This window comes from Peromyscus californicus, unplaced genomic scaffold (genome assembly GCF_007827085.1).
Source record: "Peromyscus californicus insignis strain IS unplaced genomic scaffold, ASM782708v3 Scaffold_18__1_contigs__length_77618521, whole genome shotgun sequence".
Classification (NCBI taxonomy): domain Eukaryota; kingdom Metazoa; phylum Chordata; class Mammalia; order Rodentia; family Cricetidae; genus Peromyscus; species Peromyscus californicus.
The window spans coordinates 54,222,920-54,367,098 of record NW_026294480.1 but is presented as its reverse complement, the minus strand read 5'-3'; the positions used below and the strand labels follow the sequence as shown (position 1 = coordinate 54,367,098).

The following is a 144,179-nucleotide window of genomic DNA, read 5'->3' as shown; positions in this document are numbered from 1 at the left end:
GATTAATATATATTTTAACTTTTGTTATGATATTAATGGTCATATAGAGTACTAACTAATTCTAGAAAAAAGGCTTCATCTAGCTGCCTGTACATATTTTTGTGTTTGAGTCTCTATCAGTTTTCTGCAGGGAATTGTAACTACACCTAACAGTGAATTTGAAGTCTCCAGAAACATGATGGGGCCCCACAACAATGATTCCACAAGGACAATAATAATACCACTAGGCTGACAACTATCACCCAAAGATCAGCTTTGGACGAAAAACTGCTCAGAACAATTACAAGATGCTAGCTGAGGTGATCCAGCCTCACAGACTACTCGAACAAGTACTTGAGATAAGCCCTGCACTTTCGCATTATGCAGAGATTGGACAACAAATGATACAGCTACCTCTCCCAGGACTTAACAATTAATTTAAAAATTTTCTTTTCTGGATCCCCTAAAGATGCCTTCAGACCCAGACAGCAGGAAGTAATTTTAAGAACACACCCACATTCCCAAGAGGTGGGGTGGGTGGTTTTTGGTCTTTCTATGGGTTTTGGATAATTGTCATTGTTTAGGATGGTTGGTTAAAAATTGTTATTGTTAATTGTTATTGTTAATGGTCATGAAAAAGGCTAAACAAAGCAGATTAAAGGTTCTTGTTTGAAAAAAGAACAAAAAGAGAAAGAAAAAGGAGAATATAGATAAGAGGTAGATTATTGAATCTACTCTGAAAAGAAAAAAGGGAGGATATATATATATATATATATATATATATATATATATATATATATGATACAGATAAAAAGACATGTTATCGAATCTACTTTTAGAAGGCAACTACTAGTTTTAAATATTTTACATTGGATTGGATTTTTGTATATTGCATACAAATTATGTATATTAATACCAATTTGAGATTGATTTTGTTAGAATATATTGTACATATCTTTCTAATCTTGTTCAAGATATTGTACCTGTACAGTTAATTTAACAATGTAATGCAATTTGCTAATCCTTGAAAGTTATTATTACCAACTATTAGGATATAAAGAAATGAAAGTTAGTAGTTAGTCATTACAATCGAACTTGTAGTCATATTAGGTATGTTTTCAAGGTCAAGCAGAGATATATTTTAGATAGACAGGTTACCTTCAAACCTTTCAGAGATCTACAGAATAATGTATCTCAGATGTTTTAATAACAATAGATTTTCTTTTTTTTTTTTTTTTATGACTATGAGACTTGTCTGCTCCTGGCAGCACCAATCTACTTCAGAGAAGATGGGCATTGAGGAATCTCCATATGGAGGTTACTTTTATTGTGGCAAAAGTTAGCCTCACATCGACTACTGACAGTATGCTGTCCAAATGGACAAGAAGGACACAAAAGAAAGGACTGCTGATCCTTGCCAAGACAAGGTAGGAAGGCTCTTTAGAAAATCCTGCTTCACAAATGAGTCTGTCAGATATGCTAGGCCAGTAGGCTGAAGTTGATGCCCCAACGTTGCAGAGAAACCTCGGGTGACTGTCCAGGCAACTGGCTGTTTCTGTCATTTCTCACACTTTTTGGAAGTCACTTGTTTGCACTTTCTGTTTTACTAGGTAATATTATTTCCTTCTTTGGTCTCTGAGGGAGTTGAAGATTATATAGTTATAGTTACAGTTTTCCTCATTAACAATTTCAGAAAAGAAACTCACTAAGAGGTGTAAAGTGTATAAAAGTTTGAAAGACATAAAAGATAGTTTTCTGTTGGTAATACAAGTTAGGATAGAAAGTGAGTTAGGTACATTTTAAACTTACCAAAATAGGACAGATAATGTAATATTTTCTCTGAGTTTGTCAAATGGAAATGGACTAGACATTGTTGATGTATTTATTGCTTGGATATATTGTATATAGTTATTATACTTATTGTATATAGTTTTTCTTATATTAGTTATAATTTTTTTTATTTTTTATTAGACAAAAAAAGGGGAAATGTGGTGATATTTTATCTGTGTCCCCCAATAAAGTTTATCTGAGGATCAGAGGAAAAACCTGCCGCTATATTAAACATAGAAGTCAGGTAATGGTGGCACACGCCTTTAATCCTTTCACTTGGGAGGCAGGAGGCAGGGATCTGTCTGGATCTCTGTGAGTTCAGGGCCACACTGGAAACAGAGCCAGGTGTGGTGGCACATGCCTTGAATTCCAACACTAGTTAACCATAAAGATCTGGAGGTCTGTACAGACAGACAGGAAGTGACAGAGCTGGGCAGAAAGAAGAAGTGATGTAGCTGGGTGGAGAGAGGAAGTGAAATGCAGAACAGAAAGGCATATAGGTGTGGGTATGCAGGAAGTAGGACTCTTTGGCTGAGGATCTCCAAGTGGTAAGAACATGGCTGGCTTCTTTCTGCTTTTCTGATCCCTCAGCTTTTCACCCCAATATCTGGCTCTGGGTTTTTTATTAATAAGACCACTTAGCACTTTGTCTTACACACAACCCTCATCAAAGGCATGCTCTTGTCTTTGTTACTGTTCTATTGCTATGAAGAGATATTATGACTGAGGCAACTCTTATAGAAGAGAGCATTTATTGGGGTCTTGCTTACAGTTTCAGAGGGTTAGTTCATGATCATCATGGCAAGAAGCAGTTAGGCATGGTGCTGGAGCAGTAGCTGAGGGCTTTACATCCTGATCTGAAGGCTGCAGACAGAGAGAGACTGGACCTAGTGTAGGGTTTTGAAATCTCAAAGCCCAACCCCAGTGACATGTCTCCTCCAACAAGGCCACACTTCCTCCAATAAGACCATTATCGCCTATGGTTAATTTTGTCTCCGAGGTTTGGAGGTCCTTCCTAAACAGTTCACTAACTGCCAACTGGAGACCAAACATTCATACATATGAACCCATGGTGACCATTCTCATTAAACCACCACAACCCCCAATGACAAAAACCTATCACCAGGCTCCACCTCTTAAAAGTCCTACGGCTTCCCAGGAGGCCCACAGGTGGGGTGAGGGACCAAACCTCTGCACATAAACTGCTGAGATCATTCAAAATCCAAACGATAGCAAAAGGCAAGGCAGGCCATGACTGGAGAATACGTGGAGACAGGGAGAGGCTGTGAGCCTTTGGCCTCACACACCTGTCTCCTGGTGAACTCCAGGGTGGGGAACAAATGCAGCGTTGGTGCCCCGCTGGGGAGACTGTGCCTCCTTCTCACATCTTGGGCACCTAGCATTTCACAGGTCCTCGGAAAGCGGTGCTTAGATGAGCACACAATGGATAAGGAGTGTAGACCTGGAACACACTTGAGATTTAGCTGCTGTTGCTCAATAGTAAAAAACCTTTTTAGGATCTCTAGAAGCCAATCGAAAAGCCTGACATTTATTTGTTTTCAATCTGAAGCAAGTCAGGGGCCAGCAAAGCTATCAAAACTCAAAGGCAACAAGGCTATTTCTACAGAAAGCACCTTGGTAACCATAAGCTGTGATGTAAGTATTATCAGCTCCCACACTCTTGCATTTGGACTTCGTGGACTCAGCACCCCATTAGGGAACCTACCTCATTGTTATATAGCTTTCGAGTTAGGTGCCTCTTTTCCACAATTACAGGCACAATTGGCCTTGCTGTGCATTGGTTTCCAGAGCCTAGGAAGCCTTGCTTTAGCATGATTTCTTGGCATTGGTTGGATGACTGGGGCTTTTTCCTCTACCCTGCTTTCTTTACCTTGAAAATGTGTATGATGATGCTGGGAAGCAGTATGCTAAGAGCTTGACTCTCATTCCTGGTTGCTTTGGGTCAAATTCTGGCTCTATTGTTTATATGCTCAACTTAGGATGGAGTCCTAAGATCTTGGTGCCTCACTCTTCTATGTGGATGATAACAGAATTTAATTTGTGGGGCTGTGGGCAAGCATTTTTTAAGCAATATATAGGTATTAGTTACTTTATCTGTTCGTAGTGGTAGAGGCATTATAGGAGATAACACAAAACACTTAGGTAGAGGGTATTGCCTGAAATAGTTAAAATAAAAGTTTAAAAAACCATGGCAATATTAATGGATTTTGTTAACAATTTGTTCATACTACTTATTCTCTGGACTAAACATACATTCTCCATTGCCACATTGCCATATTGCCAAGCTTTCACACCTGTCTGTCTGTCTATCCATCCATCCATCTATCATCATCATCTATCAATCATTTATCTATCTATCTATCTATCTATCTATCTATCTATCTATCTATCTATCTATCTATCTATCTATATCTGTCTGTCTGTCTGTCTGTCTGTCTATCCATCCATCCATCCACCTACCTACCTACCAGGTCTTGTAATATATATTATATTGGTTAATTGTCATGTGTTAATTCAGTCACTGAGAAGCTGGCTCTAGAAGTGGAGTTTCCCTGCCCCCACCCCCATTTCAGACCCAAGTGTGTTTGTCTCGAAGTGTCCTCCAAGGCTAGAGGACTGGGCATGGGGTGGCCCCCATAACTCTGTGATAGTGGGGCAAAAGGACCCAAGAGTAAAAACATTGTGTCCTTGAGAACCGCTAGACGGTAAACTATTTCCAACAGATGTTACTATTGTTTATCCACGATCTAAAAGTGTCTACAGTGGAAAAGCAAAGCCAGGATTCAGACAAGGGAAGCTCATCCATGAACTGAATTCCAACTCACTGTCCAAACTTCCCCACTAAGCTTCTGGGAGATAATTGTGAGCCCCCTGGTTTGTTGACATCATTTCTATCTGCTGTTACTTGATCTTTGACCTGAAAATCTCACGCAGGAATGAGGGGAGTGTTGCTGTGCCCAGGACTCTCTCTATTGGGACCTCTAGCTTACTGCTTCATTGGGACTTCCTCAGTTGGTTTTTATGGATATTCTGAGCACCCAACTTGATATTTTCCTATCATCCATCCGTCTGTCTGTCTATCGATGTACCTATGTATGTATGTATGTATCTACTATCCATCTCTGTTTCTCTCTATATATCTATCTATCATCTACAATCTATCTTTCTCTTGCTATTTTTTTTGTTTTGGCTTGTTATACACTTAATAAACTCACTCATTCAAACCTGAATGAATGCCTATCATAGGTCATGTCGTTCTCTGAACCACACAGAACAGCCCTGTACGGATGCAATGGGGCTGGCACTTCTATCATCTGTACCTTGACTGTGTGATATAAATCACCTTGGTCCTTTTAACCTTTTGCAAACATCAGTCGTCATAGGCAAATTCAAATCACATTTAAATATTTGCCAAACTGCTGGAAACTAAGACTCTACAGTTTCTGTGTCTGAGAAACCCAATGGTACAATTTCAAAGCATGTTAACAGAACCTCTGTCAGGAAGCAACAGCTTACAGGCAAGAGCAAATTAGACTGTGGCTGAGTAGTGAGATTGTCAGAGAGGGAAGTTGGGATAAAAAAGAAAAATTGAATCCGGAGGAGAAAGCCCACAACGCTGGCTGTGTGTCATGAGGCAGATCTAAGTCAGCACAGTCCAAATTCTGCAAGTGCCACAGCCACCTTTCTCCACCTCTGCAGAGTCCGGATTAGTGGCCTCCACCTGCCCTTTGATCTCTTGGAGACCTTGGACCTTTAGTCTCAAGCTCTTGCCTCCCTGAGCCCTTAGGGTGTCACTTTGGCCCCACCCCCACTGCTTGTCAGTTCTGTCACCAGCCTGCCTGAAATCATCACATCTGTCTCTACTCACTACCCCATCCTGTTACCCGTGGTCCCACTGATGTACACATCTTCCTCTACCATCCAGGTCCTCACAAGCTTCTGTCCCTTCTTTGGGGTGAGCCCACACATTTCTAACTTGTCGCTAGGTATTTTCATACAGATTTTTTTTTTACTGGCCCCCAAACTCAAAATGTTCAATACAGAATTCTGTTTTTCCTACCTCTTCATCAGGCTGTGGTTTCCATTTTTGTTAAAGACACAACTGTCTGAACCCCAAACCCGGAAGTAACTTCACGGTCACTTCCTCCCTACCTCAGCGTGACCACACTGTTATCTCTCTTGCGTTTTTTGGGCTGTTCAGAATCCCCTATCAAGGTTGTTATTCAGACATTTCCCCACCTGGATCTTCCAAAAACAAACAAAGAACCTTCCTGTCGCACTCTCTCTTCATCCCTTTCCCCTCTCACCTCATTGTGTACTCTACCATCAATCTTTTTCTGCAGTAGCAGGTGGCTTCACCTTCTCTGACATTGCATTGAAAGCTCTTCATCAACCCAGTCTTCCTCGCTGCTCCATCTATCATTAATACCCACGGCTTAATACTTCACCTGTTGAAATCAGCCAGTGAAAATCCCTCTTTGAAGCTGGAAGGGAAATGTGTGTGTGTGTGTGTATGTGTGTGTGGGGGGTACTCCAGGAGTGGAGGGAAGGTGAGTATGGTCAAATTACATTGTATAACTATATTAATAACATAGTTAATAACATAATAATATAACAATTATTAGAGAATAAATAAAATATTATACTTAATAAAAACAGAAAATATAGGAGCAAAAGTATTCATAAGAGCTGCATGTAAACACTTCTAAAGTATATTTTTGTCAAGTTGCATTAAAGAACTAGCATTTTTAATCACTTTTAGTCATCACTTTCAATTAAAAAATAATTTTTTGAATATCTACGATGCTGAAGACTGTGCTAGGTCTTGTGGAGAGCATAAAAGAAGTTTTGTGTTTGACCTTTTCCTTCTAAGGACTTTCTAAGCTGGTATATGGAAAGAATTATTGCATAATTAAAGGCCTAATTGTGTGGTATGGACTATAAAAGCAATATGAAGTCTATTTCCAGGTTGTTGTTTTTTTAAGGCTCATAAAAGTCTACAGATAGGTACACACTCATACATTATGCATGTGTAAGTCCCTGATACAAAGTTTACAATACGAATTTGCCCTGGTAACAGTTACTAACATTATGAAGGGAGAAAGAGGTCACCTATCAGACAACACATCTTCATCAGTTTGTTTCACAAAACTACTTATTTCATCACATATTCATCCCATTCTCTCCTCTGTCAGAAGGAAAACTATTTTCTGTAATTGAAACAAAAAAATGGGCCATTGCTCACACCCTACAGAGGGCTATAAATCAGGGAGAGTCAATGTCGGGCCCAATAGACAAAGCCAGGGCGAAAAGACTCTTCTAAAAAGACTCCAGAACTCTTCTAAATCAATGCATTTCTCAGCTTCTAGCTAAAGAGCTGTATCTACCTCACTGTAGCTAACCTAGGAAGCAGAGGGGACCCCTGCAGGTGGTACAGGCCCAGCTCTTGCTCCATGAAGTGCGTGCAGGCTGGCTCATGGGGAGGCTTTCCACGTGTCACCGTTGCCAGGTAGCACTCCACAGGGAGGTCACAGATGCTCCTATTTCTCCCCCACAGAGCAGGTGGGCATGGCTGGCACTTGACTGGAGTGCAGAGCTCTGCAGACTCTGCAAACACCTCTCAGGTGAGGTTGTGATGGGATCCAGTTCTCATCCTCCAGCTTGCGTGGACCCGAAACAAAACCCTAGTGAGTTTAATTCATGCTGGAGGGCTCCCTGGAATCACTGGCTTTAGACTAGACACCACAGGGCTGGAGTTCCTGTCCTGGCTCTGCATCTAACTGACTGGGTGTGCCTGATAAGCCTTGTGTGGTGGTTTGAATAGGAATGGCCCCCATAGGCTCATAACTTGGTCATTAGGGAGTGGTACTACTTAACATGGATTGGGATGTGTGGCCTTGCTGGAGTAGGTGTGGCCTTGTTGGAGGAAGTGTGTCACTGGGGGTGGGTGTTGAGGTTTCAGAAGCTCAAGCCAGGCCCAGAGTTTCTCTCCCTCTTCCTGCTGCCTCCCAAGCTGGATGTAGAACCCTCCACTACCTCTCTAGCATCATGTCTGCCTGCACAATGCCTTTGCTTCCTGCCACGGCCATAGTAAACCAAACCTTGAACTGTAAGCCAGCCCCAATTAAATGTTTTCTTTGATAAGAGTTGCTGTGGTCTATTGCTCTTCAGAGCAATAAAACAGTGTTTAAGACACTGTTTTCAGGGGTCCCAAGCTCCTCATTCCCCATGAAATCTTGCTGTTAAGAAACACACTCTAGGGGGCTGGAGAGATGGCTCAGTGGTTAAGGGCACTGGCTGCTCTTCCACAGGTCCTGAGTTCAATTCCCAGCAACCACATGGTGGCTGGAAACCATCTGTAATGAGATCTGGTGCCCTCTTCTGGCATGCATGGATACATGCAGACAGAACACTGTATACATAATAAATAAGTCTAAAAAAAAATACATACCCCATTAACACACTTTCTCTGGCAACTTGAATTCAATACCCAGGTCTTGCCCGAAGGTGGAAGGAGAGGACCAGCTCCACAAGGCTGTGTTCCGACCTTCATACGATACTGTGCCACACACACACAGGAATAATAAATCATTTAAAAAAAAAAAGAAAAGAAACACACTCTAGGGACGGGAGAGATGGTGAGGTGGCTGGGAACACCTGCTGCTTTTGCAGAGAGAACTTGGGTTTTATTCCCGGCACCTACATCTACAACCGTCCGCAGCTCCACGTGTGACCTTCTCTTCTGTTCTCCTCAGGTACTGCATGTACATGGTGCACACACATACACACAGGCAAAACATACATACACATAAAAACAAATTTGAAAGTTAAAAAAAAATAAATACACTGGACATTTAGGGTTGGTGAGATGGTTCAGTGTGTAAAGGTATTTGCAGCTATGCCTGATAAACTGAGTTCCAGCCCTGAGCCCCACATGATGGAAACAGAGAACCAACTCTTGTAAGTTTTCTCCGACCTCCACAGAAGTGTCTGACCCTACCCACACACTCACACACTTATACATACACACACACTCACATACACCCATCCACACTCACATGTATACACACGTTCATATACACCCAGACTCACACATGCTCACACACATACACACTCTCACACACACATATTCACATATGCTTACATACACACAGTTGCACACACATACACACATGCCAAATAAAAATTAAAAATAAACACCATGTTTTTAAGAGTGCATTCTCTGTGGTAACATTTTAGAAAATGTGGACCCTGGTAATGCATAGGGAACCTGAGACTCCCAGCACGGATCTTTAAAGTAGCCTGGCCATTTATAATCGCCTGGGGACATACCTTCTGTGCCCTATTCATGATCATGCTGAATAGAGCCGCATGCTCACTTATTCCACTAGGACCCACTGTACGAACATAATGCCTTGAAGGGTTGGAAGGCTTTCCGACACACCATTTCAGATGTCCACAAGCTCTTCCAAACGGGTAGAGCAAGCATGACCTTGTTCTTACTTCGGGGATGAGGGCGGAGCCCCTGAATCCAGGCATCTCTTGTCTCCATGACTCTGTCCAGCTGCCATGCTTCTCCCATTTCTCCTCTGGGCCCAGTGCCAGCCTTCTGGAGTCTCTGCACCATTCAGACTAGAGCCTATGAGCGCAGCTTGGTGTCCTTCCTCTCACCCCGGGAGATAGCTTTTCTTTACTGTTCTTTTTCAGCCTTCACTTTCATAATTCTTTCTCTACCCGGGAGAAACAGAAGACCCCAACCTTTCCTAGGCAGATGCTGGCTGCTCTTAGAGTTTGAGTCTGAGGTCGCCCACAATTCATGTTCTCAATAGTGTTTTCCAGCTTGTGGTACTATTTGAAAGTCAACAGGCCTGTAGGGTGTGGGGCCTGGATGCTGGCAGTGGGTCACTAAGGATGGGCCTTTAAAGGTTATTCCTGCCCCTGACCCTGGTTCCAGCCTGTGCCTTCTGTCTTCTTTCTGTACCATATAAGTAGCAAAGACAGAGCCACTCCCCACCCCAGGCTTACCCTGAAACCACAGACCAAGAGGTCTCTGAAGCCATGAGACAAATAAACCTTTTCCCTTTAAGCTGCTTCTGTCAAGGATTTCATCACAGGAAGGAGAAGAGTGATTAATGCAACCGACCAACTGATCTGTTCTATTCTGCCTAGTCCCATCCTCCACCCCATGGTTGACATCATTTATTCATTTGACAAACGTTCCCTGGCCTCCTTTTTGGAGGGGCACTTTTTAGATACTGAGAAATGCGAGTAGACGGCAAATGCATATGTAGTTATAACAGATGGGGATGGATATTTGCATTTGAAGTATTTTTCATCTCTAATTGGTGAATGTAAAGAGATAGCTCCCAAAGCACACTATTGCCAACTTCATTTTTTTCCACCGAATGGTGTATGTTCTTTACTCATTATTTATAAGATGATAGGGCTCCCCCACCCATGGCTGCTGGGCTAATGGGAAATTTCCAGTAAAACCCAGCAACGTGAATGGTGTGCATCTGCTCTGTGAAGCATAAGTTCGAGCCTTCTTAATTCATTAGTCAGTAACCTATTGATTCTGAGAGCTACTGACTCTGTGCTTTGTCATCATTTTCATAAAGCGTTCCTCAGGGTAGCTCTATGTAAAATATTGCGCTTATTAAGAGTTTTTGGACCTCTGATTAACGTTTGCAGCAAAAGCTATGTTAAGTAAATTAGTCACTAAATAAATCTAAAGTGATTGTGGGGAGTCATCAGCTAAATGAGGACGCTGACGGCTCACATAACAAGATGCAGAGCAATAGTAATTAAGAAAAATAATCACCTTTGCTGCCGAGGGCTCAGGTTTGGCCCCAAGTGAAGTAAGTCCCCAGATGTCTGTCTTCTGAAATGCAAATTTGACTGTTTTGTTCTTCTGTGAAGGGGTGGGGTGCTTTAGACCCCAACTCCACACAGTCTAGTCAAGTCATGTGTGAAGAGAAATCTTGTTTGAGGGAGAACACCACTGTCTTCCTTACTGTTCTATTGCTGTGAAGAGACACCATGACCAAGACAGTTTATTAAAAAAGAAACCATTTAATTGGGGGCTTGCTTACAGTTTCAGAGGGTGATCCATGGTTGTCATGGCGGGGAGCATGGTAGCAGGCAGGCGTGGCTGGCGCTGGAGCAGTAGCTGAGAGCTCATATCTCATCGGCAAGTTGGAGGCAGAGGGGGTCTGGGTCTAGGGGTGGGCTTTTGAAACCTCAAAATCCACCCCCAGTGCCACACCTGCCCCAACAAGGCCACACTGCTGTGGATATCACTTGATATAAATAAAGCACTGATTGGCCAGTGACCAGGCAGGAAGTATAGGCGGGACAAGGAGAGAGGAGAATTGAGGAAGGAGGAAGGAAAGAGAGACCAGCTGGAGCCACCGCCAAGACAAGGAAGATGTAAAGTACCGGTAAGCCACAAGCCACGTGGCAAAGTAAAGATTAATAGAAATGGGCTGAATATAAGAGTGAGAGCTAGACAATGATAGGCCTGAGCTAATGGCCAAGCAGTTTAAATAATGTAAGAGTCTGTGTGTTTGTTTTATAAATGGGCTCCGAGACTGGCAGGACTTGGTGGTGGGAGCTGGAGAAAAATTCTCCAGCTACACCACACCTCCTAATCCTTCTCAAAACAGTTCCACCAACTAGGGACCAAGCGTTCGATATATGAACCTACTGAGGCCGTTCTTAAACCACCAGAGCCAGTTACACGGGACCTCTTGCGGCTGTAGGTGCAGATTAGGCAGGCGGTGACCACCCCAGCGATTCACATGTCTTCAGATGTCTTTAGAGGCAGGAAGTCGTGATGGGACCAGTTCTGGCCAATGAGGGAGAGCTGTTGGGGAGAGCTCTCACGCGCACATCCACCTCTGCTCTCTCCCCCATCTTCTCTCTTCTTGCTTTGACCATGAGCAAGACACCCTTGTGGGCACATGGTAGCCATGCTTGAAGGCTGGTGGCACAGGAAGGCGGGCAGGCCTGGTTCCACCTCCTGCTGCCCTGACACCCGAGAGAAGAAGCCCTGTCTTTGGAAAGCATTTTCAGCGGTGTCTGTAGCTTGCACTCAAATACGGTCCTAACTTCAGGGCTTTTCAGCCCAGAGGGGAGTTCCTGAGTCAGGCTGTTGAGTTTAGTAGGAAAATCATGCTCTTGTATCTTTGTGGGGGCCAATTTTCATTCACAACTTCTACACATAGGCTTCTCTGGAGAAGCCTAGGGCAGGGCGTGTGAATGCAGTCTGAGGTTAAGCACAGGTCTCATTGGCTGCCTAGTCCATCAATCAGACAGTTTTCTTCATTGTGGACGGCTTTCTGCTATCCCACTGGACTATCTGATAAACAGGATGTGTTTGTCTTGCTGGCTCCAAAGAACACATGCAAAGGATGTGTTCAAAACAAGATGGCCTTCGCCAGCCACAGCGCTTGCCCTTACACTGCCGTCTTACAATTTTGGAAAGTGAAGCTGTGCCAACACAGATCAGGCCAGGCCTGAAAGAGCGGGAAGGTGGGAGGACGTGAGTGAGTGATGTCTTACCTCTCACAGGATCCATCTCCTGGATTACACTACACTTGTCCCCATGGCCGCTCCATGAACATTTGGTATGCATGTCCACACTGGTCAACAGTGTGGTGAATCCCAACAGCCCAGCTTGCCTTCTCCTTATACGACACATCCATGAAGAGGGAATATGGTTACCTTAAGAGTCAAGGGCCTAGGAGCATATACTTGAAGGGGCTTCAGGGGTTTTAATTATTGAGCACATTGAGGACTTGGTTCCTTTGTGAGATATTATTTCTTTACTTCATTAGCAAATATTTATTGAGCACTGTATTAGTTATTTACTATCAGATTAAAAGATAGACCCCAAACTTCATGGATTAAAATAAACATCTATTGTCTCACGTGACATGAGGGTCAGGAATTATAAGGACTTCTACTGAAATTCAGCTGGAGTCAGTACATCAATGGGGTGGGTAAAGGTGCTTGCCACCAAGCTGGACAGCCTGAGTTTGATCCTCGGAGTCTGCACAGTGGGAGGGGAGAACCTATTCCCATAGGCCGTCCTCTCCTTCCCACGTGTCAGGCAGATGAGCAAGTTCACTACTCTGTTTTCTTTCTACTTTGCAGAACTTGCTGCCGCTTCCTGGGAAGGATTCATGCTCCCTGAGTTTTCAATCATTTCTCTTAAACTCTTGCCTGCTGCCCCTTAAAGGCTGCCAGCCTTCTCCCGTTGGACCTTCAGGACTCTCAGGTTTGTCTGACAGTTTTCTTCTAATACTTCTGTCCATTTCCCAGTTCCAAAGCCATCCATAGGATTTTGTTAGGGCAGCACTACTACACTCTAGTTACCAAAATCTGTATTGGTGACCCACTGCTATACGATAAAGTACTAAAAACAATATTTGAAGACAAGAAGCTGATATTGCATGCATTTCTGTGGGTTAAGAATTTGAGAAGCTGGGGGCTGGAGAGATGGCTCAGAGGTTAAGAGCACTGGCTGCTCTTCCAGAGGTCCTGAGTTCAATTCCCAGCAACCACATGGTAGCTCACAACCACCTGTAATGAGATCTGGTGCCCTCTTCTGGCCTGCAGTCATACATGCTGTATACATAATAAATAAATAAATAAAAAGAATTTGAGAAGCTGGAGGCTTCTTACTCATGCTCTTTTACTGCAGTCAAGATGTCAACTAAGGTGGCAGTCATCAGAAGGTTTGGACAGGATGGAGGACCCAGGGCCAAGATGGTTCCCTTGGGTATTTCCAGGAAGCTTGTGTTATAGGGCTGTCCTTCAAGTCAGCTTCCTCTAGAGGGATCCAAGAGATAGCAAGACCAAATTGTAATGTCTTTTGTAACCTAGCCTCAAAAGTCACAGCAATCATTTTCTTAATGTCCTACCAGTTGTGTAGGCCAGCCCTATTCAGTATGGGAAGGGTAACACGGGGTGGGGTGGGGTATGACCACTAGGTGGTGAGTCATGGGGCCATCTCAGAGGCTGACTACCACAGAAGTTTACGAGAGCCCTTGGGCACAACTGGGAACAGAAGCCGAGCTTGCTACCCTAAAGGATAACATTTCACAGCCCTCCTCTCCTTCCTCCAATTCTTACAACCTTTCCACCTCCTCTTCCACGGCGTTCCCCAAGCCTGGGAGGGGCAGGGGTAGGGTTGGTAATGATGTCCCATTTAGGGCTGGGCACTCGGTCTTTTTCTCACCATATTGACCAGTCACACCTCTCTGCACTGGTTGCCACCACTGCAAGAGGAAGCCCCTCTGACCCCTGGGTGGGGTGGGGGTGTGGGTCATATTTTGATTATTCGAATTTTCTATAAATGTGATATCAGGAGACCATTGGAATAAAATAGAACCACAGATTAAAGACATGGGGAATATAGCTCACCAAGCAAACCTCAAATAAAACAAAAGGCAGAGAGGGTTTAACTTGAGGAACTGGCTAAAAGAAAAGTTAGGTGTTTTTTTTTTGTTGTTTTTTTTTTTTTGTTTGTTTGTTTGTTTTTTTTAGGCAAGAGAGCCTGGGAAGAGGAGAAGAGAAACCAGAACTGGAGGAGAACATTGGTGGCTGATGGAGGAGTGTCTCAAAGACCTTGGAAAGAAAGGAGTGGTCTGCCTTTGGAAAGAGACCTGAGATGGATAGGTAAAGAAACATCGTTAAGTCACGTTGAATGACCTTGCTCTTTCTTTTTATTGAACTCCCAGGGGAGATCATTTTATGGACGGGAGTCTGAGAAGTGGACAAGAGCTAGAGGATGAGGGAATGGGAAAGGGCTTTTGGCAGGACTCTGGCAGGGAGTGACCCAAATAACTCTCTGGATGTTAAGAGCTAGCTGAGTTAGATCGTCTGGGTGTGTAGGAGAGTCAGCGTGCCTGGGGACACGATGTCCTTTGGCATTGCTCAGCAGGCTGGGAGCAGGACAGGAAATGGATGGAATGTAACAGCTGCGGACACAAATGTCTGGAGCTGGAGATCTCCGGAGACTCCTTCCATCTGATTTCCATTCTGACTGAATGTCCCAGTTATAGGGTACCATTTTTTTCCTTTGAAGATCATTATGAACCTTGGGCCAAGAAGAAATGGCATAATTTGTCACTGAAATGTGCCGTGTGTAATGGAGAAAATATGCAAAGGGTTTAAATCTTTAACGGTTTCTAACACAAAGCTGGGAAGATAGTCAGTCCAGTGCTTGCCTGGCAAGCTCAAGGACTTGGATGCAACCCTCAGAACTCACATAAAAAAGCTAGGTGCTGTTGCTAATCTCCGATCCAGGTGCCCACTCCTCCCATTCCAGACCCTGCCCCTCAGGAACCCCCCCAGGGTTGGTTCCTCCCCCAGAGATGCTCAAGACCACGCCTACAGGGTATTTAAGACACGGTTCTGTTATTTCTCTACTGTTCTCTTCTCCTGAGAACCACCTGGGTGTGCTTTGCTCATTAAACCTGGACTTTCAATTCAGCCTGATCTGATTTATTGCACCGACAGAGAAACCCAATATCGGGGTACAGAAAAACCTTTCAGTTGCAAGTATTTGTAATCCCAACATTGGGGAGGCAGAGACAGGGGCATACCTGGGGCTTGCTGACCAGCCACCCTACCCTACTCCATGAGCTCCAGGGCAGGGAGAGACTGTCTCAAAAAGCTAAGGGGTGAAGGCTTCAGAGGTAGGTTTATGGTTAAGAGGACCAGGTTCAGTTCCCAGCACCCACATGGTGGCTCACACCCATTGGTAACTCCGGTTCCAAGGGATCTGGTGCTGTTTTTTGACCTCTGTGGGCACCAAACACACGTGGTACACAAATATACTCGTATTCACAAAATAAACACGCTGAATAAAAAAACCAAACTGTAAAGATATTAAAAAAAAAAAAGCGGACAACACCTGAGGAACGACACCTGAGGTTGGCTCCTGCACACACTGCAACCACGTGACCATGGTCCCCCACACGCTCACATACACACAGGTACAAAATAAGCCCTAAGATGAGAGCTTTAAAATTTACTGACTAGCATGGCTTCAGGTCATAGTGTGTGTAGATGATGTCAATGCCCACTTTATGCTCCAACCCATGTAATGAAACACTAATTCTTATGTTCTTCTGAAGGCGGGTCTTATCACAAACTGCTCAATGCCAACAGTGCTCCATGACAAACATTCTCAAGAAGATGAACTAGTCTGGGCCTTAAAAGACCCAGGCTCCAGTCCAGCTTTGTCACAGTCTGTGTGTCCCTTGGCAAGTCCTCATTCCCTGGCCTATAGCTTGTTTGTAAAATAGGAAACTAGATCGAATCCCTCCCGGACGTTATTACGAGGTCCTGCGGTTTCTGTTTCCAGCCCTCTGTTCACAAAGATTTTCCTCTGTGAGTGCCATGCAAGCTGGACACTAGGGGTCACGTTCAGATAACCACTCACAAGCACATCTGCCTGATAAACATACCTGTTTCCTCAAGAGAAGGCCCTCAGCAGCTGGGAGATGAGTGACCTGCTTTCTCATCTGAAGATCTCTGAATGAGCTCTCTGCAATTTCCGTTTTTGGCTCACTGAGGATGGGGACAGGGCAGGAAGCCAGGTTTCTCGGACTCTCAGCTTTTCCTTTGGGTTAATGCTATTTTCTTCCTTTCACACATGACTGTGGGAGACCAGCCCCCACAATTATTTACCCCAGGGACTCTTGAGGAATGAAGGATAAGGGATTTAGATAGAAATATAGAAGAGAGAGACAAACACAGGATAACCTCGGGAGGGCCTGGGTCATAAACCCACCGGCCCCTTCTGTCTCCTCTAAGGGCTTTTAAAGGAATGCCAAGGGGTGGAGCAAAAGACCTCCCTGCAGCATAGCCAAGTGCAGACCCTTCCAAACACCTGGTGACCATGCACGTGGTCAATCCTTCCCCTTATGCAGCCCTGCTATGTAAAGCAAGCTCAGATCTCACTAGGAAACCTCTGTGGACCCCCAACACACGACCCCACCCCCACCCCCAATTAGTCCTTCAATTGTGAGGCAAATTATTCATCTCAATGATTCCTGGTTTTTCTCTATCTGTACTTCTTTGCTAGGTGGGCTGGTCCCAAATCAGACCACTCCCAAAAACAACAAACGAAGCCAACAGAACTGCCCCTGTGGACACTGGCTTCTCATCGACCGGTCAGCGTTACTTTTGCAGTGGAGTGCTTCTGAGAGAGGTGCGGTTCTGATTTCTTGGTAACCTTGTTTTACCATGCTCCAGTCTGAGCACTCCCCTTCCTGGTCTAAGCCCCCATTTGTCCTCTCTCAATTGTCTGTCTTGGGGAAGATAGAAAATTAAAATGATTTACCATTGTAGGGGAAGGATAATTCAATAAGCCATTTCCACATTTAACGGTAATATTTGAAAGCATCTGCATGGCTCTACAGTTTTCAAAGTGTTTTTATATCTATCATTTCCATTCATCATCACTGTGTGTTCCTTCTCCACCCTTCCCCCATGTCTCCTTTGAAATAAAGGCTAAGGGGACACAGAAGGGACAGAGGAGAAGGCAGCCATCCTTGGAAGAGGGCGAAGCTCATGTTGATGATCTGGGTTAGTCTTGGCTGTGTCTCTCAGCAGCTAGATATCGGCAAGTCACACCCCTGAATGTGGATGTCCTCCCTTAAAAAGCTGGCTCTGAATGCACATTGGGTTAGTGGGAAGATGGTCATTTCTCACATTCCTGTGACCAGTTTGCCACAGTTATTATCTGTGTTTTTGTCCAGTTCATTTCCCTAGACCCCAGTCCTGATACTGTTAACCTGGAGGCTCCATGGTTCAATCCTTTCTGTGGGCAGACCCACACCCAGCCAGTTCCCTTCTGGGTTTTTAGATGGAATGGATAGCTTGGCAGAAGAATCACATGCGTGCCTTCCGTGAGCCTGAAGAGATGCCCTTGGAGAAAGGAGTTCAGCGAGGAAGGGGCTGATCACTGCCCAGGAAACTTCCAGTAAATAGAAGAACAGCTGCAGCTGGAGGCCACTGGGCTGGGACAAAGTCTGAGGGACAGAGAAGGAAAAAGTAGTCAGAAGAAAGATCGAACAGTGTGAAGAGCAGACGTTGTTTACCCAAAGAGCCAGGGGGACAGGGGGAGATGAGACTGGAGTGAGGCCTTAAAATAAATACAACTGAGTCTAAATATAAAAGGAGACAATCCCGATACCTGGAAGCCATGAGCATTATGGAAGTTGCCAATAGTCGAGTGTGGCCAGTTGCTCCATGGGAAGGAAAGCTGTCAGGACAGCCTATTTGGGACTCAGGGATTAGGCAAAACCAAACATTGAAAACATTCACAGCCCACTGAGCCTATCCATGCCATCAGGAATCCACAGTTTGTTGTTCTGATGGCTCTTTAGACCTTTCTAGCCACTGCTTTCCTTATTGTAGGGTTCTCTTTCCATAAAACAACAACAAAACTCTCTTCAGATCGGCTGCTCTTTTCTTTAGCGCACTCTAATAGGGTCTAGTTCTTTCCTTATATTGATGAACATTTAAAATTATTTATTGTGAAGTACTGTGAGATGGACAGTCTCAATACCATGCCTCCCCTCTCATCTCTGAGTCTCCCCCAGACAAGCTCTTGAGCCCACCTCTGTCCCCACACAGCTGCTATGAAAACCACAGTTCTCATGGCTCAATACTGCAGCCATGTCCCGTACTCCCGGGTTTCTCCAGCCAATTCAAACCTCTCTCTAAACTTTGGACCATACATCTAACTGTCCAGCCCGTCTGTGGGACATGCACTACACATCTAACTGTTCAGCCAGTCACCTGAATGTCTGTGGGACATGCACTACACATCTAACTGTTCAGCCAGTCACCTGAATGTCTGTGGGACATGCACTACACATCTAACTGTTCAGCCAGTCACCTGAATGTCTGTGGGACATGCACTACACATCTAACTGTTCAGCCAGTCACCTGAATGTCTGTGGGACATGCACTACACATCTAACTGTTCAGCCAGTCACCTGAATGTCTGTGGGGGCATCTCAACACATCACATTTAGAGTCCCGTATTTTCCTCTTCCCCACAAATTACTCTGTAATGTCTTCCTCATAGTTGATAAAAATTGTCTTCCTGTTGCTCAGGCAAAGAGCTTTAGAGTCTTGTTCTTTCACACACACACACACACACACACACACACACACACACACTTACACACACACCACATATATATACACACACATCACACACACACACATCACACCACACAAACATAGGGTGATATTTTGTTTGTGACCTAACAAATAAAGCTTGCCTGAAGATCAGAGTGTGGAGCTAAGCCACTAGTTAGCCACAGAGGCCAGGCAGTCAGTGGTGGCACACACCTTTAATCCCAGCACTTGGGAGGAGGAAGTAGGAAGATTAGGAGTTCAAGGCCACCCTGGGCTATAGGAGATTGACTCTGTCTAGAACAGAACCAGAGCCAGGTGGTGGTGGCTCACACCTTTAATCCCAGCACTAGGGAGGTGGAGACAAGGAATATAAGGCAGGTGGAGACAGGATCTGAGGCTCTTTCAGTCTTAGGATTTATAGACAGGATCTCGCCCCACTCCAGGCTGAGGAGTTGGTGAGGTAAGAGGTGGTGGCTGTGGCTTGCTCTTTTGTCTCTCTGATCTTTCAGCATTTACCCCTATATCTGACTCTGGGTTTTTACTATTAAGACCAATTAGAATTCATGCTACACAAACACACACACACCACACACACGTCACATCACACCATACACACATATACACACATCACATCACACCATACACACATATACACACACCACACACACACACCACACCACACACACACACACACACACACACACACACCCCATACACACATATACACACACCATACACACACACACACCATACACACATATACACACACCACACACACCACACACCATACACACATACCACACAAACACACCACACACACAAATATATACGTACCACACACATACCACCCCCCCCCCACACACACACACTCACACTCTGTACTAGCTGATTCTGTCAGCTTGGCCAGCAAAACGGTCCAACTCTGTCTCCTCTGCTGCTTACCCTTGTGGTCTAAGCAGCAGTTGTTGCACATCTGGATTATCCTAACTGCCTTCTCTCTGCCTTCTTGAGTTTACCCTCCCCATGTGACGGCCGAAGAACATTTGTTTCAACTTGGCAATTTGGCTAGATTCTTGTACCCAATTGTTGTGGCTAAATGTCAGGACAGAAGTTACTGTTCAGGCATTTAAATTGGATACAATTGACATTTAAGTTAGCAGAGTAAAACAGATTACCCCGGAAAATGTGGGTGACAGCGAACCACACTAAGGCCCAAAACTAGAACTTCCTGAAGAAGAAGGAATTGGGCCTCTAGCCTGAAATTCTAGCCCTGGAACTCACGACTGATCATCAACTCTTAGGTGAATGAATCTCACTTTATGTATTTGACATCATCAGCTTCCACGACTGAGTGAGACAATTCTTTAATCTGTGTGTGTGTGTGTGTGTGTGTGTGTGTGTGTGTGTCCCTCTGTAGTAAGTTTTATCCTCTGTATCCTTGACAAGCGTCTCTTTCTCCATAGAGCAGTCAGAGAGAGCTTCTGAAAGAGAAAAATCAGCATGTCGCTTCTCTGTTGGAAACCTGCTTAGATGGCCTTGAATTTCAAACCGACCAGAAGCCACAGGTTTCCAGAGGCTGCCTGGCTGTCTATGATCTGCCTGCCTGTTCCTTTTCTAGAGTCTCTTTCTGTTCTCCCGTTCAAGCTAGTTCAAGTTAAGGAGTGTCGAAAGATCAAGTGGATAATATTATGGGCAGACGCGGCCAATTCAAAGACAGGAGAGGAGTTCCATGCCAGGACCTTAATGGGAATCAGAATAAGAACTAGAAAGTTGTGAATCAAGTCTTCCAGAGCTTCGTAGTTTCTCTTTGATTGGTTACTGGGTTAGTTACTTTTGTCCTTGCTGTTGTTTTAAAAATGTTAAGCGGAGCTGGTTACGGTGCAGAAAGGTCATGAGGCACCAGCCACAACAAAACCCAGTATCAGAACTTTATTGTGGGGGGAGAGGACAAAAGAACCAGGCCTTGGGAAGAAGCATGTGCAGAGAAGAGAGAGAGACAGAGAGAGAGAGACAGAGACAGAGAGACAGAGACAGAGACAGAGAGACAGAGAGAGACGAGAGAGAGAGAGAGAGAGAGAGAGAGAGAGAGAGAGAGAGAGAGAGAGAGAGAGAGAGAGAGCAGGAAAGAACAGATAAGAAGAAGGAGGAGTCTGCATGCGTCCGACCTTTTAAGGACTTCCATGAACATGCGCAGGTCCTCGCGCACGTAATCACCAGCACACACCAATGATGTAAGACCCCTTACTTAGCTGCTGAACTGCGCATGTGTGGCCATGCAGCAGGAGTGACGGCAGAATCCTAACCCTTGCTGTCACCAGATTCCTGACAAGAAACAGCTCTAGAGAGGAAGAGGCTATCTAGGCTTACAGTTTGAGTGATGCAGTCCTTCATGGTGCATAGGCATGGCTGCAGGAGCCTGAGGCGGCTGGTCACCTAGCAACTGCAGCCCAGAAGCAGGAAGTAATGAATGCTACTTGCTTCACGGTTTCATTTTTGATGGATGCCATCAACATTAACCATCACAGCCACCCTCTGCTTACTCCTCTTGCAAAACCTCCAAGTAACTCGGTCATGCCCCAAGAGATTGAGTCATTCAATAGACATTTAATGAATGACTGCTATATGTCAAATAGTGTGGATAAAGCCTTGTGGATAAAAATGCTGAGGAAATCCAGCAGAAGGTTGGGGAGATGGCTCAGTAGTGCACTTCTCAAGTGCAAGCATGAATGGTCCCCAACATCTATGAACAAGAGCCAGGTGCGTCAGCAGGCGCCTGTAATTCCAGTCCAGGGAGGCGGGGACAGACACTCCCTGGGGCTTCATGGCTGAATCAATGAGCCCAAGGTCAGTGAGAGACTCTGTCTCTCAAAAAAATTAAATGGAGGGTGACTGAGGAAGATGCCGAACATTGACTTTTGGCTGCTACATGAATACAGGCACCTCCCTGCTCCACACACCACGTGTTCATGACAAAACTATTGCCTCTATAGGCCTTATTATGTCCTTGTAGAAGATGCAGGGGGTGGGAGAAGTGTGAAAAGGGAGTCAAATATGTCAACTATTTGTTGTGTTGAAGGGCTTTGGAGAAAATAAAGCAAGGGAAAGAGTCAGAAGACACCAGAAGGTCAACAAACTTTACATGTGTGGCGGGGAGGGGGAGGGAGTGTCTTGAGGATGAAATGACCTCTAAAAAGAAAACTTCTGAAAACTTATCTGCATCACTTTTTAAACACTGGATTTAGTTTTTAGTTTGATTCGTAGATACATAAAAGTCATGTGTGTTCATGGGCCTGACACATTCTAGCAAGCCTCACTCTGACTACTGTGTTGAAGGCACTCTGTAGGGAGACAAGAGGAGGACAGGGGTCTATTTCAATGCAGTTCCAGCCCTCCCTTCTTCGGAAGGATGGGGGAGGAGCTAACGGGGAAGCTTCAGAGTTTCCCACTCCACAGGCACAGGCCAGCATCCATTCTTTGTAAAGGGTTTTTGGGATGGAAAGGATAGAGATCAAAACATGGCCAAAACATAATTAAAGTCCTGTTTTAATAACTCTCCAGGTGGCAGACATACCATCTGTGAGCAGAACATCATTGAGTAGGATCACCTAAACGCATTTATCACCCACCGTCCCACTTCCTTGAGGGACTTAGCTAGCTTTTGTTCTAAAAAGGGAAACTCAATTTTAACAAATTTGTTCAGTGAATTATTTAATTAGTAAGGAGCCTTTGCATATTTTGTAGAATTTTTTTTTTTTATCTTTGTTCTGAAATTAGTTGATAACTCCTTGCAAAGCACTGTGGTCATCCCATTGATATGAGACGGGTCACAATTGCTCTGATGGGATGCCTGAGAGAGATAGCACTATATGGCATTAACCTCTCACAGACCTGACCATTTATCTACTTGGTGCAAAAGGCCCTGAGGTCATTTTCAAAACTTTCCCCATCTTATCTGAAGGAGATAAATGAAATGAATTGAAATGTTGGAAAACTTATTAAGATGATCGGAGGATTACGGTTAAGTAGAAAGTGAGATAACCTCCAGGCTTCTCAATTCCGAATGCTCTCTCTCTGTCTCTTTACTCTTTGAGAGCACCGTAGGGCCCTGAGGACAGGATAGAAGGAAGAAGTTGCTTTCCCTGTACAGTGAGGTCTTGGCCTCTTCCTGGGGCTGGGGAAGCCACTCAGAGGACAGACAGAACTAACACCACCAGGCTGGGGCTGGAATCCAGATGCTCCAGAAATTTGAGTCCCAAGGTGACTTGCAAAATGCCTCAGAGTTTGGAGTTTTGAGGAAGGGAACGATAGCCTGAGTGAGGGGTTGGGAGAATGTTCTCTCTGGCTTCCCTGGAAACATGCCAACAATGGTGGAAGGTGTCTGCTGGTCTGTTCCACTGTGCCCATAGTTCTATTTAAGAGAAAGATCAGAGGTTTTACACATTGCTCTTCTCACACATGTATCTATTGACATTTAGCACCTAAGAGGCCATGCCAAATTTTCATTGGCTTTTATTTTCCTCATTATACTAAGCTAAGACAAAAGAATATGTATTCTTATATAGTCATAGGAATCAATAATGCTCATTTTGGATAAAATAGAGTATAGGTCATAAAAATACTTAACTTGCTGACTTGAACCCTGAGCATAACAAAAACAAACAAACAATCAAACAAACATTGCTCATTTTGGTACTGAATAAAGGCTAGGAAGCCGGAAAACAGACTGTGGCACTCAAGGCCTGGCTCTGGTGTCAGTTTGTGGTAGAAAGGCTGCTTAGTCCTGTCTCTAGTCTCCATAGAGGCTTGGCTGAGAAACCAGTGCTTTTCTCAGCTAGTTGAGCTGAAGGGACCCCTCATGGTGACATGTCCTCCATGGGCATCTCAAATGTAAAGGTCTAAGATGATCTGAAAGGAGTTTGGAGACCATGGAATGTTCTGACCACAAGTGACTTGGATGAGAAAGTGGAAGGAGCATTGTAGGCTAAATTCGAACGCTAGACACCTCAACCCTCATTTCCTCTTTTATGTTGAATAACTAGGCTGAACACAAGGGGAAGAGGGAAGCTTGACTCTCCCCAGAGAAGCCTGCAGAGGGTTAGCAGGCAGCGGTTTCCATAGGAAACACCCAGGATGCTTCTGACATGGCCGCAAGACTTGGCATCAAATTATTGACGGTGAGGAGATCAGGGAATGAAGGAGCGGGGGAGACCCTTTTCCTGAAGACATGACCTAGACACCTCTCATTCTGGAGGCCTTGTTCTGAAAGGGATTTGGACTGCTTCTGTTGGAAGGGACTAGACTGACTCGCTACAGCTATGGCTCTTTGGATGACCCTTCGAGCACTGTGTCTGTAGGAAGGCGGTGTCTACAGCCAGAGCTGTGGTTGGAGAGCTTGGGAGCTAGCTGGTCAGAGGAACATATAGAGAAAACTGAAAATGTCCAAAAGATGGAGGTGCCAGGCAGGAAGTTGAGGCTAAGTTTTGTTTGTTCCTGGAGCCCAGCTAAGTGGATGGTGAAGTCTATTTAGAGACCAGGGAACAAACGCACAGTGAGCTCCTATTCTTCTTCTAACATGACGCAAAGTGGTGACAAGGTCTTACCGGACCCAATCTCTATTTCCAATGCCATGGTTCTCTTTGTAAAGGTGTTCCCCAAAGAACCAAAGGCACACAGTCAGTGCACATGCATGCACACACACATATTCATGCACATATATGCTCAAGTGCATATACACTGTCTGCATACATACATACACACAGATGCTTACATGCACACATATGATTGCATGTACATACGCTGCACGCATGTACACTGTATTTGCTTAACTGCATACATCCTTTTGGGGTGGGGGGGAGGGAAGTAGCCGTGCTTCCAAACTCTCAAGGAAGTTCGGACTGGGTTGTACCTATGGAGGTCAAGAGTGGAGAAAAGGTGGGGGTCTTCTATCACCGTGGCAAGAGTGGTGACCCAGAAGGTAGAGTTGAGGGAAATCCCCAAGCCAGGGAGGATAGGAGAGAGGCTGATGGACACATGAGGAAGCAGACTGGATTTCTGCTCAGTCATCAGATCAAGTCACCCCTCCTGCCTTTCAGACGCTTCATGGTGGGTTCCAGACGAAGGTGCTCCATCTTTTAACTTAGAACGTGGGCTCTTCAGTTCGGACCTCAAAGAAACAGCCTCAAGCCATGAACACGGAGGCTTAAAGCAAATCTTTTCTCAACACCCTTTGCATCCAGGTGTCAAGAATCACTTTAAAGGGTTGCCTTCATCTGCAGCTCAACCTCCTTTAAGAAGGATTGAAGACAGAGTACAGGGTGGACAGCAGAGATGGCCATGGTTAAACCCAATCCACATGGCCTAACATTCTTCAGAACTCCTTCCTCTCCCTACTGTTGTACCGTGTACCTACCTGTGTTCACGTTGTCCCACATTAAGTACCACGTGCCTGTGTTCACGTTGTCCCACATTAAGTACCACGTGCCTGTGTTCACGTTGTCCCACATTAAGTACCACGTGCCTGTGTTCACGTTGTCCCACATTAAGTATCTTCAGCAGCAGATACAAAATGGCCCAAAGCCTTCAGATTCTCACAAATGACTTCTACATTCTCTCTTTTTACCGAAAAAAAAAAAAAAAAAAAAAAGGAAAGTTTACCCTTTTGCTGTTTTGAGTCCTGACAATAGAATCAACTGTCTGAGTTGAGCGGCTAACACGCAAAACCAAATGTGTGTTAATTTCCAAACAAGCTGTCTGCTCTTTGCCCCCTGACTCCCATGTGATCACGTGTGGTATTGTGAAGCCGAACAAAAACAGGAGGAAATGCTCCCTGCTAAAGCAGTGGTTCTCAGCCTGTGGGTCACGACCCCTCTGGGGATGAACGACCCTTTTATGGGGGTTGCATATCAAATATCCTACATATCAGATATTTACATTATGATTCATAACAGTAGCAATATCACAGTTACAAAGTAGCAAAGGAAATAATTTTATGGTTGGGGTCACCACAACATGAGGAACTGTACTAAAGGGTCACAGTATTAGGAAGGTTGAGAACCGCTGTGCTAAATTCTCTCCAGGAGATAATTTTTCACTAGTAAACTCATGAATGTCACAACATTATTACCCATTCAACCTAAAATAATTATTTCTCTATATATTCACTGTCTTCTCCTCCCTTTCCATAATAGTTTAGAGGCAGTCACTTGAAATAATGTCCTTTTACACTTCTCAGTTAAAACTAAAGCTAGAATTATATATTTATAATATTTTGTTATTCAATATAAGTGATAATATATTGAGTTACTATCCTGAATAGTATAATATTACAGCATTTGAAATTTGTGGAGTCCACCAGTAATGGAATTTGCTTAGCCTGGTTTAATACAACATATACCAAAAATTCTGCCCCTCCCCCACAGTACCCCCCCACACCATCCCACTATCATGAAATGTAGTTAGGGATAAACATGCTGTGGTCTAGTGGACTCCTGGCATGGACACAGATGTGGGTGCATTTATAATCTGTGATAACTGGTATTAAGGGAAGACAGTGGCTCTCCGTGAACATATAATCAAAGACTCCAACGTAGGCAGGAGGCTGGAGAGAATCTCCCCAAGACTGAGAGCTGAAGGGGAGAGGGAGCTAGCTCCTGTGGGGGTGGGACTGGGCTGGGGTGAGGGGCCTTCCCTCCTCATGCAAGTCTATCCTATCTGAGTAGAAGGCCGCCTTCTCATTGAGCTCAGGAGACAGGCAGTGACTTCGTTCTCTGTGACATATGGCCATCCATTTTAGTCTTTATTAACACTGAAATTTCCTTGGAGAGAGAAAAGGAAAGAAAGGAGAAACCACTCAAGCTTTGTGGGGAGAGTAAACCCCACAAGATGAGAAGGCAGATGGGATGTAGGAGGTGGTTGCGGGAGGGTTTGGGAGGGAGATGCCGAAGATAACACCCAGTTTTTGCAACAAGACTGGGCTATTTTTACATGTAGCATACAGATAGTTCAACTGTGGTCTGGGATGTAGACTGTCATTCTCCAGTATCATGAGGCAATGCATGCTGGGAACTTGAAGGATCAAACATGTTTCCAATCACATGCTCGCTAACTGAATGTTGACACTATCAACCTTTACCCACAAATGGACTATATGTAGTGCTTACAAGGCCCAGAGCAAGGATAGGGGTGTTTGTAATGAGGGAAACAGTGATGGGTTTATTTGAAGACTATAGAGTCGATACCGCTTTCTTTGATACATTTTTTTTTCCTTTTCTGATTTTCAGAGAAGATGATATGAACCTTCTGCTCTTTTTGGCAGAACTTCTTTTAAGAATATGATATTCCCCCTCCTCTAGACTTCTATGATTTCAGTATGGTGTAGTGAACTAGACCTTAGTGAAGCATTGAACAGAGTATGGCTTTCAGGGTTGACACAGATTGATTACATGACCAGCACCGGCAGAGGAGTGTGTGTGTGTGTGTGTGTGTGTGTGTGTGTGTGTGTGTGTGTGTGTGTGACTAATTGTATGTATTTATTTATTTTGGAGTTTTGAGACAAGGTCTTACTCTGTAGCCAAGCCCTGCCTTGAACCCTCCTTCCTCAGCCTCCAGAGCACTAGGATTACAGGTGTGAGCCACCATATCCAGCTCAACACAATAATATTAATATTTGCCACAGAAGGCACCTTCTGGCTTTGGAGGTTAGGTAGGAATCTAGGAATGTTGTACTGAAGGAAGAGAAGAAGCAAGGAGGGAGGGAAAGAGGGAAGGAGAGAGGGAGAGGGAGAGAACACCCAAAGTACACCCCAGAGGACAGCCAGGCTAGATTATCTCGAAAGAACAGGTCTCCAAGGGCCGAAACTGGAGGCCAAGGGAAGCTAGGAAACCAAGGACTAGGAGAAGAGTGTGTATGCTTTCATGCCTATTGAGCAACTTGAGATTCCAGCCTGCCCCAACAGTGCCCGTTACCACCATGGGATCCCTCTTCAGTACTAAGTCCAGAACTAGACAGGAGCAGGGTCAGAACAGGCGTAAGGGATGTACTGCCAGGATCAGTCCTTAAGGATACATTCCCCTTGGTCTTTGGCATAGTGGCACAGTGAGTGACCATGAGTGGTCCAAACACATTGAGGGAGGCCCTCTTTTGGGCTTGCCCTTGGAGGAACACGACCAGTCTGTAGAAGAAGTCTGGAGAATTCTTTATGATCCAACTATCCATTTAACTCTATCTTCAGAACGTAGGTACCGGAATTATAGTTATGGGAGTGACTCTTTTCGGTAGATGGGAGCTGGTTTTACAAGTCTCTGAGGAATGCTGGCTTTTATCTAGCCACCAGAAATCCTCAGCCTATTTCTGGATATACAGACTGCCTTTTGGAGTTGGGGGAATTGGAGCTTCCTTTGGACCTGATGGGGAAAGAGCCCATTCTTAGTTCTCTTGGAAGTTTTGGGGTGAGTGGGTAAGGTGATGTGGGCCAAAATATGGCTTCCCAGAATTGTCACTACAGAAGAAGGACCCAAGATTCTTTGCTTCTGTCCCACTTTTGCGCCCACCACCACCCCACCCCCAGGAACTAGAACACAGCCACTTTTGGCTTTTCTTCTGGTTACAGTATACTGGGGTATGCTTCTTGTTTAAATGTGGTAGTGAATTTCGAGTTTTCTTTTTTCTTTTTCTTTTTTTTATGTTACAGCAATGCTTTTGGAGCAAAACAAAGCCTCCGCTTTGGAGTTCACAACACCATCTTGACTGGAATTCATGCCAACATGCCTAAAATCTATGAGTCATACAGAGCTGCTGGAAGTTTCTAAAAGGAGTTCTTCTGAGAGCCTTATAAAAAGAGAGACTGAGCAAGGAGAGGAAAATTGGGAAGGTGGATGACAATCCAGCTTGCAGACCAAGAGAATATGAAGACACGGGACCCCAGAGGCTCAGAGCCTTGAGGGATGTATAATTTAGAATGTGCCCCTCCAAAATTACATGCTAGAAACTTAATCCAAAATGTATCTGTTGACGGTGTTGTTTGGAGGGATGGTCTTGGGGGGATAATTGGGGCTGGATGACATCATTAGGGTAGCATTAGTGGTTTTTTGTTTTGTTTTGTTTTATTTTGTTTTAAGATTTATTTATTTATTATGTATACAGTGTTCTGCTTGCATGTGTCCCTGCAGACCAGAAGAGGGCACCAGATCTCATTATAGGTGGTTGTGAGCCACCATGTGGTTGCTGGGAATTGAACTCAGGACCTCTGGAAGAACAGTCAGTGCTCTTAACCTCTGAGCCATCTCTCCAGCCCGCATTAGTGATTTTATAAAAAGATGAAGAGAGAGAGACTTGAACTAACACCCTTGTTTGGTCTCATCATGCTGTTGACTACCATGATGCTTCCATCCAAGAAGAAGGCTTAGACTTCCCAGTCTGCAGAGCTTTGAGCCAAATCAACATTTATCCTGACATGGACAGCTTTGCAGGGTGAGCTGCAGGTAGACTTATCTGAAAATCAATAACCGTCTGGCAAAAAGGCAGCAGAACATGAGACCTATGAACAAGAAAAAATAAATAAAACAAGTGAAACTCTCCAAGTACTTCACAAGCCAGAGTAGCAAAACAAAAGTGAGTTTAGACATTTTTAGATTGAGATGAGGGTGAGAAGCTTTGTTTTAAAGGGATCAATTCCTACTTGCCCACCCTCTGTCAAAAAATGCCAAGCCAACTAACAAAAACAAGACAATAGTCGATCTGCTTCAGTTAAGTGCAACTCAAACTTTCCTGGTCCTGGGACCTCCTCTCTCACCCTGGGACCCCCCCAAAGGAAAAAATTTAAAAAAAAATTTTTTTTTTTTAAGTTTTTCTCTGTCTCATCAGCATCCTGTCAGACACAAGCCATGGAAAATGATGGACGGCTCCAAGGCAACAGATGGCCCCAGGATGCCTGTCTACCTCAGAAGCTCCCTTCCCTACGCCCCCAAGAGTCAACTGATGTCCACCAAGTCAGCTGGAAGCAGGTTTTCGGGAGAAACCATGCCCCTATTCCTGTTCATCCTCTTTTTCATAATAAGCAGAAAGTTCAGAATGTTACAATTCTTGGCCACTCCCCCAGCTGCATGACCGCACATGTGCAGTTCAGTAGCCAAGGAAGGGGTCTTACGTCATCTGTGCGCTGTGCGCTGCGTGGTCACGTAATCTGTGCACGTGTGGTGTAGCTCCATAGGCCCACATGCGCATGTGCAGGGGAATCCTTAAAAAAGCCAGACACAGACTCCTCCCCTCTCTTCTGCTCTCTCCTCCCCCCTCTCTCCCTTCTCATGTGTCTCTTCCAACAGGCCTGGCCACGCTCTCTTCTGCCCCCCCCCCCCCCACCAATAAAGCTCTGATACTGAGTTTTGTTGCGCCTCATGACCTTTCCTCACAGAGAAAAAGCGCCAAATTTAAAGCCAACATTGGTGTCGTGACTTGTGACCTTTCTCAAATGGTAACAGCGCGTCTTATTAATTAAAACCAACGCGAATCCCCTGTCCAAAAAAAAAAAAAAAAAAAAAAAAAAAATGCCAAGCCAACTAACAAAGCTTCAAGACCATAGTGGGACTAGATGTTATATGAAATCTTGGGAAACAAACAAAAACAATCTCTTAATTGCCCTTGAACATTATTGGAAGTAAGCAGAGTTCTACAGGGGAAAGATGTCTGTGTGGCTCAGTTCACACAGAAATGAACAGGTAGGAGGACGAGGTAGGGCCTCAGTTCTGCCTGCCACACTTGAGGACCAGGGTGAGTCCACAGCCGTGCTTTTGGGAACGCGGTCTTTTCTCTTCCCCTCTACTTAACACACTCACTACCAAAGCCTTTGGGGGAGACGGTTTCTTCTGCCTGGGGAAATTAAAGCAAGGCTTTCTGGCTAGGATGTAAATCTTGGGGTTTTCCTGAGCCTACCCATGTTATGATGAAGGAGAAAGAGAAGTGTGTTCAAGCATGGGCCGGTTTCCAGGATGGGGCTGTGCTAATTGCTGATGGGAGAAAGGCAGGCTAGCGCTGCCAGGAAAAGGGACACTCTTGGCTGACATCTGGGAGGCTGTCCTGGCTTTCAGAGCAGACAGGGCAGGGGCCGACTGCCTCCTGAACTGTTGTGTTGAGGCTGGGATGTGGATGAGGCCCCGTTCAGGAGGGGCAGAGTCGATGTGAGTTGGATGGACCACGGAGGAGTAGCCGGGAGTCTAGAGACCTTGGAGTCCTTCTGAGTCCTAAGACCCTCTCTCAGCATAGCCCGGCCTTCTTTATCCTCTTCAACAAAAAGACTGATTGACAAGATTCTTTTCCAAGTCCTAATTTAGCCCTAAGAGTTACTCTAAGAGGTGGGGGGGGGGGGGGGGGAGTGCACGGGGCACGGACGGCGGTTTAATTGGAAGCCAAGGGAACAATTCAAGTTTGAAATCAAAAATGATAAAATGACAGAGAAGAAAAGATCCAGCCTCTCTCCCCTCAAAGAGATCAAGAGGTTTTTAGATCTGTTCTCATCAAAGTTTTCTCCCCTTTCTCTAAGGACAGACACATCACGCCGTGTTTAACCTGCAGCTCTTTGTGGTGACCTCCACACTTCTGCGGCTTCTGTGCAGCCACCGGCTTCCACATTTAAGGTGGAAAGGTTTCATTCACCGATCTTAAAAAGCACCGTGGGGGCCTTGCTAAGGGACGTAGGGCAGGAGATCGCGGAAGCTGTGACAGATGTGTTTGTCCATTTTCTGCTCTTCGGCTCTACCCCTCCCCTTTTCTTGCAGATAGAAAACAAAACAAAACCAAACCCCCAAAGCAAAAGACCCATCATTTTGGAGCCAAGATGGTAAACTAATTCAGCATTTGCTCATACTTGTTGGGAAGCAGCGCTGAAACAGATGTGGAGGACCTAGGGGCCAGGACAATTGCTGGAACTTAAAGAGCATGCGTACAATTGTAGGTGGGGGAGGACAAAGGAAAGCAGAAATAAATGAAACATTTCGCCGGGCGGTGGTGGCGCACGCCTGCAATCCCAGCACTCGGGAGGCAGAGAGGCAGGTGGATCTCTGTGAGTTCGAGGCCAGCCTGGTCTCCAGAGTGAGTTCCAGGACAGCCAGAGCTGCACAGAGAAACCCTGTCTGGAAAAACCAAAAATAAACAAACAAACAAACAAATAAATAAATAGATAAATAAAACAGTTCTCCATTGGGGTAAGGCCTACAGAAGAGACCAGGACAGAGGTACTGGAGCTGTGAGGTATTGCTGTCTGGGGACCCAGGAAGGGAGAGGGGGCTTTGTTAAAGGTGGCTCGATTACAGGCAGTTCTCCAGCCACCAGAATACACGGGACTTCACCTGTGAAACTCAGCTGAGCTCTCAACCATTCCCCGAGTTCACCTGACTAGGCCCTTCCGGGTGAATCTTGTCAGGGCTCCAAGGACCTGACCTTTTAGCACAGGCACTGACAGGGGTAGACTTCGTGCGTTATCTCTTGGAGGGGTAAATAGTAGTTAAAACACTTAGTAGCAAAATTTGAGACAAACAAACCAAACCAAACCAACCAACCAAACAAAAGCCCTCCTCCTTTTATTGCTATTGTTTTGCTTCCATCAACAGAAGATAAAAGAAGGGAAAGTGGGGTCCATTGGTGATGCAATAATTCACCTCTTCACAAATGTTTATGGAAGGATAAACTGCTCCCTTGGTTTCCAATTCAAAGCACAGTTTTGCATCCATGTGCTCCTCTTTCCTCTTTCGATTTCCCTGAATTCCACCCCAAGAGATACAAAGCCAGGGTGGTTTCAAACCCCGAATTAATTGGATCAAAAAGTGTGGGAAGTGTCCACCTCTTGGGGGGACCTTTTGCTTCTTCATGTCTGTATTCTTCCAGGTTATATTCCAAGGGGCAGTTTGAGGTGAAGAGCTCTCATGGTTTTCAAAAGCACCAGCGGGCAGCAGCATCAACAGGTCCGCGGTTCCCATGGTTACCACCCTCTAACCTCTCAACTCCAGAGATCTGGTATTGTATGTAAACAGAGCCATGTTCAAATGTTTTCCCGGACTTTTCGATTTCTCTGTTGTATTTTATGTAACCCGTAGGTGAGGGCCTATTGATTCCTTCCTTCTGCTCTTTTCGTTCATAGTAATTGATATTTCAGAAGGATAAATATATAAGTAAATTGACAAGAGATGAGTGGAGCTGAGAAAGGGAAATAAACAGCCAGGGTCTTCCCAGCTGTCAGCTTTTTTACAGAAATGTTTGTCATCAGATAGTTCACATCACCGAGTGAATCCAACATTTGAAATAGGCAGAATTTAGAAATTGTGATTCCTCTCTTGTCTCAGAAAGACGAAATAACCAAACAAGATGTCACATGCTTTAAGGGCCCTTCTCCCTTCATCTCCCCTTTGCTTTTTAATATTTATCTGTGGTGTGTACGTGTGTGTGTGTGTGTGTGTGTGTGTGTGTGTGTGTGTGTGTGTGGTGTGTGTTGTGTGTGTGTGGTGTGAGTGTGTGTGGTGTGTGTGATGTGTGTGGTGTGTGTGTGTGGTGTGTATGTGGTATGTGTGTGTGGTGTGTGTATGTGGGGTGTGTGTGTGTGTGTGTGTGTGTGTGTGTGTGTGTGTGTGAGAGAGAGAGAGAGAGAGAGAGAGAGGTGAGTATCTGAAAAAAAAAAAAAAAACAGAAAAAGAGCAACTGGTCCCTGGAGCCAGAGTTACAGACAGAAGTTACCCAACATGGGAGCTGGGAACAGGACTTGGGTCCTCTGGAAGACCAGCAGGTACCCGCCCCCATCCCCATTTCCATTTAAATTTAATCTTAATAGATAACAATGACCTTGTGGGAATTCAAATGACTTTCAAATCTAGAAGATGAAAACCCTGAAAAAGCTTATTTGCAAAACTGTCAATTCAGAAGTTAATATTTGCGGATAGTTATGAGAGGTTGGGAATACATTAGCCTCTTCCACTCTTGTTTGATATTACATTTTCAATTTTTACTCTTTGCTTAAAGCCTTTGGTGTTTGAGGCAAAAATTTGATGGGATTTTGGGAGACAGTTCCCATGCTAAAATAAATTGAGGAGCTGTTAAAAATGCTCACACCCGGACTCGCTCGAGACCAATTCGATCACACTCTTCCCTTTATTTAAATTTGCAGCCAAGGCTAAGACCTGGGCTTCGGGCTTTAGATACCTTAGGGTATTGAGTAAAAAAAAAAAACAAAAACAAAAAAAAAAACCAAACAACAACAACAACAGCAACAAAACAAAACAAAACCCAGGCAGGTAGTGAGTAAGCTGGTAACAGGAACTGAACTCAAACAAGAAGTGAGAATTCAGCAGGTGGCCCAAAGATGTGTCTAAGGTTCAGAACAGAGAGAGGCATGGCTGTGAGTTGGGGCTGGAAGGATGAAATATTGAGGTTATAAGGAAAGCATGTGCCTTCTGCCCAAGTCACACCGTCCTGTTCTCAGAGAGGAGCTTAAACTCTGGGCTTCCCCCAGGGGGAAGATGGAGCCTTCAGAACAGATAACTGTCTTGAGTGAGTCGAACAACATGGAGAAAAATAAGCTGGCGGAGGGGAGCTTTCCGGAGCCCGTGAGAACATTGCAGGAATGGCAGAGGGCACCATGGGCCGGCCCGTTTGGTCTGGGGCCTAGGAAGGATCAGCAGCAGCAGTTGCCCTGCAGGTCTGGGACAGGAGGCACAAACTGGCCTCTGCCAGTTTCAGGGACAGGTGTAACTTGGGAAGCCTCCAGGCTGGATTCCCTGGTCCTGCCAGGGTTTGTGTTCCCTCTGCAGCCCTCAATAGACTGCTATTGTGGTGAACCAACAGAAGTGAATGGTTGGGCATCAACAACTCTGAAGGCCCTCCATCCTCTCCCTCCATCCTTCCTTAACCTCCCCCACTCCCTTTATTTTCTTCCTGAGAAAGTTTCATGTAACTCAGGCTGCCTTCAAGTTCACAGTACAGCCGCAGATGACCTTGAACTTCTGATCCTCTAGCTTTTACCCCAGGAGTGCTGGAATTATAGACACTCACTGCTATGACCAGTTTTAAGCATCACTCGCTGGCAGGTTAGATTGAGCCCAGGGCTTCAAGCAAGCTAGGCGAGCACTGTCCCAACTGAGCCACGCGGGATAAGAGACACTGTTCTTATTTAATAGGAAACGTGGAGAATCAGAGATGTTAAGACACTCTTCAAAGGTCAGCCAGACACAAAAGGATGGAAGTGGAGTCGAGTTCACATATAAGTGATTCTGAAGCTGTGTGATTTTCTGTGTGGATCTTAACTACGTCTGCTGTTATATCTTGTGCGTGGCCCTTCATAGGCCAGCTCAGGGAAATGACCTCGATTCAAGATTGCCTAAAATCTGCTAGCCAATGGCTGTGCTTTATTAAAGTCATCCATAAAAAGGCATATTCTGAGGGGATACTTCAGGGTTTTTGTACTTCAGTATCCCATACTATCCTAGAAAAATTAAGCAACTTCTTTTCAAAGTTAAACCCGTAGAAAAGACCATTTCCCTCCCCCACCTCAGTGAACATCCGGGTACCGTGTGTGTGTGAAGAATTGGTACAGATACTGAGTGTCCCAGACAGAGGAAACCAGGGGTCAAGACTGGCCCTTTTCCTAGTGACTCTTCACAGGTTTCACCCTCCAGGGACCCCTGAAACTGCACTTCGAACCCAATATGATGTCACCAGAGCTTATTGACTCTGTACAATAAACCAAAGCTAGTTCTCCTTGGAACATCCCCGAACTTCAAAGCCTTATAGAACCTTAGAAGTCTCATTTGCCCACAAGGAAACTATCTGGCCAGGATTTTCTTGAGGTCACACAAGGAGCGACTGAGCAGGACCGATGCTCCAAGTTAAACAGGTTGGAGGCTAGAGGCACACTTCGTGATCAGAAAAAAAAGCAAGTTTCAGCTGAAATGAGCCCCTGGCAGCTCTTCCTGTGTTTTATGTTTACCCAGGAGACATGCCCTGAGAAGGGAGAGAAACTGGGGTCTCTGGAAGTCTTGGGGGACTCAGGCTGGGTGTGGGAGGCAGAAAGGCTCCCAGGGAATGAAGGGTTGGGGTGGCCCTTGGGGCCGCTAGATGACCACAGAGAGAGGAGCAGAGGGACCACTCGGTTCCTGGTTGACTGGCTGCTGGCCCTGCTCAAAAGTCCCCACGTCCCTGCCTTACAAACAGGAAAAAGCACGAAGACAGCTTCAGCTTTGTGGGTGACATGCCTCCTCTCCTGGCAATGGTAAGCATTCCTTTCTTCTTTCCTTCCTTCCTTCCACTCTTCCTTCCTTCCTTCCTTCCTTCCTTCCTTCCTTCCTTCCTTTCTTCTTTCCTTCTTTCCTTCTTTTTAATTTTTTGAGACAGGGTCTCACTCTGTCTGTCCTGGAACTCACTCTGTAGACGAGGCTGGACTTGAACGCACACACAGAGATCTACGTGTCTCTGCCTCCCAAGGGCTGGGACTAAAGGCAGGTGCCACCACTACCTGGCTAGAGTAGGCATTTCTAAGAAGGAATCCAAAGCAAGAGGCCGCCATCTCCCCACCCACTACCCACGAGACAGAGTACAGAGTACCTGTGTGCGTGTATGTGGGCATGATAAACTATATATATTCCCTTCAATATTTTAAGAGCTGTCTTTCTCACACCTAATTTATAGTGAAGCTTTTGTGTATGTGTTCAATTCAACTTAATGAGTCTTTTCAAAGCACTCAAATTGGTTTTCATGGAAACCATTATTTTTTTTCTATCAATGCTCTGAGTTAATCAGCCACACAATTATTATAATAAAAACACTACTGGTATAAACAGGCACGGGTAACAACCAGAGTTGATCCTTGGCATGCTCACAACTCCAACTGGTAGTATAGACAGGAGAAGTAAGCTTAGAGAGGCAGCTAAGTGTTAGCCGATGAAGAAAGGTTCTCCTGTACACGTACGTACCCCAGACATATTGCCACCCCAGCCCTCCAGAATCCTACTGTTCAGGTGGAAGCTCCACCTCATCCCCCTCCCTCATCTCTATCTCCCTCTCTCTCCAAACCTTGCTCCATCTTAGAAGGCCCACTAAACATGGCTTCTGCCCCAGAGATGCTCAAGACCATTCCTACAGGGTATTCAAACTGTCCCCCAGAGAACAGACACATGGTTTTTTGGTCTCTTCTCCCTGACTCCTCTCTGGGGGCCAGAAAATCATCCAGGAGCATTTTACTCATTAAACCTGGACTTTTTCTTAATTCAGTTTGAGTCCATCTGATTTGAATAGTCAGTGGAGAGGCTTGATATTAGGGCATGGAAACTTTTCACCTACAACCCTTTGAGAGCATGCCCTAGAAATAAAACCCCCACAAGCCCTACCTACCACACACTGGTCTCTGCCCTAAATCACTGTTTAGAACCAAGGATTTCTGTCACTCTCCCAGGTCACCTGAACTGAGGACCTAGCCCACATTCAGTTGCTTACGTCTTGGGAACATTCTGGAAAAGAAAAGTCAGATCAGTTGGAATCCTCTGGCACTGAATTATCCCTGAGAAATAAAGACACTCAGCAGGTTGGTGATGAGCTCTTGAATGAGAGACCGTGATGTAAGATTTGAGCAGGTGGTTGGGGCCATTCGGATTCTAAGAATGGAAGTAGGTAGTTGGAGTAGGCCAAGAGCAACAGACATGTAGATGTAATGGTTATGTAAAGAAGCAGAGCTGCCACCGGAGACAGAAAACCAAGAGTGGCAGGTCCCCAAGCTTCCGGGGTGTCTTCTTTCAGAGTCTTACCACTTCCTGAACTCCTACTACCATCAGCAACCTTTTAACTTGAGCTGGTTTGAATAGGTGTCTGGGCCTTGCAATCAACCACCCAAATTAGATTAGGAGACAAAGTGAGATCAAGTAAACTGTATGTTACTGCATATTAAGAACGCACAAGAGCTCCAAGACAAGAGGCCAGTGAAAATCTCCATCTGTCTACACCTATTTTCCAAACATGGAAGATAGGTCCAAATAACCCATTGCCTTGGTTCTGCCCACCATACTTCAAACTCCACAGCCTGCATCTGTTCATCCTTGGCTTTGGTCATTGGCAGGGCCCACATTCTATCCTCCTCTATGGTATTCCAGGTTTGACTTTGTATTCCAGACCAGGATCTCCATCTCTTCACTTGATGTCCCTGATGTCTACTTGCTTAAGTAGCCTCAGTTTCCCCTTCCTTCTCTTGGAGAACTCTCAAGGTTGGCATTGCCACTGCAGCTGCTCTTGAGGATCCCTCCAGCTGCTCACTGAGGATCCCTCCTGATGGTGACCACCTAGCCCCCTGCAGTATGTTTGAATAAGAATGACCCCCATAGGCTCATGTATTCGAATGCTTAGTTGCCACAGAGTGGCACTGTTAGAAAGTGTGGCCTTGTTAGAGGAAATGTGACAGTGGAGTTGGTTTGAGGTTTCAAAAGCCCATGCCAGGCCCAGTCTCTCTCTCTCTGCTCTCTCTCTGCTTGTGTGTCAGGATGTAGCTCTCAGCTACAGCTCTAGTACCATGAGTGCCGCCATGCCCCCTGCCATGATGATAACAGACTAAACCTCTGAAACTGTAAGCCAGCCCCAATTAAATGCTTTCTTTTATGAGAGTTGCCTTGGTCATGTTGTCTCTTTACTAGAACAATGACTAAGACACTCCCTAGAATCATTCTTTACCTAGAACCTCTCTTAGCCACCAAAACTTCTTCTTAGCATCTTTCCCTTCTGTGCCTCTTATTTCAACCATTATCATCCTAGGAATTTTACAGAGTGGTGCTTGGCTGGCCTTGGAAGGTGTGGTTTGGCAGAGGGATAGGAGGAAGGCAGGGGAATGATAATGTTTTATAGCAGATTCATTATCACTGACCTTTCAATCATGCTTGTGTTTTCAGTAAGAACATGGTATTGAAAGGATGAGGAGAAATGTGTTACCATATTGAGCAGTATACTGGTTGATTTTAATTATCCATTTGACATGAATTGAGTCACTGGGGAAGAAGGAAACACAGCTGGGAAATTGGTGATTGCTGTGGGAGGGCCCAATCCATTGTGAATGGTATCATCCCTAGACAGGAGCATCTCATTGATAAGAAATCAAGCTGAGTAAGCCAGAGGGAGCAAGCCAGTAAGCAGCATTCTTTCAGTTTCTGCCCTTGGACCCTTAACTTCCTGCCTTACTTCCTTCAGGATGGACTGCGACCTGGAAGTGTAAGCTGAAATAAACTCACCCTTCCTCTGAGTCGCTTTTGGTCACAGTGTTTATTAGACTGCTCAGGTAGCGATGCATATGGTAATTTGCTGGAGTATGAAAATTTTAGAGTCAACCCACACTCCATCCTATGGAAGGTACAATAAAGATGTGGGTCATGCTTCTTGTAGCTGTGACAAGCTGCGGGCAAAATTGCTTTAGGAGCACTGGCAGGAAGGTTTTCAACCACTCCAATTAGAAAAGGGAGCTACATCAAGCAGAAGAGGAGTGAACATCATATTATAACAGTGACTTTATTTCAGCTTGTGGGTAAAAGAAAAAAAGTACTAATATCCCCTGAATCCCCAGGAAAGAATAGCTACACTGTCTCAGGCACATGGTCCTTGGAGTAAGGCAACTTTTACATAATTTGAAGTTATTTCTTTAACTTTACTCTTCACTGGATTATGTTATTTGAATTAAACAGCATGTATTAAACTATATTAGCATTCCTAGGAGGTTCAGTATCTCACTGGACATATTTTACGATGTCTCCTTAATTCAGTCCCTGCCAATGGCAGCCTGGGGTGACCATGTTTTGAATCACACAATTCTCCCAGCCTGGTTACAAGTGATTGGTTACAAATGGAAACCTCTTCCGACATCCGTCAATCTACAAGTGGGCCCATGATGAGGGGCCTACAGTTTGCCTTCAATAGTTGGTCTGTACAAAGAGGGGGCTCAGTAGTCAAAGCAAGTGTGGAAAGAGGTAGAACTATGTGATAGAAGTCAAAGTAAAACCCCGGAGACACAAACGTTGGGGCTGAAGAATCCATGATGGTCTGTCCTCGAGAAAAGCTGTGAGGGGATGCAGCCGCTGAGGTGAAGCAGGCACAGGGCTGGCTGAGGAGAGACTGAGGTACCGATAGACAATTTGCACGGTGCACAGAAGCCTCGGGGAGTCAGGCAGCTGCTGTCTCCTATCCGCTCTGGTCAGTTGTGGCTCTTCCATAGTCGACATGGACTCCCCTAAGTCCCTCCTTGCTCTTGGGGGACTTATATTTCTTTCCGAATCGTCGACGTTTCTATGTCTTGCTCTGGTTTCTCTTTAATTTCTGCTCTCATCTCGTTTTCCATCACTTTCCCCACTCCTTCTAGCCCCCACTGTTACTCAGGGTGTTCAACAGGCTTGCTGACTGTCTTCTAGGCTTTCAGAGACCCTGCTCTGCCTGTGTGCTGCTGTCCGGGGGGGGGGGGGGGGGGGGGGGGGGGGGGGGGGGAGGAGCTAGCTGCCATTTGTCGTCCGACTTCTGTAACCTTCAAGGTTTGCATCTTCCCAGAGTGAACCACTGCTCACTCCCAAAGGCCTTTTGGGGGGTATTTTGGTTTGCAGTTTTTCTGAATAGAGAGCACCAGATGTCTGAAGAATACCAATAGGCTATTAGTGCTGTGTTCTTTCTTTCTTTTTTTTTTTTAATTCTTTCTCCATGCACCCACCCCCACCCCCACCTTCTTCCTTTGCCAGCAGAAGCGTGCCTTTCAAAGTCCCTTGCTTATTTTAAAATTAGTTTTCCTTCCATAAGCTCAAACCAGTTGAGCTGCAGGGGGCAAATGAGTCAAGATGTTTATTGTGCTAAATTTCCAGAAAAGTCAACTCAATTTAAAAATTGACCTCAAGTAATGAACAGAATTAAAAATCGTTAGATAATTATAAAACAGTAACAGTACTGATTCTAACACTGTCCAGAAAACACCTGAACACAGTATAAACAAACAAAAATGGAAAAAATAATTCAGAGGGAGCATTTTAAAGTTCCAAATGTGACACAGGTCAACAAGTGTGGTTAGGAAACGTCCTACTGTCCATTTTCTTGAGGAACTGGGAGCTTGATCCTTCTTCCTGCTTCTGTACTGCGATGGGTCATTTACAGTTGACGTAATGGGACTGAGGGTCAGGAATGGGCCTGGAAGCGTGAGAAAATAAAGTGACCAGTATTTTCAAAATGCCAATCACTTTCTCTTTCCCATGATTTAAAAAGATTATAAAAGCATAGAGTGAGTCGTTTTAGAGCATGGCTTCTCACCAACCTTTCTCTGTCCTGGCCTTAGAGTAGAGGAAAACAGATTCCTCTCTCACTCTGGATTTTACTGTGGAGTTTTGTTGCCCTCAGGTTAGAGACTTCTGAACATCAACCAAAGCAAGGGATTGGGGGAGACATCTAGAGAGTCACATGAAAGAAGGAAAGTTAGAGAGGCAATATTGAAGGCACAACATTTTGCTTCATTTGGTGAAAATGATCTGGTGAGTTTATATGTTTCCACCCATCCACCCACCTTTCCTTCCACTCATCCACCCACCCATCCATTCACCTATCCACTCACCTACCCTTCCACCCATCTATCCATTCACCTATCCACCTATCTACTCTTCCAACCACCCACCCATCCACCCATTCACCTATCCACTCTTCTACCCTTCCACCCATCCATCCATTCACCTATCCACCCATCTACCCTTCCCTCCCGCCCACCCATCCACCCATTCACCTATCTACCCCTCTACCCTTCCACCCACCCACCCATACACCCTCTATCTACCCACCCAGATATCTACCAACCTCCATCCATCTATCCGTCCGTCCATCCATCCATCCATCCATCCTTTTGTCCATCTACGAAGTTCATAATTTCTAAGTAATGTTTGCCAAGGGATATATATTAATATATTTGTTTAAGATGATTTTTAATGACAAAAAGGCGTTTATTTTTTAAATAGTTACTTATTTGTATTTTATGTTCATCAGTGTTTTGCCTACATGTATGTCTGTGTAAATGTGTCAGATCCCCTGGAACAGGAGTTACAGACAGTTGTGAGCTGCCATGTGGGTGCTGAAAATTGAACTCAGGTCCTCTGGAAGAGCAGCCAGTGTTCTTAACTGCTCAGCCATCTCTTCATCCCCAAAAAGGCATTTATGAATGAAGGTGAGTCTGTTTTTGCTACTTGAGAATAGTTTTTTAAATGATATAATATGGCAGATTGTTTCTATGGGCTGTATTGGCCAAATTCCTTGCTGTTTCAACGTTTAAAAACCTATCTGAAGAACTGACTTACAGCCACATAAGAATGCTCACTGTTGGTTTTAAAAAATGGCGCTCTTACCATGCAAGAAAGGTGACGAGGCGTGACAAAACCCAGTATCAGAGCTTTCTTAGGAGGAGGGCGGGGACAGAAGAGAGCATGGCCAGGCCTGTTGGAAGAGACACGTGAGGAGAAGGGAGAGATGGGGGAGGAGGAGAAAGCAGAAGAGAAGGGAGGAGTCTGTGACCAGCTTTTTTTTGTTTGTTTGTTTGTTTTGTTTTTCGAGACAGGGTTTCTCTGTGTAGCTTTGCGCCTTTCCTGGAACTCGCTTTGGAGACCAGGCTGGCCTCGAACTCACAGAGATCCGCCTGCCTCTGCCTCCCGAGTGCTGGGATTAAAGGCGTGCGCCACCACCGCCCGGCTGTGACCAGCTTTTTAAGGATTCCCCTGCACATGCGCACGTGGGCTTATGGAGCTACGCCATGCATCCGTAGATTGCGTTACCACACTGAGTGCATTGCCCAATCACGCAGCACATGCATTATGTAGGACGTAAGAATCCCTTACTTGGCTACTGAAATGAGCATGTGCGGGCATATAGCTGGAGGAGTGGCCAGAATCCTAACAGTCACTAATTGTATTTATTTAAATTGGTGAAAAAGGCATAATGACACCAGCTTAAAATGTGTGTATATAGGCGTAGAGCTTCCTAAACGCATTCATTACACAAAGGATTCATTACACACTGAAAATCAACAAGCTATAATAATGAACAGTGCGGATGAGCCTCACACACAATGTTGATTGACAGAAACCATAAATGTGCATAAACTGTGATTCCATTTTTAAAGGCCAGAAACAGACAAAACAAGTTGCCATGGTCAAGAGTCAGGCAGGGTCCTTGTTCCTGAGGAGGCAGTGGCTGAAAAAATGCGCAGGGGCTTCCAAGTGCTGTGGTGCTCCGGCTCTGAACTTGGAGGTGATGATTTACAGATATGTGTGCTCACTTTGTGAAAACTAGTACACAGTGTGACTATGATTTGTGTGCATTTTGATAATAATTAAAAAGAAACCCCAGAGGGGCTGAAGAGATGGCTCAGCAGCTAAAAGCACGTGCTGCTCTTGCAGAGGACTGGGGTTGACTTCTCAGCAGTCACTTGTGTGGTTCACAAGCATCCGTAACTCCAGGAGATATAACACCCTCTTCTGGGCCTCTTCAGAGACTCACCAACACATAACATCACAACACACACACACACACCATCACAACACACACACACACACACACACACACACACACAAAACATCACAACACACACACACACACACACACACACACACACACACACACACACACACACACACACTTTAAAACAACAGCACCAACAACCCACAGTGGGCTGGTGCTAAGTTGTCAAAAGTTGAGAGAACCATCCAGCTGGTCTGGATACCTAAACAAGTAGAAACACACGTCTCTCAAGTGGGAAGCCATTTTGAATAGTGTTTAGGATTTTGTGTTGTCTGTTCAGAGCTCTGCTGTTATTGCTTCTTCATGACCTTTCACAACAAATGCATCCTTCTCCATCTCCTAGCTACACCACAGGGTCCAGATCTCTGGCTGCTTTGTCAAGCTTTGAAATGGCATATAATTGAGAGTTCACCTAGGAGGTCAGAGCCAGGGCCACCCCCATGCCTGCACACATGTCCACATTGGCTCAGCACAAGTGCCCATTCCCTCCTCCCTCAGTAGGATCCAGAGCAGAGCAGCCTCGGAGCAGCCTCTTGGAGCTCACTAGAGCTTAGGGGCTGACTCAGATCTCTCTCAGGAGGCCTAGTGGGAGGGACTAAGGAAGTTGCTGGCCCCCAGTGGGTGATGGGATGAGGCTCCTAGGTGACTTTCCACATGACTGGCAGTGCAAGGAAAGAGGAAGAAGTCTCCCTGTGGGCTCCAGCAGGCAGGTTACAGCCAGGTGTCTGCATGGAGCAACCTCGGGGAGGCCCATGGGCATCCCAAGAGCCTACTAGAGGTTGACACCCGGAATCCAAGGCCAGCACACTGAATGGACATGTTCCTGTCCAGGCTCTCCTGGGTGGGTCGGCTAGCCATGAGAAAACAACATGGTCCAACGTGACAGTCCCCACATTCTGAAAACTTGAAAGGGAAATCCTTTGGATTGGGTCTGGACTCCTGGGGCTCAGCCTGGCCTGGCCTGAGGCTGCAAGGAGAAAAGCAAATAGGAAGGGTCATGGGGTGTGATTGCTCCTGAGGTGATGAAGGTTTCTTGGCTGCAGGGATTCTTGTCTGTTCCCACCCACCTCATTGCTGTGATGACTGATGCCCACCCTCTCCCTATGGCTCCCACTGGCCTCTCTCTCATGACCTGCTTTGCATGGTAAGCCGCTGTGCTCCACAGCCGCTGTGCTCCACAGCCTCCGTGCTCCACAGCCTCAGGACTCCTCCCAACTGTGCTCCACAGCCTCTGTGTTGCACAGCCTCAGGATTCCTCCCAACTGTGCTCCACAGCCTCTGTGCTCCACAACCCCAGGATTCCTCCCAGCTGTGCTCACTGGTGCCTCCCTTCTGAAGCCTCTGCTTCTGTTCTCACCACCTTCGCTTTCTGGTGTGTGTTTCTCTGGCTTTCCATTTTCCTTTTCCTCCCCTCCCTGCAGATGCAGGATGCAGAGGAAGGCCAGCAGAGGGCAGGAGCCCTGGAGAGGACTCAGGAGGCAGATGAGTGCTTCGTGTGCCTTGGGCTGAAGGGCAGAGGAGTTTTGCTGGTTGTTCGGCCTCTCACCTATGGGAACAGGCTCACTCATAGGAAGCCCTGGATTGTGCCAAGGCTATTGTGTATTAGTCAGCTTTCTGTCACTATGATGGAATGCCCAAAACTATTAGCTTGGACAGGGGAAATGTTTAGACGGCTCGTAGTTTGGAAGATTCCTCTCCGTAATTAGCCTCTCGTTGCTTTGTGCCTATGATGAGGTAGCCAATTACAGTGCTATCAAGTAGAAGAGCAAAACTGCTTATTAACTCAAACTCATTGGCCAGAAAGCCAAAGGACCCCACTGTCCAACTCAGGCGCATGCGCAGTCATCTAAGCGCCCCCCTCCCGCCCCCGCCCCCCCCCCCCCCCCCCCCCCCCGGGCTCATTAAGCCTGACCTCCTAAGGTTCTACCTGCTTTCAAGCCTTTAACACATGGGCCCTTGTTGGGGAGTTTTCCAAACCTCTGCCTTGTACAGGGCGGATTGCACAGAACAGTCCTGCAAGGCAAACCCCGATGGCCTCTGTCGGTTTCTATGTCCCCTGTATCTCTGTCTGTGTGTTGCGCACCTTGCTAGTGGGGAGTCAGGATGCATCTTTGCTTTGCTTCCCTTCGGTAGCCCCTTGTTGTCGGTATCACCCACAGCCCACTTGCGGTGCTGTAATTGCTGAAACAAAGAGCAGCCCAAGGCTGATTTTTCTCTTGCCACTGCCATGGGAGGCCCGCGTCATTCCTGGTCCTGGGCGGCGGGTGAAGGCAGACCGAGCATGTGACAGCAACAGCCAGGGAGAATAAATCAAAGCAAATCAGAGATCTCTGGAGCCGGGTCTGGCAGGAATAGAAATAGAGGTTCAGGGCCGGGCATCGTGGGGCCAGGCATCGTGGGGCACACCACAGTCCCAGTCCTCGGGGCTGAGGCAGGAGGAATGTGAGTCCAAGGTCAGCCTGGGCAGCCGAGACCTTGTATTAAATGAACCAGACAGGAGGAGAGCAGGGGAGGAAGGGAGGGAGGGAGGAAAGGACAGGGGAAGGGAGGGAGGGAGAGACAGGAATGTTCTAGCAAAGAACATTGGGTGGAATTGAAGTTCTCAGGATCGCCTGACCTCCTTCCTTACTTTGTACCTTGTAAATCCCCCCAAACTCTACGCTCAAGTGGCCATTTTCCTTCTGCTTCACCAAACCTTGATTCTTATGTTTTTAGAAACTGACATGTGAGCATGCTCTGATTACCCCCAAAACATCAAGGGTGAGTCAGAATAACTATTTCTCTTTCAGAACAATTTACATAGAGATGGGATTTTGTTTTGGAGAAAGGAGTGAATGTAAATGGAGATGTCTGTGTGAATACTCAAAACTCAGGGCAAAGGGAATATCAGATTTATTCTGGACTTCAGACTGCACTGCAACCCAAGAGCCGACTTTCAGCCTTAATTCCATACCTAGTAGGAAGGAGAAGAAAATATGTAAGGCTTAATTCCTGCATGGGGCGCTTGATGTATATTAATCTAGTTGATTCTGACTACACATTCCTGAAGGGACATTTTTATTTCCTCTTTACAGATTTGAAGAGAATATACAGAAGCTATGGATCCCTGGTCAGGATTATGACTCACACTAGAATGGAGCCACCATTCCCTGTGGACTCCTCAAGCCACACTCCTGCCTTTTTTTTTTTTCCCCCAACCACACTTAACACAGCTTTTGGCTATTTTGTTCCCAATGCTGTGCCAGTGGCATGATTTTAGAGAAATTTGGAATGTGAAGCTGTCGGAGAGTATTTTGTAGGGGATTAGAAGTGTTTGGGCGACTCAGGAAATAGACTCCAGCTGAGAACATGTAGATGTTAGGTGCTGTCCACTTAGGAATGCATCCTGGACCAGAGGGAAAGGATCCATGGGAAAGTGGCGGGCGGTGCTGGAAGACACCGTTGGTAAGGTGAGGAGAGAGCCTGCGCCAGCTGGCCGGAAGTGAGAAATCCACCCATCTGCACCGGCTGGCTTTGCCACAGTCTTTTCCATTTTCATTGGCATCAAAGTGATTTTTAACTCCTTTTCTGAATTTGCTAAGAGACTATTATTTTAAATGTCTCTGTCATTATCCTGATCTTTAGTTTCCTTTTCTAAGTCTTTAAAAATCCTGCCTTTCCTGTAGAGGATAGGGTGATTCTCCGGAACAACCTTCTCCTACACAGAGCTGCCTATGTCATCCGTTGAAGCCTGAATTCCATTGTCTTTCTTCTGTGCTCATCTGGGATTGACAGGAGTAAAAGCACCCCAGACACTACCTTCTGGGAGATGACTGGACCCCAGAGTGTCCCCAGTATATTTCCTTCCAATCCTTGCCCTGATTTTATGTAAGACAATATGTAGATACACCTCTGTCCAAAAAAGATGGAAAACCACACACACTGACAAATAGATTACATTTCCTCTATGTGGAATTTTCATTATGATCAAACTGAGTGTGGGATACATAAATGTAATACATTAAAAATTTAAAGTAATAAAAAATTTCCAAGTTAACTTTAAAAGATACATTAGTATTTTCATTTGTTTATTCCAGGGTCAAATAAAACAGTAAAGCCATGAATTAAAAGGCCCAGACCCTTTGCTGCAGACCCTCCATGTTAACCTCCATGTCAGAGAGGGTTCTCTTTGCCCAGTGTTATTAAACCAGCCTGAAATGCCTGTCCACTGTGGTTCCTCACATCATTCCTGGATTTAGAAAGATTATTAATGATTTTCATTTAATTTCCTTCTGGATGCTTGGCAGAGAGAGAGAGAGAGAGAGAGAGAGAGAGAGAGAGAGAGAGAGAAACAAGGAAGCATGTTGACACCAATTCTACATGGAGACTGGTGTAGCACGAAAACATCGGATTTCTTCATGGACCATGATATAGGCGTATTGGCTTTACATTAGTTTTTCTGAGACTCGGTCTTTCAATTTTCCAGTACTTCATTGAGCTCTCTTTTCTTTGATATATCATTCAGACTTTCCGGAAAACAGCTCATCCATCTCGTTACTACCAAGATACAAACTCACTAGATCTTCCCAGTTTCTGCACAGCGATAACCCACTCGCTGCTGCTCCTGGCGATGTTTAATCCTGACTCAACCGTAAGCTCTCCAAGGCAGGAACTGACACATCTGCTGTGATGGCCACCGAGCAGCACCAAACACATAGTAAGAACCAGCGGCAGGCTGGTGGCTTCTCTTGTCCATCTACCGCAGCAGCCTCACTCGATACTTGCCAGTTCTTTAAAACAACCGAGAGCCGAGCGGTGGTGGGGCCTTTAATCCCCACACTCAGGAGACAGAGGCAGGCGGATCTCTGTGAGTTCAAGGCCTGCCTGGGCTACAGGGTGAGTTCCAGGAAAGGTGCAAAGTTACACAGAGAAACCCTGTCTTGAAAAAAAAAAACAAAAAACACTTAACTGAGACTCTAACCAAAGAAAGCACATGGAGAATGGTGCTTCCACCAAGGACTCTTGGCTACCTCAATCGACTCTGCGCTGGTCGGGGTTTACAGTCCTTTAACAGAAGAACACTTCGGGATGTAACGTTTGGACATTGATTCTGGCAGCTGACCCTCGAGGGAGAGAGTGGGACTCAGATCCCATTTTCACAGTTGAGGAAAGCAAGGGCAAGAAGCTTGAGGCTAATATGTGCTGCAGTCAGATCAAGAGTTCGAGCCTGTCCGTAAACATCTCGATCTCTGCGGCGCAGTGTATGTAAAGGGAGTCGGGCTCTGAGCATGTTTTAGGGTACGTGTAGTATGCTGGCCATCTGACTCCGTGGCCAGACTGACAGAAACCCTTCGGGGTGTCAGTGGAAGCACAGGGGGCACACAGCACACACACCTCAGGCTCTGGAGAGCACTCATGGCAAATGCTGAATGACAGGAACACAAGGCATGTAACAGGGGGAACGCTGTCTTCGGACAGGAAATGAGAGACAGAGAGAGACCAGCCCCCACAATTCCTCCTACATGCACGCCTCCCGTCCACCTCAGACCTCTCACCAGGTTTTACTTCTTGAAGGGCCTCAGGACACACACACACAGCTGTATTAAGGTTTAGATCATGAACATAGACACTTTGGGAACAAACTACTTCCAATCACCACAGGGGTGCAGCTTCGTACTTAAGTCTATGAACTAGATTGAGGTAATTTCTTGAGGTAAGTGTTAGGATCTTGTCCTCACTCCTGCACATGCGCAGCTCGGGGTCTTGTGTCTTACATCATCGGGGGGTGCTGGCAACTACATATGCACGGCGTGGTCATGTAATCTGCACCTTAAAAGATGGATGCAGACCCCACGCTCTCTCTGCTCTCTGCTCCCTACTCTGATCCGCTCCCCTCTTCCCCCACCCCACCATCTTCCTCTCTCACCGGGCCTGGTCCCCCGTCCCCCACCTTTTCCCTCCTAATAAAGCTCTGAAAATCCCAGCACTCGGGAGGCAGAGCCAGGTGGATCTCTGTGAGTTCGAGGCCAGCCTGGGCTACCAAGTGAGTCCCAGGAAAGGCGCAAAGCTACACAGAGAAACCCTGTCTCGAAAAACCAAAAAAAAAAAAAAAAAAAAAAAAAAGAAAAACAAAAAAAAGAAAACTAACACTGGGTTCTGTCGTGACCATGACCTTTCCACATGGTAACCAGTGCCGCCAGCAGCGCCGTTTATCATCCTTTCATTGGTGCTGTGGACTCAGATAGGAAATTCCACTTACTCAGAGTCCAGGACTATCAGAAACCTATACCGAGGACCTGCGACTGCCCGCCACTGCCCGCTACGCTTCGCTTTTTCATTTGCTCAGCCGCAGGACTGCTCTGCACATAATCACACGTGCACACACCACACATGCCACCAAGATTGGTGAGTTCCCCCAACATTTCCCGCGACTGCAGCCTGAGCTGTATTCCTCTCGCTGGACCCCCAGGGGGCCCTCGGGCTGCGCTGGCACTGACTCATTCTCTCTGGATCAAGGGGTCAATGCTGTTGGACCCCCCGGGGGGGGGTCCTCGTGCTGCGTTCGCTCCCAGCCCTTACTTCTCTCTTGACAAAGCGGGGAGTAATCCGTGCTGATTCATAAATCCATCTCCTACCTCAGGGACGCCTGGGACTGGAGTCTGATCCCGGTTCGTTATTTTAATTTTTTATTTTTCTTCCTCGGTGCTGCAGCCATGGGACATAGGGGCGGATACCAGTAGATTTGGCTGTTTCAACCCCAGTGTTTCACAGGGATTATCTAACTTCTGCCCGTGAATGGGCAAATGAAAAGAGTTACTTTATCCCCAAGCTTTCTACTGAAGCTCTGAACCCTTCTCCTTCTCCATTTCTGATTCTTTCTCTGCCATGTGCTACCACCTCTGTCTATGTCAGTTCCGCTCTCCACTCTCCACATTGGTTGGGCCGCTTCTGCCCAACCCTGTCTCTCACTTTAACTCACCTTAACTCCACCCACTCGTTCTCAAGCTGCCCTGAGAAGCACAGACAGGTCTGAAAGCAGGCTAGGATCCATGCAAATAAGTTTGCAGTAATCAGGATGGCTCTTTAGCCAAAGATCAGTTTATAGCCTGCCTCCTGGCAGGTCTTCCTAAAGCTGTCCCCAAGCCAGCAGACATTAAAAAAAAAATTCAAGGCATGGAGTAAAATCCATCTCTTGTCCCCCAGACCTCCCAGACAAAGGGCTAAAACGTAAGCATCTGAAGAGCAAGGCTCCTGACTCCATAGGCAGAAGTTTCAGCTGTGACATTTAAAGTGTACCAGGGGAGAGATGAAAAAAGCCCGAGAACAGAATTGCCAAGTGCTGGCACACACTGGCTCCCGAAAGCCATTGGGAACCTGTTTTAAGTGCGGGGGTAGGGGGTGGGGGGAGGCCATGCGGGCTAGTGCATGCCCTGCCAGGCCATCAATTGAGCCTTGTTCAAAGTGCCACCTGGAAAGACAACCAGTCAGCTGACTGCACCCAGACACCAAGGTGCAAGGGAACATCAAGCTAAGACCTCTAGCAGACCTAGGCTTGGCCACAGGCTTACAAGGAACCCAGAACACAGCATGGGAGCAATCTATTTCTTTCCTTCTGGACACCAGAGCCACTAACCCAGTCCTGGAAGTTTTGGGGGGTCTCACCTCTCCTTGTTTCCCTATTGTTGGGGTAGGGAGGACAGCCTTATCTCCCCCTCCCAGATTTAATTGTACTTTCAGGGTTACTTAATGGGAAAAGATTTTCCAGCTAAGGTAGGAGCTTTCATTCCTTTGCTCCCTCCACGTGCCTCACTCCAGACCTGTCAGCAGTGCTTCTCCTCCTCATGCACAGGGACACAGACAGGGCCCTGATCTCTGCCTTGTCCCTAATTCCAAAGAAATAGTTTCTCATGCACCACAAGCTTTTCTCTTCCTGGTTCCCTCTCCTAATTAACTGCTCAGCTAATGGTTACAGGACCACCACAGAACTGGAGTCCAGGGATCATCAAGTAAGAAACTGTAACAGCTAAAAGGTATTTACACCCTCAGACACAAAAGCATCTGGGCTCTACAAAAACTGATTTTAATATAACCATCTATTACTGTTAAATGCTGTCAACAGTTGATCACCTGTCTCCTGGATGCTAAACTAGTAATGGAAACAGGAGCCTTAAATAATCTGTCTCTGATAAAGTTTAAAAACATGTTCCAATCTCTCTGTCTTTCTCATTAACACTAACCAATATAAGCAGAGTACTAAACACTACAATGGTCACTAATTTTTTCATGGCTGCTTCTTAACATGTTCAATTTTTTTTCCCAAGCTCCAGAAACCAGCTTAAATCCATCTGGACAGGTTGGATCTACTTTAGGCTTTTTCTGTCTCACCAGCATCCTGTCAGACACAAAAGTGGCCAGGGTGCCAAGCCAAGAGGAATGGACGGCTCCAGGGCAGCAGGACAGCCCACCATCCCAGGACGCCTGTCTACCCTCGGAAGGCCCCCTTCCCTACCCCCTCTAAAAGAGCCTACCCATGCCCACCAAGTCAACTGGAAGCAATTTTTTTTTTCTGAGAGAAATGATGCCCCTATTCCTATTTACTTGCTTTTTTATAATAAGCAAAAAGTCTGGAATGTTAGAATCCTTCCCTCACTCCTGCGCATGTGCAGCTTGGGGTCTTGTGTCTTACGTCATCAGGGGGCACTGGTGACTATGTACGTGCAGCGTGGTCATGCAGTCTGCACCTTAAAAGATGGATGCAGACCCCACGCTCTCTCTGCTCTCTACTCCCTGCTCTGCTCCACTCCCCTCTTCTCCCACCCCACCACCTTCCTCTCTCACCAGGCCTGGTCCCCTTCCCCCACCTTTTCCCTCCTAATAAAGCTCTGAAAACTAACACTGGGTTCTGTCGTGACTGGGACCTTTCCACGAGATAACCAGTGCCGCCAGCAGCGCCGTTGATCATCCTTTCAGTAAGGGCCAAGATTCATTTTGCCTGCTGAACCATGACTGTTTCAAAAATCATCTGTTGGGGCTGGAGAGATGGCTCAGTGGTTAAGAGCACAGACTGTTCTTCCAGAGGACCCAGGTTCAATTTCCAGCAACCACGTGGTGGCTCACAACTCTCTGTAACTCCAAGATCTGACACCCTCACACATAGATGCAGGCAAAATGCCAATGCACATAAAATAAAATAAATTATTTTTTAAAAAATTATTTGTTGGGCTGGAGAGATGGCTCAGTGGTTAAGAGCACTGACTGCCCTTCCAGAGGTCCTGAGTTCTGTTCCCAGCAACCACATGGTGGCTCACAACCACTTGTAATGAGATCTGGTGCCCTCTTCTGGCCTGCAGGGGCACATGCAGGCATACTACTGTATACATAATAAATTAAAAAAATTATTTGTTAAATAGACTTTCCCCCTGCCCCATTGAATTCCTATGACACTTAAAAAAATCTACTTATCATTGATTTAGAATGAGGCCTTTTCTGAACTCTCCATTGATCTGGATGTCTGCTGTTTCCTTAGTTCCTGTAGCTTCTCTACACACTGAGAATAATTAGTCCAGATTCTTCCACTGTGCTTCCTCTCAAATCGCTTTGGTTTCTGTAGGTTCTTTGCATTTCCAGTAAAGAACAATAAACTCTGCAGTTTTTACACAACCCCCACACCCAGGCACACTTTCCAGAAGTTTGGTTGGAATTTCACTGAATTTATGTATCAGTTTGAGGAGAACTCACCTCACATCCAATTTGGGGTATGTCATATTATTACATTTATTTAAATCTTCCTTAATTTTTCTTCACGATCTGTCTTAGATTTTGGTGTGTATAGGTATCATATATGCTGTGTTAAGTTGACCAAAAAGTATTTCATGTTTTCAGAGATCACTATGAATTGAGCAATAATTATTATTGCTAATTCAATTGCTAGCCTGAAGGATAATACTTTGGAATCACTTTAACATTTTTTATTGCTCCTATTTACTTTTAGTCTCTAAAATATATATGATTTTTGTCTTTAAAGCATGTGACCTTGCTAAATACACATTTATTTGTAGAATTTTTAGTATTTTTCTATTTTCTATAATAAATAACTATATTCACTATATATTCACTATAAATACCTTTTTTGTATTCGTTCATTAGTTTGTACCTTTTATTGCTCAGTATTATTCCATTCCACTAATGTGCCTTTCTAAAATATTCTCTCTTTAAGAGCTTTCTTTAAAAATATTTGTTAACGTTTGATAAAAAAAAAAAATGAGTCACTGTGTGTTTTGAGCTATAAAGTCACAGGAGCATTTGTTGAAATTCCTCATGCAGACACGAGCTTTGGCAAATGCCAGCGGGTAGAATGGCTGGCTCTTGTCAATCACAGATGTACACTTGCTTCTGTAGGAAAACAGCAAGCTATTTCCTCACAGCAGTTGTACAGTTTGGCATTGCCACGAGCAGAACACTGGCAAATAACTAGAGCCAGCCTTTATTGACTGGCCGCCATACTCACGTCTTCCTCTCAACACATTCCATCTAGTAGATGACCTCTCCTGCTCTGGCCACCTGGTCCCCTCCCAGGGGCTTCGGCATACAAAGCAACTTCCTGTTTTACAGCATCCTTACCACTGGCTTCCTCTCTCCTGACCCTCTTCCTTTGTCCCTTTAGAAGTTCTGGCTCTCTTGTTCACCTAGGGTTGTAGACCACATCCTCAGAGTCTGAGCACTCTACTTAGACATCGCCTGCCCCTGCTTCATTATTTTCTACTGTTTCTTTTTCCTTTGTAGCATTCTTTCCTGCCTGTAATTATAGTTAGTTGTTTTTATCTATTCCCTTGACTGAGGAGTTGGCTGAATGAAAGTTTTCCCACAGCATACTGTGAAAAGAACTCAGACTGGGACTTCAATCATTGAATCCTTTATTTACAACTCATTTGCTTACCATTAGTGTTTTTTGTTTTTGTTTTTGTTTTTTGTTTTTTAGCATCCTTATTTGAGAAATACTAGGCAAATTTGTAGGCAGATCCAACTCAGCTGAGCAGACTGACTTGGACAATAGTCATTACAAGAGACTGAAAAAAAATATGTTCTCATGAGCCCACCTGAGAAAACTGCCGTTGAATCTGCCATCAAATCTTTGGGCTTTCTGGTTGTCCTTGTGGAACAGCTCAAGGAGACAAGACACATTTGTTACTCCCACGCTCAGCCCCTGCCTGAATCTTTTATGAATGACATACAGTTTTATTAAGAGAGGCCAGCATTGCACCTATCACAAATGGGATTTAGTAAGAATTAACTTTCGGGGCACACACTGTGCAAAGAGTGAGGACATGGCCTGTCTAAGGTATGGCTGAGGGGAAGGTTTTTGTTGTAGTTATGAGGCAGAGTACAGAGGTTCTCCCTCTCTGATGTTTCTCACAAGAATTTCTTCCCTCGCTTTCCAGCTGCTGGAATTTTCCTCATGTTACCTTCAGCTTCTGGTCATGAACAATGAACAACTGGAAGCTCATGGAACTAAAATCCTTCTGTACAGGAAAGGAAGCAGGCAAGTGAGTGAAGAGACAACGTACAGGGTGGGAGAAAACTTTTCCTGGCTATTTATCTGTCAGAGGGATAATAACTAGAATATTGAAGGAACTAAAACCAAGAAAATGATACAATAGGAAGTAGAAATGAGTGTTGAGTCTCAAAATACAAAAAAAAAAATTCAGATTCTGTAGTGTATCCCTGTATTCTCAACCCTTCTACATCCAGATGCAAGGTAGAGACAGGAAGTTTGTGGGCCAGATAGTTTAGAGTGTGCAGCTTGACAGAATCACCATCAGAGACTCTGCTTTAACAGGATGGAAGGCGAGAACTGACTCATGAAAGTTGTCTACTGACTGCCACATACACATTCTGGCATGCACATGCCCCCACATATTACCAATAACAATGACAACAATAACCACAAACACAACCATAACCACCACCACCACCATCGCCACCACCACCATCACTACCACCACCACCATCACTACCACCACCACCACCACAACAACGGAGCTACCATATAACCCAGCCATACCATTCTTGGTAATATACCCAAAAGACTCTCTAATCTGCTACAGCAATGGTTATCAACATGGGGGTCATGACCCCTTTGGGTCCTGCATATCAGATGTTTATAAAAGTAGCAAAATTGCAGTTATGAAGTAGTAATAGCAATGAAATATTTTTATGGTTGGGGGTCACCACAACATGAGGAACTGTGGTAAAGGGTCACAGCATTAGGAAGGTTGAGAACCCCTTTGTTATAGGGGTACTTGCACATCCGTGTTCACTGCTACTCTATTCACAATAGCTGGGAAGTAGAATCAATCTAGATATCCATCAAAAGATAGATAATAAAAATGTGGTATACATATACCATGGAATTTTAGGGAAAATAGAATCATTAACTCTGCAGGAAATGGATGGAAATGGGAAATATTACTGGGTCAGATAACTGAGGCCCATAAAGACAAATGTTGCATGTCCTTTCTCAAATGTAGAGCCTATTTTTTAATTTTTAGATTTGTATGTTTAACTTGGAGTACCTGTAGTGGTGAGGAAGCCAGAAAGGAGTCATACAGGGAAGGAGGGATGCCTTCAGGGAAAGAGGATAGAACAAGATGATGTGAAAGAGAGGAGTACTGGAGATGCAAAGATTTAAATGGGGATGAAGTGGAGGATGGGAGAGATGAGGAGATGGAGGGGAAAGCCAATCAAAAATAAAGATATATGGACCATACTTGATAAGCTAATTAAAATATGTTAGAAGGAGAAGATGAGGAAGAGGAGGAGGAGGGGGGGAGGGCAAGGGGGAGGAGGGGGAGAGCTTGAAGGGAGGTACCTTGCATATGCAGACAAAGCTGTTCCCTCAAGTCCTGTGTTAGTAAATGAAAATCCCAATTGCTCTGTGTAGGACTGCCCAGAGACCTCCAAAACCACACAGGCATTTGCCATTGTTCTTAATTACATACTAGAACTGGACGATAATACTCCATTGCTGAAGACAACACACATTTTGGTTGCCAGACTAGTGAAATCAAGCTGAAACTGAGCTGGGAGCTTCCTCCCTGCTGGCTAGCTTTCATGGTGCTGGAAGGTACCATGTAGGCTGTTGAGGGAGAAATGTCACCAACAATTTTACCCAAAACTGCAATGTCAATCTGCCAGGCAAGAGGAACCCACTGGTGCAGGAGTGGCATGATTGTCATGGAGTAACCAATTCCTGGTCAGATTTGAGACCCACTTCACAGCAGGGATTTGTCCCTGGTACTGTAAACCTGGTCAAAAGCCCCATGGGGAAGTCATTGGCCCTAAGGGGGCATATACTACTGTTGCTTTGCTAAAATACATTGTATAAAATTTTCTTCTAAATATTTGTTTATAGCCATGTTAGTGCAGCGTTCAGCCTTGGTCAGAGAAACTTCTGTTTGCTGTGGGTGACAGTTAATGCAGACTCATAATTGGTCAAAGTGATGAGAATAAGCGACCATTGCCTGCTTAGCCTTGAATAGGACTGTAATCAGAGCTTTTTCATCAGACCACTGGTCAGCTCTGTCTCACCAGCTGCTCCCAAATACCCACAACTGGGACTTAATATCAATTATAAATGCTTGGTTGGTAGCTCAGGCTTGTCACTAACTAACTCTTACAACTTAAATTGACCCATATTTTTTATTTATGTTCTACCATGGGGCTCGGTACCTTATCTCAGTACAGCATGTTCATCTCCTGCTTCCTCTGTGTCTTGCTTGCAAGAGACTCTGCCCTTCTTCTTTCCAGCATTCTCTCTGCCCTGAAAATTCTGCCTAGCCATTGGCCGGTCAGCTCTTTATTAACCAATGAGAGTAATACATATTTAGTGTGGATAAGATTGTTCTACAGCATAGGACATCTGTATTGCCTCCCAGAGATCATTGTGGGAGAGGGGTGGAAAGAACACAAGGGCCAGAGGATGAGAAAAAGTGTTCTGAAACACTATGGTGTGGATCTGACAGGGTTGATATAGACTTGCATTAGATATAGGCTACATAAACATTCCATCACGAATGGGAGAGGGGCTCCTAAAGCCCTATGCTTACCTGAGGGACTGTAGGCAGCTAATGAGCGCCAGGGGAGGTAAAGTCACATTTCTTTGTGGTATAGTCCCCACTGGGGTAGGTTATCTTTGTTCAAATAAATAACCTCACTTCCATGCAGCCATAATTAAGTGTGGGTCATGAAGAAAAATGTGAAAGTGAGAGGAGGGGAGGCCTTGTTGAGAAGAAAAGGTTTAGTGGGAGGGGAATTTGATTTTTTTTTTAAAAAGTGAATATAACCAAAATACATTATACACATATGAAACTATGAAAGAATAAATAATTTAAAAAAATTAAAGTCTACTTAATAATGGGTATAGATATGTATAAAAGAAAGGATTTGGCCCACTGTGATGGGAAGGCGTGGTGACGGAAGTGTGAGGCAGCTGGTCACACTGCCTCTGCCCTCAGGACGCAGAGAGATGAGTGTTGATGCTCAGCCTGCTTTTCCCGCCTTTGTGCTTTTATTCAGCCAAAGATCCCAGCCCACAGGACAGTGCTACCACATTCCTTCCTCTGTGGATGCTCCCCGGAAATGCCCTGGTGACACGCTCAAACACGCTCTAAGAGCGTTGTCTCTTAGGTGACTTTTAAATCACTCAAGTTGACGAGGGAGATTAACCATAACAGAAGTTCTCAGAGAGAGGGGCAAGATCATTTCTCCTTGTGATTTCAAGTATAATCACGACTGCAGTATGTGGGCAGGACATGTCACTGCCTCCCCCCCCCCCCCAATAACCCACAGCCAGAGAGGAGGCCTGCCAGTGACCCGGGCACACCCCCAGCCTTGGTGTCAGCCTTGATGTTTCTGGGAGAAGCTCTGAGGAGGCTGAAATTTGAGCACACCCTGGCTTCTGAGGCATGCAGGGCTGACTAGGCAAACACTACCCTAACGGCCTATGCTGCTCATTCACCGCTGACCTTGGAGCAACAGCGTCAGGGGCAGCTGCAGAGGCCCCTGGGTGTGTATAGAACCATCTAGATGGGCAGCCACTAGCCACATAAGACTCTTAAGCACCTGATATGTGGCTAGCCTGAATAGAGACATGTGCTCAGGGTAAAATGTCCATCCAATTTTAATATAAAAGTGGTGGTAAAGTATCCCTACAATATTTGTGCTGATTGTATGTCTACATGATAATATTTAACACACACTTGGTTGAATAAAATACACAATTGAAATTAATTTCTTTCTAATGTGGTCACCAGAACACTTAAACTCACATATATCACCGACGTTTATTCATCGTCAACAGTACTGACCTCTGATGGATGGTCGCTTGGAAACAGGTAGCATCAGGCAACAGGTTTCCAGGCCAGCCATAGAACATAATCCACACTCAGTGTAGTAGAAAGAATAAAGATGTGGTGTTTCCAGGGTTTGAATATGCAGGTTGTTGACACAGGAGCTCAATGGGTCCTGGCACACGCGTGTCACGTTCCCACTCTGCCCTCATCTGGTACAACTCAAAGTTGGTGGATTGTGACATTTTAAGGGTCACATCCAGATCTTGTCCATGTTCAGGGGAAATAAAGCTATGCAAAGATTGCCTTTCTTTATCTCTCTCAGTGACAGCGATGGCATCTTTGCAATGTTCCTCCCGGCCACCTCTTCCGTATTCTGTTTCCATGTGCCTTCCAGTTATCTTACCTGAGCCTTAAAACAATTCCATTTCATCTCAGCAGAGGGCGTCCTTTCCTTCTGGGAACATAACCAGCTCTTAGTCACAGGAGCCGTAAGACATAAGCTATGGGACCTTCCGATAAGAACAGTTTCAAAATCTGAAAAGATGGGCTCAAGTGCACTCATTATCCAACCTAATGACCTCATTTCCTGTGCGACTATTGCTCAGAATCCCATGTTCTGATGATGCCTAGCTAAGAACTAGGATTTAGGCTTCCTGTTGTGAACCCAATGTATCGTCTAATGCTTTTCCACAACCCTCTCTGTGCATTTACTAAGCAAGAGCAAGCTTAGCCCATTTACATTTAATGTAATTACTCATGTTTTGGAGGTTTAGTCTACCTATAATTTATCATTCTTTTCTATCTCTTTTTTTCTTGACTTCTTTTGGATAGGTAACATTTTTTAAGCATTATTTTTCTCTTTTACTTGTTTAGAAATTTTGGTATTTTGGAATTATCTATTTTTGGTAGCTAGTCTAAAATTATAGTTGTTACTATTATTTTATTTTAAACTTGCATTAACTTATTAAAATGTTATATGAATATTTACCATTATCCTGTATAATTTGGAAACATCAACAAGTTAAACCCCATTCACCCACATCTCAACTAATTTGCTATTTAGCGACTTATAATTCTATATAATTTTTAAACTTCACTAGATACTTTAATTTCTTTCTGCATCTTGGGCCTTCCATCTGAATCCTTTCATTTCTCCCGTAAGTATAAGTTCCGGGATTTCCAAAACTCATTTAAACAAATGATAATAGAATTTCTGATAATAGAGTTTTAGGATTCTAAGTGGGCATCTGTTTTCTATGTCTGGGCTGATAATACGGTTTTACTGCCTTTTGACTTTGAAAAATCAGTTTTTTTACTCCTTTGAAGGTAATGTGTCCTCTGCCCTATGTACACACACTCCATCAGTTTCCTGCAGCTTCACTATGGTGCTTCTGGGAGTGCCATATGTCAACATGCTAGTCTTCCTGGATCTATGGATTTATCTTTCATCAGTTTTTAAATTGCCTTATAGTTGGTGACTAAGAACCCCAGGGCTGCCGTCTCTAGTGCTTCTGGGTCTGTTTGTGTTGTCTGTTATTTCTGTTTCTTTCTTTCTTTCTTTCTTTTTTTTTAATGTGTTTTATATCTGTGTATGAATGGTTCTTCTCGACATGTGTGTTTTAAGATATTTGTGAGGATGATAGCATCCTTTTCCAAAGAGAATTTTTATTTTCCTCTAACAGATACTTGAGGCAGTTTAAATCCAGATCAAAATCCAAGGTTAGTGGCTCTCTGGACCACCTAAGTGACATAAATCAAGATGGGAATTCTTTCCAGGAATTCCAGGAATTCGTTTACTTACAATTCATGTTGTCTGCAGCAGAAGCCATTTGGGAATCACAGCTTTAAGTAGGGTGGTTTATTAGAACCCTCACCTCTGGAAGACAGCAGATCTTGGCTTTGTCCCCCCCCACACACACACACCCCCACAACGCAGCTGAGTTACAAAGCAGTTTTGTAAGGATTGGCAAGTATCCTGAGGATGAGATCCAGTTTGAACGTTAGTCTTGTTCTCTGGGTTTCCTACATCTAGCTTTTCATGTTGTACACCTTCACTATCTCGTTAATGCTTTGCCACTTTAAGCTATTAAAAGTTCTTTTGATATCTCAAATTTTTTTTTTCGAAGGAGAGAAAACCCCAAGCAAAACAGGAGCAGGGGGAGAGATATGGTATAAACTGCTAACGATCAAGTTAAGGCAAAAAGTCTAAAGGAACACAAAAGTTCTCATCGTGGATTCATTCCATACCAAATAAAATATGGCGTGGCTAGTTCCTGAGTGGGCCAATGGAAGCAAGGTCACTGCTCCCCACCTGGGAGTCAGGTTAGCATGGTGGGGGAGGAGATTCATAGCTCCTCACTTCCGTTTTGGTGGAGAAATATCTTCTAGTGGTGACCAGCAGCTGTGAGCTTGATGGAAGACAGGGTACTGACCTTTGAGAGAAATGTTTAAATTCAGAACCAGACATGAAGCTGAGACAGGAGGATCCTGAGTTGGAGGCCAGCTTCGGCCACATAAAGAAACCTTGTCTTCAAAAAAAAAAAAAAAAAAAAAAAAAAGGAAAAGAAAAGAGAGAGGGAAAGAGAAAGAGAAAAAGAAAAACTAGGAAAAGAGAAGGAGATCCCCGTGATGGGCTTGAAAATGACCTGTCAGAAAGTCTTGTGTTTCTTGGAGCCAGGGGGATTTTTGAAATGGAATCAGAGGAAAAAAAACTGGGGTGGAGCGGGGAAAGCCCAGAGGGTTCTGATCGCCTCACAGTATTTGTCTCTCAGGAGGCATCCCTCCTCCTCTGGGGAGCTTCCTGCACACGCTCTTTGAACTGTGCAGAGGTGGCCGCCTCCCTGCTTTTTCCCCAACAAATCACAACTGGGGGGCATCAGAGAAGCCAGTTTTCCTGGGTTGTCACCTCGTTTTAATGTCTGTGGCCCCCTTTGTAAATGGAGTGCCATTTTAGTGATCAAAAACACAAAGCATACTGTCAAATATAACTCCTGAATTTGCTGTCTTTTGTGATGATGTTCTCAGGGAAAGACTGGGAAAGAGGCTGGAGAGATGGTTACAGGGAGTGAAAGCATTTGCTGCACCAGCATGAGTTGGGATCCCAGCACCACACATCTCTCCGTGTCTCTCTCTCTCTCTCTCTCTCTCTCTCTCTCTCCCTCCCTCCCTCCTTCCCTCCCTCTCTCTCTCTCTCTCTCACACACACACACACACACACACACTCACACACATACACTCACACATTCACACACACTCACACATATGCACTCACACATACACACACACTCACACATATGCACACACACATGCACACACACACACACTCACACACTCACATATATGCACTCACACATACATCCATATGCACTCACACATACACACACATGCACTCACACATGCACACACACACTCACCCATATGCACTCACACATGCACACACACTCACATATGCACTCACACATACACACATATGCACTCACACATACACACACATGCACTCACACATACACACACATGCACTCACACATGCACACACACTCACACATATGCACTCACACATACACACATGCACTCACACATGCGCACACACACACACACACACTCACACATGTACATGGGCACACACATGCATACACACACACTCACACATATGCACACACACACACAGACTGGGAAAGGTAAGGACGTTCGTGTGTGTAATGTAACGCTCCTTATCCTCACCTCAACGCCACCTCTCCACATCTCACCAGCATTATATTTTAGCAATATCGCTACGGGAAGGAAATAATCCAAGGAAAGGCTGCAGGCTGAGTGCCTGATGTCCATCAAGACAAGGGCCTGCTGTCAGATCCCAGACTTGAGCACCACCTTGGAGACTGGGGACCCAGCAGAACCCCGGCCAACCTCACAGCCTGTCTGCAGCTCTTCCTGTAACCAGAGGTCTTTTCCTGTGTTTGAACTCGCCACCAATGGCTGTCCTACCAAAGGTAAACAGCAGAAGCCTGGGCAATCCTCTCTGTTCCCAAAAGAAAGCTTTTAACTTTTCTTTTGGAGGAGGAAGGAGGGGGTCGTTTGAGGACTGGGTGGAGGAAGGGAGGGCGGGAGTTAGACCAGAGGAGACACAATGACCCCAGAGGGGGCCCTGCTGTGACTCTTTCTTCTCGCTGTCCCTCTCTTCACCTCTCTCGTTATTTTTGGCTGGCTCCTTGGTGCAGGCTACCTTCCATTCACGGACAGCTGCTTTGAACATCAGTCAGAGCGGGTCACCTGCCAAGCTGTGCGCCTCTGGTCACATCCCTCCCAGGGCTCCCGTTTGTTAGCTTCAAAGCCCTGCACAAGTGGTAACTTGCCTCCTTCAGAGTGGGCATTAAAAGAAGAGGAAGCCCGGGCCAGAGTTACGAAACCTGTGATACAGAAGGTTGGAAGAAGAAGAAATAAGAAGCGAAGAACAGTGGCGGCCACTGCCAGGCCTGGCTGGCTGGTACAGGGAAGCTGGGGGCAGGAGGCAGAGCAGAGCGTGTCTAGTCTAGTTCTTCCCACTCCTTGGATTTAAAACTGCTTCTCAAGGAGGCTCAGTCACCGCCACACAGGTGACTCAGCACCAGCGACATCTCAGGAATGGGTTTGAAGGAGAGTCAGAGAGAATGGCCGGAGGACAGAGCTCCACCCAGTCTCTTCTTTCTGGTGTCATTTTTATTTTTATTTCTTGCTCAGTCAGTCATTCAACAAATAGATGCGGGGCAGCTCACCCCCCGGAAGTGACTTCCTGACACTGCACAGGCAGCCCTGTTCAATTCCCACGAAACATTCTGTTGTCTATATTCACTTTAAAGTAATGTAAACCTCTGGACAAAGGGCTCTGCAGTTCGTGTTTTTTTTCTCCATACTTAGACATTTCTAATGTCTAACTTTCTGAGCATTAACTGGTATGCACGAAACAGGTATATATTTTATACTGTATAAAATAAATGAATAATTCTGTCACAACTTAAAACTTACCAAGAAAAGACACTTAAAAAGAACCTGCAGAGGCAGGCAGATCTCTGTGAGTTCGAGGCCAGCCTGGTCTACAAAACGAGTTCTAGGAAAGGCGCAAAGCTACACAGAGAAACCCTGTCTCAAAAAACCAAAAAAAAAAAAAAAAAAAAAAAAAGAACCTGCCTGAATGTCACCTCCCCGCTCCCTAACCCCACGACAACGCAGGAGAGAAAACAAAACATCAAGGAGATGTCGTGGTGTTGGTCTGTCATCACCCAGGGGTCCCCACTATCTCTGCCTGTCCTCTCCTAGGTCAGGTATTTGAACGCTATGAGAAGACTGAACTCAGCCTCCCTTGGTTGGTGTTCAGGATGCAATGGTTAGCAGTTCTGTTTAGTGTCAGGGTTAGACTTTCAGAGAAACCTGGGAAGATTCTCAGCTGGGATATTTGGTTTGCAAAGTTCAACCCAAAAGCTGTAAACTGGAAGCCTCCTGGGAGCTAACTGTGTTAGTTATCTCTTGTTGCTTATCAAATTGCCCCAACACTTAGTGCTAAAACCAGCAACAATGAAAACCAAAACAAAATAACCGTGGTGTGGTTTGAATAGATATCCAGAAATCATGTGTTAGAAAGTTAGTCCCCGGTGTGGCAATAATGTGAGGGAGTGGGGCCTTTAGGAGTGATTAGATCATGGGGGCACCTCTCTTCACAGGTGGATTAATACTGTTCTCTCAGGACCGGATTGGCCACCACAAGAATGGGCTATTATGAATTGAGACCTCCCCCGAGGTTCGTTCGACTCCTCCACAAGTGCCTGCTTGTTCTTACAGTTCTCTGTCATGCCGAGACAGAGAACACTCCTCACCAACTATAGCTCCCCAAACTTGGATAGCTGGTAGAACCATCAGCTACATGAACGTTCTTTTACGTACACCGCAGCAAATGGATGGAGACAAGTAACTCTTGTCTTATAGAGTCTAGGGATCAGGAATTCAGGATATGTGGGTGTTTTGTCTCAGGATCTCTCATGAGGGTCCAGTGGGAATGGCAGGGTCTGGAAGGGCTGCTGTCACCTGAAGGCACCAGAGGTGACATGACCAGTACCGAGAGCAGACGGACGGCCTGTGCCCTGCACTCTCCTCCATGTGGTCCTTTCCACAGACTGCTCGGCTGTTTTGAGACAAGCAGCTCATTCCCCAGAGCAAGCAATAGGAGAGGAGCGAGAGCTGAGAAGCCTCGCTGCCTTTGATGACCTTGTCCCCGAGGTCCCTCACTGTCACTTCAGCCTGATTTATTTTTCCTTTAGGAGTAAATCACTAATTCCTGCCGCAGGGAAAGGGTTAGGGGATCGGGTGTTCTTGAGCCAATAAAGTAGTATCAAAGAATTTGTGGGCATATTTTAAGGTTATCCTTAGGTTCCATTTACATATAGAATTTCTTTTTCTTAGAGAATTTTATAACACATTACAGGCACATAGCTCTTTTAATTTTAATTTAAAAAATATTTATTTATCTAATGCGTATGGGTGTTTTATCTGCATGTGTGTATGTGCCCTGTGCACATGCCTGTTAAATTCATAAGTCAGAAAAGGGTGTCTGATCCCCTGGAACTGGAGCTGTGGATGGTAGCGAGTTGCTGTGTGGGTGCTGGGAACTAAATCCAAGTCTTCTACAAGCACAAGTGTCCTTAACTGCTGAGCCATCTCTTCAGCACCAAAATACTGTCTTATCTGTTGATACTTTACCGCATATTTTTTTTTCAGAGCTGAGGACCGAACCCAGGGCCTTGGGCTTGCTAGGCAAGCGCTCTACCACTGAGCTAAATCCCCAACCCATTACCGCATATTTTTAAAGCAAAACCACCATCTCATTATTATAGCCAACAAAATTAGTGATAGTTCCATAATATTTAAAGAAATAATCTGTGATTCTAATAGTTTAAAACGGGGATTCCACACAGAAGTTCTTTTGGTTTTTTTTGGCAGTGGTGGGGAGTAGGGTGGTGGTTTGAGACAGGGTTTCTCCGTGTAGTTCTGACTGGTCTGGAACTTGCTTTGCAGACCAGGCTGGCCTCAAACTCACAGACATCTGCTTGCCTCTGCCTCTCAAGTCCTGGGATTGAAGGTGTGCACCACTATGCCTGACTTTTGATTTTTGAAACAATAAGGTCTCATCACCCTAAGTCTGTGTTCTCACATAGTTACAGACCTTTGATGGCTTATGACTAACCAATTAACCCTGCTCCCCGTCACATCCTCTTGTGTTACACATGAACATTATTTTACACATTTGTGTTAGCTGCTTGGCTCATTCAAATTTTTTTTTTAAAGATTTATGTATTTATTTATTATGGATACAGCATTCTGCCTACATGCACGCTTGCAGGCCAGAAGAGGGCACCAGATCTCATTACAGATGGTTGTGAGCCACCATGTGGTTGCTGGGAATTGAACTCAGGATCTCTGGAAGAACAGCCAGTGTTATTAACCACTGAGCCATCTCTCCAGCCCAAAACATTCTTTTTTTTTTTTTTTTTTTTTTTTGGTTTTTCGAGACAGGGTTTCTCTGTATAGTTTTGGTACCTGTCCTGGATCTCGCTCTGTAGACCAGGCTGGCCTCGAACTCACAGAGATCCGCCTGCCTCTGCCTCCAGAGTGCTGGGATTAAAGACGTGTGCCACCACCACCCGGCGGCTCATTCAAATATTTGCATTTGTGTCCAAATACAGTCCAGAGCTAAGGAGCCTGGATGATAGGCTTGAAGAGGAGAGGACCCTGACCCTTGTGTGTGCTGAGTCTCAGAAGACTGAGAACAGAACTCAACTGGGAGTTGAGTTTTGTTAGAGTAGCCGTGACCGTCTTTCTCTGGGGAAAGGGTTCTGGGGTTAGTTAGTAGGTCTTTGGCATTCTGAATGCATGTTCCTGTGACAAGTCTTGACGATGAAGGCCTGGAGCCACAAACAAGCCAGCCAGCTTTTGCGGTCCAGATCACACCAAGGTTCAATGCTAATTCCCTTTGTGTTCTCTGTCTGGAACAACTAAATGAAGAATGTGGCATCAATGAACAATAATGACACAGAGCTGTCAGCCGACTGAATGCCTATGAAAGAAGTCTTTTCTTGGTTCTTATGTGGTATAGACACAGAGGCTCCTGGAATGCTCTCTAGAGAGCCTGTAAAGAGGAGGCAGGCCTTGCAACCACTTTGGCAGAGGAAACTGAGGTTGACCCTTTTGTACTACAGATGTGAGTACTGGAGGACTTGAGTGCTAACCTCTGGAGTTACAATACACCCAGTTACTTCAGAATGCAGATAGGGACAGTATTACACACAGATTATATGTATATAATCACACACACACACACACACACACACACACACACACACACACACACACACCTTCTTAAGTTTTGTGAATGTATATCTTAAAATTCTTCCTGAAGATCCAGCTCACCAGTGGCCAATAATTCAACCATGATCACATAAATGAAGCTCCCATGAGTTTGAGAGCTTGTAGATAGCCTAATATGGATGTTCCTAGACAATGGTGTGCCCAGAGACTGTGGAAGCTTTGTTTTGTTTCTCCATATCCCTTTCTACTTATCTCCATCTGGTGTTCATAGGCATCCTTTGTAGCATCCTTCATAACAAAGGACTGAACAGCTTGGCACTTTCCTGAGTTCTGAGTTCTGAGTTCTGCTCTGTCAAATTATTCCAGCCAAGGAAAGGGTTATGAAAGCCCCAGCTTATAGGCAGTTTGTTAAAAACCCATGTGAAACAAATTATCTCTTTGCAATTAGTGCCTGGAACAAGGGAGCAGGCTCATGAGACTGAGCTCACAGCTTTTGACCAAATGGTTTCTCTATGTAGCCCTTGTTAGGATTGAACTGAATTGGAGGACACTGACATCTGATGCAGAGATATTTGCTTGCTTGGTGTGTAGGGAAGTGTGGGTGCTTGCAAAGGCAGTTAAGTACTGTGTGGCCAGAGAAGCTGAGTCTGTTTTTTTTTTCTTCTTCTTCTTAGTCTCAGATAGTCCTTACAACTATATGTGCTCAGTTCTAATACTACCAATCCACCAGGTGCAGCAGAGTTTGATTAGACAATGTCGACCTTGGTTCTAACACGGAATAGCTAACATGTATTCTCTTCAACTCTAGCTGTTTCAACTTCTAATACATCACCCAAACTTGCCCGTTTCAGCCAAGCTTTAAGAGCACTTGGTAGCTTTCTGGCAAAAGCACTGGGTGGGTCCAACTCTGTGGTGTGGCTGTTGATAAACTTAGGCATAAGAACACATGTTGAGACAGTAACAGAAAGGCAAGCAGATAGGACGTCAGAGTGGAATAAAGGCAGGTTAAGTACTCAGATTGGAAAATGCGGATGGAATTAGGGGCGTGGTGAAAGATGTTTGACACTACAGATCTTTCATAAACTATTTACATTTATACCACACATTGTCAATCTTCATTTTCTTGTCATACAATCTATCAACATATCTGTCGATCTGTCACGCTTATCCTGTGTCCAGGTGTTAGCATGCCTGGCTGGATTTCTGATAGTCCTCACCAGGACCATCCACATAGCCTATGCTTTACAACTACCTGTCCACATTCACTCTTGCCTCTCCACAACCTGCCTTTGCACAGGGACCAAGCTAGTCTTTCTGAAATGTCTATGTGGTAATCCCATCTCTGATGTGAAAGCTTTAAAGGTTTTACATCCTTCTTGTGAGCAAGTACAGAGTCTGAACTCAGATCTACCATGCTGTCCTTACATGAATTTCCCCTTACCGTCTTTCCTTGGCACATGCTTGTTCTTTGGGCCTCAGTTGACACACAGTTTTCCCTGGAAAAGACTATCTAAGCAATGATACTTGTTTAGGTATCCAGGCATGATTTGTTTAATTTGCTTAATATAGCTCTATCAGGTAAACAAAATCCAGAAGCACATTGACCACTCACTCATAGCATGAAGCCTTCAAATCCACAGACTTCTCACTAAATGATTGTCTAGTGAGCTTCTTGGCCATGCATTTTTGCTTCTACAGTATAAAGCACAATTTCTCCAATTTTAGGGACCATTTGTTGTATTTTTAACTACTTGACAGGCATTGCTTATGTAGAGGGCAAAGCCAGTTGGTTCTGCAGCTTAGAATTAGGGGCCTGAGCCGGAATTCATGGGATCTGTAATCTTACTGATGGTGTGATGCTGAAATGGTGCCACAGTGCCATGACTACATGTTCTCAGCCACGGGGGGGCGGGGGGGGGGGGACGGTGGCAGCACCTCCTTCACAGAGCTGTTGTGCCCTGAGGTAGATCATGACATTCAAAGAGTAAACAGTGCCATAGTCAGTCAGTACATAATGAATATGACAGACTTCCTTCCCCAGTAACCCCTTCAAATGAATCCTTCATATCGATTTTCAGGCAAACAAAACAAAACAAACTAAAACTAAAAAAGAAGAAAGAAATGGATGTTCCCGAAATTTTAAGATGTATATTTTGAAAAACATCAGGGTTTGATGAGAGAGAGAGAGAGAGAGAGAGAGAGAGAGAGAGAGAGAGAGAAAGAGAGAGAGAGAGAAAATAAATCAAAGAGACAATGGATATTTCAAAGTATTTTCAGGCTGGGGATTCAACCAACCCTTTGGCAAAACTGGATGATAGGACTCTGTGTGTCCACGTAGAACCCAGAGGGCATTAGAGACTTGCTGTCTGCAGAACCCCAAGAGATGAAGTCCACACCATGAGGCTGGAGAACAGGAGCCATGGTCTCCAGGTCCCTGCAGGAAATGAGAACAGCGCCCCGACAGCTCGTTCAAGCTTCTCAGGCACTCTGCCAGCATCTCCAAGGTACCACCATATCCTCAAACCGAATCCATCTGATTAAAAAAGAAACCCTGACACCGTGTATCCCAGGTACGAGGAGGAACTGGATGCCAAAGGAAGGCAAACCAACCAAGCAAGCAACCAACCAAAAAGAGTGAGTCACTGGAGAGGACGCTCTCCCCAGAGAGAAATGAGACCTGCCTCTGACCTTTAAGAAGACATCTGGTAGGGACAGATGCGACACTGTATGGTAGAAATGACTCAAAGCAGCAGACGTGTAATGGTGGTGTAGTCCCAACTTGAAGTACCGGGCAGCAATGAGATGGAAGAAGCTCAGTGCTGGGGAGGAATCTCGAAAATGCCAAGGCTGAAAACCCCCAGGCAGATAAACAAAAGCCAGGTTCACACTTTACGCAATTTCAAAAGCAACTGTTGTTAGTAGACATTAAGATGATGTCCCCTGAGGACAGGTGTGGTAGAAGGAGCATGAAAGCCCTGCTTTCGTGGCCGTGGACGCTGACCATACAGACAGATGTATTTGTGGACTTTCACTGAGCAGTACACGAAGCTCTTGGTTCACTTTTCAGAATGTACATTCTGTTTCAACCCTATCTCCACCGTGGCTTCCCACCTCCATCATCTGGGACTGAATTACTCCCAAGGTGAACAGAAGGCTCCCAAATTCATTGACATCATAGCCGGAGATGTCCATGAGTTGGGATGGTTTAGAAGTGGGAAGTTGTGATGAGCTGAGTTCACGTGAGGAGAGAGGAAGCTGGTGCTGATGTTGGGTTGTTAGATTTTTGTTTTGGTCCCATTGTGGTTTTTCCTCCAAGTCCCATGGGTCTATGGCCCTTTCTGGCCAACTCAAATGATCTCTATAACGAGTCATGCTATGTGGAGATAATTGAGGTGGGGATCAACGCCCAGGTTACAACCATGCCACACACACATCTTCACACTTGCTCAGCACTAGTGCCCATTCCCTTCTCCCTCAGTAGGATCCAGAACAAGCTCCAGGAGCTCACTAGAGCTTAGGGGCTGACTCAGATCTCTCTCAGGAGGCCTAGTGGGAGGGACTAAGGAAGTTGCTGGCCCCCAGTGGGTGATGGGATGAGGCTCCTAGGTGACTTTCCACATGACTGGCAGTGCAAGGAAAGAGGAAGAAGTCTCCCTGTGGGCTCCAGCAGGCAGGTTACAGCCAGGTGTCTGCATGGAGCAACCTCGGGGAGGCCCATGGGCATCCCAAGAGCCTACTAGAGGTTGACACCCAGAATCCAAGGCCAGCACACTGAATGGACATGTTCCTGTCCAGGCTCTCCTGGGTGGGTCAGCTAGCCATGAGAAAACAACATGGTCCAACGTGACAGTCCCCACATTCTGAAAACTTGAAAGGGAAATCCTTTGGATTGGGTCTGGACTCCTGGGGCTCAGCCTGGCCTGGCCTGAGGCTGCAAGGAGAAAAGCAAATAGGAAGGGTCATGGGGTGTGATTGGCTCCTGAGGTGGTGAAGGTTTCTTGGCTGCAGGGATTCTTGTCTGTTCCCACCCACCTCATTGCTGTGATGACTGATGCCCACCCTCTCCCTATGGCTCCCACTGGCCTCTCTCTCATGACCTGCTTTGCATGGTAAGCCGCTGTGCTCCAAAGCCGCTGTGCTCCACAGCTGCTGTGCTCCACAGCCTCAGGATTCCTCCCAGCTGTGCTCCACAGCCTCTGTGCTCCAAAGCTGCTGTGCTCCACAGCCTCAGGATTCCTCCCAACTGTGCTCCACAGTCTCTATGCTCCAAAGCCTCTGCACTCCACAGCCTCTGTGCTCCACAGCCTCGGAATTCCTCCCAACTGTGCTCCACAGCCTCAGGATTCCTCCCAACTGTGCTCCACAGCCTCTGTGCTCCACAACCCCAGGACTCCTCCCAGCTGTGCTCACTGGTGCCTCCCTTCTGAAACCTCTGCTTCTGTTCTTACCACCTTCACTCTCTGGTGTATGTTTCTCTGGCTTTCCATTTCCCTTTTCCTCCCCTCCCTGCAGATGCAGGATGCAGAGGAAGGCCAGCAGAGGGCAAGAGCCCTGGAGAGGACTCAGGAGGCAGATGAGTGCTTGCTCCCCACTGGTTGAAGGGCAGAGGAGTTCTGCTGGCTGTTGGTGCTCTCACCTATGGGGACAGGCTCACTCATGGCAGGAGTCTCTGTGGGAGCACTGGATGCATTGCAAATGCAAAGAGTGGGGTCCCCCCAGTTCTTCCAGACATCCAGACTACCCTCCTTACATGCCCTTTCTGGTCTTGCACCCATTTAGACTGACAGGTTGATAGGCAGGCAGATAGACAGAGACCAAGATGTAGCTGGAGAACATGGGATAAACACTCAATGCCGTGGACCATAGTACCTGGATGAAAGTATCGTATGGACTCTGAACCCAAGCCTCACTTTCTGTGAAGTCACCTTTCCCACGGCAGTCCATCAGGTATACTCCCCACCCCATTTTTTTTTCCACTCTCAAGTAAATCGAGGAAGCAGCTCATAAGCAATATTTCTTGTGCCTCCAAAAAGGACCACAACTGCTGGTTCCTGTTTGTGGCGACAATGATCTCAGCTGAGTGAATGGATGGAGGGCATGAGACTCACAAAGCTAATCGCACGACTTGAATTCAGTTCTCTCCGTAAGTGCGGGCATCTCTCGCAGAGTCCAGGCCTGCCCATTGAGCCCCAGCTCCCTCCCCTGAAGTCCAAGCATTCCTCACAGAGCCCAGGTCTGCCCACTGAGCCCTCCTTCTTCAGTAAGTACAGGCAGGCATGCTTCACAGAGCCTAGGCCTGCCCACTGAGCGCCAGCTCCATCTTCGGTAAAGGATGCTCACTCCGTTTTTCTCTGCTCCTACCCAGCCTTCCCACCCTCCTTCAAAAACAGACTGATTTATCTAAGACCTCGGCTGTTTCACAGTATTTTCAAAACAAATTAGCACTCTTCCTCCAGAGTTCCAGAGGTGACTACATCCAAGAGAGACAGGGCATGTAAACAAGAGTCCGATCTAACCATGGCCGGCAGCGCCGCGCTAAGCGGCTTCTTTTCCTTTTTCGTCCATCAGCAAAGATGGAGCTGGACTTGGCCCACTGCACAGAGCTCGGTGAGCAGTGCATAAATCTGCTTTTCGGTCGGTCGGGAGGAACTCGAAGAACCTGGAGTCAGCCAAGGAACTGTAGCAACGGTGGTTTCTCAAAGCAGCTAGGAAAAGCCAAAAGGCCTGGGTGACCAGCCACCATGCCCTTTGTGAAAGGCTGCAGGTTCCCTTTGGTTAGCACAGCAGCCCCAACTTTGCCCGGCTGAGAGTCGGCATGACATGATTTGTTCCTTTGGGGCCGTGTTGGTTCTGCAAGCCAGATACCAGAGGCTGCGGCTCAGGAGAGCCTGCGTTTGTTTGGACAGGACAGGGCCACTCAGGAGCTCCCATCTCAGTCAAGCTCCCAGAGCAGAGAGCATATCTGAGGAATTCTTTTCTGTAAAGATTTTCTTCCTTTCTTCCCCCCGCCCCCTCCTCCAACATTTTTGTTTAAGAGAAAATGAGATGTCTATCTTCTGTTTCCTTATTTTTTTTCAGGAAAGCGAAGGGTTGTTGACTTCCTCCCTCTCCCCTCCCTTCCTTCCTTCTTCCCGAAGGTACTCATCTGAGAAAAAGAGAACGAAGTATTGTTCCTGTTCTCTTTCTTAAGTCATTTGAAACACTGTCCCTGCGAGTTCCCTAAGTTCCCCTGCAATCTGTACACAAGAGAAAGAGGGAGAGAGAGAGAGGGAAAGGCAGAGACAGCCAGAGACCAGGTAAAGCGGTGGGGCTGCAGCTACTCAGCCCTCAGGAGCTGGTAAGTGACCACATAATCCTTTCTACCTTCATTTCAATGTCCTTGCGATGGAGGCTGACCCGGTATCTTCCACAGAAACCACTGGGCTGCTCTTTAATCAAAAGGTGTGACTGATGGATGGCCCAGAATGTAAACTCATGCCTCTTTGCAGAAGAGAATATGAATGCTTGGCAGAGCCGAGCCTGGCAGAACTGGAAATAGAATTGTATCGGGGCTGAGGAGGACGCTGTGTTAAATCTGAATGTTTTGGCACGGACAACTTGGTTGGGTTAACCAGGAGCCACTGGGACATGTGGTGTGCCCTACTGGTGGGATCACTGCTCCCCCGTGCTGCATCCTGGGAGCCCTCTCAGGGTGTCTGTTGGGAACTGCTATTTGCTAGGGGTTTTGTTGAATTGTCTGACGTGAGGCGCCCTTCTGCTTTTTTTATTTCTCTCCATTCTGTATTCCACCTTCCCAAAGAGAACTGCTCATGTGTGACTGTTGCTCTGCCACTGAAATGGGAGAAAAAGGAGGGGGCTGTCGCTCTGAAATGGTGCTGCATGTGGGGGGCTTATGGGAGGGGTCCCACATGTGGGTGAAATGTAAATGTACTGTCCACCGTCAATGGGGGGTGTCATGGGCTACCCAAAAGAAGGTGAAGATTCCAGGGCATGTAGCTTTAGTTTTGAAAATCGGCGTGTGACTGGAGCAGGAGGATTTAGATTGATGGCTGGTGTCAGGAGGAATGAAAAACGAAGGCATGGATGCAACTGAAAAACAGTCACTCGGAGCCTGCTTTTCTAAGTGCCAAACAGAACACAGCAAGGTAGCCGGGCGTAGTCACACAGTGCCACCAGCATTTAAACATCTCACTCTCTCCCACTGCATTTGTCAGAGAGGATAATGTTACCAAGAACTTAATATGGCACGCCATGAGGGAGCCAGGATCATGTTGTCAAAAACAGGTCATCAAGGTCAGGCCAAGACTGGGGCATGCATGGCTGCGGATACTAATAATTTAATCCAGTGAGGCGCTGGATGGGTAGAAGGCGATGACTATGCACACTTCTCAAACTACTCGTTTCTGTGGTATGTATGGGTTGGAATCCTCAGGGTATGAAGAGTGTAATAGAGGTAGCCAGCCATTTTAAGATTAATTTGGCCAGATTATGTTTTAACCATGATCAAGTAATTAATCTTTATTTGAAACTGAGCCATCATCTCAGTGAAGATGAGAAAATCTGATAGAACTGGGTGGTTAATATAGGGTTTGCTCCATTAACAGGCTTATTTTCCTTTGTTTTGAAAAAAATAAAATGCTTCCCCTTGAATTTCCATAAAACAAGCTACATGAGAGGCATGATGGGCAGTTGCCCACTTAAGGATGCAAATGAGTGTGTAACAGCAGTGACAAGCGGTGCCCAGCTCTCCCACCTCCTACCCTAGCCACCCTGTCCTCACACATCTCAGGGCAGCAGCTTCCAAGGCTGGTCGTCTTGGGCGTTTTGTGTTAGTTCTCGGCAATTGTGACCCCAGAAGAAATGCAGGGCTGCGCAGGATGACTTCTTTCGGTTTCATTTCTCCTGATATTATTAATGTTGTGTCCAATTAAAATACTAGCATGGGACTCTGCTTATTGAGAAGAGGCCTAAGATGTGATGTGATGGGAGACAAATGGCTTTGGGGTCACTCTGTTTAAAGACAAGTCAGGTAAAAATGGGGAGACCATGTTTACCACGTCCCTTCATGGTGGCCAAGACTAAGGAGCCGGAGTAGTGAAGTCATTGCCAGGATAGCTGTTGGATACTGTGGGGGTGGGCGGAAGCTCAGGAAAAAATCCTTCAGGGACATTAATTAGCCTAGGTCACTGCTACTCAATTTATCTCTTATTCAACTCCAAAGAGCCAGTTGGCATTTGTGGAAATTTCCAGAATGACTCTTCTTTAGGGACATCACAGGCTCCTTTTTGATATCATTAGGGAAATTCCAGTTTGGAATGATACAAGACTTCATCAGTTGATTTCTGCCAAAACGGTACCAATAACTAAATTACCAATGGCCAGTCTCATTTGGGGGTGTTAGGGGCTGAACTCACGGTGTGTGCTAGGTGCTTGTTCTTCCGCTGGTCCCTGCCCCACCTTCAATTAAATATAGTTTAGATCTGGTCATGGTATGTGTCCTACAGGGCTGTGTGTGCATGGGTGAGCCCAACAAGAGCGTGCAGAGTGTAAAAAGTACAGGCTGTAGCGATACAAATTGAGCTTGAATTTCAAATTTGTTGCCTGTTTTTTGTGGGGTTCAGGTCTGGTCTTTAAGTCTGTGTCTCTAATTGTCAAACTGTATTAATACAATATATCCTGAGGATTAAGTGGAGTTATGAATAAGAAACAGTGAGCACGCTGCTCGGAAGGTCACCGGCGTCAATCACTGTCAGCTGGGATTTTTTTTCAGAGCCATATATTAGTACTTAGGTAGCCTGTGTTTTGACAAATTGAGAGAATAGACTAAAATTCCCATTGTTTGGGTAATTATTCTTTCTCATTCATATACCAATGATTTAGCAGAAGGAATTATTTCTTACAGTTTTCAAGTTGGGCACACACCAAGTACACATATCCTGAACCTTGAATTCACCTGAAACAAAGGCTGATATTGTTGGACATGCTCATGTCCATCTTTTTTTTTTTCCTCTTTCTTTTGTGACAACGTTTTCTATGTAGTCTTGGCTATCCTGGAACTCACTCTGTAGACTAGGCTGGCCTCAAACTCATAAAGATCCTCCTGCCCCGGCTTCCCCAGTGCTGGGATTAAAGGCGTGCACACCAGCCGGCTGGCTGTCTCTCTTGATGACAGAAACTCGGACCTTAGCTGCGTGGAGTGACAGCTTCTTTCCAGCCTTCCCTGCTGGGAAAGGCTTCATTGGGACCAAACTTCTCCACTTAGATGCACGTGGGAAGGGAATCGAACGATGCTGCAGACATCTGCGCCTCCTCTCACCCACTTCCCCATGTTCAAGCTCTTCACTGTGGGTGACCTTTTCCCTGGCTGTGGAGGAGTACAGACACTCATTCTGAAGATGGTGGTGACTGTGTCATGACTTAGACAGAAGGACAAACAGGGGAAGGGACACGGAGTCGAGCTCCCTCTGCCTAAGCATTCCAGGAGCAAGCCCTCACTCTCAGACTCACCAGTAGGAAGGTCTCGGCCAGCACTGGGTGTGTGTATTGGGTGGGGGAGGAGGCATGCACGAACCAACTATTGTTCCTCTCTTGTTCTAAACTTCATAACCAGCATGTCTATTAGCTCATCAAGTAAAAATGATGCTTTTATTTAGCTCCCAAACTTCCTTCCACTTTCCGAAAAGAAAACATGGAGCGGCAAAAACAGCCCAGACTCTACCCCACAAGCCCAAGCCCTTGAGATTGATTCTCTAGGATAAAGGCTCTGTTACAATGGAGACTGGTACCCATACCACTGTGCTAAAGGTGCCTTTCAATGTGCCGTGGTGTTGGAGAAAAAAAAAACAGATTAGGTGCCAGAATACCTATGGTCTGATCCAACCTCGGCCACTCCCGAATGATGCCTTGGATGGCTGAAAGATGCAGATGGTTCTCACTTGTGTGGCCCTCTGTTTAGAGATGACGGGGCTGGACAAAACCAGTGACGGGAGTAAGTGAGAAGACCCACACGGGAGGGACTTGCTTCTGTCAATTGCCACGTGCCCAGGACTAGAACAGCAGCACATAGCATAAAATAGACGCATAATAAATATTTGTTGATTAGATGAATTATGAAAATGGGCCGTGCAGTGAAATGTGCTATCTTTATATAATGCCAAAGGAAGCAATTAATTAGTTAAGGGGGGAAAAACAGGTCAAGCTTTGGGCAAAGGGAGGGTCTGGCTAATCCCACACTGCCAGTTTGGCAGTTCCGCACTGGTGTTGACTGGAATTCTGTGGGCTTGTTCTACTGGTATGTATGGGGCTGCCGCACATGTATTACAGGGTCATGCTGGCAGGCAACCCACCTACGTGTTCATGGGAGATAAACATTTATCGGAGAGATACACTGGCAGACTATTGGTTGCACTTTATTTTCCGTTTGTTGTCTGGGCAGATGATGGGTTAACAAATTGTTTTTGGCAAGAGGGCGAGAATGACTATTTGTTTTCCTTCGACTGAAGAGCTACGAGCCAGGACTCGGCTTTGAGAGAATGAATGTAGCACTCTTGAGTTCACTGTGGGCAAGGCTGTGCATGCAAATGAAAGGGGTGCCCGGTCTGGTGAGAGACAGACTGCCGCCGTGGGGTGAGTTCAGGGAGGGAAATAGGAAGGCCCTGTTGGGTGCATTTCACTTAATTAAAATCTGTGAAGATAGGCCAAAAAAAAGGCTTGTGCCAGTCTTACATTTATTTGGCAAATTTAGTGGGGAAAGTGTGAATGTCTAATAGCAAGCTGAGATTGGGGGTGATGTTCATTACATTTGACAACCGCGTCCAGGTTTTCTACTGTTGTAGTAGAGCCTAAAAAAGCTCTGCCTGTCCGTGTTGATGAAGCCTGTCTCCTTAGAACCAGGGCCACACAAAGGCTGTTCTGGTCCAGTCCCGTTTCCTTCTATAGATTGTGGCCCCATGTTGACGTCAGTCTCTGTATCTGTGGATACCAAGTCAGAGCATGACAATGTAACCCGAGATCATGTTTGGGGTAGAGCCCATACCAGGTTTGGGGCCCTCCCGAGCTTCACCTGCATCAGAGCCTCCTGCAGGAGGCAGCAGGTGTCTTACCCTCCCATCTTTGACCCGGAGAAAGGCAGAGAAGCCAGAGAAAGTGCCGTACTTCCCCAAACTGAGCTTGCTGTGTTCAGCTTCCTCACTAAGAAAGGAAGAGCATCTGTAGCTGATACACCTTTAAAACTGGCACACCCCTTCAGGCAGGACCCCACAAATGTGACCGGAGGATCCCAACAAGACATCACCTAAAAGCCTGTTAGGAGAGTGGAGCCTCGGGCCCCACCCCAAACCTGCTGGATGAGACTCGGTCTTTCAGCCATTGAACCCCAAATCACAGTTCCACACAATTCTGCTACCTGTTCTAATCCAAGCAACACCAATAGGGGTTTGGCCTGCTGGACACAGGGTGAGGCAGGTCCCTGTTTCAAGGCATAACAAAACCATCAGAACTGTGACTCTGTTTGAGACAATGGGATTGTCCTTTAACAGTGGCATTTCCAGACTAGTCTCTGCTCCGTTCAGCTCAGGGCAACATTTGACTTGTATATTGTGGTATTGCCCAGCAAACAAATTCCGTCCCAAAGATCCCATTCCTGCAGGGTATTGCATTTCTGGTGTGTTTTAGGTGTCAAAAATCAAAGTCAGCCAGGGCAGATCCCTGGTTCTGGAAGATAGCAGGAATCTGGCATCCAGAAGCAAAGTTCAGCTCTGCTGGTTAACCAGTCAGCAGCTCAGGCTGGAGAAACTCAAAGGCCAGGCAGTGGTGAGGATGATTTGGGGAAACAAGACTTTGAAAAGGAGTTCTGCCTTTTCAGCAATCTGAGAACCAATTAAACAATACACTGATTTAATTTCCAGCACAGAAAAAGACATCTAAAATGAAAGAGAGAGAGAGAGAGAGAGAGAGAGAGAGAGAGGGAGGGAGGGAGGGAGGGAGAGAGAGAGAGAGAGAGAGAGAGAGAGAGAGAGAGAGAGAGAGAGAGAGAGAGAGAGAGAGAGAGAGAGAACTCTCTTTCAGTTTCTTATCTAGAAAGCTCCACAATGAGGACAAGAAATCCCCCGGTCAGCCCAGTGTCTCCGGGATTCTGTGTCCAGCATCAGAGCCAAAGGGGAGATGCCAGGACACACACCTCACACCCCTCGTGTAGAAACGTCTGCGGAAAGAATCTTTAGAGTTTCCTTTCTGCCGGGGACTCACCGTTCTCTCTCAGAACAGAAATCAAGAAGGGGCTATTGTTGGAGGGGTGGGGAAAGGAAACAGCGGAAGGAGCGAGGGAGAGCACCGGAAGAGCTGGTGCTTGCTGCAGCGGGGACCCAAGAGGGCCTCTGCCTGGAGGGACCCGGTGCCTTCTCCTCCCTCACTGCCCCCCTTCCATAGCAATGCAGGGAGCAGAGGAACTTCGGGTTTCAGCGGTCTCGTGGGGCAGCTCTTGCAGCAGGGCCGGCTACTGTTTCTTGCTGACTGATCTTCTAGTTCTGGCATCCCCCTCTAACCCCCAAAGTCCTGGGGGCAGGGCACAGAGCAGGATCTTCTAGTATTAAGATAAAAAAAAAATGTGTATCCTGACCCATTTGAATACTCTGGAGTTCTGCGCTTAGACTGTTGAGATGGGGGGTGGGGGTGTCCTGAAATACTGGAGGTGGATTTTGTGGGGTCAGAAGCATGCATAAAGGGCTAAGCTTCATTGGTAGGTTTTACAAGACAGGTCTACTGTGTGTCTATCGCCTTTTCGGCCCTCTAGAGAAGCTGGGAATGTGTATGCCTGTGGGTGTCTCCTCCCATGGGGCCCATAGCCCTCACAGTACACGGGCTGTTCCCCACACAATCTCTCGTGTCTGGTCATCCAGGCAGAGAACTTCAGAAAAAGATAATTCTCATGTCCTAGCTGCAGCTCAGGTCCCAGGTCTGAGCATGGAGGTTGAAGCCTAGGTTTTAGTACAGAAGGCCCTGCCCAACACTGCATTATTTGGAAGAAGGTAACCCCATTCCAGGTGTCTTCAAAACCTTTCCCTGCCCTAGGGCAGTATGGCATGACGTATACACTACCCTCTGGCTCTCCTGAGAGGAATATCAGTCTCGAGACTTTAGTGCATTCATTTGGGGAGAATGGTTCACGTGGAGCTCATCCCATTTCGTTGTCTGGATGTAAAGTGCTAAGTGTAATTGTTCTTCAATTGCTTTGGATGTCTTGGAAGGGAGAACTGGTTTAATTGATAAGATGCTGCCCTTTACTGGAGCTGCCACAGAGTCATACACATGTCTGTGTGAACACCCAGCCTATTCAAAATCACTGGCCTCCGTAGAAGACTTAAGAGCCCAAAGATTATCCGTAAGTTATTTATTTGACTAGAGGATATCGTATCTGAGAAGGTGGACCGATTCTTAGTGTTCTGTATGTCCAAACCACACCGTCTCCATGTGTTTTCCTTGGCACTTGAATTTCATCAGCATGAGGCACCAGGGAGAAGGTGACGGACGAGCCAATGGCTCCTAGAAACATTTCGTAAAGTGTTTCATCTGCCTACTGTGTGCAGCTGAGGAGAGAGTGGGAGTCATGCGAATTAGGCCCCTATTGGGGGGAAATAAACTGACAACATGCTGTGTTCCTTAAATTAAAATAAATTTCAAATAGACTGGGGACATCAAATGTTAAAAATGAAAACATTCGATGACTCTAAAACTACATAAACATGATGTCTTTTGAAAAATGAAAGAATGGGGGGGTGAAGATGGTTTAGGGGTTAAGGGGTTTTGCTGCTCTTGCAGAGGCCCCAAGCCCGGTTCTAGCCACGTCAGACTGCCCCTAACTGCCTGTAATTCCAGCTTGGGGGAATCTGACACCTCCTTCTGTTCTGCATGGTCACTGTGCTCATATGCACACTCCCCCACACACATAATTTACATTTTTTTTTCTAAGAATGGTATGGTGGCAAACACCTTTAATCCCAGCTCTTGGGAGGCAGAGGCAGAGAGATCTCTGTGAGTTCAAGGCCAGCCTGGTCTACATAAGGAGTTTCAGAAAACGGGGGCCACATAGTGAGACCCTGTATCAAAACATATCTCTTATCCTTAAATGAAAGAATACATTTTTAGAAAAAAAAATGAGAAATTTATGTTTTTGAATCCAAGATTAGGGAGGCTCTTTCCAGTCTGACCCAGAAGAAACCTTAGCATATATTATACATTTTGTTGCCGTTCAACAAAGGGCTTCTTCAGGGTCAAAACTCAATAAACAAACACAAACAGAATCAGGCAGGGTGGGGGGCCTCTGCAGAGTGGATCACAGAATGCCTAATGGAAACAAATTGGGGAAATAGCACAAAACACACACTTCACATAAAACGAAACACAGCTGACCTGTAAACATGTAAAAAGTGAACAATGCTCATCCCACTTCATAATAGGAAAATGCAAACTAAAACTCAGATGTCAGTTTCCACCCCCTTGATAAACCCAGATAAACGCATGGAGCACACTTGTGTCTGGACTCTGGTGTGACTTAAACACATCAGATTTCTAAAATAAAAAAAAAAATTGTAACCTTGGTTGGAAAAGGATGTCTTATCATCACATACACACACACACACACACACACACACACACACACACACACACACACACACACACCAGCAAAAGGAAAAATGGATAAATGGGATTTATCAAAACTAGAAACACTGTTCTTCAAGAAAAAGATACCACTAGAAAAATAAAATGTCAAAAACTAGGAGAAAATATTTTCAAAACATTTATCTGGTGAAGGCTTTATTTCCAGAATATATAAAGAACTATTTGAATTTCATAAGGATACACTAGCCCAACTGAAAATGGGGGACATTTTCTGAATGTATAAGTACAGAGGAAATATAAAACTGGAAAAGCCCTTGCTGCATTATGAGAATGCAGACTTGAATCCTGCAAGGATCCTCTGTGCACCTGGTTAAATGTTCCAAGAGCATGGAAAATGCTGACAGGGATATGCAGACTGGACTCTCCCTGTACAATGATGGTATGGATGGAAAGGGTTACTGATACTTTGGAAAACAGTATAGATATATACCCATCATATAATTCAACTTTGCTTCTAAAACAATACGTTTACGTGAAAACTTGACATATTCCCAATAGAATTGTTTGTAATAATTCCAAACTGAAAATAATTCAAAGGGCCATCAGTTGGTTAGTAGATACACTCTGGCGTGTTTATGCAACGGAATATGCTCAGGCATAGGGAAGGGGCTTCTGATACATGCCTTACTGTGGGTGAATCTCAGAATCATCCTCCATGTCAGAGGAGCCAGGCACAACATTATTGAAAGACACTGGCATACAAGAATTGCTGACAGCTTTTGTTTGCATGAAATTTCTAGAAGCACAAAATGATGGATACAGAAATTAGATTTGTGATTTTCTGGAGCTGGGGGTGGGAGTATTGAAGGACTGTTATGAAGTGTGAAGGAACATTTGAGATTGATGAAATTATTCTAAAGTTCGATTTTAGTGATAGTTGGACTTTCTAAAATGCATCACACTGAATATTTAAAAACACTTAATTTTGTACTTTGTAAATTATACCTCAGTAAAGTTGATTAAATAACAAGGCGGGGAGTATTATGAAAATCTCTATGTTCTCCTACAGGAATACTATCCAACCTGTATGGTTCAGGGAAAAGGCTCTGGTGCCTTGATGGGATATAATGAATCGTTTTTATAAGCAAATGGAAAACCAGAGTCTAGTTTCAATTTGCATAGAATATCTCTAGAAAGATATGGTAGACTTGCTAATAGAATTTGGCTTTGGGAAAGAGAGAGAGAAAGAAAGGAATCTTGAGCTCCAGGTCAGGTATACCAGGCCCCAACCCTAGGACCTTAGCCATGTGACAGAGTTGCTGTTCCTTCAAACGAAAAAATGGACAGGCTGGACCAGTAACGTCTAAGGATGCATCTGGTTTTAAGTTCTGTCGGGTTTTTTTTGTTTGTTTGTTTGTTTTTTGTTTTTGTTGTTGTTGTTATTGTTTTTTCGAGACAGGGTTTCTCTGTGTAGCTTTGAGTCTTTTCCTGGAACCAGGCTGGCTTCAAACTCACAGAGATCAGCCTGCTTCTGCCTTCCGAGTGCTGGGATTAAAGGCGTGCGCCACCACCGCCCGGCAAGTTCTGTTGTTCTTTAAGAATGACTTCATGGTTTTCTTTTCCTCTTATCATTCCATCACCAACTTGTCATGAAATGCCACATCTAAGGAGGGGCAAAGGTTCCTCGTTTATTAGTTCCCATCCTTTTGGCAACAGGAAAATCTGGGTGAGCTGGGAGCCTAGGAAGCCAGCAGGGTGCGGTGGCTAGACAGGATTCGGGAGTAGTCCCAACCGCATGCTAAGACTAGCTGGTAGAGGTGAACCACCGCCATCTTGCTTGCCCGCGCTGTAAGCACGCATCATTATCTCTCATATATCTTATGTATGGCAGGAGCTGGAAGGCATGGTGCTCTTTGAGTGCCAACTGAGAGGACCGATTCTTGGGACCACTTAGTGCAGTTAGGAACTCACACCTGAGTGCTGTGTGGGAATCCTTTGATTATGAAGTGGAACTGTCCTTGTTCATAAGACAGGTGCTTTCCTGAGGGTAGAGGAAAGAGAGGCCTCGAGTTCAGTTTGAGGACTCCTTAGCCCTGTGAACTGGACCTCCTTAGGTGGATGGGTTGACTTTGTGTGTGTGTGTGTGTGTGTGTGTGTGTGTGTGTGTGTGTGTGTGTGTGTGTGTTTCCAACAAGCCAATGGGAGAGGTTGCAATGTGTTCTGCCGTCCTTTAAGCTGATGTCACAGAGGAAAACGTCTTCTAGGAGTCCGTCCTTTGGCATCAATGCCGGCCTAGAACTGAGATAGATGTGATTGGAAGTTATGAGACTGCGGCATGGTGCGGAGGCTTGAGACCGTTAAGTTACCGTGAGTTTCAGTTTGCAAGCTGAAGGTTTCTTAAATTAGATAGGCATGAAATTAGATAGGCTATCAAACATTAATAGCATCGGGTAGCCTCCTCTCCACAGTAGTCATCCAGAAAATCTGAATATGTTTTCAAGTCCAATGGAAGCAAGCCATCAAGCCAAAAATCTCCTATCACCCGATGAGGTGTAAACTGCAGTTTTAGGCCACAGAGAGGAAACCATCCAAATACAGTTGGCTCTCTGTGGATGCCTGTGACTTCAAGCATCTTGGCCACACAATGCAATGCACCCTGCCCCACCACACGTCTTGCTGCAGAAGTATCTCTGATGCCTTTTAAGTGAGGTGAGTGTCCCCTGTGTGCCCGTGAGGCTACAGTGAGCCCCTTTGGCACACACATTTAGTGCTTTGCTCTAATGAACCCATCTTTCGAGGGTGTTTGTCATCCCTAACCACATGAAAACTAGACAGGCCGGGAACTGTATGGTAAAAACCATTTTTGTACTGTCCCAGACAGAAGCCCTCCGCATTCATCATGGTTTTACACTAATTCTGTGAGAGGCTTAAAACAACATCTCATGGCTCTGGAGAGATGGCTCAGAGGTTAAGAGCACTGGCTGTTCTTCCAGAGGTCCTGAGTTCAGTTCCCAACACCCGCATGATGGCTGCCAACCATCTAAAATGAGATCCAGTGCCCTCTTCCGGCATGCAGGCAGAACACTGTATACATAATAAATAATTAAATTGTTTTTTTTTTTTTTTTTTAAAAAAGAGTTTCTAGAAGGGTCCGAGACATCCAGAGCGTGGAAAGGTAAGAGAAGCTCTGATGTGGTGATGCACGTCTTTAATCCCAGTGCTCAGGATCTCTGAGTTCAAGGTCAGCCGAGTGATCTACAGAAAACAGCCAGGGCTATACTGGGAAACCCTGTCTCAAAGGAAAAACAAAAACAACATTTCATATCATCCCCACTTTAGAGATGGGGAAGCTGAGGCCCCGGGGACAGTGAGCACCTGGTCAGAGGTCAGCACAGTAGATCTCAGGATGTCAAGTTTCCATAGAGTATATCCGGGGTCAGGCTCCTAGTGCCTGCAAGCCAGCTGGTTGGGAAGGGTAAGTAGTTATAGTATTCAAACATGGTTGTATCATGGCAATTCGTCATCTAGAAATCAATGTAAAGATGTTGCGGAATTCAAAGTAGCTTTTATTTATTTTGTGGGTTTTTTTTTTCAGACTCATTCGGGATTTGTAAAATAGGTTTATTCTTCAAATTTGTCAAGTGTCCCCATGCTGAGAAGGCTGGGATCCACTCCTGGAACTAAACCCATAGTTTACTAGCACATGGTAGAGGGACCTTGGGGGAAGGATTCTGGTGACATTGAACTTTTCCACCTTTGTGTGTTTGATCAAAGTATTTGGAAGTATACATTATTTAATAATTCTTTCTTTTTTTCTTTTTATTTATTTTTTCATTTATTTTTATTTATTTATCCTTGTTTTTGGCTCTTTTTTTTTTTTTTTTTTAAAGATTTATTTATTATGTATACAATGTTCTGTTTGCATGTATCCCTGCAGTCCAGAAGAGGGCACCAGATCCCATTACAGATGGTTGTGAGCCACCATGTGGTTGCTGGGAATTGAACTCAGGACCTCTGGAAGAGCAGGCAGTGTGCTTAGCCTCTGAGCCATCTCTCCAGCCCCGTTTTTGGCTCTTTTGAGTCAGAGTTTCTCTGTGTAGCCCTGGCTGTCCTGGAACTCGCTCTGTAGACCAGGCTGGCCTCGAACTCACAGAGATCCTCCTGCCTCTGGCTCCCGAGTGCTGCATTAAAGGCCTGTGCCACGGCCACTGGCTAGTCTTGGTTATTATTGCCCTATTTCTCTCTTTACCAACAGTCTCCCAAGTCATAGTTCCCTCTTTTGTTGTCCATACGACCTTGGGCAACCTTCCAGCCTGTTCGTGTTTTAGTTCCTTCACTGAGAAAAGTGAAGAGAAGAACGTTACCGCCTAAGATGCTGTGACAGTCATCTGAACAAGCACATGTGATGTCTTTAACGCGGCCTGGTCACAGAGGAAACACTCAGCAAATGCTGGCTAGGCGCCGCTTGTCACTGCTTTTGACACACTCTTGAGGCCGAACAGACATTCTGGCATGGAGTTAACCAGAGAAAACACGAAGGAGGAAGCCGGGCAGCTGGAGATGGGCAGTTCCTCACCCACATTCCCTTGGCTCCAGCCAGGCAGTGAAGACAAGCTTCATGCAGATGCTCCATTTGTGGAGTGTGTGCTTGGGGGAGCTCAGGCTAGAGGATGGGCATGTTCCTGGATCTTCAGGCTCAGGCGCCTTCCCAGGTTCTTATCCCTAATGTGTTCGATGCATCAAAACCCACATGTCAGGGGCCGGCAGCTTGAGCTTGGGCCTAGAGCTTGTGTGAGGCACACTTTTCTCTCCATCACCAGTGGGTGCGAAAGGAAACAAGCCCACGAGCCCCTCTGCACCAGAGATGAGAGAAGCCAAGCGGTGCTGTATTGCCACAAACCAAACTGCTGAGGGTCGTGGTTATCAGAGGGCCAAGGGGAAGTGCCAGTGAACTTTCACCGCACGCTCGCTCTTTAGCCAGCTGATAATTTCGCTTCCAGATCATCTCACAGAGGGATATTTAACTTCATTATTATCAGCAACCTTCTGGCTTAACAGAAACAGTTGGCTTGGGGGTTAGAGTGTTTGCAGGGATGTGTGTGTGTATGTGTGTGTGTGTGTGTGTGTGTGTGTGTGTGTGTGTGTGTGTGTGAAATTATCAATTAAATCTATTTAACTGATACGTAAAAATTGCACGTATTACTGGGGTGTCACATGAGTTGAGGTTTTTGAATATAAGAGAAAAGAAGCTGATGGCAAAGTTTAAAATGGACCACCGCCCGGCTCTGACATTGTTTTTAAAAACAGAATTCTGAGGCAAGTCAGACAATGAAGAAAGAACCAGTTTCTGAGACTCAGTCATTTTGTCTGAGGATAATTATTCTTATCATGGCAGCTACTGTTCCTTGGGCACCCCATGTATGTGTGCGGGGGGCAGGGTGGGGTTTATGTTGGTGCTATGGACCTTAGAATAAATAAGGTTAAATTCAAGCCTTCCAGAAAATTAGCAGCAATGTGGAAAGGAATTCAGACGAATGCTTCCACCAGCCCTGTTTCTGCCCAGTGCCATCCATCCTTTCTAAGTATCATCTCTTCCAATATTTAAACACAAGGCACCAAGTGTCCAGGCTTCTAACCGGATTCCATAACCTACAGGTGGCCTCAGCCACGTCCATAGGGTGTGGCTTTCTGTCTCCTTATCAGCAAATTGCATTCATGTGTGCCTGCTCTCTGTGTGTCCCGCCCATCACGGCGGACCCAGAACATTTCCCACCCCTTGCCATCCCCGATGGTTTTAACCAGCAAAGAGAAGAACCAGGCATCCTGGGCCCATTTTCAAGGTGAGCGCAACCACTGTGGCTGTCTTTTAAAAAGCCCAGGTGAAAAGCACTGGGCTGGGCAAGCAAGAAGCTTGGAATGAAAATTATAGACTTTTTTTTTTTTAAATCTCCAGTCCTAACCTTGTCTCCAGTCTCTTTCCATCACTTGAGACAATTCCCCTCACCAGTATTGTCAGAAAGATCAAATGTTAGCATTAACATTGATACGTACTACCTTGTTTGATATCCTTTCTCTTTCATACTTTATAATATTATAATAATATAATAATCCAACAGTTATCGTTTTTTTACACTTTTTTTCTGCATGAAAGAAACAACTGAGGCTCAGAGATTAAGCAACTTGTTATAGTTGGTAAGAAGACAGAATTCAGACCTGAGGCCCCTGACTTCTAAATGTATGCTCCTTCTTTCTTTATCAACCTCGGTGATATAACATGCTTGAACTTAGAACCTTGCCTGACCACACAGATGCTCTGTAAATATTGCTTTCTCTTTTTCCATCTTCTGTTCTCTCCTCCCCAAGAATCACAACAACCTAAACCACAGGAAGAGAGTTTCCCATGGGCATGGCAGATCCCCAGGTGGGCAGTTGCTATGAATGCTGGAGAGAGATTTTTCCCACCTGAGCCTCTTCCGTGATCTGTAACACAGCCGACAAGGTCCCTGCAACAGCCATGGGGACGGTTGGTTGATGGTCAAGGAAAGTCAAAGGATTCCTTCTAAACAACCCCCTGCTTGTCCTCTTCCTTTTCTCCAAGTCATTATTCCATCCTACACCATGCCTTCAGAACTCCATGGCACTCTACCCTGGTCCTGCCTTCTTTAAACTCCAAGTTCATAGGTCAGTGCAAGATGCAGACAGCAATGGAGGTCATCTTAGGGTGGGCTTTTCCTTGGCTCTTTCTTCCTCCATGGAGTCCTTTATGACCTGCTGGGGGCTTTCTGTTATATCGCTTCCAACAACTCTCACACTCAAGGCTCATGATTCTCAACTAAGAAAACTGGTAGTGTCCCCTGGAGGCAGGTGGGAGTAAGACGTGTGCTTTTGGTGGTCATAGCGACCAAGGCCTACTGTTGGCCGGTAGCGGTTGGTGGTGGGCAGTGGTGTCAGATTTTTTCCATGTACACCCTAGTCTGGCATGGTGGAAAACAAGCCCCCTGGAGAAGGTCAGGGCCATCACTGCCTTCTCAGCATCGGCCCTCCCTGCTGAACACAATGTCACAGGTCTTTGGAACAGCTCTTGAATGAGTGTCCTCCTATGTCACCCCCTACATTTCCACTTGTCTCTGAAGAGAGGCACTCTGCCTCTGAGCACCTTCCTTTCATAAGTAGGTGTGCTAGTCAGCTGTGGCATCCGCATTCCATTCCTCTTTCTTCCCTTCTCAAGTTCATCACCAATTTGAGGCCGCAGCACCAACGAGAGTCTTCTAAACTGATCACCTGGGACTACCCTTCTCAGTACAGATTAAGGACACCGCTTGGTAGAGTAATGTGGGGCAGGAGTTTTTCCCTCACAAGTAGACTGGGGTGCTTTAAAAAGGTATCAAGTGGGTTGTTTCATGGACTATCTTGATCAGTGAATAAGTCTGTGCCCCATGTGAGGCGCTCACTCCCTGATCTCAGCACAGTGCTACACAGCATGGCGCTTCACAGTGAGCACCCTGTGGTGCCTTCGGCATCTGTTAATCTAAATCTTACCTTCTGAGTAAACCCCATGGGAAGACCCCTACCTCCTTTTCCCTTGGCAAACTTCAGGGAGAAAATTCTCTTCCCAGGGTGAGAATGCCCAACCCCTTTCTTTCCATTACGTTTCTCTCAGTTTGTTAAAGGGTTTCACAGAATACCTTAACAGGTCTTAGAGTTTATTGTCGTCCTTCCTCAACTGAAAACACACCGAAGAGTAGTCTAGCTTGTGGCTACTAGGCACAGGCAGGCAAGGACCACGTTTGCCAACGGGAGCAAGCACTAGCATTTAGTCGGCCACGGCCTTCTGCCGTGTGTAGAGACCACATTTGAATTCTTCTGCAGATCCAAAGTGTATTTGCAGGAAAGAGAAAGCTACAATTCAATACGAAAAGGTCCCAGTTCTCCACGGGGAAAGACAAAGGAAAACAAGGATTTATTTTTGCTTTGCTCTATATCCACCAAATGACTAAACTGTGGCTTTGACCCTGGCATCTTAACTTTGGGCCCTAGACCAATATAATAAGTGTCGTTGAAAAGCTTCATGTGGTGACAGTCGGGACAAAGGAAATGATGTGGCATCGTAAACCACTTCTCAAACATTCTGAAGAAGTGGCCCATGCCCCTGTGTTTATATTGCATCCAGTGTCATGTTTGTACCTACTTATAATGGGGATGAGGAAGTGCAGCCTGAACACCTGGGGGATGGGTATTTGGGGTAGTTAGGGTTCTTGTTCACTGAAGCGCTGGGAGGTTGGTAAGTGGCAGAGCTGCCTTCCAAAGTCCTATTTTGTGATGTTGTCTCCTGAGCTCTTCGCTTCTTCGCCGTGGGTGCCTTCCACAGAGCGCTGCATACATGGTAGCTGGTCCGCTTCCGTATGCTACTGTTGAGATAGTAACTCGGGTTCAAGGGCGTATACATATGCCCTTGAGAATGACTGGGCTGAAGCAAACTCAAAATCATTGCAGTTCAGCCACTATTCAATTTTTTGCCCCCATTTTGAGTTCCCTTCAGGGGCTTCGACAACTGTAGTGTGCTATGTAACAGAGTCTTGACTTTGGAAAACATGGCAGGTTTTTCTTTCAAATCTCGGGTGTCGTTAGGTTTCTTTGCTTACTGCTTTTATTTGCTAAGTAATGAGAAGACAGCCACGTTCTCCTCTGTTCAGCAAGGCTTCTGCCTGGTGGATCTTTAAGATCCAAAAGAAAGGTGTCCAGAAGGCTTCAGTTACTTTCAGAAAAACAAACCAACAAACAATGATCTCTAGAGGGAAACCCCTGCTCCGGGGAACAGTAAAAGGAGACCAGCTCTTAGAGAATCATTCCCAGTGTCTCATCCCTCTGGGGCACAGCGCCATCAATTACGTCACAGTTATGTTAGGAAGTGCTCCGTGAAGTCAATCCACCTCTGACTCTTCTGGTCCAAGCTTCCCTAATGGAAGTGAAAAACTTGAGAAATACTGAGTTGTCTCTAACTGACAAGTTAGACTCTAAACTGTCTGTGTTTCCTGGGTTCTGTTCTGTACTTATACTTGAAATGAAAATGTTTTAAGCTAATCAACACTACAGAAGATGGTACTCTATGGTTCCCACCATCCCTTCCCCAGCATCCCAGCATGTAAGGACAATATACTCATCATCTGAAAGTGGGGCTCTGGGGGAGGCAAGGGTTGCGGCCAGGTTTGTGGTATGTGAGTGTACCCCTTAGCAGCTACAGCGCCCTAGAAGGCAGGAAAGAATAAGGCAGAGGAGGATAGGAGGAAGAGGAGCAGGAGGAGGAGGGGGAGGAGCTGGAGGACCAGGAGGACCAGGAGGAGGACTATGAAATGACATCAGGAGACAAAGAGGAGTCAGTACAGACAAGGAGAGCCCACACACACGGCTGAGAAAAGTATATGGCAATAGCTTCGAACCAATTTACTGATTAACGCAGTTACTAGAACACTACATTTTTTATTCATTATATTTTTTGTGCATTAAAAAAGACAAAGTACTTCGTTAGGAGCGAAGCAAGCTGTGGGTTGAGGCAAATGGTTTAACCTTGCTGGTGTCCAATCCATAACTCAGGGACTGCTCAAACTAATGAAGCATAAGAGCACAAAAATCTTTCGAGGTGAAGAGTGCAATTTCAGTATCATGTATTATTAAATAAAAATGTCTACTTAGGAAGGAAACTCTCCAGTCACATTCCATTGCCCTAAGGAGTCATCAACACTTAGAAGAGCCAGTTGTTCAAGTTCCAGGGCAGAGGATCCAATTGTTGATCACTAAAAATGGAAAAAATATAAGAACAAAGACACAAGGCGGGTTGTAACAATTGACACACTCCATTAAGGCATTGGCTGCTTTTGGAGACAGGTTCCTGAGCCGAAGAAGGCTTCATTTACTGGAATGGAAAAACCTAGGGCCAGGAAATTGCTCAGAGGCCTCCTGTCTTCCGGCGAACAGTGAGATGCACTGTGTGTTGGCTACTGTTTGGATCAGAATCTCGGTTTTAGAAATCTCTTGAGTGGTGTCCTTGGGAAAGAAGGGAGTCGTGTGGTGTGTTTGTGTGAAGTTGGAAGAGGAAGGGGAGCCGGAGAGGATGTGGGGAGGAGTCCTTTATATTCTGTCTGGAATGAAATTAGCACAGTGCTGTGCTGGGAGATTCCTAAGCCAATGTGAGCTTAGGAAGTTGCCAAGTTCCTGAAGTGGGTCCCCCTGAAGATAAAGGCTCATATCTAGGATGGGAGGTTAAGCTCAAGATGAGACATGTCAGGAAATAGTCAATGTCCGTGTGCCCATGGAGCCTACATTCTAGCAGAACATCAGTGAATGAGGGCATAGGATGATGGAAGACATGACGTCAGGGGCCATAAGCTTTGCTATATACAGAGGATCTCAGGTGCTCTGACCAGATTCAGGCTAATGAATGATCTGTGGCTAAATGTCCATGAAGGCTGTCTGTTCTCTCTCCACCTGAGGAATGAAGGAAGAAGGTACATTAGCTATGGAGGTGGGGGAGGGGGGATCTCTTCTTCCTTCCTACCATAAATAGCAGGGCCTCTTACATTTGAAAATTGAACAGCTTGTCATCGACAAGCTGTGGAATTCGTGGACATCGGTGTAAGACTATCTCAGTTTTCTGTAAGGAAGACTCTCATCACTGACTCTAGGCTAAAGACAGTTTTTCCTTCTTGACTTGCATGTGGTTGGTCTGGACCTTTCTTTGCAGACTCTTCTATGACAGCTGAGAAGTGGGGAATTGTCTTTTTGTAAAAAAGTGACAGAACCCCCAAAAGACTTCTCATGCCCAACAACAACATAACAACAAATGATTTTATTAAGGGAAATTTGAATATTGACTAGACACTTAAATGGTTAATGGTTTTGTTTTTGTTCTTATCAACAATACTGTGGCAAAATTTTAAGACTAAAAGCTTAGATTACGAAATAATCAGCTTTCCACATCTTCAGGTTATGCCTCCACAGATCAACCAACCTTGGATTGAAAAGAAAGTTTTCAAATTGCATCTGTATTGGACATGTACAGACATTGTTTGTTTGTTTGTTTGTTTGTTTGTTTTGGAGACAAGGTGTCTCTGTAGCTTTGGGGCCTGTCCTGGAACTCACTCTGTAGACCAGGCTGGTTTTGAACTCACAGACATCCCCTGCCTCTGCCTTCCAAGTGCTGGGATTAAAGGCGTGCGCCCCTGGTTTTGAACTCACAGACATCCCCTGCCTCTGCCTTCCAAGTGCTGGGATTAAAGGCGTGCGCCACCACCGCCCAGCCCCTTTCTTAAATAATACAACAGTTTACATTTATGCTGAATTAGGAATAAGTAATCTAAAGATGATGTATATGGAAGGTTTGTGTAGGTTATATGCAAACAGTATGCCAATTAAATTAATTAACTTACTACTTTTTATTTTGAGACAGGGTCTCACTATGTGGCCTTGGGTAGCCTGGAGCTCAGTTTGTAGAGCAGGCTGGCCTTAAACTCATAGAGATCTACTTGCCTCATGGGTGCTGGGGTTAAAGACATGGGCTACCATTCCCAGCTGGTTATGCTATTTTATATAAGAGAATTTTGATAACTGAAGTGGTCTTGACAGCAATCTCCTATGCATGCCTAGGGGCAGCTGTATTTTTGGGTGAACTAACATGACCTCATGGATCTATTTCCAAATTATATATTTAATTGGAAAACAGAGTGGGTAGGTAGGAGTGAAAGAAAATTGGTCATGGAATGAAACTGGATAGAAGACCCAAGTATTCATTATATTACTCTCTCTATTTTCATAGGTTGAATTTTTCTATGATAAAAGTTATTTTAAAAAAAATCAGACTCTTGGGGCATTTTTGGCACTATTAGTTGTCAGACTTCAAATATTCTCCTTCAATGTTGTGTATACCTCATGTTACAGAAAAGAAAAGCCACAGGGGCTCCAAGAATGCACAAACCTTACTTAAGGCCATGGAATGCAGCCCCAGGCACATGACTCCAATCATAGTTTAAATATCTTGCTAATTTATTGATAATATGACTTTATCCTCATTGTCCTTCCCTTTGATACTGTTTAGATCAATATCTAAAGTGTGTTTGTGTGTGTGTGTGGGGGGGAGGGCTATGTTCCCATGATTCAAGGAAAGCCAGTTACCGCCAGAGCCACAAAGGTGCCCAAGAAACCATAGCACTGACTTGGACAAAGCACATTGCACTCAGGAGGGCACTGGCATCTGGATGGTACTAGCCCATTTCTTCCTCCTTGCATTGTGGAGGCAGCATGCTCCAGAGATGGGTCGAATCTACTGAGCGGGGATCTCAGAAGGACCGTGAGCTCAGAGTCTCCGAGGACCAGCCTTTGGGGACTAGACGTGGGTGTGTACAGAACTCTCTTGCCCTAGTTGCCTGCACATCGTCTGAGTGACTGGCATAAGGCTGCTGTTGAGTTTAGTGAAAGAACTCAGCCCTCCTGTTGGTCTTGCTTTCTCAAATGCCATGGTGGGGGAGGAGGAGACTGGCCTCTGCCTCCAAGTTATGACCCAAGACCTGTTGAAGAGCTGCACTGGTAATTAGGAACAGAGAGCAGGGTGGCCAGGCAGATACCTCAGGCAACATGGCTGGCCAGCCTGGATTTTCTGTGATCAGCACACTCCGGTGTCTCAACTCTCAGTAAGAACGAAGGAGCAGATCCTTGATTTTTGGGAAAGAGTCCGGTTGCTGGCATCTTTAAAACAGTGTCTACATAGGAAGGGAACAGAACTCAGTCTGAATGTTTTCCTTTTGCATTTCAGCCAAAGGAGTATTGAGTTTAGGGTATCAACATACGGCACAAGTGTTAATGTTAAGGATGATTTGGCATAATCAGCACATTGACTGTGCATTACTTTCTACACACGGGACATTTACCTCCAGTGGTAGCAACATGGTGCCAGATCTTCTTAAATGTCAGACATCTTCAGAAACGATTTCTCCAAATTTAAAACCAAACACAAAAAAAAAAACCATGGATCTGCTACTGTGGTGCTTCTAAAGAAAAGGAATTTGGCCCTTGAGACAAAATGAGGCAGCTGCTGAGTAGAGTTCTTGATGGATCACTGGTGGAGTGTCCAGCATCAGCAGGGTGTTGCCCAGACTTCTAAGCCACAGGCTTTAATCCCATCATTAATTATTCAGATAAAGACCTACAAGTCTGCACAGAACCAAGGTCCAGAACTTTGGGTTGGAAGGATCGTCGACAGTTTTGACGCATCCCATGACCTACTGAAAGAACTCATTTGTGCTACATAAATGGGATGATCAGGTGAGAATTAGCCAGAAGCACAGACTTCCTCTGTGTCTCACAAACCCATCATTTGTCAGTCCTTGTGGTCAGCCATCTGACACTCAGGCACGTCGGCCCCGAAACTACACATGTTCTTCCAAAATTTCCCTGGAGCGGTTTGTTTTTACCAAGTTCACTGAGTTCAGATCTGACCCTCTCCACTGCTGCTGGCTTATTATCCTCTGCTCTTGGGGAATCTTCCTGGGAAATCATCCACACTGTGCTAAGATGTTTGTCTTGAGAACGTGAAACCTCTATGACTCTGAGTCCAGATTTCCAGTTTCTTTCTTGTCCCCATCATTGAGGGAGAAGTCTCAGGCTTGCTGGGCAGGCTCTGCCACGGAGACTCCTCCTGAACCACAGAGAGAAATCTAATCACGTATTCCTGGTGGATCTGTTAGTCAGTGTGGGGAGGAGGGAATTGTGAATGCTACAGAACTTCACAGGCACCAAGCCAGAGGCACGATCATCTAGTGCAGTACTTCTCAACCTCCCTAATGCTGTGACCCTTTAACACGGTTCCTCATGCTGTGATGACCCCCAAGTATAAAACTGTCTCATTGTTACTTTATAACTGTAATTTTGCTACTGTTATGGAGTGGAATATGACTATCTGATATATGGGAGAGCTAATATTTGACGCACAGGGATCGAGACCCACAGGTAGAGAACCATTGCTCTAGTGTCCGGTAATGAATGAGCAGAGATTCTAAAAACTGAGTTCTAGAATATTAAAACTTTCCTATTTTCTTTATGCTGTTGTCGGATGGAAACATCCTCTAAATCTGAACAAGATGGTATCAGAAACCCTTTCCCATGCTCTGAGCAGTCTTCTCCTCAGGAAGGTTTGTGAGAACCAAAGGTGATCGTGGTCATGGTAGTTCTTGAAGATGTTGAGAAGGATCTCAGTGTTGCCATGGCACCATGACTTCAATATCAGGTTGCATTTAGGAGCTTCCTTGAGCTCATGTGGACAGTGGAAGTAGCCGTAAAAGGTAAAGAGATACATCTAAAGAGATAAATGATATAAATATGAATTAGATTGATCTGGAAAACAATTTAGCACTGTGTGCCAGGACCCCGAAACTCAGACTTTTACTTCATAACTCTAGTTCTAAAGAATCTAATTTGAGGAAATAGTACTCAAAAGAGATTTATGAATGAAGTTGTTTATTTTGTATATTATTTGTATACTGCACAGAGATTTAGATTAAATAGTACTGTCAAAGGAAACATCCATGCATTGTAAAAGAAACTAACCAAAATATTAACTTAGCTACTTTGGGATTATTGATTATTTTAATTTTCTTCTTCAGTATTAAATTTTACAGTGCTAATGGATTTATATTATTTAAAAGTCATTAAAAGCAAATTATGTAGAATTCTTTACCATAATCAAATGCTGGTGCCAACATATTCTGGGGTTTAATGTGGCATGATCAATAGCTGGTGTATCTCAGCTGCCTTCTGAATTTTCCTTTTTCCACCATCCGCTGTGGACTTTATGCTTCAGCTCCCCCCTCCCCCAGCAGCTTTCTAACACCCAAAGAGCTGAGTCCTGTTGATTCCTGGGTGTCTGAATTGTGGCTCTCCCTTCTACCTCCTACACACCTTTCCTTCACATGAAGTTCACATGCCATTGATTAGCTCGTAGCCCATTTCTTCCAGGATAGAATGCTCCATGGGACAGTCATTGTAAAATTCAGTTTGCCCAGTCCTCCCTGAGAAGTTCTAAAGCAGGAACTTTCTACATTCATACTGAATTTCACATTGGTAAATAGCTATTTACTCTGAAAATGTCAGAAGTTTCAGACATTTAATAAAATACTAAAACTCAGAATTTAATATTTTATTATTAACAAATAGCTCCAAATGAGTACCTCAACCACACAAGATGCTCCATAGAAAGGCTTTTGTTATTTACTCATTGTTCTAGATTACTTGTCTTAGGTTGGGTTCTCTATTTCTTCAGTCAACAAAAATCAGTATAATAACTTGATAAGGGATGTCTAAAATGCACTGTTAAATGATGTTAGCAGCGTGGCCTTATTTTCTTCCCGTCTCTTTCTCTTCTTTTCTTCCTTTCTTCCTTTTTCTTCCTTCCTTCCTTCCTTCCTTCCTTTCTTTCTTTCTTTCTACCTTTCTTCTTTCCTTCCTTTTTTTGATTCAGTTTGACCTGGATGTTGAATATTACTGTCATATGTCCTTTAACAATGGGAATATTTTCTGAAAAAGATATTGTTTCGTCATCATGCATATACCACAGAGTGTACTTGCACAAGTCTGTATGGCTATAATGTCAATAGGCAATATAATGGTCTAGAACTAACAGAAGGCCCTTCCCTGACCTAAACATCTGTATGTGGAGAGCTACTGCATTTGTCAAATGATGTAAACATTTTTTTGTCTGCTATTCTCTTACGAATTTTATGTGATTTGGGGCATATGTGATTTTTTCTTATGTATTCATACTATCCAGTTTTCTAGTTCCTACTTCAGTGAAGGGCTTAGGCGATTGTAAGTTTAAACCAAGGACCCTTAGTGGTCTGTCCTTTAGTGATCAGAGAGTCTGCTGTGGATGAAGCTGGTCCAGTGTTCCATCATGGGTTTCTGTTGTCCAAACATCTGGGCGGGGAGCGGGTGTGGGAGAAGGGATTAGTGCTAAACTCACGTCAAGGAGGAAAAGCCCTCCGAGACAGAAAGAGTGCAAGTGGGAAGTGGCCTCTGGGGCACGGAGTGACGGTGATGGCTGTAAGAGTTGTATGTGCTTCCAAGAGTCAGGTATGTGACTAGTAGGCGAATGACTGTCCTGTAACCTTTACCAAGCCCCTCAGTCTTTGGCTAAGGTTAGAGGGACAACTTCTCCTCAGACTTAAATAACCGGAATGATTCAGTGATGGTATTTCTTGGGGTGGATGGGTAAGTCCTTTATGGGGCCAGCAATGTTATGAGGAAGCTAAAGGCTGGCCTGGGTCCTATGGCCAATTCCCTGCAGATCCCCTACTTAACACGTGCACAAAGCACCCCCCCACACACACACACACAAACACAAAGATCTTTCACACGCCAGACTTAGGTTGTTCTAGCAATCATGTAAAGGACATAGGGCACCTCAGGACTTCCTGTTCTTTGTAGAGAGTAAAAAGAAAAGACTTTCAACTTGAACTGAAATTCTGAGCTCACGTGGTGGCGGTGGTTGAGTTGATAGGCGAGGTGGGGTATGCAGCCCATTATAGAGAGCCTATGTGACCTAAGTGAAGGCACACAGCAAGCCTGTGGTTCAGCCACACACACTCTGACCTCAGGCAGGTGGCTTCCCCTCTGTGCTTTGGTTTCTCTCCTACAGCATGGAATAGCGGCACCTCTCTTACAGAATTCATGTGAGGCCTCAGTTATGCAATATTTCACTTCCCTTGACGCTTATATTTATTTATTCTGGTGGTGTGTAGTTTTGAATGCTGTCTGGAAACTTAGGGAGAATCAGCTGTGTAGAGACGAAATCTGGTCCCCAGTGGGTGCTGCATGAAATTCCCAAGAGGCACTGGCAAATTTCCTCGGATGGGTCCTTGTGTGGTTTTACAACTCACACCTTGTGGCCTGATGCACTGAGAATAAGACGTATTTGAAAGAGCTCAGTTATTCACCCAGCTGACGCTGTGTACCGAGCTCTGTGTCTGCTCACAAGAGTTCACATGCAGATGTGAAAGATCCCCACTGAACTGAAAGACTCCAGAAGAGAGCATCCCAAGAGAACTTTTTGTCAAGATTAAAAGCAGAAAGAAGTCAGCAAGTTACAGCCCTCAGGACTGATCCAGCCCACTACCTGTTTTTTAAAAAATAAAGTTTTATTAGAGCACAGACACTCCATTTATTTACCTGATCACGTGGGCTGTTGTCTTTTCAATAGCCATGTTGGTCAGCTGCAACAAGAGATTGTGTGTCTCATAAAGCCAAAAATATTTACCATCTGTCCTTTTACAGCAAACATTTGCCAGTCTCTGGTGAAGACCTATTACTTCCAGGGTGAAGACCTATTACTTCTGGGCTGTGTGACCTTACCCAGATCATTTAAACTCACAGTAGCTCAGATTCCTAACGTACAAAAAAGGATGGGTTGAGTGTGGCAACTCACACCTATAACCCAAGCACTCAAGAGGCAGAACAAGTTCAAGCCAGCCTTGGCTACTTGGTGGACTGGAGGCCAAACTGAGTTACCTAGCAAGACCTTGTCTCAATAAATAAATAAATGAATGAATAATAGCCGAGGTATACTATTTAAACCAGATAGTTCATGAAAGAGACTTGCATGTGATAATCCTCAGCTATCACAATTATGAGTAGTGCCACTGATTGACAGCTCATCTTTTTGGGTAAAATACCCCGGGCAGGTTTTCAAAGTACTCCCCCCCACAACCCCCCCCTCATAGATATCATTGCAGCTAAAATTGTCACCTTTCCCTGCCACCAGTGTGATTTCTTAAGATCAGCCATTTCAATGCTATCAGCTCAGCATACTGTCCCATTCCTCCACACGCTGTGGAGACATTTGGATGAGTGTCATTGAATATTTCCCTGGAGTCTGTGCATCCTATCTGGAGAAGGGGGATTGAGGAAGGCATTCTGTTAGAATTAAATGTCAAGACGACCAGCTGCTTCTTCCTCAAAATATGAGCTAAATATTCCAAAAAGTGTGAACCATCAATCAAAGTATCGGAGGATATTTTGAATTTGCTTGCTGTTGTTAGGGGGGAAAAATTTAAAAATTTTTAGAGAAAAATCAGCCTCTTGACAAATGGCACTGAAAGCGATTCGGGAGCTGAAAACCCCAGCAGCCCCCCTTCGCCTCCTCTGCACAGTGGGAAACGCTTGCTCAGTGTAAAGAACATGCTCCATCCTGAAGTTCTGCCACATATGGGGGTGATTTCCAAGAGAGAAGTGAAAAGAAAACAAAATCCCACAGCCCAACCTTTCAGAAGTATCATAGTCATGCACAGAGAAGCCTTCTTCAGCTCTTCCTTATTGTCAACCTTTGCAGATTAGAAAAAAAAAAAAATCAACCTGGATCAGGCTAGCTTTCTACCATGTGGCAGGGCAGGGCTTTGGCAAGAAGGGGGAAAAAGGGGGTGTGGGTGAGGAAACATCGCCAGCTGAAGACTCCCTGCACACAAAGCAACACATCTGTGGCACCCTCTACCACCATCAGGGTACAGCAAGGCTGGTTGGGGACACCTCCATTTACAGATTATCAAGCCCAGAATGGCCCCTGCCAAAGAGTATACACTTCATTAACTCAGACTTGGCCCAGAAATGTCCTCCTCTCCCTCACCCCCAGTCTGCAGTGTTCTGGGGAGGCAGTAGGAAGACAGGGATGGTGGGAAGTCACAGGGCTTTCCCCTTGGGAATGCTTCTTTGTCACCGTTGCCCACTGGCACACCTTGTCACACTTGCTTTCCCTTTGCCCGAACTCTGCCAGTGACATTCGGCAGGGGCTCAGTGAGTACTTCCCTTCAGTAGTCCCCAGCCATGGGTGACAATGCGAGTCACCTACCAAGCTCTTTAAAGACATGGATGCCTAAGCCTCTGCCCGAAGACCCTCAGGTCGTTGATTCTGTGGAGGAAAAGAGGGCAAGGAATGGTGTATCTTTAAAACTCTCCAAGTGGTTATAATGCATCAAGACCTACTATGGGCTGGTCCCGCTTCTAGGGGAATGAGACAGAGAACCCTGGCCAACTGTCTGATCTAGTGGGACAAGTCAGATAATAAACAAGTGAATGGCCAAGATACTCTTTTCTGATAGTGCAACACACACACACACACACACACACACACACACACACACACACACACACACGCGCGCGTGCGCATTTGAGGCTACAGAAGAATGAGGCTGGGGTAAGCGTATCTTGTGATTTTGCTTGAACTCTTCTTAGCTCAGAATTTGCTTCTTCACTTGGTGAGCTCTCTTACTGTTCAGGACCAGCTCCAAGACCAGGTTTCTAGTCAGGATGGTTAGCCTCCCTACCTTCCCCGAGCCCAGGTTTCACAACTTGATGAATGCTAGCAAGGACACTCTAGCAGACCTTAGTTCTAGGAGGCCTCTGCCCTTTACCTTTCCACCCAGTGGACACATCTTTCACTCAGTGGGGCACATCTTGAACTATTCTGTTTTTTAAAAAGCGATTTCCACGTATTTCTTCCACTAATGCAAACTTCTTTGGCCACCCTCCGAAGAAATGCCCTATTGACAATATTTATTGAATGCACTTTTCTGTCTTGTATAATGGTAATGATCAAAGGGTTATTTATCACGCATGGGCACGCTGCACAGCAATTCGCTCAACTCAGCCACCGCTACGATGGGCATAATTAGCCAGGTTTTGTCAATATGGAAACTGAACTCCCATAGGAACTTGGGACCTCGGCTTAGCTTTTCAGACCTTTTAGGTCTCTTCCAACTCAGGGAATTTGTAGTCCTTTGGTCTCTCACCGATTTCCCCAGCTAGGAGGAAGCCCCCAGGGAAGGCATCTGTCTTACACACTTTGTCTAGACTCCTTTCTCTCCTACCTGTCAGGAGTCTTGCTTGTGACGATGAAGGCCACCCAACTTTGATAGTCTCTCACAAGTCCCTGAAGGCCCAAGAAGGTTTTCTGTGTAGAGTCCCTGAAGGCCCAAGAAGGTTTTCTGTGTAGGCTCTAGTGTCCCTCACGGAATCCTCTGTGTTGGAGCAAAGATGGCAGCTCCAGGCTTTGTCAAGATTCCCAGCGGAGTCCTCAGCAGGCAGCATTGGGATCCCACAAAGCATGCTGGTCCTAGAGCACCTCCCAGGTGTTTATAAGGGACTCGTGTGGGTATTTGTGCCCTGGAAAGAAAATTTCAAAAGAAACATTCTTTCTTACCTTTCTTTTCTCTAACTAATTTTTTTTCTTTTTTTAAAGATGAGATTATAAAACACAAAATAGAGTCATTGTAATCCTCAGGTTAGGAATCATTATTCAATAAGGCAGATTGAGAATTTCAATTAAGTGTGTTCTGTACTTAAGGTGGTAGAAGATTTTACACATAGAGAAGTTCAGGTGAGGTTCTTGTCTTCAAAAGGAATAATAAATTTTGTTAATTTAACACAAACAATATGGCAGGTTATATAAAATGTGTTTTTCCTAAGGCATGTGTGTGTGTGTGTGTGTGTGTGTGTGTGTGTGTGTGTGTGTGTGTGCACATTTGACACAAAGAAGAAGAAAGTGAGGATGTGACTATGGTGATATTTCATTGAAAAAAAACTAAGAAGTTATAATAGCCTGAGGACAAAGGGACATTCTCTAAGATGTCAAGTCTGTGATTAAACTGAGAGGTGAAATCAGTGATGTCTTGTTCTCTTTCCTCTTCTCTGGTCCTTTGCATAAATGACAAAACCTAGCAGTTGAAATTGATGGTTCAGCAATGTGGTCTTGCCCCAGACCCACACAGGAGTCAGGTAGCTGAGTGTCTTTTGTGGGCTTTTTGTTTTGTTTTGTTTTGTTTTTCATGTCAGGATGCCATAGTCTTGATCTCACTTCCTCTTGGTGCTAAAAACCCAGATTGAAGGAGTTAGAGGTTTATTGTCAACATCAAGATCTGCCCTATACACAATATGCAAATCCAAACATACTTCTCACTGCAATAAATAATGTTGGCTGTTGCAAATTTCTCCACTTGGCGAATTAATTCATTCCAACTCTGAACTGTCAATCAATGCAAATATTAAGTTATCAGATGGAGATACAACTTGCAATTCATAGACGCTCTCAAAGCCACGGGCAGATCTGCTTTAAGACAGCTCCGCAGCACATAATAAGACAACCACAGTCAAGCAGCAGTACCATGACCAGCACGAGGGAAGGTGCAGGTGGAGATCACAATCCGTGAATGTCAGGCTGCTGGGAGCTTAGGCAAGAGTTGAGAAAGCAGAACTTACCCATCAAACAATGGGAGTGAACTGTAAGGGAAAACTTGTATTTCATATTGGACTCAGTCACAGGGGATGGGCTACAACAGGATTTGGAAGAAAGGAGACATAATCAGGCGTGAGCATAGAAAAGGCTTCTCGTCATCTTGAAAGAATGTACTGAATCAATTTAATTTTATTTCCTGAATGGCCATCTAGCCGACGCAAAGTGGAAGAGGTAGGCTGGTGATTGGCTTGAACGGCTTGTCTAAGGTAGTGGACAGAATGCAGCAGAGAGGCATTTAGAGAGAAGGGATCTCCTCCCTTGAAAACCAGGAAGAGGAGTTTGCACTTCATTTGCTCCTGTAGAGGTTCTCTAGCTGAAGGCATTTACTCAACACAGTACAGGACTCATTTTCTAAAAGAGCACAATGGCCAGCATCACGTGGGCACGGAGCTCCACATGCCTCTTTCTCCTCCTCCTCTGACTTAGTTGTCAGGAAGCAGGGCTCTTCAGCCCTTTGCTTATGGTTGCAATGTGACGGTTCTGCCTCCAGCCTCATTTCCACATTCCAGATAGAAGGAAAGCAGGAAAGGGGGAGAGCCTCTGCCATGAGGGACACAAGAATATTCGCATGCAGTTCTCTATATAACCGGCTGCCAGGCACTCCTGGCTGATTGGAAAGGCTGGCGCATTTCTGCCGGATATATCATCACCATAAGCAAGATCGGGGTTCTGTTTCCTAAGGAAAAGGGAAAATGGGTATCTGAGCACAATTAGCGGTCTCTACACAGTATGTCTAGAAACTGCTATATGCTACTCTCTAGGTTCCTGAGTAGAATTGTCTTAGAAAAGCAAACAACATATTTGTGGGGGGATGAGACATTACGTGAAAAGGACATGGGAGAAAAGGGAAGAATGTCCAGGAGGATGGTTGGAAGCTGTTGGGAGCCAGTTGGGTGTGTGTGAAGTGGCCATTTGGACTGGAGTTCTGGGTACCATGATGGAAAGAAAGAGGCAGGCTAACACCTGTTTCCCAGGGACAATCACATGATTTTGTGATAACTGCCCAGCAGTGGGCAAGATGGAAGGTGGTGATAAATAACTTACTGGTCCACTATTTTCTTTTAATCCACAAAGCTAACATGTGGAGATAGATGGGAGAGAACTTACTAGAAGGAAGAAGCTGGTAAAGAAAACTCTGAGAATCAGAAATATCACAACAGTAACAACCCCTGGAGTGTTACTGTGCTTTAATACTGAAAACATCTGAGGGGCCAGGAAAGGATGAGGGAGCCCAAGGAGGGAATTCTACAGGAATCCTCCCTCTTGGAGACGGAGAATCTCTTTCCAGGGATATCCTCATATCACATAGCAGGCCATTAGCAAACCCCTGGAATACATCTGTGCTTAAAAATCAGGCTTGGAAACAGCTCACATTCCTTTCCGTGACTAATCCTAAACAAAGCAAGCACTGGGCCTATCTGCAGGAATCAGAGCAGAAGTGAGGAGGAAAAAGGAAGGAATCCCATGGACTGGTGTGCGTGTGTGTGTGTGTGTGTGTGTGTGTGTGTGTGTGTGTGTGTGTGTGTAGTTGTAGTTACTAGTTAATTATAAAGGAACAGAATACAAATTTAAGGCTAGAAAACTATTGGACTGTGAATATATGTCCCTTAAAAGTATCAACCATAGCACTAGAGAGATAGATTCAGACAGGCTGAGAGGTATTCCTGGCCCCGGGGAGGCAGCATATCACAGTGCCTGATGCAGAAGCTCCCTCAAGCCAGTGAGCACAGACCGTGGAAGCTGGCAGATGGAGGACTAACCCAACTGAGGGCTGGAGCACACTTCGCACTTAAACATTGCAGCAGCAACACACACTGTTGGGAATTTCATGTGAGCCTGAAAGGAGTTCCAAAGCATCTTGGGGGCATTAGAGCCCTGAGAGAGGACCTGACATGGTGAGAGATCCGAGAGTGTCACCGTAGCATCCCAGAGTTCTGTCGGCCAAGGAGAAACTCCAGGACGAGAGTGATGGGAAACCGGATTTGTACGCAATTCTGCTGTGACCAGGAATCTTCACACTGTGCTCATCTGTCTGAATGCAGAGTGTAGTTCGGCCCTTTCCTTATATAAACATGGCTTCCTGAGGGCAACCCCATTTCTCAGGTCTTCCTCTGTTGCCCAGAGCACATAAATAGTGAGGCTGCGTCATTGGGTGGCGAAGAAGGAAGTTTTTTTCTCTTTCCTCTCACATCTACAGATACCCTTCACTCTTTATGAGGTGTCCTGATATGTTATGGTTAAAGAAGGAAACACTTGGAAAGGAAACAGTTCATTGAATCAGTCAAAGGGACAGAGCTCTCCTTCTGGTTCTGTTGTATTCAGAAAATCAAGCTTCTAGGACAAGATTCTTTCACGGTAGCTCCAACATTTCCCCCCCCGCATCTGGTTATCACCTGCTCTCTTGCCGGATGTGGAGTTCCCCGAACATGTTTAGCTGATAGGGCCTTGTGTTCCTGGCGCCTACCCTAGGGCAGGCACAGAGTTGCTTGCTCAACAGATGTCTATGGAGAGGTCCCTCACAGTCTCAATCTGAGCTGTAATTTATACTTATTTCCCCGATGGCTTAAGCCTGGATTATAATACTGCATACCCAAGAAATGATCCAGGATGACTCTATCATCACAACAAAAGACCTGGGGAAGAAAATCAAAGATAAATCAAACTGTCTGAAAGAGTGCTCTAAGGGGAGTCTTCCGAGCTATGAGGGGGAAGCTATATGTAACTTTGTCTGAATGTTGGATGCTTGACAGCTGATATGAAGTTGCATTTTTACGCATACGTGTTTGAACAGCTATGCTGGTGTATAAAAGTACTGATTGAGCTGGGCGGTGGTGGCGCACGCCTTTAATCCCAGCACTCAGGAGGCAGAGACAGGCGGATCTCTGTGAGTTCAAGGCCAGCCTGGTCTCCAAAGCGAGTTCCAGGAAAGGCGCAAAGCTACACAGAGAAACCCTGTCTCGAAAAACCAAAAAAAAAAAAAAAAAAAAAGTACTAGTTGAAAAAATGTACAAATAATGCCACCCAAGGAACTGCTCAGCTGCAGAGCCACCCTCCCGTGGGCTCTGACAGCTGCAGCTCTTTCTAAAGTCAGTAAGTCTGCTGCCTAGCTCCCCTTCCTAGCCACTCCGTCCTCCTCAGAGACATCAGGCTTTCGTATTTCCTTCCAGGGAGAGGCTATGTGTACATGGACCTGAGAAGATGTGCATATGTGTTTTCTAAGTGTGTGTATGCTTTCTTTACTGAGCTTGTTGAGCAGATCAATAGAAAAAGCCAATATCACGTAGACGAGTGAGAGGACCCTGAAGTGAAGAGTTGGAGGAGTGAGTAAAGGTATGCAAATCATCGAAAAGCAGAAACAGAGTGGGGGTTCAATCCACATAAAGAGAAGGAAAGAGCGGGGTTCCAGGTCCATGTGTTCATCACAATGGACATTCCCCAGAGCTAACAGACACTTACATAGTGTCACGGGAAGTTGTGGCTGTTGCTCACATGAGACGAATCACCATGGCCTGCCCTCCAGGGACACTCTGGGGTGACACACTCTCTTAGAGACCCAGTGGCATTTGACCACTGTCCCCTTGAGTATTTCCAGAGACCTCCCACATTAATTTATATTAGTTTAACAAGAGAGAATATCCTTTTAGGCTAAAAACTATGGCACACATTCACCAAGGAACTCAAGCCAAGATGAAGCAGAGCCTCTTGGGAGCTTCTGAACAGCTACCATCGTCCCAGATACACTTAGGCTAATATATCATCCTCATTAGAGATGTTTTTGACAGTGTATTTGGATGAGGTTAGCTTGGATGGGTTAGCATGGATGGACTGAGGGAGAACAATTTGAACAGTTAATCCTTTCTTCAGAGAACACCCAAATTTGCTTGAGATCAAGGAGAAAGGAAAGCTAGAATGTGGCATTACTGAGTAAATTGCCAAGTAATTGCTGGTCTCACATTTATGGACTACCAAGTTTCTGGCTTTCTAAGAGTGTTATATTACAAATGTAGGATCCACACACAGATGAGAGAGAGAAAGAGAGAGAGAGAGAGAGAGAGAGAGAGAGAGAGAGAGAGAGAGAGAGAGAGAGAAGGGCCTGGTGAGGACTGTGGAACTCAGCATGTGGCCCATGGGTTTAGAGATGTCTAAGTGAGTTCCATTCTTATGACAGAACTCAGTTAATCAGATTCAAAGAATAATGAACTAGAGTGATTGGTGGGCCTGAATATTAATATCAGTCAACTGATTTACAAGGGGCACAAGTATGTTTTTTAATGACCAAAATGATCTTGTTAACTCATGGCAGACTACTTTACACTTAAAAGACTGTTGGAGTAATTAGAGAAGATTGCTTACTGAGCATGCAATCAGGGCCTAGAGATTAGAAGACCTTCATGTCAAGTGTAGCATTTCTGCCTTACCATATTCTTGTTGAATTGGATGGACACACACACACACACACACACACACACACACACACACACACACGCACTGCTAGTTTATGTCATATTTAAAGTTCCCCTTTTGGACTGAGTAGAAATCATTCTTATGACCCAGTCCATGTTCATTTCTACAAACCATATGCAAATTATTAGACACATTCCATAGCTAAAAATTTTTAGAGGGGTCTTTGCCACCATGATTACTGTTTGGACATTTGACAAATATTCTTAGTTATTCATTTAATAATGATACCCAAAACAGTATTTTTTCTCATTTTAAGACTTATTTGAAATTTATATTCAGCATAATTTCTTTTTTTATCTTTTGAAATTATAATATAATTACATCATTTCCTTCCTTCTATTTCCTCCCTCCAGCTCATCTCATACAACCCCCTTGCTCTCTCTCAAATTCACGGCCTCTTTTTCTTTAATTAGTTGTCATATTAATTCTTTAATTAACTGATGTTATACATATTCCTAAATACACGAGGACAATTTCTTAAATGAACTATACAAACTTTGATAAATATAGAGCTGTATAACTTCACAATCAAAATGCAGAGCATTGCATCATCTTCCCCTCAGAGAAATACTGTCTTGAATGACATTTTCAAAATAAGTTTTCTTTTACATAGAACCCACAACAGTTGGTTGCCCCTCAGAGGGTCATATTTTCCAGCCTTTTCTATAACGTTCTGCCATACCTGCAGATGGACACAATGAATCTTTCTAATGCAAGTGTGCATGCTTGCTTAGCTACGAGTGAATCCCTTAAGCTCCTCTTATCTATGAACATAAATGAACATAAAGCAAAACAGAAGTTGACACATGTCCTGAGGATATTTTCCCCAGGGCGTTGGGGACAAATTCCATCCAAATGAGATACATTCATCTGAGGGTAGGGAGAGAGAACTGCTAAGTCGTATCTTCAATTCACTTCCTCCCTCTAAACAAGCCACATGCACACAGATCACCCCAAACTCTCAGCTGCCCCAGCACCCAAGCGACCTTAGTCACCCTGCTTTTCAGAAAGGAGCCCTAGACAGCACCCTATAAAACCCACATCCATTTGGACCTGTGCAAGTTAGTGTCTGAATTCATTTCAGGGATTTTGTGTGTGTGTGTGTGTGTGTGTGTGTGTGTGTGTGTGTGTGTGTGTGTGTGTGTTGGCTTTCTCTAAAATGGGACCTGGTGTGATGGCTTCGAGGGTAAAGGCACTTGCCATCAAGCCAAATAACCTGAATTGGATCCCCCAAGCCCATGTGGTAAAAGCAGAGAACTGACTCCACGGATGTGTGCTCTGTCCTCCATGTGTGCACTGTGACAAACATCCACACATGCACTTGTGTGCTCGTACAACACACGCACACAATCCCTAATGTAAACAATTTTAGGACTTTCTTAGACATTTATAAACTAGTATATATCCAGGCAGGTTCTGGAGATTTTTAAACAACACAAAACCCCTTCGCGTTGTCTTTTTTGTATTTGGCTTTGCATTGTCTCTTGGTGGTACTGAAGAACTGCTCTGGTTTGATTTTGGTTTTTCTCTTCCAGACAAGGTCTCTCTACAAAGCCCTGGCTGTCCTGGAGCTCACTCCATGGACTAGGAGGGCCTCAAATTCAGATTTCTACCTGCCTCTACTTCCCTAGTGCTGGGATCAAAGGTGTGTGCCACCACACCTGGCTAAAATTTTTATTTTATTTTATTTTATGTGTATGACTATTTTAACTGTATATATGTCTGTGCACCATGAGTGTGCCTGGACTGGTGCCTGAAGAGGCCAGAAAGAGGAGGTATATGTACCTGGTGTCTGTGACTATCTGGAATTGGAGTTACAGACAGTTGTGAGCCTCTGTGTGGGTTCTGGGAATTGAACCCAGGTCGTCTGGGAGAGCAGCCAGTCCTCTTAACCACCGAGTCATCTTGCCAGCCCCCTACTGAAGAATTCTGATGCACATTCAATTAACTGTTTTATATGTGACCAAATCTTACAATCAAATAATGTATTTTGGCCACTATCAGCAGACAGACTATTTCCTTTAAACAGGTAGGAGAAATGAGGTTTGTAAGATAAATGGGAACTAGAGAGGCATCTGGGCACCTCTTTTTGGCCTTACTGCAGGCGTAGAGGATGACAAGGCAGAGGCACACTGCTCCACCTCAGGATGTATGTGGAGACCCCGCACTTACCGCCAGCCCCAGGACACGAGACTGACCACTGCCTCCCTTTACCTGCACAGAATGGTGCTTCATTTTATTGGGCAATTAGAAACTGCGTTTAAATTCTCAAGGTCTCCAGCTAGGCTCAGAAAGAACGGGAAAACCGTTAAAACCTCCTCACTCTAGAGGGACCTGTAATGAGGCCCCTTGTAAGGAATGAGGGGAGGACAGTTCCACACTGTCTTCTGTTGTTCTACACACACCCACTCCTTCTGTTCCTCTTGGCACGGCTCCTCCTCATTCTCACACTTCCCCTGATCCTCACCCCCCCCCCCCCCCGCCCCGTTGAGAACGGAGCTCAAAGATAAAGTGCAGAAGCAAACCACAGGGCTTCTTAACATGGAGCATCTTGCCACAGGACGTTGGCAAGCTTTGTGGAATAAAGAGCATAGTTCCTCTCTTTCATGCAAGTGTGGACAATCTTTGGTCTGTTTCAGGATGTACAGGAGTCAGCGCAGAAGAGTGGGGATAAATCTGCCCCCCACATGCTGACTCACCGTGACTCTTCTAATATTACTTACCAGAATGACCTTCAGTTCAGATGAGAACCACAAAATACCAGTAATTTTATTTGGGGGAATATTTATATTTTGGTACAGTAGGTGAATTCCTAATGAAAGGGCATTATTAGAAGCATTTCCCTCCAAATCCCATGTGGTTTCATTTTAGTTGGGCTTCTAATTGGTCCACATGATGGAAAAAAATTATTATTATTATTTTTAATTCACCCATTCCCTATTTCCTCATAACTGACTCCCAGGAATACAGTCTCTCATTGTAAGTTCCAGACTGCTTTAAGACAAATGAACCCCATCCCTCCCTCCTCAAATAGTGCTTTCTGGTTCAGCACCCACCACCGAGTCTGGTGACTGAGTGCGTAGTGTTGAGAGCAAATTGTTCTCTGCTCAAAGAAATGAGCGATAGGTATTCTACAGTCAGCTCGTCTGTCGATACAAAGGGCAGACTCCCTTCCTAAGGGTTAGAGGGGACATGCCGCCTGTTCTCAGTGCAGGAGCCCTATCGTGGACGACCTTTGGGCTTTTCAGGAATCTGCTCCCTGGCTAGGCTGTAGAACGGTGTGGCACTTGGAGAATGGCATCAGTGGCTGGCTAATGCTGCATCTGAGGGTCAGCCAGGGACCAAGCACTCACCACGGGATTGTGTGCAGAGTACCCTCTACAGTGGCTGCACGGTGTGCCCTTTGTGGGGTAAGACAACAGACAGAGCAGGAAGGCTAGGGTCTGCCCTAGAACTCGTGAGGGTACCGCCGATCGTGTTCATCACGTACCAAAAGTCACCATAACCTGAATCATGTAAGATAAATTGCACGCATTTAGGCTTCCTATGGGGGCTTTATATACAAGAACAAACTAATCCCTTACCTCAACAGCTACTTTGAGCCAGGCACATGGTGGAGTCTAGAGACACAGCATCAGACAAAACAGATCAGGTCGCTAATCCCCCAGAGCCTAGAACAGTGGTTCTCAACCTTCCTAACACTGTGACCCTTTAATACAGTTCCTCAGTTGGGGTGACCTCCCTAGCCGTGAAATTATTTTTGTTACTTTCTAGCTGTAATTTTGCCATTGTTATGAATTGTAACGTACATCTCTGTGTTTTCAAATGGTCTTAGGTGACCCCTGTGAAAGGGTTATTCAACCCCAAAAGGGTCGAGACCCACAGGTTGAGAAGCACTAGTATATAAGCTCAGTCAGTATTGCTCCGGCACTGTCCTAGCAACTGTACCTTTGGATTTCCCAGATAAGTAATCTCCAGTACTAGACAGGGACAATCCTTCAGTCTCATACACAAGCTAAGGCAGCTCCCAATCCTTCAGTTCAACTCGGCTTCCCTAAGCAGTCTGGTATTAACGTAGGCTGGAGGGCATCTTCAACATAGGAAAAGAGACCTGGGGAAGAGTGGGGAAGTATTCCTAAACTCAAGAGCCACCACTGCATGCAACTAGTAAGCTCTTTGGCTCCTTGAGTGTGTACATCTTCACCTCGATGACAAGACCAGTACAGCCTGAAAGGGTAAAGCCTTGATTTTGAACTTGTAGAGTAGAGGCCAAGATGCCAGTTGGTGGTGATTGACAGTGTCTGTTTAGAAAACAGAAGTTTCAGCCAGTATCAATCCACTGATCATGGAACCCACTCTTCCCATCCGATCTAAACTCTTACCTCTCAAGGGCACACTGTTTAATACACTTTCTCACACCCTATTTTAAGCCTGTAACCATATGGGGATATCCAAGCTCCCATTTGACAGATGGGAACAACAGACCTCAAAACCATCTTGCTCAATCTTCCACAGCCACTAGTGAACCCAGCATTCAAGCCCAGACTCCTCAGGCTCCAAACCGATGTTCTCTTCATGATTCCACAGCTGTCCACTTGAAAATTTCAGTTCTTTCTTTCTGTGTGTTGTTTCAACACGTATGGAACAGGTGGGAAAGTGCCTTACTGCCTGCTAGGTTTTCTCCAGAGCTCTGGAAGCAGCCTGCGATGACCACCAAGGAGAGGTCTCCCGGTCAGTCAGTCACCTGTTCTCAAGTCTCTCTTGCCTCCCCCACAGGAATCCTGCAGATGCCTGGATGCCTGTCGATCTATTTTTAGAAAGAGGGAAGGGCATGTGGGTGGTACGCATTGGAGGTGTTGTAGGGTCTAGTAATAATATTCTTTGCTGAGGACACCCGGAATTGTAAATTGACTAAGTTCAGGATGAAGGACCTCTGAAGGGGAGCTCACCCTTCAGCACCGCCCATTCCCAGCATTGCTTCTTTTCTGAGCCTTGTTGTTGTTCTTCTCTCCCTGAGGGCTTCTCCTAGCACCTGGCACTCCAAGCCAGGGGCATTAGTAGCTGGCAGCAGCCTCAGCTGACGGCCCTCCGAGAAAGCCAAGCAGGAAGCAGAGCTAATTCTCCTTGACCTCTGTAGGGATTGGCAGTGGTCCCTAAGATCCTTCTGCAGAAGGGGCCTGCTGCTTTAAAGATCTGAGCAAACATCCATGGGTGGATCCCCTGCTTTTTAAAACTTCCTGGGGTCACTGACTTTATTCCAGGGCACATAAGATACTCTTTTAGGAATGAGAGACTAGGAAGACAAAACAGGAGGAAATTAATTTAAGGTCTTCAAACGAGTATGATATTAGGATAAACATATAAAGTCGCTACCTTTGGGAACATAATAGTGGCATTTATATATATTTTTAAATCCTTGTTCAAAGTATTTCTTTGACTTACCAGATTAACAGTGATGATGTAAAAATGCAAACACGTGCTTTTGAGGTTAGTTTTATGTTGAGAGCGTCACTATTAATATCTAAAAAGTTGACCAGTTCATAACGTCAAACTGAATATTAGACAAGACAATATCAGTGGGAATAAACTAAAACATCTTCAGTTTCGAAATCAGTGGTGACCTTCCTATCCAAGTAGATTCCCTATAGAAGAGAGAGCATGTGATAAAAAGAAAGGGCCATGGATCCCCAGCCACAACCTCTCAAGTACCTTCTTAACAACGTGACAAAACATACCAAAAGAGTCGTTATGTTCCAACATGTCCGTTAGTTACAAATTCTCACATCAAACTCTCTAGTGTGAACTAGGAATACTCGCTTATTTTAACCACATTGAAGTAAACAGAAAACCACTTTGCTTGGGGTAGGCTCTTCAGACAGTGACAGGCACTACCCTTCTTCAAGACTCCTTTTCAGTCTCAATGGCCTCTGGGCCAAAGGGAATCTCTCTTTAAAGGGATTCTGAAAGCAGCTCTGGCTTAACATGAAACTCCAGAGAGTCACTACTGCTCTTTCCAATGCCACAGCCTTTCCTGACGGCTAATCTGGAAAAGCCTTGGTCCAGATCACACTCTTAGAGCTCCGTGCCTGCCTAGCACACATGGGAAGACACCAAGGAGCCTCTGCCGTCCCCACCCCTGGCCGTGTTACTTGACAACATCAGTGCCCAACCTTCGTTTTAATGCCCACCTACATGTTCTCAGAGACACAAAGCAAGGCATCTATCTCTCCTCCCCCAACCCTATCACTTCCTACAACTGCCTGGGGTGCTTAAAGGTCTTGCATTTTGTAAATAAGAATTCTTTGAGAAAGCAGGTCTTGCATTTGCTGGATACACAATCTCTCTTTCTTAATTACTAAGCCCCAAGCCCAAAGAAAGAAGAACAAAGCAGGACCATCCCCCTACTCCCTAAATGCAAAATAAATGTTAAGGCGTCCTCCTCCTCATCATCATCGTTATTATTATTTTAGTTCTCAGGCCAGTTCACTGAAGAGCTTTAAATAGTGCTTAAATATTTATATAATAAGGATATTTCCCTCCTCAACAGATTGTTTGTGTATGGACTTGGTAATCAAATATTAAAAATCCATTTTTATTTTAATTGCATTATACTTCTCAAACGTCTCAAAAAAAAAAACACCCTTACACATAATTTGGGAATGTCTGTATATCTGTAAAAACTCAATGTCTCACCAAAGGTTCTAGGAAATGAGTAGAAGCTTCCAGCCCTCTCATCCTAGGATCCTACACTCTTACCCACAGCCTCCAGTCCCTTAGGGTCCCTATTCCAGCCCCTTATCCACTGGCTCTAGTTCAGCCCTTACACGTAGTAGGCCCACTATCTCTTTCAAGCCTCTGGTAATCAGGGAGGACCATCAGAACTCCACAGATTTGTGTAGCAAGAACCCTCACTGAAAAGACAGAAGCGGCCACCGGTTTCTTCTTTCCGTGTCCTTATGGAAAACGAAGAACGGCAAGGGGATCCATGAAAAGAAACACGTCCCTCGGTCCAGATTTTGGTCTACTGGTTCTTTTAGCAGTGCCCGAGAGGGTCACCATGGTATGGTATCTGGCTTAATGGGAGACGTGGCAGGCTCCATAGGCTGCCCTTGACTTGAACATCTGCATGAATGGAAAGACACAAGTGTGGGTTTAGAGAGTCGAAACATTGGAATTCCCCCCCTTGAACTTGCTTCTGATTGAAGATCTAGAATATGTGGACTGACAGAATGACTTCAGAACATGGAAATGCCCGGACGTTTCCTCTTCATGTCGTTCTCCTCGACCCATGTACCTTAGCAGCTTGCCTTGTTCAGAGTGGATACTCATCCACATCACGTCTGAGCTCAGCACTGAAGTCCTCTTTCACGGTCTTTGAATATCCTAATCCCGCAGCCCAGACTCCAGCACAAGCGGTGGAAACTGGTTTTCTTCTGCAAGAAAATGACAGATGAGGCACACTAAAAACATCTTGGGTAAACACAACCACAACTCAGATTGAAAACTGTGGCAGCATGTGTCCGTGCTTTGCCTCCTCCTCTGAGTAGCTGTGTGACTTAAACAGGTCATCTCATCTCCAAGGGCCTTGGGACGCTCACTGTAAACAGAAGGGAGGAGAAAGGGGTCACACAAGGGAGAGATGAGTTTTCAAGTTTCTTCCAGAACAAATCCACTCCCAGCCTCTACGGTCCTGAAGGTCTCTAGTTCTGTAGTTGACAATAGGCCCTCAGATCTCACTCTCCTTGGCCAGTACTTTCCACATTAGCAGCTGAGTTTAGAAGAACTCAAAGGGTCAATATATAAACAAGTCCTACTCTTTATAAGTTAGTATTGATCCGTAACCCAAACCCTAATTCAGAAAAGAAGGTTGAAAACTGAGCAAAGCAAAACCACACAACAGTTTCTTTCTCGTTCAAGGGACCCTGCGAAGGATGCAGACGGCAATGAAGATGGTCAAAGATGAGGATGGACCCTTCAACGCTGCTGTGAAGAATATCCCCTCCTTTCCCCACTGCCTCCAGCCCGAGGCTGCCCGAGGGAAGGCTCCCCAAAGACACCCCTTCCCTGAAGCTCTCCGGGGCCCCTTTTCCCAGTTTCGGTATGAACCTCCTCCAGGAGACCTTGATGGATTCCCCGAGGTCTTCGAGGGAGGAGGGTCCCGGAAACGGAAGAGCATGCCCACAAAGATGCCTTACAACCACCCTGCGGAAGAAGCCACTATCGCAGAGGAGAGCAAGAGCCTTGGCCCCCCGAACCTGGCTCTGCTTTTCCCGCAGCCCCAGCGCCCCAAGTGCGACTCTCAGATGATCGACCTGTGCAATGTGGGTTTGCAGTTCTACCGCACCCTGGAGCACTTGGGGGGCAAACCCGTCAAGCAGGAGCCGGTGAAGCCCAGCGCCGTGTGGCCCCAGCCGACACCTCCCACCTTCCTGCCCACACCTTACCCCTACTACCCCAAAGTCCACCCAGGACTCATGTTCCCCTTCTTCGTGCCCTCATCCTCACCCTTCCCCTTCAGCAGGCACACCTTCCTGCCCAAGCAGCCCCCCGAGCCAGTGTTACCCCGGAAAGTGGAGCCCCAGGAAAGCGAGGAGACCAAGCAGAAGGTGGAGAGGGTGGATGTGAATGTCCAGATCGATGACAGCTACTATGTGGACGTGGGTGGGGCTCAGAAGCGCTGGCAGTGCCCCACCTGCGACAAGTCCTACACCTCCAAGTACAACCTGGTGACCCACATCCTGGGCCACAGTGGGATCAAGCCGCACGCGTGCACCCGCTGCGGGAAGCTCTTCAAGCAGCTCAGCCATTTGCACACCCACATGCTGACACACCAGGGCACGCGGCCCCACAAATGCCAGGTGTGCCACAAGGCCTTCACCCAGACCAGCCACCTGAAGCGCCACATGATGCAGCACAGCGAGGTGAAGCCCCACAACTGCCGCGTGTGCAGTCGGGGCTTCGCTTACCCCAGCGAGCTCAAGGCCCACGAGGCCAAACACGCCAGCGGGCGCGAGAACATCTGTGTGGAGTGCGGCCTCGACTTCCCCACCCTGGCGCAGCTGAAGAGGCATCTCACGACGCATCGCGGGCCCATCCAGTACAACTGCTCCGAGTGCGACAAGACCTTCCAGTACCCAAGCCAGCTGCAGAACCACATGATGAAACACAAGGACATCCGTCCCTACATCTGCTCCGAGTGCGGCATGGAGTTCGTGCAGCCCCATCACCTCAAGCAGCACTCGCTCACCCACAAGGTATGGGGAGGGGGCACCAGTGGGGGGGGCAGGGGGAGCTGCTGGGCCATCAGGAAAGGAACAAGAGCTGGGGGACCTGTGCGTGGGGAGACCCGTGCTGCTCCCACCTAAAACGCTGAGAGGAGCGGTGTGACCCTGGCTAAGATACTCGCCTTACTTGAGTCCCGGGGCCTTGCCCACTTCACACAGCAAACAGTGAGTGACATGATAGTAGACAGTCAATTAAGCCCTTTCCCAGAATAGCCTGAGAGTCTAAGGTGGGACTGGAAATTACCAGTGCAGACATTTGGAGAGGACAGTGAGGAAGGATGCAGGAAGCAGCTGGCTGCCGTGATATTTCTGTTTAGCCCCCAAGAAGCCCTGGAATTTTGCCTCTAGAAACTTCTTTTAGGGAACTAGTTGGGGGGAGGGAGGGGAAAATGCATGCCATCAGATCTCAGATCAATTCCACGCCTGGGCTATACCAATGAAAGCCACCTTCTAGAGAAGTCTCTGAGAGCTCCTTCCAGCTGAAGCGGGGGCTCCTGGCTTGTTAGCTGTCTCTGCTGTGAGACCTGCTTCCTTCCGGGAGCTATAAACTGGAGCAGAGCCTGGTCGAGTCACTCAGGGCTAGCTCTTCTCTGTCAGCTCGGGTTGGCTAGTCTGTGGTATCCTTGTGGGAAGCAGGAGGAAGCTTCCTTCCCTGCTTGGTTTTCGTTTCCCTGGGCTCAGATCTTCATGGAGAAATGCAGACCCAAGGCTCGAGTTCCTGCCCTATTTGTAACCAGTGCTCTGTAGTTCAAGCCGGAACAGGCAAGGCCACAGTGGCATCTTGAGGTCTCACCCCATCTGAGCTGACCTGGGTCTGCTTTGAGATGCCCAAAGGGGACTTTTGTCCCTGCTGACCTCTAGTCTCACCCTTGTCCTTAGTGGTTTCCTTGGTAAGAAAGACCTCTAGGAAGCTGCTCTCTAAACCAACCTTTATTTCCAAAAGGTCATGAGAGGACTGCCCAGCTGAGGTAACAATGCCACTTTGCTCTCCTGGGTTTCATTTGTTAGGTTAGGATAAAACACAGTGCCTTCTGGCTCTGAAGCAGAGAGATGCTTCCTGACTGACAAAGGGCACCTAGACACCCTCTGAGGGGAGCTGCCTGCCAAGTGCAGGAACCATCGGCAGAGGACCTGGACTTAGATTTGGCCACAAAGGCATCATTGGCTTAGCTCGGGGGTGCCTGTGTATGTGGATAAGGAACCAAGGGTTATTGATTTTAGACCTTATGGATTCTGCAAGGCAATAGAAAATGAAGTTCACATGGGAAAAACAACCTGTTGCCTGACATGTATTTCCTTCAGATCAATAAACAAAGTGTGTTTACAGTAGAGACACCAGCAAACGGCGAGATGTAGTGATCACTGAATGCTTGCTTGGGGGTTCCCGACTCACTCATGCTGATTCTCAAGGACGCGGGGATCTGGTTCCGACTGAAAGTAAAGACACCAAAACATGATGAGGTCTCTCGGGAACCCCAGCACCGGCACCCAAATCTTTATTTATTCATTTGCTTTTTTTATTTTGTGCTTATGTGCATACACACGCAAACGCCCACGTCGAGGCCAGAGGTTGACATCAGGTGTCTACTATGGCTCTCCACTTTATGTTTTTGAGATAGGTTCTGTCACTGAACTGGAGTTCATCAACTGGTTAGAGTGTCTGACCAGCGAGCCTCTGGGCACCCTCCTTTCTCTGCCTCCTAGCGCTAGGATTACAGACCCGCCTTACTATGCTCGGCTTTTTCTGTGAGCACTGTGAATGCTTGCACAGTGTGCGCCACTCTGCCTGGTTTATGCAGAGCTGGGGCTCCATCCCAGGCTTCATACATAGAAAGCAAGTACTTTACCAGCTGAGTTATGGTCCCACCCCCCACCACTTCATCTTAAGACAAATCTTCACCAGGAAAAATCATAGAACTTATTTAAGGCTTCATAGTCGGTGAAGGGTTGGACAGAGACGTGAATCCACCCTTTAGTGCTTTGGGCTTACCAAAACTAAAGAGTGCTAACCTCTTACCACACTCCAACTAAAGTAAGTGAGAATATAGCTAGAATTAGAGCTAACTTGGAATGTCTCCTTCCTTAGGCCACTTACGGATACCAGACAGTATGAACTTTTAAGGTGTTAATTTGGTAACTTATTCTAATCCTCATTTTAGTGCCAAGATTCTTTGAGTCTTCCTTTTTAAAAGTCGTTCTTGCCTGGAACAACAGTGCACACTTGCAGTCCCAGCTACCCAGGAGACTGGAGCAGGAGGATTACTTGAACCCAGGGATTCAACACTAGCCTCAGCAACATGGTGAAACCCAGTATCAAAAAGTCACTAGGGAGCCTGAAGAGATGGCTCAGTTAAGAGCACTTGCTGCTCTTGCAGAAGACCTGGGTATGCTTCCCGGCAGCCACATGGTAGTTCATAAGCATCTGTAACTCTAGTTGCAGGGGGCATTTGATTCCCTACTCTGACCTCCTCAGGTACTAAGCATGTAGGTGGTATACATACACACATACATACGTGCAAGCATTCATACATACAAAATGAATCTAACATTGTTTTGAAATCGTTGTGGATGGACACCTTTCGTCCTGGGTTTTTCTGGGAAGTGAATGTTGTTGAGAAGGCTAGTATTCTGTCTGGGGGTCCCTGGAAAGGCTCTGAATTGAGGGCATCAGCACTCCACATGGAAACACTGCTCTATAGACAGTGAGGAAAGCAGGCGGCCTTCTGTTCTATTTTCCAGTTTAGAAGGTTGTCCCATGCCAAAAAATTCTCCAGCAGAAACAGCTGGACCTCTCAGAGGAGGCTCCAGAGCTGCGGCCCCCACAGGTCAGCATGGCCTGTGGGAACCCAGGGGACCAACCGGAGAGGGCGGTTTTCTAGTTGTAATTGATTGAAGCAAGGGTGAATGGCTCTTTGGGGATTTTTGAGTCCATTAGTGAAAACTGGTGTGACATTGGCTTCCTTCTGGGAAATAATATCAGTTTAGATTTTTTTTTTCATCATCATGAAAGCCAGATTATAGACTCATTTCATATATCATTCTACCGTGCTCTTTCCAAAATCATATTAATCCTCCCAATCTGTTGCTGTAGAACTAACCCCATCAGCAGTGGAAACAGCAGCGGCTTTCTTTTCTCCTAGTTTATGATGTTCAGGGAGAAAAAAAGTAGATTATATAATCAACACTTGCCAAGGAAATCACAACTTAACATGGCTTAAGCTGTGTCGTTTGGAACTTCACTTTTGCCTCCAAGTTTCTGGTGGATTTCTGTGTCAAAGAGGAACAGCCTATAACACTCGGGAAAGCCTGGTACATGATCCACACTCACTCTTTTGAATCTTGCCTCTCCACAGGGTGTGAAAGAGCACAAATGTGGGATCTGTGGCCGTGAGTTCACCCTGCTGGCCAACATGAAGAGACACGTGCTGATCCATACCAACATCCGTGCCTATCAGTGTCACCTCTGCTACAAGAGCTTCGTGCAGAAGCAGACCCTCAAGGCGCACATGATTGTCCACTCTGATGTGAAGCCTTTCAAATGCAAGGTGGGAAGAAGGGAGGACTCCGGGGCCGTAAAAATGTCTGACAGGCATGACCCTGGGGAACCTTCTACTCCGTTTCCTCAGTGGTACTACTGAGGCGCAGAGTGGGTCTGTGGCCAAGTCCAAGTTGTGCCCACCATGTTGCCCCTGTTTCTGCCACACGTGCTCACGGCAGTTCTTAGCTGGTCCCTGTTCATGTGACTGTGGCGTTAGTGTTTGGGTTGGGGGCAGGGGTAGGCAGACAGTCATGAGAAGTCTGAGTGCAAAAAGCGCATTATAGAATAACTTAGAATAATAGTAAGCTATTCTATAATGATCTTTCTACACTTCCTTCCTTAGAGGAGGAAGATGATGGGGGAGGCACTACTGGTCTAGAGTGGAAAACCAGGCTGGCCCTGTTTCCATTATAAGCCGATGAGTAGGCACAAAAAGGAATCTGAAAATCTAACATATCCTCCATCCCTTCCTTGCCTTCCCTCTCCCGTCTTGACACTTGGGCTAAACCTTACAATGTGAAAGCAGACATCCCAAAGAGGATTCTGGTGTGTCGACTTCCTTCTCTCTGGATAGACCGCTAGTTCTTAAGAGAGTTGCAGCACGATCCATAATAGTTAAGATGTGGAGCCAACCTACAGGCACATCAAAGGATGAGGTGAAGAGAAGGTGGTCCATATACAAGATGGAGTGCTAGTCAGCCGTAAGAGGAGCAAAACCCTGGATCTGTGTCAAACATGAACGGAGGCCATATTGGAGGATGTGATGTTAAGTGCAATAAGCCAGGCACAGAGAGACAAATGTTGCAGGTCTTTGCTCATATGTAGGAGCTAAGTTGACCTCATAGAAGTAGAGCTGAGGACAGCAGTTACCAGAGGCCGAGAAGGTGAGGAAGGAGAGGGAACAGATGTTAGTAGGGGTGCTGAAATGCAGTTAGGTGGGAGGAGTGTGGTCTAGTGTTCCACAGTACAGCAAGGTGACTAATTATCAAGACTTTATTGAGTATTTCTCCAAAAGATTTTGAGCAACCCCACTATCAAGCCTGATGATCTTGATCTGCTCACCACATGCTCTATACATGAATCTAAATATCATTCTATACCCAACATATATGTTTAGTCATTATGTGCCAATTCAAAATATTCTGAAAAAAATAGAAAAGGACCCAAAGTTAGCCCTTCAAAGGACTCCAGAAATGCTTGTGTGGACTGAGGAGTAACTGAGAACTCAGCCTCTACGGTATTTTTCCTTTATTCCTAAGTACCACATGGCCCAGGGTCTAAGGGTCTTTGTAGAACAGCTGTATCGGATTACTTCAGTTCATTCTTATTTTCTCAGCTGAGAGGATGTGTGAGCTAGAGATTTTACAAGACCGTGGCTTTCCAAGGCTGCCCTGCCCCAGGGCTGTTTCAAGAGGGTAGCTTAGGCCTAGGTGGTTGGAGGTCTGTGTGGATGGGTGCCATCCCACTCAGGAAGAGAGAGCAGAGGGAGAAGAGGAAATACTGCATTCAGACAGCGGAGTGTGTCTGTGTGAACACTAAGTTTTCCTTTTCTGTTGTTGCATGTTGTCTAGAGTGTGGGTGACTCACTTTGCAAACCCGGATCCCTGCCATTGGATCCCTCCTTCCAGGGTTGCTGCTTTCATCCCTCGGTAGTGTGGCCCCCACTTGAAGGAACCCCCTGCGAAGTTGACTTTCTTTCCTGTGCTGGCAGCTTCTCCACAGGGTGAGGGGTCAGGAACCAGAGCTTCCCTGGGCCTTGTGGACATTGTCTAGAGAGGGGCCCTCTCCCCTGACTCCTTTTCCTGCCTCCCACTTCTGTTTCCCCTTCTTTTCTCCAAGCTTTCTGCTGTTTGAAAGTCCCGTTATGTCCCTCTTGAGTGTGCGAGCTCAAGGAGGAGAAAGCAGTGTGTCGGGTGGGGGGCATCACTTTCGAGGCTTCTTTGCAGGGGATGAGTAATTTCAAGAGCAAATAAAGCATTAACTCAAACCCAGGGCCCTCCTAATGAAGAAGCCCATGAGCACCTCCAAGTCACTCGGCTCCACAAGGACCCCTTCTCTCTCACTTCAGACACTCTTCCGCTTTCCTTCTTACCCCATTGACCTCCTGGGTGCTTCACCATTGACAGTTACAGAGATGCCCTGCAGAGATTTACTGTCTCCCGTAGTGGAAGTGCAGGCAGGCTGTCTTATGCTTGGACAGCAAGCATGGCCTTCGTTCATTATCTTACCAACTGTTGGTTAGAGTACAATTGTTATTCTATAAAGGGAGCTACCTCTTAGTTTCTTTTCTAAAGAAATACACACCTGCTCAGTCCTAACTGTATCTCCTCTGATCCTCAGTAGAGATATTCCTCCCTGAGATGGAGGATAGATTAGGGCAGAGATATAAGTGGGAGGAGCCCCTGAAATGGAGGGGTTACAGTGTGCAGGGTGAGCCCTTGAGATGCAGAGGTAGATTAGGCCGGAGTTATAGTGTGCAGGGAGAGCCCCTGAGTTGCAGGGGTAGGTCAGAGCAGAGATATAGTTTTGGAGGGCCCCTGAGATGGAGGGGTAGGTCAGAGCAGAGATACAGTCTTGGAGAGCCCCTGAGATGGAGGGGTAGGCCAGTGCAAACGTACAGTCTAGGGGGAGCCCCTGAAGTGGAATTCAGAGCAGAATCAGTCTAAGCAGTGTGGGATCTGGGGTCATTCATGGGACAGTTCTGCTTCCCTACCCTCAAAGGCCTGCAAGATCTCTTGGGCTTGACAGTACACGAGCATCTGGAAAATTCGCTGTGGAACCGAGGCACAGAAAGTGTGCAGAGTTGTACACTCTGGGCCTAGTGCTGCAGTGAGCCATCCTCCATGGATGTTTTTGGCCTCCATTTGCAAATAACTACACCTTTCTTCTCCTCAACGATGGTGCATCATACATGGCCCCAAGAGCATGGGATAGTCAGCTGTGTGGCTCAGAAACTCCATTTTATCTCTCCCTTAAGGCCTGCTTAGGCTTTTGATGTCTTAGGCTCTTTTATGTCAGCAGATGCCATAAAAAAGTGAAATCCCAGCATTGACACGAGAGACAGTTTACACTGCACGGGAGAACAGGAGCTGGACGGCTCTTCTATACACAGCTCTTCTATACACAGCTCTTCTGCATGGTGTTTGGGTTCTCTCAGAAGGCCAGAACACAACTCTCCACCTAGAGAGTGTAGTCTGTTATTAGGCAAAGCAATTTGGAAGATAAAAGGCATTCTCATCAAACTTAGCTGGCCCTGCTCCATTGCTTAAGCATTTCTGAAATAACAATCCATGTAGGTCACCTTGACCGAGCCCTTTCTTCCTGAAAGCTCCAGAAGCACGCTGCCTGTTTTGTTTTGTTTTTTCCTCCTCATCCCCACTTCCTTGCAGTGGCATTCTTTGAGCTAGCCTTTGGTACCATCACTCTTCATTATTTCAACAGACTTTCCTGACATGTATGGGTTACATATCATACAGGTTCCCCCATGTGTATGAGAACCACAGGGTAGAGATCTGTAAAGCCTGAGGCCCCGGTTCACATCCCAGGGTAGTCTTGGGATGTCCTGTGGACTTTGCTTCCTACACTTTGAGCTGGATGGAAATCTGGCCCTGGGTGAAGGTTGTAGGGGATTGGAAGGGCTAGACAAGAGATGGAGGCCACTTGTTCATTGCTATGCATTTTATAACCGACTGAGACAATGTCTGGCCACCTGCATAGCGATGATGGATGATATATATATATATATATATATATATAAACTAAGCAGTTACACCCAAGTTTGATAGTCATAACAGAGGGTAGTTATTCTCTCCCCATGATTGACGTGGCTGGGGAAAAAAGGCAAGGCTTGCTTCACTTCAGCAGTGAGCTGGTTCTATTGCCTCTCCCCCAAAATTTGCAACAAGAAAGATGCTTTAAGTAATAGAGTCTAATTTCTTGGGATTTTTGCCATTAAAATGCACGCCTCAACATAAATCCCTCTTCCTGTTGCAGCGTGGAGTGGTTCTCACTGGAAACAGCTGTCCCCAGTGAGCAGAAGTGTTCACTGGCTGTAGAATTAAGCGTTAACAACAGGATGGAAAATTAGTGGGGAGAGAAGTTTTCCATTCTGTGTTTCTTTCTCTCTCTCTCTCTCTCTCTCTCTCTCTCTCTCTCTCTCTCTCTCTCTCTCTCACACACACACACACACACACACATACACACACACACACACACACACACACACACACACACACACACACACACATATATATGCCATATATTTATTTATGACTGCCTTTCTGGACTCTTGCTATTGGCTCCACTTCTAGGCTTCTTGCTCCTGGGAGCCAGCTGGAGGTAGTCCAGAGACCCAGCCTGTAGACTTAAGCTATGTTTCACAAATACACTTCCCAGATTCTGCGTAAGCACGCAGGCCTTGATTTGGATACTCTCTGTGTAGTGGCCGCACTCCATAATAGCATAGAACCAGCTGCCGTCTTTGGAAAACCTGTCCAGGAAAAGCTTCCATCCAGAATTTCCGGGACAAATCCTCTTTTGAGATGGGTGAAGCCCAGAGCTGCCTGAGTTATGAATCACTGGGTCATCTACAGCCTTTTCTTCAGCAGAGGGCTGAGGGCTGGAGGCCTGTGAGTGCAGCAGAGGGGTGAAGTCGCCTTGAAAAGGGTCTCCTTTTCCTCTCCCAAACTGTCAGCGGTTTGGTGCACCGGAAAGAGAGACCAGACTGGGCAGTTTGCAGGGGCCCAGTGCCCGGGGTCAGGGTTTGCAGGCTGGCATGGAGGGGGTTAAGGCAGTGACCAGATAGCAGCCTTTTGGCAGCAAAGCCCTCCTCCTAGGCAGAAGGAAGGATATAGCTGAATGAACTGCCTGCTTAACAATGCCTAGCATGTCCCCAGGGGCCCGCCTGCAAATAGATTTCATCTTGCTTTCTCTTGTACTTCTCAAAGCTTCCTGTTTTCTCACGGTCCTTTTGGACAGTTTACAGTCTCTCTCTCCCTCCCTCCCTCTCCCTTTGAGGAAAGGAACACCCTTCTTATTAAAGAGAGGAGAGGGAGAAGAATGTAAAGGGGAGGGCAGTTGAGCCGAGGCCATTCTCTAGGGCTGGCTGGAGCTCTTTGACCTTTCCTCTCCGGATAGGAAAGAAAGCTTCCCCCGGGGCATCTTGGCTCTGAAGCTCACCTCAGGCAGTCGTAACCAGGTCCAGTGCTGCTTGGCCTTGTGGGCCTCTGGACTCAGCCAAGTTCCTGCTACTGCCTTTGCTCCATCTCTGCCCACAGCTGACCTCTGTGGCGGCTGCTGCCGCGGGGGCTCATGGGAAGCAAGTAACTCCAGGCCCTGTACCTCGGGGGTGGCAGATGGGAAGGGCACCAGGAGGCCAGATCAAGGAGGCTGAAGCAAAGAGGACGGCGTGTGGCAGCTGTTTCAAGGGCATCCTGGACATCAGAGAGCCATCTGGTGGGCGCCCCCAAAGACTGTGGTCTATAGTGAATCGCCGCTTTCCACCCATGATTCCTGGGCTGGGCTTCTAGTCAGTTCCAGGACACCTGGCAGGGATTTAGCCAGAAGATTCCCTTTCGGTTCCTTTGATGTTTGGAAAGGACAGCACTTTTACTGGGGTACTGTGGCTCACATCTGGAAAGATGTAAACTGAGTCTCCAGCCCTCCCCCAAGCGCCTGCACCAAGGTCTCTCTTTGATGCAGACCTTGTGAGATCATTCATCCAGTCCTGGCTTGGGAATGCGCTAGGATTTTCAACTCTAGATTAAGGGAAACCTTCACTTCAGCTACTGATTCTTCCCAGGGAAGAAATGAGTTTTGCTGTTTCCTCTACACTCTTCCTCTGTCCGGTCTAAATCCCCTCCTGGGCTGCAAGGACTCTGCTTAGAGCTGACATCCCAGGACTCTATCAGTAGCAGACCCCAAGCTCTTTCTGTAACCCCTCTTTGCTGTCTGAGAGGGATGGCTCTGTGTGTCACAGACATTAAAAAACAACACCACAAAAACAAAAACACAAAACCTCTCTACACTTGGGCATTGTCATGTGAGGACACTCTTCCCGGAACAATGGAGGAGCAAGTGTTCTGGATGAGGACCACAGGGCTCCATGGAGGTCAGAGGTAGAGGGAGGAGCTGACCGCGAAGCTACTGCTGAGATGAGAATGGAGGCCAGGGGCTTCAGGTCCTTTGTAACCTGACTCCATCCTTCAGCCACTGGGTGTTTACAAACTGGTGTGTGTGTAGGCTAGTGGGCAGATGAGAACCAGGAATGACTGTATTTTAAGATTGTGTATGGGGTGATGATATTTCCTGACTGTTTATATATTCTCCCAGCCTAATGCTTAACTACTCGTTAAGGGTGTTGTGTATGTAGCCCTGTGCCTGATTACTGAGGTTGGTTACAAAGAAAATTGAAGTGACCCTTGAGTTGAAAACTGACTGGGACACTTTGGGACTTTCAGAGTTGACTTGCCTCTACCGATCTCCACTGTGACACCCAATAGGCTACCATCAGTCATGCAGGGTAACTCTATTATATAAAAACTAACTTGCCAACATGACAGAAACTAGTCTCCTTTACCAATCAGATATAATAGAGCTGACCTGTCATGCTCTACAGTGGACTTCCCTTCAGACCATTGGGATTACTTTAGAGGACAATATGATGTTTTTTTGGTTTTGTTGTTTGTTTGTTTGTTTGTTTGTTTGTTGTGTTTTGTTTTGTTTTGAGACAGGGTCTCTCTGTGTAGTCCTGGCTGTCATGGAGCTAGCTCATTGTGTAGACCAGGCTGGCTTTGAACTCACAGAGATCTCACAATATAATTTCAAAGTCCAATATAAATTTAAATATAATTATGATGTCCCCATATACCACTAAACTGTCCCAAGAAGTTTTATATTGAATGAATTGAGCCAGTGTAGAACCATTCACTAGGCTTTCAGAAAGGATCAAAAAAAGTAGCTTGTCTATCCTAGTTAGGGTTACTATTGCTGTGACAAAACACCATGACCAAAAGCAAGTTGGAGGGAAAGGGATTTATTTTTCAGTTTACACTTCTAGATAACAGTCCATCACTGAGGGAAGTGAGGGCAGGAACCTAGATGCAGGAGCTGATGCAGAGGCCTTGGAAGAGTGCTGCTTACTGGCTTGCTCCCCCTGGCTTGCTCAGCCTGCTTTCTTATAGACCCCAGAACCACCACCCACAATGGGCTGGACCCTTTCCATCAATCACTAATTAAGAAATTGCCCTGCAGCCAGATCTTATGGCAGAATTTTTTCAATTGAGGTTCCCTCCTTTCAGATAACTCTAACTTGTGCCAAGTTGACATCAATCTATCCAGCACAGTTGTCTGAAGCTGGAGAAGAGTCTGCAAGACACCCAAAGGTGGCCGTTATGACGAACACGCACCTCTGAGTGTAGACTTGTGGTGAGGGAAATTGATAAGTGGAACCTTTGAAGGTTGACAGGTGGAACCTTGGGGTAGATGACTTGCAGGACATGACCCCATGTTCCAGGTATGATGGATATGACAGCCATAAGCAGTTAAGCCTCATCAAGGCAGCAGTAGGCCCCTCACCTGTGGTATAAAGTAGACTGAAGTGTGCCAAGGCAAAAGTAAAGGGCATCCTTCAAGAAAGGGCTAAACTATTCTTGTGTGTGTGTGTGTGTGTGTGTGTGTGTGTGTGTGTGTGTGTGTGTGTCTGTGTCTGTGTCTGTGTCTGTGTTTGGTGATGTTCATGTGGAGGCCATAGATCAACCTCAAATGTCATTTCCCAGAAGTCATCAGGTTCGTGCTCTCTCTCTCTCTCTCTCTCTCTCTCTCTCTCTCTCTCTCTCTCTCTCCCCCCCCCCCCCCCCCCCCCCGTCTTGGACCGAAGGACAACTAGTCAGCCTAGGCTGACTGTCGAGTGAGCCCCAGGGACCTGCCCATCTCCACCTCCTCAGCACTGGGGTTGCAAAAGCATATCACCACACTCAGCTGTTGACATAGATCTGGGAGTCCCACTCAGGTCCCCATGCTTGGACAGCAAACAGTTTATCAGCTAAGCCGTTGCCCCTGATCCATCTCTCTAATGGAGTGGTTTTCAGGCCAGTCCAGACTCTAATATCTGAGAATCGAGCTAATGGCTAGAAGAATGTCTTGCACCACAGAAGCCAGTGCTGAAGGCCTTCATCCTTCCCTTTCAATGATGTCTGTCTGCTTTAGAGCGGAGCATCCGACCGTCTATGTCTGGACTTGCCCAGGGATTGAACTGATCTTCTGGTCTTCTGCTTCTCTCTCCCACTTGGGGCTTTTTCTCCTCCAAATTCTTCTATTGCAACATGTTCCACCTTCCTAGCTGAGGCCCTGTCATGTGTCAAGCACAAACAAGGCAAGTTCAATCAAAAGACAGGCAGAGCCTTCACAGACTCAGCCTGCTGAGTGGGAAGCATACTTTCAGTATTGACTAAGCCCTGGTCCCAGCAATTGTACCAGCGACACACCCCCAAACACTCAAGAATCACCCCCACAGAACATAAGAGGTGTGTTTCTTCTCCTTAAAATGTAACGTGGGTCTTTAGATCTGAAGTTTTATTCCTTAGCTATAATAGAGAAGTGGGTAAACTAGGCTAACAGTTATAACTTCACAAAAAAAATGTGCAAAACGGAGCACAGCTCAGTGTCTTCATGAACAGTGTCTAGTGGGAATAAAGAAGTATCCATCTCTCACATGGCTGCTCTAGTTGGGAGTTGGAATTGGATCTGTTTTCTCATCCTTTCCTCCCCTTGGGGTGTCATTTTTTTTGTCGTTGCCCCCCACTCTATCCTGGGGCTTACACTTGCTATGTAAGCACTGTACCCCTGAGCTGTATCCCCAGGCTTTGGGGGTCACCGTCTTCTAATGTGTGTGGTGTACAGTTACTCTGAGCCTAGAAGTCTGCCTAGGACACCAAATTCCGTCCCAGGCTGGCTCCTCTTACACCCAGCATTCTTTCGCGTAGCCTCCCAAGGTCAATCTTGTCAGCTCTGCCCGCCTGTTCTTCCAAGGTTAGCTCCACTGCCCTTCCCTAAGGAAAATGGTGTTTTGGGTAATAGAAAATCAGTCTAGGATCTTCAACATTAGCCTTGAAGATCTCTCTCAAAGAGAAGAGAAAGCTTATGTAAGCCCCAGGGGATGCCATACCCCAATCCTGCCCCCCAGTGGTATTTCTCACCACACATCACTGTCACCACTCCTCCACTGCCCCTCAGAAGACTGCCTTGTTAATTAACACACTGGTTTACACACCAACACAGCATCCTTCTTTGTCTTTCTCATAATACAAGCACGGAAGGGCTGGAGCTCCCAAACATTGCTCTCCTGAGGCAGAGGGACACAAAGTGTCCCAGAGTCACAGTTGTGCACTTTCCTCTGTAGAGAAGCGTCAGGTCCACTCTTGAGATTTGTCATGTTTACACCCATGGGTAGCTCACAACTGCCTGGTTACCTGCATGCATACAGGTGCACACTGGCACACATACACAGACTCAGACATACACACAGGCACATACCTTTTTTTAATGTTTGCTTTTTTTAATATCTCACACAAAATTCTCACTTTTTTGGATCCCTACCTAGAGAAAAGACAGCTCCTTTCTTAGATTTCTGTTCCTTTTCTTTTGCCACATAGTGAGTTCGAGGTCAGCCTGGACTACATGAGACCCCACCACAAAGCAAAACAAGCTTTAATTTAGAAGCTTTGAGATCTGGTCCTTGAGTTTAGAGAAACTGGACACCTAGTGTCGCACAAATCCAGTCCACCTGCTCCACTTCTGAGCCCAGGTAACCCCTGGCCCCTCCTTGACTGCCAGGGGGACATTGCCTTTGGAAGTAGTTAGAGCACCAAGCAGGTGTGGCCACTGCTCTCTAGTCCCCCCCCCCCCCACACACACACACTAGAACACAGGTTCTCTGTGGTAAGATCATCGTGTCCTGGTCTCTGTCCCCCACAGCTGTGCGGGAAGGAGTTCAACCGGATGCACAACCTGATGGGTCACATGCACCTGCACTCGGACAGCAAACCCTTCAAGTGCCTCTATTGCCCGAGTAAGTTCACGCTGAAGGGGAACCTGACCCGCCACATGAAGGTCAAGCACGGAGTGATGGAGAGAGGCCTTCATGCTCAAGGTACCCCTCTACCCTGGTCAGAAGCCCTGCCCACCAAGCCCAGGGGGTGACACATAGAAGAGGAATGTGCTTTTATGGGGGCATTTCTTGGGGGTGGAGTGATTCTTGCCCCAAGCAGGGGATGTATTTTAATGACCACAGCAGAGCAGCAGTGGCAACTTGGAACACAGTAATGATGCTTTGATACTGTTTGTTACTGGTTCCTTTGTCTCCGACTCGGCACAGAGTACTTTTATCTCTTTAAACCCTCACATCCACGTCCAGCTGGAGAGAGCATCTATTATTTCCATTTTGCAGGCTGGGAATCTGAGGCTTCCAAAGTTGCTTCATGAAAAAGAAGCAGAGTCAGGATTTGAACCCAGACCTTTTCAACTCAGTCTTTATTATATCTCCTTCTCATACTGCTAGATGACATGGGATTTTTCTCCCATTTTTTAAAACAAACAGCAATGACCAAACAAAGCGGTCTGCATACCCTGCACCAGTGTATTTGCAGTGGGCTACGTTTCCCATTTCTGTTCACTCAAGAGCAATTTTGCTATTGCCCTAGCTCCTACGTGAGCTGGGTTTTGTATCTCTCCTGCTGAGTCTTTACTGAACTAATGAAAAGCTCCTGCCTATTTTATCTCCTTGGCCACAGGCCCTTGTCAGTGAAGACTTTATGTTCCGGGTCCCTTGAGTGCAGCAGACTACTTAGTCACCTAATCAACGAGTCCTACAATAAACAGACAATAAATGCACCCCAGCCAGGGCGGTGCCAGAGTAGAGGGAAGGAGGCCACCCGGCCTTCCAGGTCTGTGTGTGGGGAGAAAAGACAGTCACGCCACGTTTACAAAATGACGCTAACTGCTTTTTGACCACAAGGATGCTGACAGCTCAGGATGAGACAGGTCCACAGCATCCTCACTCACCTCTGCTAGTCCATGAAAGAGCCACTCCTCATTTTGTGTCGGAGGAGACCTGGGCTCGGCAGTGTCACGCTGGTGAGCAGAGGTTTGAAGGCAAAGCTGACATTGTGACTCTAGGTTTCCTGAGTCAGCCTACGTTTGCTCACCATGCCATGCAAAGCAAGGTGACCCGTTTGTATTTACAAAGTGAGATGGATGGGGGCACACATTTGTAAACCATGTATCTGAGCACACAACAGGACACAAAATACGCATAGTTTGGGGGCTTTTCACAACACCCCTGAGTTCATGGTGAGTCCCTGACTCACAGGCAACTGTGGTCATTACAAACAAGGGCTGGAGTTTATGTAAAAGCCTTGAAAATACTGGTTTAAAAGAGGTGGTTTTTTTGTTTGTTTGTTTGTTTTTAATTTTTTTTTAATTTATTGAGATGGCCTTTCTCTTGAATCATTTACTGAATCTCTGGCTGGCCATGGCGCCTCCAAAGCGAGGCATGGATTTTTCTAAAAGAGCCTGCTTCATCACTAGGGTGGGAAACAGCCAGAGCAAGAAGAAGCCAGTCCACTCTCTAGAAACCTGACGTGGTCACTCTGAATTTGCCCACATTGAAGCTCACATCCTAGCTGGAACCTAGTGGCTCTGTCACTTTGGAGGACGGGGAGAGCATCACTGTGTATCAGAGGATTGCGTTGAAAATAACTAACAGATTTTCAACCATTTTGGTGGCTTCATTTATAAATGGTAATTTTTTTGTGTGGCTCAAAAGAAACCGTTAGAAAGATGAGAAAGGCCCCTCTTATCACCTGACAAGACTAAAGCAATAGACAGCAGACATCATTGTCCCTCAGAGCCTCTACCCTGCCTTTCCTCACTCCCACCCCAGCCTGACACCTGCCGGATCCCAGACACCCCCTTCCTGTCTCTCACACCCCGAGTGTCCCTGCTGTGCCTTACAGTCCGGTTTGGGTCACCACAGGCTGAGGCCTTGAACTCGAGATGAAATGAGCCATGTGCCTAGTGCTGATCACTAAGCCCGTCTTTCTAGGTATCCAAACTTCACCCTGCCCAGCACAGGGACATCTGTGATCCCACAGGGACTCTGTGAGCTCCTCAGAAAACCTCTACTCTCTGTGCATGGGGACCACAGGCTTAGAGTGGCCTCCCAGGTGCCACGTGGAAGGGCGTGGGTTTGTTTGTTTTTCTTTGAGGATGAACTATCTTTGTTGTTACTTTCTTTATCTGCTGTAAAGTAAATGCTCTCTGTGGAAATAAAATGAGAAATACTTCAGAAATGAGGAGAAAATGCAGCAGTCACTTCAGAGTTCATCAGTTTTGAGATCTGAGCCTACATCTTACTAGACATTTTTGATAAGGAAAAAAGAGAAGAGAATCACACAAAGCGGTGGGGGAGAGGGAAAGGGAGAGACTGATTATATTGGACCCATATTATAGTATACAATACAGGCTTTATGTACTACATTCTGGAACACACATTTTAACTTAAAATACATAGAGAATACATGTATGATCTGTAGTAGCCATCTTTATCACCCAGACATAGCTCATTGTGTGGTTCTACCATTTATGTGTGTAACCAAAATTTAGATACTCATTTTTTTTTTTACATTTTCAGTATCATGAAAAAAAATTCACACATACGCTGTGCGCCTGCCCTGCCCCTTACTTTTTCATATTTTAAATTCTCAGTAGAGACATTGCTAAGTCAGGGTATACGTTGCCAAGGTTGCCTTAAAGGGTTGCACGGATCACAAGCTTCCCATGCCGTGTCCTTGATGGGAACCACTTCCCCCGCCCCGCCCTGTTTTTAAAATGGACAACCACGATGCTTAAAGGGCCTTGGGCATTGCTTTCCTCGGGCGTGTAAATTCTGCTCTGGTCCTGCAGGTCTGGGCAGGGGACGACTCGTCCTGGCGCAGCCCACCACTGTCCTGAGGAACCTGGAGCAGGAGGAGCCGTTTGACCTCTCCCAAAAGCGCACCGCCAAGGGGCCGGTGTTCCAGTCCAGCACACAAGACTGCCTCTGCCACGAGGAGGAGGAGGAGGAGGAAGAGGAAGGGGACGAGGACAATTGCTTTGAGGTGGAACCCTACAGCCCCAGCCTGGCCCCGGAGAGCCAGCAGCTCTGCGCGCCCGAGGATCTGTCCACCAAGCAGGAGCACACACTTCGGGCCCCGGGGGAAAGATGCAGGGACCAGGCTGCTCCGGAGGAGCAGCAGGAGGAGAGTGTGGAGGACCACGAGGGCAGGGACATAGACTGCACCATCAGAGACGAGCACCTGGGCAGCGGGCTGCTGCCAAGCCGCGGGCAGGGCCCCTCGCTTTCCGATTACTTATACTTCAAGCACAGAGATGAGGGTTTAAAAGAATTACTGGAGAGGAAAATGGAAAAACAAGCAGTCCTTTTGGGTATCTAAGTGGACGGCTTTAAAATTACATTTGGAAAATGAGATCTAGGCAGTTCAAATATAGCTTTCTGCACGAACTGTCATTTGCTGGGGACGGGCGAGTGGCGCCGGTCTTTACAAATGGCTCAGGCTAGACGTGCGGGTAACACAAATGCTTCTCAGGTTGCTCCTTGGGCACTCGGCAATTTCATACAGGTGCAGGGGCCCCTCGATGTTACTTTACACATCACCCACATGTTGAACTGTGCTTTCATCTAGATACCTAACTGCAAGCTGAACCTCAAGGTGCTTGCTTTTAGAAACTGTTTCCTCTAACATGCAATAGAGTAAATGTCTTTCTAGTTGCAAAACTGTGGTGCTCATGTTACCTTATTAGTGACTATTAGTTACATTTATGAAGGTTACAATATCATAGATGAAAATATTAGCAGTTGTATATAATAATAGCCTCTATTAAATAATAGAAACATGGGAAATGATGCAAGAGATGAGTTGTTGGAAAGGCTGTTCTGAGTTTCTGCAAATGTGAGCTAGGGTTTCAGGGGATGGTAATTTGTTTTGACTAAGGCGGAACTAAATTGCTTAGATGCCTGGTTGGGTACTCTGTTCTGCTTCAGCTTTCCTGTTCAGTGGGAGATTTGGAGCACCCCTGTGGATATCTGGACAATGCTTGGGGGTCCCAACTCTGCAGACCAAAGTCCCGTCCCAAGAAGGGCTTCCTCAGAGAAACCATTGCCACCTTGTTCTCAGGCCTCACGCTCCATGAAGCAACTGAAAGGGGAGTTGCCACAATGAACATTGGGGGCTCGGGCTATGAAATGGGGTTCAGGACTTCTCCCTAAAACAAGCTCTGACTTATTTAGGGTAGAGGAATGATCATTCGCCTGTCGCTATAAGCAAGACCTGAGCTGTGCTCTCAGAGCTGGCTACATGTGAGAACCATCCACAAGAACCTTTAGAAAACACTGATGTAGCTAGGCATGGTAACTCATAACTGTAATCCCAACACACGGGAGACTGAGGCAGGAGGATTGCTTCATGTTTGAGATCAGCCTGAGCTATAGACTAAAGTCTTTCTGGAAGAAAGAAAGAAAGAGAGAAAGAAAGGAAGGAAGGAAGGAAGGAAGGAAGGAAGGAAGAAAGAAAGAAAGAAAGAAAGAAAGAAAGAAAGAAAGAAAGAAAGAAGAGAAAGGAAGGAAGGAATGGAGGGAGGAAGGAAGGAAGGAAAAGAAAGAAAGAAAGAAAGAAAGAAAGAAAGAAAGAAAGAAAGAAGCAAAACCCACCTGTGGTGAAGCCTTGCCCTGTAAGTTTCTGGTTTAACACATCTGGAGTAGGGCCCCAGCACTGGCAGTTCCCAAATCACCTCTAGGTGCCTCTTGAAAAAGAAGCACACTGTTGTCACGTAGGCCTCACCCAGTTCTGTGTCCCCTGGGACTCCTTCCCACTGTCCATAGTTCTGATCCTGACTTCAGACTCACTAGGAGAACAGGAGACCTGCCACCACCACAGTGCAGATGTGCACCTTTGTTCTTATTCTGTCACCCTCCCCAGGACACACACACACACACACACACACACACACACACACACACACACACTGTAGATACACATTCTCTCTGTGTGTGTGTGTGTGTGTGTGTGTGTGTGTGTGTGTGTGTACTACAAAACAATGCCTGCGATGTTTGTAGCCACCAGTGTGTTGCAAGATGCATGATGACTCTGATTCTTGCCCAGGTGCTTGAACTGTTGCTGCAGTGAACTGTGAGCATTATGATGGATATGTTGGACCTTCTTAGACCCTGCCCTGGGAAGCAGTACTAGCAGGGGGTTGAGTCCATGTCACTGACTCATGGTAGGTACCAGACCATGTTTGGGTAAAACCTGCCTCTTGGTTGAGTGTCAACATTCTTGGTAAAGCCAGGTTCTGGTAACTGTCTTGCTGCCTCTCCTCCCAGAGTGCCCCGCACACTCCTTGAGAAGATCCAGTCTAGCTCCAACTCCATGCAGCTTTCCCCGTCAGCCAAGCCGCTTCTCCATGATCCTCACTCTTTCACCTATGTGCTTTGACAACCTCTCACCCATTTCTCCTGCCAACGTCCTAAAATTCCTTCCTCTGTCGCGACTGCCACTGTGAAGCACAAAAGCTTTATGCATTTCCTACTGCCACCTGAGCACATCCCTAGGTCCCAACACCTGCAAAGGGATGGATGGTGGGGAGAACGCCCTGGGTTTCACAAGCAGAACTCTGGACACAGAATTGTTGCAGGTCTTCAGATGGGCATGATTCTTTCCATTCACTATGAATGAAGCTTTTTGGTGTCTTTGATAACGGTGCCAAGAAAGCTTCATTCAGAAACCAAGAGTTGAGGACCTACCATGTGCTGTGCCTTACCACAGTTCCACTTACTTCCAGGTGCTTCTGGGTATGTCCTGTTGGAATAGAAGGAACCAGGAGAATCTAGAGGAGCAGAATCTAGTCCATCACAAACAAGTCCTATGGGACTGTTTGAGGGACCAGTTATGTCAGAGAGAGAATGGTCTAGAATGGTGGTTTACAAGCATGTTTTGAAAAGTGGGAAGTCTTATCATAGGGTCCTCCAGAGCTGTTAAGGAAGGAGGTAGCCAGCCTGTAGGCCCATTTCACTCCAGCAGGCTTCCTCTGTGTGGTGTTAGCATCCTGAATAAGATTTCTTGGAGGGAGAAGAAATATCCCAGGAAAGTAACCACAATGTAATATGGCCTATGCTGACCCTGGCTCTAGATTCTACTTCTGGGTATAAAAGACTTAGTAGGCTTTAACCAACCCAGCACTGACCCAAAAGTGAAGCTAGCCCCAGGTGTGGAAGAGGCATCAGCCCTCCTTTATACCTGTTAGCCCAAGGTAGCCACTAGCGGTGGTCCCTTGCTTCTCAAAGGCATCCCAGTATGTTCGATCAGTTTCCTGACTTTGGAAAAGGTATGGCCAGCCTTGATCCACGATCTAAATAGCCAAATACAAATCTGAAAAGGGCTCCCGGGGCCCACCTCAGAAAACCAAAGAATAACATCATCCAAGGTCACCAGCCCTCCAAAGCCAAACTCTCCATCCCATTGTAGAATCCTGGAAATGGATCGGAGGCAAATGCTTTCCAGGCTTCTGACCACCATCACTTTGAAGCCGCTAACAGTCCAGCCAAGTGGCATATTTGCCTCTTACCTTTTGATTCAGGCTTATGATGGCCCTTGTCACTTTTGCATCCCTCTTTCATTCTTTCTTTAAACTTAGATATCCCTTTGGCCAGGACACTTTCCTAAGTCAAAAGGACTTAACGGGTATATCTGGATGCATGTAGCTGCTGGAGAAAGTTCAGTGTGCGTACTGTCTTTATTGAACCCCAAAGACATCCAATAAATATTAACATTGTGTTTTGAATTATGATCTTTGTCTCCTTTGCCGAAACAAAATGTAACCAAGTTAACATTTGAAATCCTTCAGATATTTGAACAATGTTACAGCAAATGTTGCTTTTTATGCAGAATTTTGGGCTTGCCAAGTGAAAACTAAGCCTCCAAGTGTCTAGCACCCCAAGTTGTGAATATTGCTTCCTGTTTCCAGGCAGTTCACCTGGAGATGGCATGTAACCTATATTTTGTTAATTTAAGCAAATAAAAAAATGTTGGAAAGAACTGTGTTACTTATTTGCAAGTATCTGAAATTTGGGGAAGAGGCTGCCACTGTCAACATCACACTTCTGTCATGGCACTGTCTGCCTGGAGGCAGGGGTTCAGGATTCTCCTGCCCCAAGACTTTGGAAAAGATGAATGAACATCAGCCCATGTGTAGACAGATGGCATCATGCTCATTGTTTTATCCCATTCCAGGTTCATGGAGTTAAGAGGCAATTATCTCAATCTGAATCCAAAACTTTATAAAATGAAATTAAGACCAGAGTCAGAAGACTCCAGAATAAGAGCACTCAGGCCGGACCCCTAGTTCTAATCCAGGATGCTTGATTCAGACTCCCAGCTTCAAATCTCTGCTACCTGAGATCAGACCTCGGCTAGGAATTACACCTTCTTCATCGGGTACTATGTGGGTTAAAGGGCTTACACACAGGACACTAGACCATCTTGGGCTCACAGTTTATGCTATGAAGGAATTAAGTACGATAATGGTCAGCAGCATGGCCAGAAAACTAAGAGCTGGTTTCTTCCTCCTCTACAGAGAACTCACAAAGCCATGTTAGCACAAGCTAGCCCCTTTTCAAGGAGCTGCCCTTTAACATAGCACTAAATGTGCAACCCACGCTCTGTTATACACCAGGCATTGTGCGTGGTGGTTCACTCAATAGATTTCATCTTAGCCCAACAACACTAGGAGGCAAACACCATCCTTTTTCAACTAATGTGACCAATGAGGAAATGGACGTTTAGGAGAGTGAAACAATTTGCTCCTAAAAATACCTAATTACTAAATTTTTCCCTATGTGCCTCAAAGCACACAGCCCGGTGCGGGGTTGGTCCCCTGGAAGCAGATGCTGAGACGAATTTGGAGGTAAGATGTTTGTTAAGACTAACACAAATGAGAAGGGCTGAAAGACGGAGCAAACAGGCCTTTCCTACCGCCGTCATTCCAGCTCTCCTCAGTCTGCACTCCTCCAGGGGTGGGCTGCACTGAGACGAGCACACCCCAGCATTTGAGAATGACTCCACCGTACTCCCGAGGCAGCTGCAGGCCTTTCCTTGGAGGGGCACTGAGGAAGGGGGGTCATCTGTATTTCTCAGAGACGCCACCTCTGGCATCATCACTCCAGGCCACTTCATGGAGATTCATGGACCTTCTCTGGCAGGTTCTGACAGGCTTTTCTTCAAGATGGAATCTTGGATTTTTGTTGTTTTGTTTTGTTTTTTGCTTGTTTGTTTGTTTTTTGAGATAGGATTTCTCTGTGTAGTTTTGGTGCCTATCCTGGATCTCGCTCTATAGACCAGGCTGACCTCGAACTCACAGAGATCCGCCTGCCTCTGTCTCCCTGTGGCGCAATGGATAGCACATTGGACTTCTAGACATGATGTAATCTTAAGAGAGGAAGGCGAAAACAAATTCCAGCCCCTGTATCTGCAACGCATCAGGGTTCCAAGTGTGGGGATACTCCTGTTTCCACTCCTGGTCCAGGACTCATTCAGGCTTCCTACTGATATATAGCACCCTCAAAAGTCTTTGATCCATGAATATACTGAAAGATGGGGCCCAGTTCTCACAGACTATTTCCTCTAACCAGGAAGACTCAACTCCTGGGTATCATATATGTGGTTCAGCCAGTGTGCCCATCTCTTGACTTTACCGAAGTCAGGCTCACGGTTTGATGTGGTGGTGTGTGAGGCGCTGGGTGAGTGGAAACAACACCCCATCGCTGACTGGCACAGTAGAGCAGGCTAAGCTCTTACATGCAGTACAGAACAACTTACACCAGGAATCTGTGTCTGTGCTGCTGGCCCTTCACCGTGAAAGGTGGACCTGTCATCAAATGATTGGTTGCTCTTCTTGAGCAGTGGGGCCATTTGGGAAGCTCAGTATCACTCATCATTGGTCCATTCAGGAATGGGAGCAACTAGTTAGGTCTTGGTCGGTGCAGGTCAGGCTGCCAAGCTTACAGGCCACGCCCACCTCTGCTGCTGTGGCTACTCTTCAGTGTGTTCTTTGTTCCAGCACTGCAGTAGCCATTGGCTGAGGCTGACGTCCGCCAACAAGGTCATTGTATCCGCCATGTTACTGAGCATCTCTTCCATGGTGGGTATTAACATAGTATACAAAGATTTTCATACTTTTATTCACTCCCGTACATACGTCCACCTAGTTATCCTAGATGGAGGATAATAAATACTACTGCTTTGCTTTTTTTTTTTTTTCAGAATGTAGCAAGAATAACCTGTAGCTCAGTTCTGGATAGAGTTTTTGTACCCCTCTTCATGAACTGGGCCTCCACATTTCTCCAAGAATTCTTATAGTCCTAACTCCTACCACGATGGTGAATCTCTGCTCAGAGCATTTGATGGATTTCCTAGCCCAAAGTCCCAAATTCTTCCACATTCTTCCTCCAAACTGGTTCCAAAGGTCTAAGCACCCCATAGTCACAGCAACAGCCTCACTGCTTGACATAAGTGTTCTGTATTAGTTACTTTTCTTATTTCTGTGACAAAATACCATGGCTGTCTTAATCAGTATTCTGTTGCTGTGAAGAGACACCATGACCAAGGCGACTATTAACAAAAGACATTTAATTGGGACTGGCTTACAGTTTCAGAGGTTTAGTCCATCGTCCTCATGGCAGACAGCATGACCACATGTACTCAGGTTCTGGAGCAGCAGCTGAGAGCTAGACCCTGATCTATAGGCAGAGAGAGAGAGAGAGAGAGAGAGAGAGAGAGAGAGAGAGAGAGAGAAGAGAGAGAAGAGTGGAATGGGCTTTTGAAACCCCAAAGTCCACCCCCAGTGACCCATTTCCTCTAAGTCCACACCTCCTAATCCTTTTAATCCTTTCAAATGGTGCCCCTGCCTGGTGACAAGCATTCAAATATATGATCCTATGGGGCCATTCTTATTCAAATCACCATAGGAACCAAGCAACTTGAGGATGGGAGGGCTTTTTTTGGCTCACAGTTCTATGTCTTCCCCTCTGAGCAAATGACATTTAACTTGAAAACTGAAGGACAGAAAGACAGCCATGGGAAAAAAGGATGGAATGGCTTTCTAGGTGGTGTCTACCACATGAGCAAAGGTCCTGGAGTGTAAAGAAGTGTGACAGAGGGAAGACGTGGCCACAGGACAGGGACAGCAACACAAGGTGAGGATGATATAAAAAACCATTGAACAATGAATATAAATTATTCACATTTTTGAAACTCATTTTGTCTATCATGTAAGAGAATGGTTTGAAAGGTAGCCAGAAGAATGCTGGGGGATACTCAAGTGGCAGCTTTAATATCCTGTGAGAGACAATATTAGAATAAAGTGATAACAAAGAATTAAAAAATAGGTACAGTGGCACATACCTGTAATCCCAGAACTCAGGAGGCTTTTTCTGAGAGAGAGGGGAGAGAGGAGAGAGAGAGAGAGAGAGAGAGAGAGAGAGAGAGAGAGAGAGAGAGAGAGAGAGAGAGAGAGAGTGAGTTTTGGAGACCCTTTGACTTATTATATTCAAGGAAAATTTAATAGCAAAACCCAAAAGCGGGCTGGGGTGATGTGTCAGCTGGTGAAGAGCTTGTCTTGCAAACATGAATACCTAAGTTTGATGGTCTCGAGCCCATGCATGGGGCAGGGCTGGGGCCGGGGACTTGATGTAACAGTGCTTATAACCCTAGAGTAGGAGAGCTGGTGAGGGGTAGATCCCCTGTGCTTGCTGACTGGCCAGATGAGGCAATTCAGCATGCCCCAAGCCAGACCAATTACAAACCGCATTTCAAAAACCAAAGTGGATGGCGCCTGATGAAGAATAGCCTTTACACATGCACACATATAACATACAAGCATGCATATGTATATATACAGACACACATGCACGCACATGTGCACACACACACACACACACATACACACACACTAAAATGCGTACTTTTCTAAATACAAAACAAAATGCCTCTTGATATGAAGTCCTGCCATAATGACTAAAGGGATCAGTTAGATTCTACAGCTCCCATGTTGCTCACGTTCTTTACTTGGTGGGTAAAAGGCACACTTACTAAGTACTGTGTGGTACAGAATTAAGTCCATCTGTTCTCTCTGCTTTCTCCTAGATTTCAGTTAGTGAGAACTGAAGCAGGCAAGGATCTCACAGCACAGAGTTAGAGAACCAAGGCCAGCGGGCAGAAGCTAGACCCTAAGACCGTAAGAGGCTGGGAAGAGTCCTTTTCATCTACAGGGCTCTTGAAGCTACCTCTGGTCCAGTAAAGCAAGTGCATGAGAATGAACTTTCATTCTTAAAGGAGAATTCATGGCCCAAAGACATTTTCGTTAAAAAAAAAAATCAGTTCTCCAAATCTAGCAGAAATGTTGGACTAATGCACACCTTACACTTCAGTAAGGTGAGGAATAAACACAATGTTGTTATGTTACAAGTCACAGAGACAATTGTCCCTGGGCACCCTGATAGCACTTTAAGAAGAAACCAAAAACAAAAACATGTGGAAGGAATTTGACCCCACCCTTAAGGAACACACAGTTCTGAGCCAGACTGCAGAACAGCAGGACACAGCTAAAGAGTCTGCAGAGCGCCTTCTCCAGATCCCCAGGGCCTTAGAGCTCAGACTATCTGCCCTATGCAAACCTAGGTGTGTTTACAGCCTGCTTTATCCAAAGCACTGTCACACACGTATGCACATACACAGACATCACACACACACACACACACACACACCCCATATCTCACACACCATACACACACACTCACACCATATACCACATATCACACACACCACACATATATACATACACACATCCCACACATACACACCATATCACACACACCATACACAAACACATCACACACCACACACACAACACATCACACACACCATACACACATTACACACCACATACACACATGCCACATTACATACCACACACACACACACACACACACACACACCCTACATCACACCACACACACATACACCACACACACAGCACATCACACACCACACACACACACACACACACACACACACACACACACACACACTACAAACCACACACACACACCATACGTCACACATCACATAAACCATACACACACACACACACACACACACACACACACACACTACAAACCACACACACACACCATACATCACACATCACATAAACCATATACACACACACACACACACACACACACACTCCCATTTCTTTTTCTTCTTTCTTTTTTCCCTTTGTTTCCCAACAGTGCAGCGCCAAGAGCAACTTCCACATCCATGACTACAAACTCCCTCTGCAAGCAGAGGAAGACAAGCCCCTGTGGTAGCTGGGGTGTGACCCTTACGGATCCCTGGGGGCCCAGTATCAGTGACACTCACTGCTTCCTCTTCCCTGGATGCAACAATATATTAAGGGAGAGGAGAGAAAAAAAGAGGTTGGCTCTTTTCATGATTTTCCTTTTTAGATTTTTGTTGAAAGAGGGCTGTGTTCTCTTGATCCTTCAAACAAATGGAGGGGAAGTGGAAGCCCAAAAATCTCTCTTATGTTCCCCGGAGAGGGTGGCTGTGTTTGTAGTGTGATGTGGGAAAAGTCCTCGTGTATCTGCTGCATTGTCAGACTGTACCGAAGTGATTTGCGCAGGGAAACATGGGTCGAGTAAGATTTCTGTGTCAGGGAAGGAGAAGGAGCCATGGCCCAGAATCAAAGATCTCCCTTTGCCCTTCATCTCGAAGACCTCCCCAGCCTCCACCCTCCATCTTTATCCCACGATGAAAGAAATACGAGAACATCCTCTGAGCTTGACCCAAACAAGACATCCGCGCTGGAGTCCTTGTTCTTCACAACGCCCCTCACCCTGTCACCTGCCTTGCCCAAGGGGGTGGCCGAATTACCCATAAATGACAGGGGCCATGTGAAGTGGGGAGGGCTGTTCTGGCACCACACCTAAGAATCCTTTTTAACTGATGCTTGGCATATGCAGTGAGTCTTTTCGAATAGTGGATCTTAATAAACGATGGTCTTTGGAAGGAAAAGAGATACATTAAGAGGCATATGGAAGAATCACAAGGCTATTGCTTCCAAGCGAGTGATTCATCATATTGAGCTGGCGAATAATTTTGTTTCTACCTCTAGAAAGCGGTAAGATCAAAACCGGTCTCCAACCTTGTGTGAGATGAGGGGACGGATGAGGTAAAACCTATTAGTCATTCTCGACTTGCAGAGACAATTGCTGTGTCACTCATGGCGTACGAGAGCTTCCCTTCCAACCTGTAGCGAGTCTGATGAAGACAACGGCTTCGCTTTGAGTGGCAGGTTAGTCAAGTCAGAATAATATGTAAAGCACTCAGCTGTCATTTTCTGAGCCGGTATACATACAGATTCGAGTCAATTGCCCTTTCTTACACTTTAAAAACCGATTGAAAATAAGAAAAATACAAATTCTTTGGCAGTGGAAAACTCCTTATGGGAAGAAAAAGCAGGAATCAAGGCACAGTTATCAGAACTTTAGAAACACCCTGTGACAACACCACTTCCTAGGGGATGTTCAATAAACGTTCATCGAGCGATGATGCATTTCTCTGAAGAGAGCACAGGCCCTTAGCGGTCACCCTAAGCCCCCATCTGA

General features: G+C 45.8%; 2 protein-coding genes and 2 long non-coding RNA genes across 6 annotated transcripts; 2 read left to right on the top strand and 2 right to left on the bottom strand.

Moving 5' to 3' along the window:
* Positions 1 to 1,235: 1,235 nt before the first annotated feature.
* On the top strand, positions 1,236 to 30,332 carry LOC128113634 (uncharacterized). 2 transcript variants are annotated; one of them, XR_008219563.1, is made up of 5 exons: positions 1,236 to 1,406; positions 12,988 to 13,111; positions 14,383 to 14,514; positions 16,931 to 17,056; positions 28,689 to 30,332. XR_008219563.1 is itself a non-coding variant. In XM_052743455.1 (5 exons), the coding sequence occupies exons 1-5, from the start codon at positions 1,356 to 1,358 to the stop codon at positions 30,196 to 30,198; spliced, it is 771 nt and encodes a 256-aa protein (XP_052599415.1). In that variant the 5' UTR covers positions 1,236 to 1,355; the 3' UTR covers positions 30,199 to 30,332. The 2 variants fall into 2 exon arrangements, 1 of the variants encoding a protein (XP_052599415.1); XM_052743455.1 differs by having other exon boundaries at positions 29,861 to 30,332.
* LOC128113635 (uncharacterized) lies at positions 14,544 to 16,378 on the bottom strand. The gene is made up of 2 exons (XR_008219564.1): positions 16,311 to 16,378; positions 14,544 to 14,935 (listed from the first exon to the last, which is right to left on the bottom strand). It is a non-coding gene; the product is annotated as an uncharacterized LOC128113635 (long non-coding RNA).
* A 41,228-nt stretch (positions 30,333 to 71,560) lies between the features above and the next one.
* On the top strand, positions 71,561 to 135,016 carry Znf366 (zinc finger protein 366). 2 transcript variants are annotated; one of them, XM_052743453.1, is made up of 5 exons: positions 71,561 to 72,786; positions 115,499 to 116,835; positions 120,219 to 120,410; positions 130,376 to 130,550; positions 133,364 to 135,016. In XM_052743453.1, exons 1-5 carry the CDS (start codon positions 72,753 to 72,755, stop codon positions 133,891 to 133,893), a joined length of 2,268 nt encoding a protein of 755 aa, XP_052599413.1. In that variant the 5' UTR covers positions 71,561 to 72,752; the 3' UTR covers positions 133,894 to 135,016. The 2 variants fall into 2 exon arrangements, with proteins under 2 accessions (XP_052599413.1, XP_052599414.1); XM_052743454.1 differs by having other exon boundaries at positions 71,562 to 73,516.
* LOC128113633 (uncharacterized) lies at positions 114,160 to 127,018 on the bottom strand. Its single transcript, XR_008219562.1, has 3 exons — positions 125,582 to 127,018; positions 114,876 to 115,014; positions 114,160 to 114,703 (listed from the first exon to the last, which is right to left on the bottom strand). It is a non-coding gene; the product is annotated as an uncharacterized LOC128113633 (long non-coding RNA).
* Positions 135,017 to 144,179: the final 9,163 nt, after the last annotated feature.

What these genes read in the sequence shown, in the direction of transcription:
- LOC128113634 (XM_052743455.1), top strand. Translation starts at nt 1,356, where the DNA reads ATGGACAAGAAGGACACAAAAGAAAGGACTGCTGATCCTTGCCAAGAC. An exon ending in CTGATCCTTGCCAAGACAAG is followed by an intron (nt 1,407 to 12,987) that starts GTAGGAAGGCTC and finishes TCTACTTTGCAG; the next exon opens with AACTTGCTGCCGCTTCCTGG. An exon ending in AAGAGACCTGAGATGGATAG is followed by an intron (nt 14,515 to 16,930) that starts GTAAAGAAACAT and finishes CTTCTTTGCTAG; the next exon opens with GTGGGCTGGTCCCAAATCAG.
- Znf366 (XM_052743453.1), top strand. Translation starts at nt 72,753, where the DNA reads ATGGAGCTGGACTTGGCCCACTGCACAGAGCTCG. An exon ending in TGAAGCCTTTCAAATGCAAG is followed by an intron (nt 120,411 to 130,375) that starts GTGGGAAGAAGG and finishes TGTCCCCCACAG; the next exon opens with CTGTGCGGGAAGGAGTTCAA. An exon ending in GAGAGGCCTTCATGCTCAAG is followed by an intron (nt 130,551 to 133,363) that starts GTACCCCTCTAC and finishes CTGGTCCTGCAG; the next exon opens with GTCTGGGCAGGGGACGACTC.